The sequence below is a fragment of the Myodes glareolus genome, chromosome 9 (assembly GCF_982192425.1).
Source record: "Myodes glareolus chromosome 9, mMyoGla1.1, whole genome shotgun sequence".
NCBI classification, from domain to species: domain Eukaryota; kingdom Metazoa; phylum Chordata; class Mammalia; order Rodentia; family Cricetidae; genus Myodes; species Myodes glareolus.
In genome coordinates, this window is record NC_142034.1 from 59,738,832 (window position 1) to 59,883,010 (window position 144,179).

The 144,179-nt window shown below is 44.1% G+C and overlaps 1 protein-coding gene and 1 long non-coding RNA gene across 2 annotated transcripts; one reads left to right on the forward strand and one right to left on the reverse strand.

Moving 5' to 3' along the window:
• Window positions 1-20,719: 20,719 nt before the first annotated feature.
• Hs3st3a1 (heparan sulfate-glucosamine 3-sulfotransferase 3A1) lies at window positions 20,720-110,811 on the reverse strand. The gene is made up of 2 exons (XM_085695107.2): window positions 108,877-110,811; window positions 20,720-23,297 (listed from the first exon to the last, which is right to left on the reverse strand). Exons 1-2 carry the CDS (start codon window positions 109,434-109,436, stop codon window positions 22,676-22,678), a joined length of 1,182 nt encoding a protein of 393 aa, XP_085551233.1. The 5' UTR covers window positions 109,437-110,811; the 3' UTR covers window positions 20,720-22,675.
• On the forward strand, window positions 107,389-110,886 carry LOC148120930 (uncharacterized). Its single transcript, XR_015738851.1, has 2 exons — window positions 107,389-107,633; window positions 107,826-110,886. It is a non-coding gene; the product is annotated as an uncharacterized LOC148120930 (long non-coding RNA).
• The last annotated feature ends 33,293 nt before the right edge of the window (window positions 110,887-144,179 follow it).

Here is a 144,179-nt window from a genome sequence, read left to right on the forward strand (position 1 = left end):
GGGGCACTGGTGGATGCAAGCTTCCCTGGTGGTGGAGAGCTGGGTACCCGCTGGGGTAGTCTAGGGCTACGGAGCAGATGTGTTTCCTGCCCTGCTTCTTTCACTCAAGTTCTGTAACCCAAGAGGTCCCCGGTGACACATTCCTCCAACACTTTCTAAACCACATTTCCCAAGAAGGTCTTTCTGAGGTGAAGTAAATGTTAACATGAAACACAGTGAGGGGCCGGGTCAGGCTGTGCTCCTAAGGATTGTAACAATTCGCACAGTGCAGTGGACCCCCGCATGCAAGTCGGCTGACCCCACAAGGAAAGTGTCGGGCTAAATGAGTCTGCCAGTCCCTTCACACAGGGTGCCTGGAGCAGAGGCAGAGGGAAGCCCGGGTCCCTACAAGAAAGGCCACACTAGTGGTCAGAGATAGCTCTCAACCCTTTCCAGAAGGATGCTTCAACATCTGAAGTGGCTGATGAGGAGCTCTCACCAAGATGCTCCACAACTGTTGCACACCTGATGTGTGATTTTCTTCTGTATGGTGGGAAGATGTTTTATTACTATTGATTAATAAAGAAGCTGCTTTGGCCTATGGCAGGGCAGAAAAAAGCCAAGTGGGAAACCCAAACAGAGATGGAAAGAGAGAGTAGGTGGAGTCAGGGAGATGTCCAGAACCTTTATGGGTAAGCCACAGCCTCGTGGCAATACACAGATTAATAGAGATGGGTTAATTTAAAATGCAAGAGTTCATGAATTAGAAGCCTGAACCATTGGCCAGACAGTGTTGTAATATAGTTTCTGGGTGGCTGGGAAACAAACAAGCAGCCTCCGTTTACACACACCAGGCCTGATTGGAAGAGCCTAGCACAGGCCTTTCCCGAATCTTCTCAGTTATCTGAATGCGATGCCCCCACTGTTTCCATTTCCATCCAATGACGTCAGTCAGATGTGACATCATCTCCTTTTGAGCCTTTGGAGAATGCTGGTAGCATCTGAGTATCCATCTGTACATGCCAGGTCCCAGACACTGAAATGCAGTAAAGTTAAACCCGCATGGTGAAAGGCACTGCTCTTGTTTGAGGTCTAGAAATCATGTCCATTTTCCTTTTCCATTCCCTCAGCCTATTTCATTCCTTTTCAGTTTCTGACCTCTGGGTGGGAGTGTTGGTGAGATGACAAAGGTCCCATGGCTAGACCAGCTTCAGTAGCCTCTAGACCATAAGGTTGAGAGGATCCTGGGTGTGTGTGGGTATGGGTGTGTATGTGTGTCTATGTGTGCATGCATGATTGCATGTATGTATGTGTGTGAGTGTGTATATGTGAGTTTGTGCATGTGTGTGTGCGTATATACATGAGGGTGTGCATGCGTGTGTGTATGTGTGTATGTGTGTGTGTGGTTGGAGAGTGGACAGAGGCCTGATGTGTCAGCACACTGAGAATGTTCCAATGACTTCTGTGGAATGAAACATGAAACCAGGCAAGTTTGACACCCTGTACCATGCAGTGGCACAATTGCTTTGTGCTGGCACCATCACAAATGGTTCACCCCCATCCAAAATTGGTGTTGAAGCTCAGCCCCAATAAATCAGGTACCCATTACCAGCTAACAGCAGTGCTGACCAGAACAGAATGCTTGAACCAGCCACTCCAGAGGAGGCTACCGGCTCTTTCTGACCATTAGGCCTAAGAGCAATTGAGAAGATTTGATTTTTTTCATCAAACCTTTGGCAGTTTGGCAATAAATACTGTTTCCGTGGGCTGAGCTGTAGCCACGATGCATGGATGGGGCATGGTTTCAGCACTTGGTCCACTCTGGGGTGGTTTTCAGAGTGCTTCCTTCAAAGGTTGTTGGATCGTTGAGATGGCTTTTCTCCATGAGACTGGACTAATTAAAGAACAGGTACTTGCTTCCTGCTTCCTCACTTGTCAGGAGGTTTCTTCTACACAGCCTGCTCATGATTCTCACTGCTTCTGCTGTGGGATGTACGGCCATGCTGTGATATGGCCAGAGGCTCTCTGCAGATCCGCCAGATGAGGCTGCTGCTCTGGAAGTTTTGCCTCTGAAAAGGTAAGCTAAAGAAACCCATTTTTTTTATAAAGTACTCAGTCTTGAATATTTTGTGATAGAAAAAGAAAGCTAATTCAGTGTTTCAATAGTGACCCGAGTCATAAACTAATATTTCTGGTCTATAAATTATAAGAAGCATATCTATAGTTATTCGGTGTCATATCCTATTCTCACAGCACCAGAAATAATTCTGTTCATTTGTTCTATGAAGCTGTGATATGATTGTACTGGGATCATGAGCAGGGATCCAAAGAAGTGTTTCAACAGACTTGGAAAAAAAAAAAGCATGAGCTTCTTGTTTTAAATATCAGTGCAGTGCTGACCTACCTCGCTCTGAGATGCTTGGCTCCAGTTTTGAGAATACTTTTCCCTCATCAGTGAGCCAAGAAGTGGGTGTAAGTGAGAAGTGGGTGTGGATTAGGCTAATGGCAAAGACAATGCCAGACTTTAGAGCCTGCTCATCAGCTTATCTCAGGCTTTAAGGAAACAGCTCAGCAGAGCTGGAAGTAGGGAGGCCATGGATGCTCATGAACTGGAATCAGAATGTGAGCCCAGCAGATGAGTCGAGTAGAGATGTGCTAGTTCTGAGATCTTCAGTTGCCAGCTGTGAGCCGTAAAGGATGTAGTATAGAGAAGGATGGATCTATGGCAGATCTCGGTACTGAGATACTTTAAAGACAGCACACTAAGGAAGCATGAGAAAAAGCAAAGTAAGGCATTTGATGTTTCCGGCTGTTTGTGTGTGTGTCTGTGTGAGTGCATACATGAGTGTGTGTGTGTGTGTGTGTGTGTGTGTGTGTGTGTGTGTGTGTGTTGAATCTCGGCTGCTTTCACTTGCAGGACACTGTTGCATTAAGGCTGGGGTTGGTTGTACCCTGAGCAGAGTGGAGCAGAGTGGAGGGAAAAGATATAGAATAGAGAAAGAACCCTGTGGTGAGAAGAAGGAGCTAAGAGTAAAATCTCCCAAGCAAGATGGAAAGGAAGAGCAGAGTGACATAGCCACGAGAATGTGGTGGCTCCATCCTTACAGAAGAGGAAGCTAGTCCTAAAGCAGAGATTGTAATTTCCCGGCTCAGAAACAAACAAGTGATGAGAACTTCAGATGAGTAAGAAAGTTTGTGCTAAGAGAAGCCTCTGAGGAGCAGAAATTCCAGCTCCTCTACTCAGGACAAGTGGGAGCTGGAGGGTTTTGTGTGTTTGGAGGAATTTTCACCTGCCTTGGATTGCATAAACAAACCTGTCCATGATGGTCACCAAGTTCAGCAAAGGCAGCCGATGGACTTTTGTTTGTTTTTGACAAGTGAATGGGTAGAGTTAATGAATGACTCAAAATTTGCCTGTGAGTTAAGGGACACTAAAGCTCTAAATTTGACTGCCTTAGACTCAGGCTGCTCTTAGCTCAGGTGCACTTAAGCAAAACGACACAGTCTTCATTCCATCGTCTTCCAAGGTATAACAGAGGAGACACACAAACTCTAAAGGAACACCTGCTGTAGAATACTTGCTTAACTATGCAACATGTGGTTAACTATGTTTAAACATTTGCCTAACTATGTAAAGATGCGCTGCATTTGTTTATGTGGTAGAATATTTGTTTAACTATGTAACTATGCATTGCATTTGCTTAATTATATAAACGTGTGTTGCTGTTTTACCTTGTCTGTCTATGGCACTTGACTGATCTAATGAAAAACGGAATGGCCAACAGCAAGGGAGAAGGTATAGGTGAGACTTCTAGGCAGGGGGAGTAAGTAGGAAGAGGAATTTAGGCTGATGGGAAAAAGAAACAATGGCAGGGAGGCACCAGTTAGCCAGACCTGGAGAAAGCAGGAAAGTAGGACACACAGAATGAAAGAAGGGTAAAAATCCCCGAGGCAAAACACTGATGAAAAGAAACAGCTTAAATTAAGTTAAAAGAGCTAGTGGGACAAGGCTAAGCTAAGGCTGAGATTTATAATTAATAATTAGTCTCTGTGTCTTTATTAGGGAGCTGATTGGTGGTCCAAAGAAAATTCCAACAACAGACACCATTGTCCCGCACCTCTTACTGTTTACCGCACAGGCCTCTGGGTAATTCATTCTTCTTAGTGTGAGCACAGTGTTCTTCTAGACAACAGACTACAGCAACAGTCACACCATGGAGCATCCACAAGAAGGCTAAATTGACTCCATTTGCCTCTCTGAATCTCTCTGGAGACATTCTTTCCTGACTTGGAACAAGCAAGTGTATTGGGGAAGTCTGCTTGTTAGGGAACTGACCATGGTCTTCAGAAACTGCGTGAAGCCTGTGGTTGCTAAGAAAAGCTTCTAACAGCTGAGTTTGTCTCCAACTGACAGCAAGAACTGGGTCCTGAATGCTAAAACACCCAAGGAGAGGTATTCTGCATTTACCTGAATGACCTTAAGAACAGTTTCTGCCAAGGAGAAGACACTAGGAGAAAATACAGCCCAACCTACTGCAACTTGCTGAGGCTTCTGGGTGCCCCTGGGTTACTGACCTGAAGAGACTGTGAAGCAATAAATCTGTGGGAATACTATCTACAGTAGTACATGCAATAAAGGCAAACTTCAAACGACAGCAATAACCATTTCTAGACAGTCAGTAAATACTCCATGCCCTCCAGTACTGTTGTGGGTTGAAATGTGTACCCTATAAGACAGGTCAGAATCCTAATTCCACACATGGAAGTGTGGTTTTATTGGTCAACAGGGTCTCTACAGATGAAATCAAGTTAAGATGACAGGTTGGCTAGTTTTATGTCAGTTTGACAGACTCTATAACCATCTGAAAGGAGGGAACCTCAGTTGAGAAAATGCCTCCATAAAGTGGGGCAGTAGGGACTTTTCTTAATTAGTGTCTGATCCTTGGGCTGGTGGTCTGAGTTCTTTCAGAAAGGGTGCTGAGCTAGCCATGAAGAGCAAGCCAGTTAGCAGCACCACTCCATGGCCTCTGCAACAGTATCTGCCTCCAGGTTCCTGCCCTGTTTTAGTTCCTGACTGACTTCCTTCAATACTGAACACTGCTATGAAAGCTGAAGCTGAATAACCTCCCCACATTCACATACTCATACACATACACATACACATACTCATACACATACTCATACACATACACAAACACATACACATACTCATGCACATACACATACTCAGACACATACACATACTCAGACACATACACATACTCAGACACATACTCATACACATACACAAACACATACACATACTCATACTCATACACATACACAAACGCATGCACATACACATACTCATACACATACACAAACACATACACATACTCATACACATACACATACTCATACACATACACAAACACATACACATACTCATACACATACACATACTCATACACATACACATACACAAACACATGCACATACACATACTCATACACATACACATACTCATACACATACACAAACACATACACATACTCATACACATACACATACACATACTCATACACATACACAAACACATGCACATACACATACTCATACACATACACAAACACATGCACATACACATACTCATACACATACACAAACACATGCACATACACATATACATACTCATACACACACACAAACACATGCACATACACATACTCATACACATATACATACTCATACACATACACATACACATACTCATATATATACTCATACACATACTCATACAATACACATACTCATACACATACACACACACATTGCTTTGGTCGTGGTGATTCATCACAGCAGCAGTAACCCCGACTAAGACAGATGAGGTTATTCTGGGTTAGAATAGTTCCTAAATTCAGTAACTGGAATTGCTAAAGATGGTGAGACTTGGAGGTTGGGGAAGCAGAGACCCTCAGAAGGAAGATGATCATGTGAAGACAGGCAGGAAAACGAGTTCCACAACCATAAACTAAGGATTTGAGAGACCCCAGGAGCCCCTAGAACTTCCTGACTAAAGTTCCCATACTTTCTCACACTATCTCCTGAACTCCCAAGCGATGAAAGAATAAATTTGTTGGTTAAAGTAATCCTATTTGTAGTGTTTTGTTAGAACAACACTAAGAAATATAAAGTAAGCTTATTGGCCCAAATACTCAAAATTCCAAAATCTATGTTCATTGATGTAATGATATTTCAGGACAGGTTTGGAAATGTATTGTACAGGTGCAAATAAGAGCAATGGGGAAAAAAATTAAGATTGTCTCTGTGTATGCTTGCTAATCTAAATCTCATCACATAGGCAGGTGATCTGTCAGATGCTAAATGGAAGAAAGAGTATTGCTTTCATCACAACACAGGGGCATGATGGTGTTCCCTTTTCTCAGGACATTCCCTGCTACCACATAATAACAAATTCTGTCATAATATATAGACGTTCCAAAGTAAGGAAAAATGGGAGTAGACAATGATGAGTCAGATAGAAATCAAGTGTCAAGATGAAAATCTTACCCTCAACTCTATCAATGATTGTATTAAACATAAATGGTCTAAATATCACAATTCAGATGCAGAGATTTCCTAACCATTCCATATCTAATTATATGATGCCCAAAGAAAGTATTTTAACTCGAAGAGATAGGAGACCAAAAAAAAGATTTCCCATGTTAACACTAACAAAATAAAGCTTGCATATAATATTATAATATTATTATAATTAATAGCATATAATTAATAATCTGATGGAAAAATAAGATTTCTGAACAAGTACTATATTGAACAAAGATTATTTTGTGTTAATAAAAAGATCAATTTGCCAAAGAAACACAGAAATCCTGGAACAACCCACTAGAATCTCAAAACACATAAAAATTGATTAATTTTAAATAATAATGTTATAATATTAATATAATATGACTGTATCATTATGATATAATATTATGTAATATAGTATAATATATTATTCATTCCATATGAGAATAAATATGAAACTTTTTGAAATACTGAATATGCCATATCTTGATTACAGTGATAATTTGATCAGTATTTGGATGTCTAACAACCTATCAGACTATGCACTTCAAACTTGTTTGACAGGTCCAATTGCATGTTAACAGAGCTATTGAAAGTATGTTATAACTCTAGGCTAGAGGATGGCTCAGTTGGTAAGACCCTGCTATACAAACATGAGAAACTGTTCAGATCCCCAGTACCCACATAAAAAGTCTGTAATCCCAGTGCTAGGGAAATGGAGTTGGAGGATCCCTGGACCTGGATGGCCGAATCAGTAAGCTCAGGTTCAATCAGAGACTGTGTCTCAAGAAGGAAGATGGGAAGCAGCTAAAGAAGATACTGGCATTGACCTGCAGCTTTTACAGGAAAGAGCATGTATACACACATACACACACACACACACACACACACACACACACACACGTGCACGCACACACACATGCACACACACACACACACACACGCACGCACAGCACACACAAACCATATTAGAAATCTGGAAGGATTAAAATAAGAAAACTGATTAATAAATTCCAATTAATTTTTACTTGATCCAAAAACATCCCTCTATGATTCTCACAAACTGGAAGACTGCTAGTTCTAACTGGTTTGCATAAAGGCAGGGCCATGATAAGAGCAGAGTTTTGATAAGGTTTGTGGTAAAGAGCACAAGGCTAATGTCAGCACTGAACTGCTCACATCATGGGTCCTGTCGGGATCTTCAGGCACGGTATTCTGCAGATAGGTGTCAGAGAGTTTATGGTCACCATCTTTGTGTGGTCTAGAAGGCCTTTACCAAGTAAAGCAGAAAATACTAGCAAATTGTATTTTTAAGTGAAAATAACACTGAAATGGAATTGTCTAACATAAAATATCTTTGAAGACATGCTTCATATCCTTAAGTTTTCTTAACATAAAAACATATACTTCAAATAACATAGAAAGAGAAAACATGATGTAGCAATACCATTTGATAACTTCATTTGAAATGAGAGTCTCCCACTTAAACAGGAATTATTAATTTGATGTTTTCACCCATAATTTCCTTATTAGTTTTCTTATGGTGAAATCACATTTCATGCTTTAAGCAGTTTCTAGCTTAAATCTTTGGAGTGAACAAAGCTACAGAATTGAGACCATTCTTAGGGAACATGTCTTGAGTGATCCCGCCCCTCCCCCACCCCATGCTCCACCCTACCCCATCACTCCCCGGGAACACGGGACAGAAGAAATCCTGTCTTCACTGAGGAAGCAGTCCGGGAATTCTCCATGCGGGGAACATTCAGAGAGACTCAAGACATCCACAGACTCAGAGTGCAGAAAAGCTACATTTTTGATGACTCAGACACTGAAAGGCTTTTTCAGGCGCCTTGAAAGGATTTTTGTAAAATATTAACGATCATCAGACAGGACCGGAGACTTAGAGCTTCAGATAGAGAACCTCCTTCCTGTAGCACACACCAAAATATTTCTCCTTCAGTAAATAAAAAGCAAGTGGCGCCAAATGAACAACCACCACCACATGTGGTCTCTCCGCTCCCTGTGCTCTTTCTCAGAGGAAAGTAAACTAAACTACACACTTGGATTGACTGAGCCAAACATTAAGGGAAACTGTTAATTTACTTATTTTTATGAATCTTGATGTTTACCAAAAAACCCCAGGGATTTGAGATTTATATTTGGGAAGTTACAACTTATAACAACAAAATGATTAAGAAACTAAAACTGCAACCAAGTAGACCGATGTGTAAGATGTCAGTAGTCCAGTCTATAAAGATAGGGCTCATTTAAAGTTTCATTCCACAGCATAGAAGCCTTGTTTCAGAGTGAGTATCTTCACCTTGTGGCAATGCCACTAAAGGTGTTCCCTGTAAGATGTGGCCACTGTTAGCATGACTTATTCCGTGGCTTCAGGCCATTCTGCTAACAGCACCCCAGTTTGATTAACCTCATTTTTGTAGTGGTTCCGATGAGCCAACATCCCAACTAGGGTATGGATCGGCTCTCCTCTGGCTTCCATTTACTTGTCCGTTTTCTTTTTCATTGTATGTGTGTGCAGTGTTCATGAGTGTTTGCCTGTGTGCTCATGTATGCACAAGCACTTGTGCACTGTGCTCTGGGGATGCATGGGAGCCCAAGATTGACTTTGAAAATCTTCCTCAATCACTTCCACTTTATTTTCGGGGTAGGGTCTTCCTGTTAAACCCAGAGCTCACCTTCTGGGCTGGTTTAAGTAGCCAGTTTGCCCAGGAATATTCCCCGTCTCTACCTCCCAGCACTGAAGTTACAGGCAGGTCACCATCCCCACCTAGCAGCGTTCATGTGGGCTCTGGGTATCTAAACTCAGGGCTTCACACACTCGATGCTTGTGTGACAAGCACTTTAACCACGAAGCCATAGTTTCAGCCTTCATGAAGCCTTGCAGACATCTACCAGGTGACCATACCCATGCCAGCAACCTAAGATCTAAAACTGGCACATATCATCACCAGGATTCACCAGGGGATTTGATGGATAGGCATCATTCACACCTGCTTACAGTCAGTATGGAAATTATTTCATGATTTCTGTACCATCACAAGACAGCGTCAATCATGAACTCCCCTTACCTGTAACGGATGCTATAAAGAGAACTCCCCCACAGCTGTGAAGTAAGATGCCTGTACCCGCAGGTCACTCCACCAGGAGACCTTAGTTTGTATTGTCTATTGAACCACTTATCATGGGGATGCTTAGGTGAGCTCATGATTTGATTATGCAAAAGACAAGAACATAAAACCATGACACACCAATTCCATCCATGCGTGTTACCTGTGGAATATTTATGCTCTGCCTTCCCCAACAATTCGTTTGTTGAAATCCCACCATTGATGTGATATAGTCAGAGGCAGGCCTTTTGGGTGTGTTTAGATAATGGATAAGAGATTAATGCCATTATAAATCAGACCTCTCAGTGCCTGCTAGTCTCCTTGCAATGTGGACAAAGCGAGGACACACCTGCTTCTGAATCAAAACTTGTCCTCGCTACATAACCAGTATCAGAGTTTTCTTCTTTGTAAGCCACATAGTCTCTACCAGCTTGTTATAGAACCACATAGATGAAGATGAGCTTCTAGCAAGCATTAGCATTTGGGAACTGCCAGTATGCACATGAGCAGTCTGCTCATTTCAAGGTGAAATAATCTCAAGAGGTAATACAATTGTCCCGGATTGCATCTTCTCTGCAAAGAGGGCTGGAAGCTCACAAGAAAAACGGGACGTACATGTACAGAGCTGAAGTACAGACATGAATACATCACGTATATTATTGCCTGTAGCAATCCTGTGTTGTGAGCACAGTCATCATCCCTTTGTGCACTAGAAACTGAAACACGGGGAGAGTAAAAGTATCCCCAGAATCATACAGTTGCAAAGAGATAAAGCCAAAGGGAACTAAAAATCAAACTGAAAACCCATGTTCTTTACTAATACTCTGCAAGGACCATCAGTAAGGAGATTTTATTTTAAATATGGAGGTGGAAGGGCCTGAAAAGGATGTCATGTGATTTGTGGGTTTAATTGATGTATCTAACTCTCTTGATCAGCAGGAGTTCAACAGTTTCATCTGGCATTGGCAGTTAATGAGATGAGTCATTACCGTTCCTCTAGAATCTACAGGAATCTATCCATAGAGTAGATGGAGGCTGATGGTGTCTGTGCTGGGTGGTTTTAAGTCAACTTGGCACAAGCTAAAGTTATCTGAGAGAAGGAGATCTCAATTAAGATAACTCCTCCAGAAGATCAGGCTGTAGGCTAGCCGGTAGGGCATTTTCTTAATTATTGGTTGACGGACGGGAGAGGGCTTGGCTCTTTGTGGTGATGCCATCCCTGGTCTGGGTTCTATAAGAAAGCAGGCTCAGCAAGCTATAGAGAGCAAGCCAGTAAGCAACACCCTTCCATGGCTTCTTCATCAGTTCCCTGCCTTCACATCACTGCCCTGTTTGAGCTCCTGTCCTGACTTCCTTTGATGATGAACTGTGATGTGGAAATATTAGTCTCTTACCAACTTGCTTTAGTCATGGTGTTTCATCTTAACAGTAGTAATCCTAACTAAGACAGCGGCCCATCACAGTGACCCCTCGTTAATTTCCCCAAAAGACCCCCTTGACCTATCTTTATCATGTTCCAGTGACCAGCCAGGTGCTAAGAATTAGAATGAGGGAGAGGACATGGCGAGCTCATCTGATGACCAGGGAGGGTGAGATCAAGAAGGGAGTCGAGGGGGAGTGATAGTGTCTTGCTGGAGTGGAGATGCGTCTTCTTGGAAGAAGACAAATGGGAGTGGCTGAACAGCTCATACAGGCTGACGCGTTGGACAGTCCATCTGCATAGTTTTGAGGCTGTGAGAGGGTACAGCAGGGGAAAAAGAGAAACAGCACCTCAAGTTGTCCTTCAGCTCCTGCATCGGCTCTGTGACGTGCATGTAAAAGTGTGCGTGGACATGAACACGCAATAAAGAAATAGATTCTTAAAAAGAAAAGAATTGGATACAATGTAACTCAGGAATGGACTCCAGATGAAACTGCAGGTAAATGCTCTGAGCGGGGCCTGTGCTGCCTCAGTAATGAATCCTGAATCCTCCTAGACACACCCAAGGTAGAGGACCTGAGATAGACCAAGGCAGGAGACCTGGGAATGGACCATTATTTGTAGTAAAAAGTTTCATTTTTCTTTGAAGATGGTATGTAACTTAGGACTTGTGCAAGCATATTTCAGGAATTTTCTACTTCACAAGTTCAGACTATTGTCAGTGGGTATTTGAAACCTTAGCAAATATGAGAATAAAGGAGGGGATTGGCCTGGGAAAAGTTTTCCTTTAAACCCCTATATGCTGTATGTTCAAATCACAAGAAATATGCATTTGTCCTAAACTGAGTCAAGGGAATTGAGGCAATTTATGTATGGCTACACTCTGCTTGTCGCTGAGCTAGAGAGGCAATTCCTAAGTCGTCAAGCCCTAAAGAGAGGGCTGCAGGGGTAGTCAAAGTATGTGAGTGGGCTCAGATGCCAGGCTACCATCCACCCTGCTATCCTGCCTTGGTAACTAGCAGGGAGGGACGTCTGGTGGTAGAGACTGAGAATACATTCAAAGAAAGAGGTCTGGACATACATCCCAACCCTAGCATAAAGGGAGAAGTACAGAGACTGAGACCCAGATACACAGGTGGCATCGGGAGCAAAGTAGGAACTTGCTTACAGAAAAGGAGGATGAACTGGTTAAGCACCAACAGTTTGATTGCTGAAGTTTGGGTTGTCTATAAAGCAGAACCTGGAAATATTAACTGGAAAATCCCACCAATAAGCAATTTAGAAATTTCAAAAGGTGTTTGAAGAGGAACCACGAATGCTCTGTCCTGTCCAGCACGCAGCCTCCTTTTGTTCAAAGTGTCCAGGCTGTTCCAGCTACCTGTGCACTCAGGCAGCGGTGGCCCTGGACTAGAACACCAGTGCCACAGTGTCAGAACATGTGTGTACATGGCTTTGTGCTACTTAATGATAGCCCTGAAGCAGTAGAGATGCCAGCAGCTTGGGTGTGCATGAAAGAAGCTGCAAAGTACATCCTTTAATTGAAAATCTATAGTAAGATATAGTGAGACCCAAAGAGAAGAGGGAAGAGAGATAACACAGTCATATAACTTACTATAATATATTGCTATAGCTACTCCATTTTATTAAAGAATGTCTTGCTGTGTCTAATATATAAATTGAACTTAGTCACAGGTCTGATTATATGTATAGGAAAATGCAGTGTCTAAGGTGTGGTGCTACCCAATTGCGGGTGCTCACCTGGGCTCTGGGAGCACATCTCTCCTGCACAGAGGACCACTGTATCAGAATTTGTACAACCTATGAAAGACGGTAGGGCTTCTCTGGGTATAGTTGCCCATTTAATGTTTGGGTCTTGACCGCCCATCCTGGGAAGGTTGGTTTCTGGCCACAAGGTGCTCCTGAATTATTCCCTGTGGCAACCTTCTCACCCCCACAGCAGCAAGCGCCCAAGGAGGCTTTTGTCCACTGTGATACTTGTATTTTATGAAGTGAAAGCAAAGAGCACATCTGTTTATACTTTTATTCATACGGCCATCCCAAGCAAGCTCGGGCTCACTGTTGAGCATCCTTTCAGTTAAGGAGAGAACTGTGACCAAGCAGCAAGCAGAATATGCACATGGGTGACATCTGACATAAAAATGGGATGGGACATGGAGGAATTGGTCTTCAGAACTCATAGGGTTGTGGCTAAAAAAACAAACGTCTGAATTGTTTATTGCAGCTTTGGATCAGGTAGGAGAGTTCCCTGAAGAAAATGAGGACCTGACAGGATCTCACATCAGGGCACCTCACATCAAGAGGAGGCAAATGTGGTCTCTTGGGAAGGTTGGGCACAGGCGTAGGAAAGCATGGAAAGTCAAGGGAAGGAGAAGCAGGTTCGGGTGCCACTATACAGGGCTCCAGAGAGTTACCAAAAGGCCAGGAGAAGGCTGGGAAACAAAGCAGCTCTCTCTCTTTATAATCTAGTAGAACTCCGTTTGCAAAAGCTAAGCCAGGAAACAAACACTGGTGACAGTACGTGAGTGGACCTTCCCCACCCTGCTGACGGGAATGTAAAAACAGTTATCACCACAGGCAGATGCTTGGAAGGCCTTTAAAAAGTTAGAGTCGGCACATGACCCAACAAATTCCGTTCATAGCGTGCACTCAGAAAACTGAAGCCAGACTGTCCAGGAGGTAAATGTGTGCCGAGTTCACAGAAGTCTTTTCCACAGTAGTTAAAGAGTAGAAGCAGGCCTACTGTGTGCTGGTCGATGAATGGACAATGAGATGTGGCTTATATCTCCCCATGTCTGTTTATGCTGTGAAATATTATTCTTCCTTAAAGAGGAAAGGAATTCTGAAACAAGTTGCAGTGTGAATAAGCTTAAAACGGTTGTACTAGGGAAATGAAGCGGTTACAAAGTGCCGCCTACCACAATACTCCACTTAGACAAGTGTCTAGAGTCGCCATTCGTGGAGACGTAAAGTAACATGGTGGTCACCAGGGACAGGCAGTGCAAAGAGTGGGAAGTTAATGTTTAATGAACAGGGAGTTTCTGTTAGGGGTAAGATTAGAAGTGAATGAAAATAATGGTTCTAAGACAACATAGGCAAAGCAGATAGCATACTGAATTATACACTCAGTGATTAAGACTGTAGTGTGTGTGTGTGTGTGTGTGTGTGTGTGTGTTAAAATGTTTTGATGGAGTCCAGAAGATGAAAGAGAAAATGCCCACAGAATCAGAGTGAATTCCCACATTTCCAGGCTGATCTAGTTTCCTGATCAGGAAGCAGTCGTTCCTTCTCTCCCCAACACCTGCCAGTGAACCCTAGATTCAGAAGGTACAGGGGTGACTGATCTCAGGCAGAAAGCACAGCCCCCATTCCTAAATGACTTTGCAGAAAGACCTGCAAAGGTGGTTGTTTCTGGCCTCCTTTTTATTTGAAAATTGAAAGGGCACAAGAGACAGAAGACTCACTAGGAGCTTGAGAAGTTACAGAAAAGAGCAGGTCAAAGCAGCCTGTCTGGACCAGATCAAAGAGAGAAGCCACAGTTAACACAGGAAGGAAGGAGTTTTCTTATTGCTATATTTTACTATTCAAGGCTGGGGGCAGCCTGAAAATTAAAGGGACAAAATGAATGGATCAGAAGAGCCTCCATTTAAAGTTGTTAGTAAGAACTTCCTTGCTGAGTCTTTCTGGAAAAACTATTTTAGAAACTGGGAAGGAAATATATAAGATACGGTCCCAGAGCTCAAGGCTGGGGTAATATCAGGACATCCTGGAGCAAGGGAAGAGACACACGGTGGCGCATTTCAAAGACAGTGACCTTTTCTCTTATCCTGGCAAATGTGACGCTTTGTAGAAAAAAAAAAGTATTTTGTGGTCATAAGGCACAGACAATTTGGTGGCTTTGTGGGTGAAAGGGTAGAGTTGTTGATTCTCCTGAGACAGGCTCTCATTCTCTAGCCTAGGCTGGCTTTGAACTTGTGATTGTTTCTGCTCTGGTCTCAGTTCCAAGATGATAGCTGCGCATTGCAATGCCTGGCATTGGTATCCATGAATAACGGCAAACTCTAGGTATAGTTTCCAGGCACTATGAGGAACAGACTGATGGAGTGAAGAGTGATCATTTCTTAAAATAGACTCAAAGTAGTCACTGCTGACAGCACCATTCACAAATGTCTCCAGGGGCTAGAGTGGTGACTCAGCCATTAAGAGCACTAGCTGCTCTTGTACAGGACCCTGGTTTGATTCCCAGCAACCATGTGCCCTCTTCTGGCATCCTTGATAGACACATGATGTACATATATGCATGTAGGCAAAACATTGACCCATATAAGATTAAGAATATTCAAAAACAAAGAAACATGTAATGTCTCTAGACATATCTTGGGGATGGACAAGACCCTGACAGTGGTTTTTGCTCATTATTGTTGGTTTGACTCATAAATAAAAAATGGGAATTCCACAATACTGATTCAGTTGACTTCACCATCGGTAGTGAAGTCAAATATACATTGTTCACGGGGCACAGAGTTTCATCATTAGGGTAGAAGGGACTGGAAGTCTGAAACATATCATTAAAAAGAAGAGGTGGGAGAAGGTATGGCATGCATGCTCAAAATCCTAGTTCTTGCCAGGCCGAGACAGGTGAATCGCTGAAGTTTCTGGGCTATAGAGTGAAACTCTATCTCAGGGGTACTTTCTCTACCCAAAGAGGTGGAATCACAACACGATTCTCAGATAATCAACAGCAGTAGGTACATTGTTCACAATCGTTCTCATCCCTCCACCCAAACAGCACATGGGCAGCAATCTTTCTGAAGGAGGCGATGGACTCACAGGGACCCACAGATCACAACAGGTCCAGCTTCCTAAAAAACACCCCAGAAACAGAAGCACAGACAAGCGACTTGATAGTATAACTGACAAAGCAGGTTGGGGGGAGGGGAGGAATGGGACCCGAATAGAGCAAGTAAAAGGGAGATCCTTCCCATAATGGGAAGGAACAGGAGGAGAGCAGTTTGGTAAGACATCTGTAGCACGATAATAAAAACCCAGAGCTGGATATTGGGGTTCAACCTGAAGATCAGAAAGGCAAAACAGTCAGCCACTGGCTCTTAACCTCTACCTCAGCCTGAAAATGGCGATCTTGCTTTCACTAATGTTCAGAATGAGACTCAGCTGAGACCTTTCTCCTCCTGTCTTAGACTCCTCCCTAGTGCTGGGATTAAAGGAGAGTGTGCACCACCACTAGTGTGGCTGCTGGAATTAAAGGTGGAAGCCATCACTGCCTGGCCTGTATGGCGGACTAGTGTGGCTGTTCTGTATTCTCTTCCTCAGGCAAATTTAATTCATTAAAATACAAATGAAATACTGCTGCAACCCTGAGGGGTAAACACTGAAGACGTGGTGAGGGAACACAACAGTGGGTACCGTGAATGTGTGGTGGAGATTTGTAACCCCAGCGAAAATAGACTGGATGAGACCAGTGGAAGAGACACGCTTCCGATCTTCTGGGCACTCACTGTGCGCAGCGAGGACTGATCAGCCATCGTTCTCTTGATGTTGAGCTTTTAAGTTAGCCGCCTCAGCCAGTGGCAGAGGTCAAGGACTCCGAAAGAGATCAGGATTTATGTATCGATGCAGAAGGGCCAGCTCTACTCTTGGCGGACCCTGCACAGTGAAGGCCAAAGTTGTTTGGTGTTCTTGGATTTCCCATTAACAGAGGGAAACTTCAAACCAGCACAGTTGAAGGTTGGCCCGAAGGGAATTCCTTCCTCATGAGAACTTACCCTCGGATGGAGACTTGCATTCTGAGAGAGGTAAGGAAGCCAAGAGAGGAGAAGATAAAGGCTGAGCAGTTTTCATGGAAAATGAAGTATGACGTTGGAGGAAAATCATTACCTGGAGGGAGAAATGACAGTTGAGGGTCTGTTGAAAAGGAAAGAGGAATGTAGAATATATGCACAAACTTTGATAGAAGGGTTTTGAGTTACTGTGTAAGAGAAATAGAAAGAATTCAAGATTAAAAGTTTCTGTAAAAGCTTTTGTACATCATTGGGTTGTGAACCACAGTGGGTCTGTGGTCAATGGAAAAGAACTGTGGTGGACCATATAATTGTTTTTAAATCTGTAATGAAAGATTACAGATTTCAATGTAATGAAAGCTCAAACTTTAAGCTGTGTGTGACTGCGCCATCTTATTCAATAGGAAGGTCCAGAATCACCATTCTAGACTATTTAGTTAGTCGTTTAGTAACCAAACAACTGATGCAGGATTTAGGGTAAGATCTTATAGCCAGGGATGAACACGAGGTTTGGTTTTAGGGGTGTCAATTGATGTCCTCGGTAAAAGACCTTTGTTTCTATTGAAAAATTGCAGTGAAATTACTAGAAAGTTCCTCTAATTACTACACTTCTCCGGCTGTTCACTGTTCGAGGCTTGAAATAAAGAACTCCAAGCTCCAGCGCTTTGTGGGAGGACAGGCAGGAAAGAAAATCCACCAGTAGCCTGGTGGGAGATGATCTTTCAGAATGGAAAGCCTCGTTACTGGCTGGATTCCTCCTACTGGTGGTGAGAGGTGAGGCGAGGCACTGGAAGCCAAGTGTCCGTCCTTCTAGTAAGAAGAACATTCCATCTCCGACAGAGTGTGTGCCTCATACTTTGACATTGATTCATTTGTCTTCATTTGGGACATTTTCTCAGAGTGAAATCTCTTGGGGACCGAAGCACCTGTAGCTTCTAGGCATTGGCATCAGGCATTCTCACGGCTCTCAGAGAGCTGACGCTGACAGCAGCACCTCAGGGTGCACTACAGACTCTCCCCAGGAGCCTGCAACAGCTCGTGAACACCATTGAGTATGTGCATTTGGAAAGGCTAGGAAAGCCAGGGACACATGATCAGTCATACCAACAACATACGGTTAGAAGAGGCACCAGACAACCAGAGGTGGGAGGCAATAGGACCCATCACACAATTCTCAGCAAAAGTAAGGTTCCAGGGGTGACAAACATCTAGAGACACTACAAAGTGACCTGGAGAGAGACCTGGGGCACATGAGCCAGGGTGTGGCAGTGTGGAGAGTAACAGATTAACCTCAAACTAGAAAGACAGCCTAGTCATGTACCACCAAGCAGAGCTAACCAAGGACCAAATCTTCTCATGCCGGATTCTCAAAAGTACTGAGACTATGGCATCCAGCCAGGTAAGGAGGGAAAAGGCTCAACAGAATGTGTCCCCCACTGACTTCACCTTTTAGTTGACAGTAAAACTTGGGGAAAGTACGTTGTTGAGTATATGACTATTTAAAGGATACCACCAACTAAACGAAACTAAGAGTGTGGGTTATAGCCCCAAACATACTAACTAGTATCGCCTAATACTTCACAATGGGTTCATATATTAGAAACAATTTCTATCTTTAGTTTCATTTTCTCCCAGCACAGCTAAACTCCACCATGTTATCACTTCACTCAAAGTGTTGCAAGGTCTCTTAATTTTCCCAGATCCATCTTTTGTCATCTTCAAAGAGAAGGCCTGCCATCCCAGCACTCCATTATCTAAGGAAGAGGCCGTAATTTCCTGTTCATAGAATCCTCGCCCAGGACCAAGGCTAAATACAGATGTGTCTGCATGTTGATGGCATTGTTTCAAGGGTCAGGAATACTATAGTATCACTGATGTTTCCCAAAGGGGCTCGAGGTGCAGGATGGTGGAGTCCTCTTTTCGTTGATGCTGCAGAATTTGAGTGATTTCTTACAGTGCAGCTTCCATGGGACTGAGTATCAGGGACTCGCCCTATGCTTAGAGCCATGGCTGCTTTCCCCTGGATCTACGAAAAGAAAACACAAGGATTTCGGTGCTTTGAGGCAACAGGAATTTCCCGTCTTTGCTGTCACTTAGCAACCTGAGGACATTGGTAACTGTTAAACACCAGTCTGAATTGAGTCATTTGGGTGAAATGGGCGATTTGCCTCTCTCTAGTCACTCTGTTTTTGTCATATGACAAGAAATACTGCCATGGCATTATGGACAGAAATTGAAACTACAGTGTTTGAACTTGAGAATGCCTGTTCTGTTAGGTCATTTTTTCCCTCCTGAAGTTTACTGATCCCACTTCATGGAGATGCCCTTCTCTGTCTGTTAGGAGTTGCTCCTGAAACTGCAACAAGAAAGGGCCGATTGTGTTCTCTTTAGTATGTCTCTTGGCAAAGGGCATCACATGTGGATGTCCTCACTACAAGTTCCGACAAAAATGCTGGACTGGTGTTGGAGAGGCTAGTAATCAAGCGTCAGTACAAACGTAGCTTGTATTCATAGACACACACCGGCCTTATGACTGACTGACTTCATTTTAAGCTGGGAACCTCGGCATGATTGGCATCTTGATTGACACCACTCTTTGTCTTGAAAGTCCATCTGGGTCGTACAGGGTATTTGGTAGCAATCAGGACACCGGCCTTTGAGGTATCCGTAGCTCTGACCTCTAGGGACACCAAAAAGGGCCGCTTGATATTTCTATGGATGGAAAGTTACCTTTTGTTAAGGACCATGCTCTTGAATCTCAACTTCTTCATCTGTAAAGTAAATGTTAATGAGAGTTGAGAGCTGCTGTTTAGAGTGTGATGAAGTGTTACTCTCTCTCTGTACGTATGTGTGTGTGTGTCTGTGCGCACGCATGTATGTGTGTGCGTGCGTGCACTTGTGGTGCTTCCAGAGGCTAGAAGAAGGCATTAGATCACCGGACTGCATTCACAGGCAATTGTGAGTGCCAGGAACCGAGCTCTGGTCCTCTGGCAGAGCGGTAATTGCTCTCAGCTGCTGAAGGGGTAGTCTGCTCTGTGGCTATACGGCATTGCTATTTTACTGATCCATTTGTGGGTGACAGTTTTGGTATGGCTCAGCTGGCAGAACAGATGAGGATGCTAAGAGAAACTCATTCCATTTGCAACTGTAAAATTGGGGGCTGGGCACTTACTGATGCATCTGTGTTTATAAACCCTCTATTGGAATGCAAGCTGAAGATTTGAGCCACATTGCCCTTGAAGTTTATTTTAAGGTTGAAGATCTTACAAACATAAGAAAATTAGAGTGTGGTTTAATCCTTGTAGGATAAAAGATATATTTTTTTCTAAGAGCTTGTTCCTGCCCAGATATTGAAATAATATCAATGGATCTCAGCTGTTCAGTGATACTTTCTTACGCTGTACCCATGGTCCAGAAGCTGGGGTTCAGCCTGAAGCTGCTGTCGTGGACGATGTTCCAGCCCAAAGGAAAGCGCAGGGTGGTGTGCATGGCTTCATAGAAAACAGCTCAAGGAAGGAGGGCTCACGTTCCACCTGAGATCAAAGCCTATTGTTTGGTGTAGCTAACTGGATGGCATAAATGGGAGGCCAATTCCATTCACAGCAGGAGTGCCCTCTCCACAGAAGGCAGAAACCTTCTCTTGCCTGTCCTCTGTGAAACTGAGAGAACCTCAGTCTTGTTCATTATCCATTAGACCAAGATTCAAAACTTTAGACACTTTTAAGGACACTTACAAGCTTGAAAGCTTGCCTGGAGGACTCTTTTCATTCGTATCTTAAATCATATGAACAAAAACATCCGCAAACTCTGACAAAGCAAAATTGAGATCCTTGGCACTCAATTTTGTTCTTTTATTAGCTCTTCCATGGGAAAAGAGGAAGGTTACTGAGTGCAGCTGTTAGATACAATTCCGGCTTTGTGCAAGCCGCTTTTGCATAATGACAGGCAGAGAGAGGAGTACAAAAGATTCAGAAGCACAAACAGAACAAATTAAAAGGTGAGCAGCGCTTAAAGCGAGTCTCTCGTGGCCGCTGGTGATGACTCACGTCGTCTAAAAACAGACAGTGGTGCTGGATGCTGAGGGCACGGAGGGGAAGGAGACAAAGTGAAAAAGGGACCTGAGTTTGGGGCTTAATTCCCATAAGTGGGATATTAACAAATAAACCTGCAGATGACAAAATATGTAGAAAGTTAAAAAGCAGTTTTCACTCCCTTTGAACCCGTATTAGTTTTCTTAAGAGACGTGGACATCTGTGACGGAGCATCTATGACAAGCTTAGAGTCAGCCAGCATACTGTAAAACAGTATTAACTTGATTGACAGCAGAGGAAAGCAGAATATTATTTTAGTATACTAGAGTATCTGGCCCTTTAAATTTTAGTACATAAAGACAATATTGATGGAATAGCAAACATTTCCTTTCTGGTCTTAAACCTGTAATAAAATGTTGCTGACGGACTAATGAAGAAAGCTGTATACGTTCAGTGCCTATGTGCTCCTCGCTAAAGCAATTTAATTCCCATTAATGCTAATCTCGTTAATACCCACTCAGAGAGCAAGGAGCACTCTCAATAAACTGTTGATTCATTTGAGCTATTTAGACAGGGGACAGGCAAGCAGGGGTGGGATTCCACCCACAACTGTGCTTCTTTGGATGTTTTCCAATCCCTAATGAACTTTAGGTTATAACTCCTATGAGAAGGAAATGGGGAGGGGGGCAGAGCGACTGAGGGACAGGTCTCTCAATCTGAAAACTGGGGGAGCTGGAAAGTCTTCCTAACTGAGGTCAGGGATGAGATACTGCACAGAAAGGGAGATTTTCTTTCAAGAACAAGGAAAGTGGCACTCTGCTACACTCTTGGTTGTTTCTGCCCATCTTCCCTCAATAGAAGAATTCAGGAATTTCTCTGCAACTCAGATGACCACCCATGGGTCAGATTTCCTTGGCTCAGCGCTCTTTGATCAGCCAAGAGGCAAGGCAGGCTCCCCAGAGAGCTTGTATCCCCATTTCAGTGACTTCCGTGAATACAGCTATGTAATGAGGCTGTGTGCCATAGGCCAGCCTGGAACTCAGATTGCAGGAACAAGGCCCCTCTGCCCTCGTGGGGTCACTCCAGAGCTTCTAAAGCGTCAGGTGTCTTAAGCAACCCCCTCTCCCTATTATAAGACAGAGTTGAAGTGGCAGACAGGATTTTGTCCTGGATCCAGCACCCGGCTTTAGGACAAGTCATTCAACCTCCCTGAGACTCAGTTTCCCTTACCTCTAATGCAGAAAATGATGATCTTCGAAAATGCCCTACCCGCTTACGGCAGTAGCGTAAAGGTCGAAACTACAACGGAAAACTGCCCCGTGCGCACATAGAGGATCATTAACTGCGAAGTGACTTAGCAGAAAAAGTGGTACGGGAGAAAGATAGAAAAAGGGAAGGCCGGGTCTCAACTATATCAGGTTTCTGTATGTACTTAACAGAAGGGAGGTTTACGCCGAGAATTTTCTTAAACTGTTTAGCAGTGACTGGTGCTTATCCTTGCAAAAAAGTGCTCAGAACATAAACAAACTGAAGGTGGGAGGGGCTCGGATAAGAGAAATCTCCTTTCCTGCTGCGCACAAATTTGATGCTGGTTATTCATGGGAACAGGAGAAAAAAAAATAAACTACTGCAACACATACTTAATACACAAATATTAAAATGTCTTTTCTCTACCGACTGGTAAAAAAATATATTATATTTTGATATTTTTTTCTTTTTAAATTATATCTGCTATCCATCCCAGCCGAAGTCGCGGCCGGTCATCTGGTAGAACTTGCGGTTGAAGGGCCTGTAAAAGTCACGCAGCTGCCGCAGCACCTCGCGCGCAATGGCGGGGTGTGCACGACCCTTGGTCTTGCCCAGGCAGTGCGGCTTGCCGCTGCCCTCCGCCTTTTTGAGGCACGGGAAGCCCTTGGTCTGGTTGAAGTAGAAGTGCTTGTCCGTGATGATGCGCTTGAGGCCCAGGAAATCCTGTACGCGGCGCAGCTCCCCGGCAGGGTCGCTGACCAGCCGCTCCCCGCTCACGAAGAGCATCTGGCCCAGCGGGAAGTGGCGCAGCCAGGGCTCCAGGTGCTTGGCGTACAGGCCGATCTGGATGGCGCTCCAGGACGTGTCGATGAGGCCCGCGCTGCGGTTGCGGAAAGTCAGGCTCTCGAAGCTGGGGATGTCCGGCCGTTTGGACAGCGTCTGCGTGTAGTCTGAGATGGCCCTGGTCACCGGATCGCGCACCACCACGATGAGCTTGGTGTCTTTGGACATGGCCGAGATGCGCGCTGGTGCCTCCCGGGTCACAAAGTAGCTGGGCGTCTTCTCCATGGTGATCTGTCCCTCCAGGGTTCTGGGCATCAGGTCCCTGCGGGAGGCAGAAACCATGTTAGAATCTGGGGAGAGAGTAAGCCAAGTTTCCTTCTGGACCCCAAGAACTGGAGAAGCATCCAATCTGAGTTCAGATATTCCTGGCAGGTTGTAGCTCCAGCTCCCTGATTTCCTGAGCATGGACCTCAGAACACTTGTATCGCTCCTGTCAGACAATTCTTGTGGCAATTAATGCACCTCAAGAGCTCAGAAATGCTCCCAACACAGAATAAAGACTGTTTTAGTTATCCATCTATGATACTCGGCACCAGTGCTTTCTGTAGGTGAATTACAACTTCATATTATCAAATGGCATTAAAATACCTGATGCCTTTCTGTCCATACCTGCTCCAAGTGTAGCCTTGTCGTTTATACACATGCCAACAATTTCTCTCAAAACGGGTTTCCTCATTAACAAAGGAATCCCTTTTTAAGGACTTATTTTTTTTTAACTATATGTGGTTTTGTACAATTATGCATGGGTTTTTACAAATGACGACTGGTACTTCTGGTGACTGGAAGTGACCCTTGGCTCTCCTGGGGTCGAAGTTAAAGATGGCTGTGTGCCTCCTGAGGCTGAACTCTGGTCCTCTGAAAGAGCAGCAGGTCCTCTGAATCCCTTAGCCATCTCTCCAGCCCCTCCTTTGAAGTCGAATTTCAAAATGTACAACTGTCTGCCCTTTCAACGATTTACTCTACCCTACCTTTGATTACTTGTCTCCAACAACAGCCCAAAATTACTGCACAGGAATTTTAGGACTAAACAATCTGTAATTTTTAAGTTGCATGCCGTTCCAAGCAGCACAGTGGGATCTCCCACAGTCCCCTTCTGTCTATCCAGGACACGAATCATTCCTTTGTCCAGCATATCCACTTTGTATACACTACCTGTCCGTTAGTCACTTAATCAAAACCTTATCAAAGTCCCTGTGGAATGTAAGCCCCCCACCCACCCACCAAAGGCAAAGGACAGTGACAAGGACACCCGCGTACTGACACGGGAGCACACATAATGCTGCAGCTGCACGCAAAGGGACAGGGCATGTGGGGAAAACAAAGGTAGGTAGCGGGGAGGGGGGGGTCGGTGGTATTAGCCTGGATTTCAGACCCCTACTGGGGCTCTTTGTGGGGCTGGTAAGCCTCATGAGTCCAGAGAAAATGACTTTTATATAACACAAAATGCTTGTCTTCACAGCTCCTCAGGGCTCCTTCCATCTCGTTTGTGATGGTTTTAAAAGTCCTGATTGTCCTGTTCTAAATATCTTTATTTCTTTTCTATTCCTTTGGCATTTGATAGGAGTCCCTTCCATCCAGGACTGGTAATGTTTGTGTTCGTGAGCGCTGGGTGCCTTCCTCTTTCCTGTATGGACGCTGACCTTCTCTGATACTCTACCTGCCCCTGCCTTGTGTGGATTTGAGACAATTATGTTACTAAAAATCATCGAGTGAGCGTTCTGTCTCCATTCTTGGCCAGTTTGTGTATTCTGTCTTTCTTCATTCCTTCTTGGTTAGACCCCCCGCCCCCATTTTCTAATTCACTGATTTGCATCTTTTTTTTAATGCTTCCTTTGTTTTTAAGCTGTGCTTTGTTGATCCCTTCCAAGGGGTTTAACTATATGCTTTTTTTTTTTTTTTTTTTTTTTTAAATATTTATTTATTTATTTATTTATTATTATGTATACAATATTCTGTCTGTGTGTATGCCTGCAGGCCAGAAGAGGGCACCAGACCTCATTACAGATGGCTGTGAGCCACCATGTGGTTGCTGGGAATTGAACTCAGGACCTTTGGAAGAGCAGGCAATGCCCTTACCTCTGAGCCATCTCTCCAGCCCCGCTTTTTTTTTTTTTTTTTTTTTTTTTTAACTTCCAGTCTGTCTTCTTTATTCTTCAGTTGGGACTTGATCAACTTTCTTAAGCATCATTTTGTCAATACCCATCAGTTACACTGAAGAGTTCTGATTTCCCTTTTGAAGCACGAATCAGCCATGGCTGTGTTTATTTTTTAATTCTCATGGTGGTTTTGCTTTCACAGTTCCGTAGTATCTATTTTGCGTTTGTACTAAAAAGGATCTGCTCTGTGTTGGGGCTTCTCTTTGTTGCTGCATTGCCGCCTTCCCCACCTACACAATCTGCTAAGTACACATTAAGTGGGAAATGTCAAACGTAAAAGACGAAAACATGTCAAGTAAGCCTCACGCACTTCATACCTCCTTCAAGAACATGTAACGGTGGCTAATTTCATTTATGAGCTCCCCCCGCCCCCCCGTCCCATCTACTCTCTAACCATGCCAACTGAATTGTCTTAAAGCCAACTGGCAGACATCCGCTCAATTACTTCGCAAGTATTCGTGCTTCCCATGTGGGTTATTTCTGGCACATATGCCTTGGCCTTTGCAGTGTCTAGTGCTAACAATGCCTCGGCTTACACGACGGAGCGAGTCTTCCTCCTTTATTTGTTTCTTTGGCAATTTTAATCACATGATTTTCCTCTTCTTTGTGGGGCAATGCTAGTTGGATACTTGATTTCTGGTGTTCAGCTCTTATTTTTAATATTTAAAGAATTTTGCAATTTATAAAAGAATACGCCACATTAACCATCTCTTAACTATACCTCGAGGGCTGGGTGTAGGCGAGCACAGCCCAGAGTGCATGCCACTTGACTGAGATGCCCATCGCCCTTCCTCACCTGTGCATGCCAGATTCTCTGAGGGGTCAGTTAGACCAAGCTGCCTCCAAAACTTACGATGCCCTTGTACAAGGCTGTCTCAAGATGGTGGGATTTCCCAGTGAAAGGAATTTGATCAAAGTTATGAAAAAGTCTTGGGCTCTAAGAAAACACCAAATACTCTGGAGGGGTGAGGGGTGTGTGTTGTCTTAAAGACACAGAGGCAGATCTCTGCCTCTTTGTCTGGACTCCTGGAGTTATAAAGACTTGACTTCACATTTTGCCTTGGATCTTAAAGAGATAGCAGACTGCTCTCTGGAGCTCCTGGCTGGCTTGTCTCTGGAAACCCTCAGGGAACCTTCCTTGAAGACTGAAGCTGCAGTCTGTGCTTGGCCAAAACAGACACTACTAAACCTCAGAAAAAGGAGCCATATTTTAAAAAGCTTATCCCAAATCGGCGCTTGAAGGGAGATGGGCCAAACAGGACTTCCCCAAAAAACTAGCCTCATCAACCTCCTGTCACTCATGGGGTGGAGTAACCCTACTGGTTAGAGGGGAGCAGAGAACTGCTGCACCACGGGTAGCAATTCAAGAGCAAGAGTTCTGGAGACTGATGACACTGCGCATGTGTGGTTAGCGCTCCTGCGCCATTAGGACACAGAGACGGTGAACTTTACGCTAAGCACAGTTTACAACGGGTCTTCAGCTTTAAGCACTCAAGAAGGAACAAAGGCTTTGAAAGCTGGATCTAGCTAGATTGCATCTTTCAACTTAAAGATAACTAAGTGCAGGGGCTGAGTACGCAAAGGGGTTGTGGTTTTGTTTTCATCTTGCTAGACCAAAGGGAAATAAAATAATTTTTGACAGTTTGTCAAGCTGATCTGAAATCAGAAAATCGCGTTTGTGGCTTATCCCTTCTAAAGGCTGCCAGGGATCAGGGGAGACAACTTAAACTCAGTTTATCCATTTCAACAGAAAAGCCAAGCCTAATGCCCCAGGAATCCGGCCTCTACAGGACTGTCAATGTGACGGCTGCAGAGCTCATAGGAAGCATTACTCGGAAGAGGGTGATGACCAATGCCCTGATTCCCAAATGGCAGGAGGGCCCCTCGGTCCAAATAATAGGACTCCAGATAAAATCACAAATACCTTGTTTATCATGACCCTGGAATGTGTAGCATCACCACAGACATTGAAGGTCATGAGCTGGGCCCTGTCTTTGGAGAGACATAAGTTGACTGGTTGTGCTGGGAGAGACCAGCACATTCTGTAAGTGGATTGATTATCTCCCACAAGGGGCCATCACGCCAGAAAGAGCTGTTCCTCTGAGCTCGTGTCTGCTTTGGACACCAAGCCACCTTCACTTTGGAGCTGATCCACTACTGGGTGATCTCTATGGGACAATAGTTTATGGCAGAAGTTTTCGAAGGACCTGGAGGGCGCTCCCTCTCCACAATGAGCAGGGGATGCACCTGCCCTTTGCAGTTGGGCCTCACAGATCCTCTAAGAATCAGGATGCCCCCTTGGATTAGGCCACTAAGGCTTCACCATTGTCTGCATATAGACATCTCAGTTACCATAAGAACCATCTAGAAAGAGCTGTCCAGGCCACTCAGCAACTACATTCTGTATGTATCTACTATATACCAGAAGGTACAAAAAGGACCTGTGGGTTCAGTCATTGCTAGCAATTTGAGCCCTTTCTAATGGGTTCCTACTGCCCTCACTGTCTTCTTGATCCCCACGTTCCCTATATAATCGCTGCCAACCATCTCTGGAAATAGCTTCAAATGAATGGATGGATGGACAGATGATGGATGGATGGATGAATAAACGAGCATATGGATAGATAAACATTCCTCTCCTACTTGTTTTTAATAAGTTACATTTAATCATTCAACCCTTTTGCTATACATAAAAGTCAATTCCACATTGCTTATAAACATAAGCAGGAGGGAAATTTCCAAGAACAGCTTCATGATTCAGATGGAGGGAAAATGTATAGAATGTGTTGAAGAAATAAATGTAATAAAATGATAAGTTAGAGTAAACGAAAAATAAGGCTTTTTTTTTCATCAGATGATACCACCAAGTGGGTAAAGAGGCAAGCTCCAGAGTGAGAGAAAATGTTTACAAAATAGCTCTCAAGAGCCATATCTGTAATATAGAAAGAACTCCTACAAGTCAATAAGTTAAAGAAAAAATAAACGGGTTGAAAGAAAATGAAGTTTTCAAGTGCGTGTGAGGATGAACAATAACTGGCATCTTGCTGGTGGAGAGCAAGCTGACATAATGATTCTGGAGAGGTCGACACCATTTCCCAGAGCTGAACATGTGTCTCCAGCAACTCAACTTCACACCTCGTGATTTTGTACAGCCGTTCATCCATGTTCACATATTAATGACGTTCCCAAATTCAAGGTCCCCAAACGCTCACCAAAACCCAGAAACATATCCAACACAGGGCAGTCAGAATGGGTACCTTCACATCTGCCAGTCACACCTGCTTGTGGATGAGTCTCACAAACAACACTAAGAAACACGGCTGGTCCTGGCAATGCATCTGCTGTATGACTGCTGCAGTGGTTTGAATGGCATGTCCCTCAGAGTCTTTGGCACTGGATACTCAGTCCTCAGTTAGTGTTCCTGTTTGGGAGAGGGCATGAGGTTGGAGGTGTGGCCTTGGCGGTGGAAGTATGGCACTGCGGTGGGGTTTGAGAGTTTCAAAGACCTGCTCCATTTCAAGTTGGCTCTCTCTGTTTCCTGATGGCTTGAGATGTGAGCTCTCAGCTGTTTCTGCCACCATGCATGGTGCTTCCAGCTATGCTTTCTCTCTGAGATGGTAGGGATGGACTCTTATCTATCCCTGTGGATCTGTCAGCCACAAATAATCACATTTTTAAAATGGCCTTGAGCGTGGTGTCTTAGCGTAGCAACAGAAAAGGAGGTAATACAGCTTCCTCCATGAAAAGCTGAGGTCAGAGCTGGGAAGACGGCTCAGTGGATGAAGCATACCAACCTGAGCTCAGAGGCCTAGAACATATGGAAAAAGCCAGAGACAGCATGGTGTGTCTGTAATCCTGGCACTGGGGGGCGGGGGGAGGGGACGGGACCAGCGGATCATTGAGGCTTAATGACCAGCCTATTCAGTCAAATTAGAGAACTCCAAGTTCAGCCAAGTTCAGTGAGAGACCCTGGTTCAGAAGAATGAGGTGGGGAAACAACTGGAGAAAACAGAAGCCACCTGACATCAGCCAGTGACTTTCACAGGCATGTGTGTGCCTCCCCCATGACTGTGCACATGCTTGCACGCACATGGATACGCACACACACACATTCCTGTGAAATACAAAACAAAATAAGAAACCACTGTATCTGACTAGATGTTCAAAGGGTTGTTGCCCATGGGGAGTCAGTGTGGAGAAGGAAGAACAAAAGCTTTTAACGTGATGGAGCACACCTGTCTGGATGTTCCTCACATAGCGCATCCACTCTGTGCAAATCTACAGTGGAGCTGTATCCTCCAATTTGTGTGTTTTTATGTATTTAAGTTAGAGTTGAATAAATATTTTACTATGTTCATATAAAATAAACGGGCAGTTTCCCGCAAGGCTCCAGGAAAAGCACATACCTTGTAAAGCCCAAACAGGACAAAAATCGCATTTGCCAAAACAGGCTTATCTCTGACTTGTAGAAATGTAGATGACAGAGGAAAAGGAGTGGGCTTTGGCTACTGAGGCCACCCGTGACCATTTTACTCTCACCCCAGACAAACCAGAAGCACAAGAACTGCATAACTTCCATCTCAGCTGTGGGCACAGTGGTGGGGATTGCCACAGAGAAGATGCTCAGGAATCTGGCCAGCAGGGAGAAATTATCTGAAGATAGTTTTGTGAGTGGTGATTGCAAAATGTTTTGGAAATAGCATTCTCAGTTTATTGTTGCAGATCTGTAAGGTAAAGTGTGCCTATGATATCCTCATATATATGTAAATTAATAATAACATAATAAAAATAGACACTAATGATAATATCACCTAATACAACAGCTCTCAACCTGTGGGTTGCAACCCCTTTAGGGGGGTCGCATATCAGATACCCTGCATATCAGATATTTACATTATATTCATAATAGTCATAAAGTTACAGTTATGAAGTAGGAACAAAAATAATTTTATGGTCGGGGGTCATCACAGCATGAGGCACCAAGGGTCGCAGCATTAGGAAAGTTGAGAACACTAGCCTAAATGGTAATTGGTGCTTCCCTCTGTGCTTTGGACTTGTTTATATTGATTCAGACAAGAAGCCAGCAATTACAGGGACTGAGAAAAGAAATCCACAAAGACTTAAATAATAGCTTGGAGCTGGGTGGTGGTGGCACACGCGTTTAAACCCAGCACTCAGGAGGCAGAGGCAGGCAGATTTCTGTGAGTTCAGGACAAGCCTGGTCTACAAGAGCTAGTTCTAGGACAGGCTCCAAAGCTACAGAGAAACCCAGTCTCAAAACAAACAAACAAACAAATGAAAAACAATAGCTTGAACAATGGCTGGAGAGAATGAGAACCCAAGAGAGTGACCCAGAACACCATGGAGGATGCAGAAAGGCCTGGGCTCTGGACGGAAGATGGATGAGGTGTCTGCCTGCATGAATGGGGTGGTCATGTGTCTCTAGACCGACAAGATGGATGCATAATCACTGACATGGAAATGACTGGAACCAGTGTGCAGGTTAGAGAAGAACACAAGCAGCTCTGGGATGGAGAAAGGGGCTCTCCCAGTGTAATCCAAATGAGAGGAACTCAGTGGCGATGGTGGGGGAGGCTAAGGGTCGTGTTTAGAGCCCGGAAATGAGGATGCCTTAGGGGTGGCAGAGGTGTTTCCAAAGAGGGTTGCACAGGTTTAAAGGAAGAAAATGATTGACTACTTTGCCAACTAGCAAGTTGTTTCTGGTGGGGTAGTCCCTACCCCAAAATAGAAACACATGTGTAGTTTTCTGGTTAGTAGGGTTGGAATTGCCTGCAAAAAGCAATTATTTCTTTCAAGGAACCCAGCTGGAGACACAGCATTGCTGTTGTTCTGAAATATGGCTGCTTACAGCCCTGTGAAGTCTGAGCAAGTCACTGGAGGACTTTGGGCCTCCATTTCCTCATCAGCAAAACACAATTGACTCCGTGTACGGTTTGGGACACGAATTTACCTCATTCAAGGCTCTGATGAGCGGCAACAGAAAGAGCGGGGAGTCTGGGGCTTAACTGCACTTGATAAAAGCAAGTTCGTGACAGGAGACCAGTATCTACCTTTGCTTCCTGAAAATAGGATGTCATGGCTACAAGACAAAGTTCAGAAACCAGGCTTCATTAAAAGTAACAGATCTGGAGAAGTCAGGAGTTCAAGCCCAGGCCTTGGGAAGACCCTGGTAAGAAAGTAGACAATAGACACATAGGAAGTATTCACCACAGACTGAGGCAGATCAATAATTCCTCTGGTCTCACCAGAGCAGTTCAGAACTTGAATTTTAGTTTCAAAAGATAGAGAGATAATACAATTTGTCCCAGTCACAGTTGTGACGAATAGGAACAGAATACAATTCTAGGTCTTTCTCGTGCTAGAGAGCATGTTCTTTCAGCCCTTCCAAACACCCAGGCAGCACTGGTGTGACTCATCCTGTCTGCATCACTGGCCAGCTTGGACATTGGGCCTAAATGGCGCATTATTAAATGCATCCCTTGCCCCATTTATCTTGGCATGCAAATTGTCTGCCCCTGTGTCTTGAAACAGGAAGCAGCCCATTATCCTGTTTCCTAAAGGCCCTCTTCTACAAGGCAAGCACAGCTAGTTGCAAGGGAAAAATCCTGGGTTGCAACACAAGGACGATTTACCTTAAGGGATCGATAAATCTCACCAGTCTGTGTGTGCATGCTCTCAGTCAGTCTGCGAGCGGAGCCTCCGGCAAAGAGTACGCCAGGAAGGACTCTCTTTCTGGATGGCCAATGTCTACAGGTAGTCCCTGGAGATCCCTAACCGAGCGTGTCTGAGAAGGGAGGAAACCACACTGAGTCGGGAGCTGTCAGCTCGCTGTCCCTGGGGCCAAGGCTCACTTGTGCTAATATTTCTTTTCCTGCTGTTGGGATGTGAGACCTCACTCAAAACGTGACTCGTGAAGCTGGAATGAAAACTCCCTTCTGCTGATGTTTGCATTGGCTTCTGAGGGGGAAGGAGACTGATGCGACGAACCAGCTCCCACGCCGAGAAAACATGTATGGGCCATTCTAATAATCATACCATCAGTGAGAGAAGTTAAACGATAGACTGAGCCACTGGAATACGATCTGGCGCTGTGGACAGTCAATGCCTTCCCAGACTCTAAATGATGAAAGGATGGGAGGGAGGGGAAGCGATTCTGACAGTCCCAGCATTCAGGATTCTACCAATACCAGGGTTTATTTAAAGAAAGAAACTCCAGGGCGGTACAGAAAGTCAACGATTCTTAATTGCTCATTGAGAAACTTGGGAAAGGCAGAAAATACATCTGTGGTCATAAAATACCAAGGAACCATCCCTAATGGAGAGGACAAGAGGTATCTTGGACCCCAAGTGTAAAGAGTGACCATGACTGTGAATGCTGGGAGTTTCCCAGCCAACTCCCTTGATCACATCATTGTCTGATGAGCTAAAGCAGTGGTTCTCAACCTGTGGGTCGCGCCCTCATAGGGGTCCCATATTAGACTTTTACAGTATGATTCATAACAGTAGGAAAATTACAGTTATGGAGGAGCAACAGAATAATTTTCTGGTTGGGGGTCACCACAATGTGAGGAACTATATTAAAGGGTCGCAGCGCTGGGAAGGTTGAGAACCACTGTTCTACAACTAGACCAGTGACCCACAAGTGTCACCGACCCCCGCTGAACTAAAGTCTTATAGTCATAAGTCTAAGGTGACATTTCCACCTCTGTCTATGTTGTCCCAAAGTTTGCTCCAAGATGGTGACAGACTCACGGGGACCAAGCTCTCCTTTTGTCTGTCTGTGAGACATTTGGAAACCAAGAAACCACGCTGAAGGGTAGGGTTATGCCTAGGCCCCTCCACAGAGGGCTGAGGCTGGCTCTGGGTCAAAGCAGTTCCTTACAGGACTCTTGGCCACCTGTAGCTCTTGCTCCTTGCTGTTGCCATTGGCCCCGAGGATGGAGCCACATGGGCAAGCTCTAAATGGGTGTGGTGGGGTTTGGGAACACGGAGTCTGCCAGGTAAGGGCATAGAAAGAGAAACAGAATAATACAGGTGGGCGTTCTTTCACAGGGGAGCAGAGTGGAGAATGTGGCTTTTGACTTTGTTTAGTGGAAGTGCCCAGGGGCAGTAAAAGTTTAAACGGAAAAAAAGAGGCACTTTTACACTCAGCTCAGCTTTATTTCACCTGCAGTAGTATTAAAGTGACGTAATGTTCAGAAGTGCAAAGATTCAGGAAAATTCACACCCGCCACGGCCTTTGGAAAGAAACTTGCATGTTCATTTTCGCCAAAGAACTGAACAAGCCAAGTTAAAAATGTCTTGAATGAGTCTGTGCATTTCTTGAATCAAGTGTATGTATTAACAAAAAAGTTAGATATGTCTAAAATCAGAACAAAATAAAAGTCTAACAAAACCACATTTAATGAAGTTAGAAAGGCCACAAGTAGTAGAAATAAAACAGGACATTACATGTTCTCTGGAAGCAAAGCTGGAAACTCTCAAGCCCTGAGGGGTGTGCGTGTTTATGAGCAACAGACAGACAGACAACAGACAGAGAGACAAACTAAGAGGTTACAAATAGACATCGAACATCAGAGATACAGATATAGTAAAGGGGGGATGTAAATCTTTCAAAGATGGGAAAACTCCCCACGTGGTCTCTGGAGAAGTTCAATGGAATCATAGACCTGGGGTCAGGAAAAGTCCCCTGAACCCTCCAGTGCCTTCCTGTCGCACTCCATTCCTCAGTTTCCCTGACCCAGCGCTGGCTGAGATCCCAGGTGTCTTCACCCTTAGTCCACTATTCTATCTTACTTTATTTTGCCTTAATTCTAAAACATACTGTGCCTAGAGCATGGCCACTCTGATGCTGGTTCCTGAAGAGTAGAATTTGTCATTGTGTGCCACAAACATACATTAACACAAGATAACTCTAAGCAAAACACAACCCAGCCACAGAAGGGGAAATTCCCTAAATGACTTTGAACCAGGAAGACTCTGTTGAACGCGGGTCCTCATTAAAGGAAGAAAACACTTCCTTCAGCTTCAGGTGCTTTGACCATGTCTTAGGTCCACTACTTAGAAGAGGGAAGGAGAGTTTTAACAAAAGCATGGCAACCATGGGCCCAGGGCAGATGAGCTCTTGGGTCCTTGGCGGCTGTATCATCAAGTCGCTATCTGAGCTCACCCTGGCTCCTGACAGGAGTTCTATAAAAGATGGGCTTGAGAACCACCATTGGAGCTGTGTCACTGTGGGCAGGGGCTTCAGCCAGGCTCTGTCTCAGCCTGGAGTTATCAGGTCTGTGCACGGGTGCAGCTGGAGATAAGGCCGACCTCGCTTCCCTTACTTGGCAAGCAACGTGCAAAGCTTGTGGGGAGAAAAACCTCTGAGGACATGGGCAGGGAAAATCTGAGACTGGGAATCCCTTTGCTGCATGTTGGCAATGGTGGACTTTGGTTCCTTCATTCTAGCCCCTTCTGCTCACTGCATTTTTTCTTTTTCTTCCTGTGTCTTGGTCCTAGACACAGAGTAGGAACAAAGTCAAAGGTCTTCTTAAGTTTGAGACAGAAAAAGAGGGACACCAGTATGTGTTTCCTTATGATGTCACAGAAACGAGTAATGCTGATAACAGAAACGAGTAATGCTGATAATTAGCTTTTTTTTTTTTAATCCACAAACTTTTGTCAAAAGAGCCATACCTATTTGGTTGCATACTGTCTATTCAGCTTTTGAATCGAAAGCACACAGAAAGAGGGACGGAAGACATATGGCATGCAAGTCTAAACTGTTTACTCTCGGGATCTTTTTAGAAAACATTTCTCTGTCTGTGATTGAGACCATTACTGCCAATAGAATAAAATTAATATGAGGAATATTGATTGCAGCATAATTAGTATTTACTGAAAGTTGGGTTGAAAAATAAATCTTGCTGTGTGAGTGTCATAGGTCATGATTTGTGTATATCTTTATTTTATGGATCATCCAAACATGGCTGGCCCATCCACAGAAAATCCCAAATGAGCAATAATAATTAAATTGAGTCATCTTTGGAGTTTTGCCAACTTTCAGACATACGAAAACAATAGATTTAAGCTTATTTTTTTGTTTTATTGTTACCAAGGAATATCTGTCAAAGTAAAGGAGAGAGCATGTTTCATCTAACAGTGTATTAGCTTGATTTATAACTTTTAAAATGTTTAGACACATGGTATGTGAGCCTTCATTGGTACCCTTGTCCAGGGATCTGGAGATGTGAAGGGTGGGCCTGGAGAACATGCAGAAGACCCGGGGAAGTCATTAGGAAGAAAAATGAGGCAGCCAGACAGGGCCCTTGCTGCCAAATAAACCTGAGGGCTGTCAGGAACAGCCCCTGCAGACGAAGCGGTTCACATGTGCTAGGTGCCTCATTGCTGCAGAGATGTCACAGATGCCTTGTATCTGTGCACAGGACCTGGACCCTTCCTTCTGCACCTCCCGGCCATACCACCTCCAACTTTCATGGCTTAATTTTTTTCTTTAAAAAATTTTACATCTAAGATTGTTTCATTGCATGCCTGTGCATCTGTGTGCAAGCCTGACGCCTGCAGATTCCAGAAGAGGTTGTCCAATACCCCTGGGACTATGGTGGTAAATGGTTGTGAGCCACCATGCAAGTGCTGGGAACCAAACATGCAGCTTCCTTATGAGAAGCTAGTGATCTCAAAAGCTGAGCCAGCTCCCCTGACACCTGTCTCTCTGTCCCTCTCTTTCTCTTTCTGTGTGTGTGTGTGTGTGTGTGTGTGTGTGTGTGTGTGTGTGTGCAGGTAGCCACAGCTGGTGAGTGTTCTTGATTACATGGGCCATGTCATGTTTAAAAGAGTAACACAGTTCTCCACACCTCTTACAATCTTCCTGCCCCAGTTTCCATGGTTGAGTTAGGATTCCAAGTTTTATTTCACTTTTACCTAATACCTATGTGCCACCAGAATTTATACTCAATTTCTCTCTAACCCTTTTTGGTCTGTCAAGTTTCTTCCATTTTATGTTTACTCTGTTTCCTGCGAAGTGTTTTTACCATTTCCATAGTCTCAAACCTAACATGAATTTTCCTACCTATTTTACTCTTGCATATACTCTATTGAGTGTTGTCTCAACCACAGGCTTAAGAATTAGAAAAATATTTATATAAAGTCCCTTTCCCCTCTTCCTATACACTGAGACTTGGATTTCATAAAATGCAATGATGGATTCAGAAAGCAATGCCATTCTCTCCACCCTAAGCCCATCAACCTGGGGGAATAAAGCATCTTTCAACTCTACAAATTTTCTTTTATGTTCCCAAGCAGATTTTTGTTTTATATTAAATTAATATATAAGAAAATAGACTTGGGGGTGGGGTTCAGTTCTGTATGAGTGCTATGCTAGAGGTTTGCATAACGAGCCATGATCAGATCTCAAAACTCTCCTCATTCCACTATCACGAATTGCTTTAGAGTCTCATTCTCTCTCACCCTGCAACTGTCTATCTAGATCTGGTCTCTGTTGTTGCTGCTTGATGTGAGATGTCCTTCTGTGTATGTGTTATTTTTATTGCTTGATGAATAAAGCTGTTTCAGTCAATGGCTCAGCAGGCCATTTGCAAGCAAAGACCATTCTTTTCTCTTCTGGCCACCCAGACACAAATAATCACACAGAAACTATATTAATGTCAACACTGTTTGGCTGATGGCTCAGACATATTTCTAGCTAGCTCTTATACCTTAAGTTAACCCATTTGTATTAAGCTATGTATTGCCACGGGACGGTGGCTTACCAGGAAGGTTCTAGCATCTTTCCCCTTTGGCAGCTACATGGCGTCTCCTTGACTCCGCCCACTCTCTATCTCAGTTCAGATTTCCCACTAGGCTTTACTCTGCAAAGTCATTGGCCAACACAGCTTTATTCATCAACCAAGAAAAGCAACATGTATACAGAAGGACATCCCACATCAGTTGCTATCTTCTGAGGGTGCTACACAACTGGGATCATACGGCCTCTGGTTCTCAGGGATTGGCTCATCTCACATTGCCTCCATGGGTTGGAGATCCAGTTCAAGTTGTCGCATGCACCAAGAGTTCATGGCTGAGGAGTGCTCTGTTGTATAATGCACTGCAGTATGTTTTTAGATGTTGTATAGCATGTTTTTTGGGTGTTGTATAGACACACCACAGTGTTTTTATGGCTGAGGACTGCTCTGTTGTATAGATGCACCACAGTATGGTTGTCTAGTCACCTATCAGAGACTATTGGTTCCGGTTTTCAGCAAACATAGACATAGAGACCCTCAGTTGAGGAATTGCTGCCACAAGATTGCCCCATAGAGCATATCTGTGGGTATTTTCTTGATTAATGATTGATGTGGTCAGTTCCATCTCTGGCAGGTAGTCCTGGGTTGCATTAAAAGCAGACTGAGTAAGCCAGTAAGCAGAGTTTTCTCTGTATGACGTCTGTTTTAGTCCTTGTCTTGAGCTCCTGTCCTGGCCTCCCTGGATGGTGAACCATAACTTATAAGCTAAATAAACCTTCTCTTCCCAAGTTGCTTTTTGGGCATAGCGTTTACTGTAGCAACAGAAAATCAAAGTAATACAAATGTATTTGGAGTTTTCCTAGGGACTTTCTTGAATCCATAGATTACTTCCGGTAGCACGGACATTTCCACAATAAAGAGAACTGCCCATTGACACATGGGTTTATGAAATAAAGAGCTACAAATGACCAATAAAAATTTTCAAAAGTTTTTTTTTACACTCCTGGTCATCAGCAAAATGCAAATTAAAAGATGAGATAGCACCTTACCCCAGTCATAAAGGCTATCACCAAGGAATATGACAACAAATATAGGAGAGGATGTGGAGACAGAGAAGCACTGGCTAGTGGGGGTAAAAAGTAATACAACAATCATTGAAATCATTTTGAAAGTTCTTCAAAATATTTTTTTAAAAAATAACATTATCGTATGAACCAGCTATACCACTGCTGGGAGTACACACCAAGAATAAGGCTCTGCTTTTTACTCCAGACATAAATGCAGAGCCGTGTTTATTGGTATTCTACTCACAATAGTAAGGAAATAGAATCAGCCAAGTTGCACATAAAGAGAAGAATGTAGTACTTCCCAGCTCTATCCCATTTCCCTGCAAATTCCTGTGCTCTGCCATCATTGTTAGAGCATGCCTAGACGAGCTTCTAGAGTTACACCAGCTAAAGCCTCTTAAGCTCAGCCTTCAGAAGCTGACTCCCCAGTCGTGTAAGGTAGTGCAGCCAATCTCATCACCCATCGGTGACCACATGAGCCAAGCGAGGTAAGAGTCCAAAGTAGCATGCATCAGCTAAATGCCACAGATCTGCTTAATGAATAATTGTATATCTGAGGTTTTTGATGATGTTAGGAAGCATTGTTTTAGCCATTGGTAATGGCATACTGAGTTTTTATTAATATACACTTAATAAAATATGGGCAGAGGCACCCTGTATTACTAACACTGGGTGCCTCTAGGGAATGCAACTGCGGGCCAATGTTCTACCTCCGAAGAATGTAAGCACCAAGAAACAGAATTGTTACTCCCTCTGGCTCCATCCGTTCTTTTCTCTTAACTGTGTTTAAAATGCCAAGAATAGATAAGATAAGATAAGAAAATAAGTTCTAATCCTGGTGGCTGCCCGAGCTCTGAAACAGTCTGAAGGAACATAGTGCTGGCATTGTTTGCCAAAAGCTTGAGAGTAGCCAACTTTTACTCTTGTCTCAATGCCGATGGCCTAACTATTCATCAGCAAGCCACTTCATCATGATTTTATTTCCATTTTCCTTTGTGGGGATATCAGTGGCTCCAGCTGGGAGCGGAGTCATTGAGCTCCTGACTATGCCTAGGACAAATGGGAAAAGGCTCGGTGAGAAACTGTTACAATACCCAGTGTGTCCAAACATACGTTAAAAAGGCTTTCAGATGGTGAGGCTGATGGTGGCGGCGGCACCAGTAGTGGTGCCAAAGATGAAGACAGTGAGTTTTGGTGACAAGATCTATAAACTCCTTGACACTGGCGTTTCAGAGGACTGGGACAGTTGAACTATGCTACAACCAAGTAGCAACATGTAGAGTCATTCCACCCACCCACCAACCGTCTGAGAGAAGATATGGCTAGTGTTTAACTCTTGCAAGAACCGAAGTATAATGAAAATTATTGGTTGACTTGATTTGGTTGGTTGCCTTACATTAAATTTCAGCAAATACGTTTAACCATCTGGAAGCCATTTAAAAGGATGGCACACCTACAAAGTATCTGAGGGCCACCTCCTGGTGGCACAGGATGCTTAAGGGAGAGTAGGATGTGGGCACAGCATGAAAGCAGGTCAAGGTCAGATGAGCTTCACTGTGGACAGCTCCAGCATTCCCGGTCCTCTACAATCTGTAATGTGCTCAGGGGTAAACAAATGTAGGAATTCTATTACCCTGACCACACATTGACATATTAGAAAATCAGAGCCAGGTAATGCAAAGTAACTGGCCTGCTGTGATGGGCAGTTTTCTGCCAACTAGAAATAAACTAAAACCATCAGAGGAGAAAACAAACTTCAGTTGAGAAAATGCCTCCAGGTCGATGGCAGACCTGTAAGGCATTTTCTTCATTAGTGATTGATGGGGAAGGCCCAGTCCATTGTGGGCTGGTGGTCCTGAGTTCTATAAAAAAAATAAATTGAGAAAGTCATGGGGAGCAAGGCAGTAAACAGCACCCCTCCATGGCTTCTGCATCAGCTCCTGTTTCCCGGTGCCTGCCCTGCTTAAGTTTCTGTCCTGACTTCCTTTGATAATGAACTGTGATGTAGAAGTGTAAGCCAAATAAACCCTTTCCTCTCCAACTCACTTTTTGCCATGGTGTTTCTTTAAAGGGGTAGAAACCCTAACTAAGACACCTGCCATTAAGTCAAACAAACAGGATCACGAGGCTATGGTCGAGACTGCTCTAGACTACTACAGACTTTGAAACTTTTCCTAATCTGTGCACGTCTGGAGAACCAGCCTATAGTGACTACTGCCAACATCGTGGAAGAATACACACATGTGTCCACCTGGCTTAATAAGAACTCTCTTGCTCATAAAACCCGACCATCATTTCTACATGCCGTTGCGATGATCTCAAAGCTTGCATGCCAAAGTAGATCTCCCCATTGCAAGCTCTTTATCATTTAGGAGAGTCAGCAAGTTTTCTGTGATCCACTCTTGGCCTTTCTTCCCACATGGCAGCAGCTGTCTACCATGGCATGTCCCCAACTCCTGCCTCCCCATTTCGCTCAGAACCTACCTCTTGGCTAGGCTGACCTACAGATGGCATTGTGTGCTGCTTTCGGGTTCTTTCTAATAGCCGACTCCTTTTGAGGCATACAAAAGCAGCCTGCACTTCTCTGCCCCAGTGAGCAGGATGTTCTGTGCTTTCTGATGCCCCAGCCGTTCCCAATATAGACTTCATCTTGGGAAAAGAAGTAATTAGCCTGATGGGAACTAAACAGCCATTTCAGCAGTTTCCTCGCTGCTGGGTTTGGACGGAACAGAGGCCCGGGCAGGTCAGGAAGAAGTTGAGCGCACTGGGGTCTCAATGCCCCACTAAGCTCAAATACCAGCCACTGGCACCCGCAGCTCATTAGTTCTGACCAACACAGCTAATCACCCGAGTGATGAATCAGCTTTCCTGAGCGCTCAGGGAAGCAGTCGCTAATGTTTTAACCTCAAAGTACTCTGGATGGCCTGAAGACCGAAGTCTCACGCACGGCTATAAACTGGAAAAATAGTGCATCGGGTGCTGCGATGCGGAAAAGCAGGTTCACTTGGTAAGGCCCTTATAAGACTAACACCGCTCTTGGAAGAATCTGGGCATGCCTTATAGGCAAGGTGCGTGCTTCTTGGGAATCTGGAGAGGTGTTTTATGATTTGTGCATGCCATCGTTCATATCTGCGTCTCTGCTTCAACACAGATGGTATCGCAGCATGAATGGCTTCTTGTTGTAGGGCTATCCTTATAGCTATATAAGATACAAGGGGCTTGAGCAGATCTTTACATCTATCCTATGGGTGTTAGCAGCACTCTCTCTTCTCTAGTCTTCCTCAATTGTGTGACAAGCACCAGAAATGTCTCTAGACATTGCCAAAGGTCCCTAGGATCGAAGTGGCCTCTTGGTTGAGAATAGCTTCCTGAAAACATTGCAACCCATCATTTCACAAAAGACCAGACATGTGGGGCATGATGGTGCCTGCTTCCCATCCCTGACCTCGTAAGGCAGAGACAGGGTGGCTCTCTGTGACTTAAACCCTGTCACAAAAATAAAAGTTGAGACTATAATAAAACAGAACAGTATATAAAATAGACACTTGTGCAAGACAAGAGAAAACATTGTTCATAACCATTTGTTTATATTTATTAGTTAGTTTGTAAATTTGCATGTAAACAGTATTGATAAGAGCATCTAATTTCTATAAGTCTGCTGGTTTATTTGTATTATTGCTAAGGGGTTGACTTTGTTACCTACTTAGAAATTTCTCTCTGTCCTCTGTTAGTGTATTGCATGCTATTCTGGATTGGTTTTAATTTAATGTAGTTTTTCTTCAAAATGCTGGGCAAGCAGATTATTTTTTTTTATTTTACCTCATTGAGGCAAGTCTGACGTTGAACTACTTCTACCTTTGAAATTATAAGGTTGTAAAAACAGAGTACCATGGGTCATCTGGGATATATAATGGGTCTTTATTTCACACCGAATGAAAGAATACAACACAACTCTGTATTGGGTCCTGTTGCCTGTTTCAGGATATATCCATTGAACAGTGTCTATTTCCGTTTTCCTTTAGGGACAGATGATGCAAGGTTAGTTGATGGATACCAGGTGTCCTTGGTTAGCTTTTACCGTCAACTTGACAAAACCTGGAGTCACCTGGAAAGGGGGCCACTTTACAGAATTGTCTTAATCAGAATTTTTCTGTGTCTGTATATGTGAGAGATTTTATTGATTAGTTATTAATGTAAGAGGGTCCAGCCCACTGTGGGCAGCAGCAACCCTAGACAGGGAGGCCTGAACTGTGTAAGAAAGCCAGCTGAGGGAGCCAGAGAGGGATCTAGTCAGTAGTGTTTTTCCTTGAGCTCCAGTCCTGACTTCCCCGCATGATGGACTATGTGTGACCTGGAAAGGAAGCCATATAAACACTTTTCTCCCCTAAGATGCTTGTGGCTTAAACACATTGAAAATTTGAGCAAATGTGGTGTAATGGTTGGTTAGTTAGTTAGTTAGTTAGTTAGTTAGTTTTCCAGCAATGTGATAAAAAAATACCTGGGGCAATGAACACATAAGAAAGAAAGCTTTATGTTTCAGAAGTTTCTTGGTCAGTTGATCCACTGTTTGGGAGCTTGTGAGGCAACTCATCAAGTGGGCAGTACCTGGTGGAAAGCCAAGAGCTTCATTATATCTGAGAAGCGAACATAGTGAAAAATCAAAGAGAAATAGCCACAATAATAATCAGAGGCAGACTCCAACTAGAAAGGAAGGCTCTCACCAAGAAAAAGGACAACAATAAATGCTGGTGAGGATGTGGGGAGAGGCGAGCCCTTATTTACTGCGAGTGGTACTGTGAACCACCGTTGTTATGGAAACTAGTGTGAAGGTTCCTCAAAAAATTACAAATAGAATTCGCAGACGATTCAGCTATACCGCTCCGCAGCATATGCCCGAAGGATCCTCTTGTCTCCCACAAACCTGCTCCATCCGTAGTCACTGCCACTGTGTTCACAGCAGCCAGGAAATGGAACCAGCAACAGAAAGATGGGTAACAATAATGTGGCATATATATACACAAGGGAATTTCGCTCAGCTGTAAAAGTATGAAGTGTATAGAAAACAAAAGATGCACTTGTAAAATATTGTCTTAGGTGAAGATGACCCAGAAAGACAAGAATAGCATATTCTCTCTCCTGTACACAGTTCAGCATCGCGTCTATTTGTATGTATAGTAGCAGGGGTGAGGACGAGTCTAAGCTATGGGACTAGGAAGGAGATGAAAGAAAGGAAAGAGAAGCCCTGAGGGGCGGGGCTATGGGGCGTACACAACAGGAAACCAAAAGGAGGATGGGAGGGTGGAGTGGGAAAGCGGGTGGGGGTGGTCATGGGAATAGCGGGATGGACGAGGAAAATCAACAAAAATATACTTTGTTTGAGAAGCATCTTAAAGAAACCTAGTTTCGTAAGTGTTAATTGAAAATGTTTTTAGGTAAAAATGAAAGAATCAAAGGCAGGAGGAACAGCCCAAGAGAAGCAGTCACACCAACTAGGACAGTCACAAGAGGCAGAAGGAACCAGATTCTGAGTCCAACTCCTAAATCTCAGGAGTCTTTCAAAAGAACAGATGAAGCTGTGTTCATTTTCTTCTTACATGATTTCCTTTCTATAAAGTGACCCAGTCATCTGTCCCTGTGGTTCTGTGGGCCACACTGAAATAATAAGGAAAACACAAAATGATAAGGTCCATGTGCTTTATTTCTCAAGAAGGGGGCAGGATCTGTTAACCAAGACAGAACAAAGACTGGCACACACATGTGGGCTAGGCTTAAGAACAAAGAAAGTGAAGAATGAGAAAGGAACCCATAAGCAACAAACCAAACAGACACGGGGACTAACTGGAAGAGCGGTCCACAAAGGGCGGGGTCCAATATCTAAGTCCGCCAAGACACAAGTAAAGATGCTGAGCCATCGGAAAACATGGTCACTGGCATACAAAGAATAAGTTCCCAGATCGGTGTGCTCCAAAAATGAGGGTTCCTCTAGATTGGGGATTTCAACTTCCTTCCCCATGATCATGTGAGATACTTGATGTATGCACACGTGTGTGGAAGCCAGAGGTTCTATATCGGGTGTCTTCCTCTATCACTTTCTACTTTAAGTTTGGAGACAGAGTCTCACTGAACCTGGAACTCCTAGATTTGTCTAGACTGCCCGACAGCAAGCACAGGACTACATGCCTCTTCCTCCCCATCACACTGTGCTGGGGTTATAGGGGTACACCAGTGTCCCTGGCTGTCACATGACTGAGGAGATCTGCACACAGGTCCTCATGCTAGCCCAGCAAGCATTTTGCCCACTGAGCTGGCTCCCCCACACTGGTGATGATGGTTAAAAATCCCCAAATCATAAACATGCTTTCCTTGAGACTATTCTCTGAGGCCAGTGCTTTCTCAAGTAGTACTTGAGGGAAGACATGTAATGCCAACTTCCTGTTTCTCCTTTGAGGCACCCCATTTGCCCTCTAGACTGCTGCGGGGGTTGGTTCTGTTTTGGTTTGGGTTTCAGCTTATTTGTTTCCTCTATGTCTTTTGATTAAATATTTCCTTTTAGAACCGGGAGACTTGTGGGTCATTTTCATCATTGCTTCCCTATATTCAGTAAGCCTTTTAAATTGCTGGATGAAGTCTAGAGAAAACCAATTGGTTATTTTCTCACTCATTTTATGCTTTAATTGTGCATCACGGAAGCACGGAAGAGGAGGACATTCTCTCTCTGTCTCCTCCAATTGAGCCTGTCCTTTTAATGACACAGCCTTATGTCTGATCAGGTTTCTCCCCGCTGACCTCCAAGGCCATCAGAGGTAAATCTATATTTGCCAGTAGTTAGGGCTAAACAGGTTCTTTGTTTTCTCTTTGAGTTCTTGTGGAAATCTGTCCAGGGAAGAAGAAAAGAGAAATATTACTTTCTTCTCTGTGATTTCCTTTGTCAAGTTAAAAGTCAAATAACTATCCCTCGGGGAGGAAGCAGTGTGTGGGTGCCGAAATACCGTGCCAAGGAGGATGTTCGAGCAGAACAGGCTGTGCTGAGCGTGGCTGTCCCCAGTGTGACCTCCATGAAGGGTCTGAGGTTAGCACTGTGGACTCTGACCTTGCCATCTGCAGGCCTGAATGCCGCTGACTTACCCCAGCCCTTCTGTCTCCGAGGAGAAGTCTCAGATCTGGCCTGGTCACTGCACTGTGACCTGCTGTCCCTTGGGCCCTGGATGTGGCTTCCTGATGGCTCTTCACCTTCTTTCCTACACCAGACTTTGCATTCTTGGCTTCTGGTTTGATTGTGATTCCTTAATACAGCCTTCTCTGGCCAGACGATGACAGTCCTTGCTTCATCCATATGTTTTTCTTTATTGCTAACCATTGGATAAGCCTTTACCCTGGAATCTTAGAGAAGACCAGACATACAGACTATAAAGTTCAAATTACTACATTGAACTGGGAGGCAGCATCAGTTCTCCTATTTTTCATGTCTGGGGTTGGATCATGCTATGGATTGGAAGTGTTTATGCCCAAGTATTCATATACTGACTGGCAGCTTGATCCCCAGTGTGGTGACTTCTTTAAGAAGTGGGACCTAATGAGCGGTTAAGAGGGCTCGAACCTTAGGACTGCATCCATGTTGGTCCCATGGAGTCTTGTAAGAGTGAGAGTTCTTTCTAGAAGAGTTGCTGTAAAGCCAGGACACCCATGTGGTTGACTCCTTCTGCACATGGCAGTTTCTCTTCCACATTGTTAAAACAACCTGCATAGTCCCTACCAAGAAGCCAGGCTTGCTGATTGCATCTGAAGGCCTCAGAACCACACAAATAAAACTTTTTGTTTATAAACTCAACCTCTGGTATTCTGTGAGAGCAACAGAATGTAGGCCAAGACAGCCCACAACTAATTTTCATTTCTTTCAGATAGAAATTAAAAAAAAAAAAAAAAGAACAGCAACAAAAAACAGATTCTCTCCGGCAGAGAGGACAGATAAATTCAGGGAAGTAGGTGGGAGGGGCTCACACATCTTTGACATCTTTGCCTTGTGCTCTTCCTTCAGGAAGCCACACATTGTATCTGGCACCATCCCAGGGACAGAGGACCCTATACCAGAGACCCCCAGACCCACTGTGGGTGCCAGCCTCTATAGACACTCCCCACGTCCCCTCTTGTACCCCATGAGCAGAGGTTGTTTGTCTGTGTGTCAGAAGCCGTGCATCAAGGACAGAAGACAGATGGTCTGAGTCTGTTCTTATCTTCCATTCCCCACCTTCATGCTTGTCAATGGACCTTTCCCCTGTCCCCGCGGGGTTTAAAGATTCAGAACAGAGGCCTGCTTGATCCCCAAAACGATGCTTTAAAGAAAGGCGAGGGAGGGCCAGAAACATGATGGAGAAGGAGAGAGACACTCTGGGGACGGAGAGTTGATTCTGCCTAATTATACTTTTTAAATTGCCCTAATTGTTCTGTTTAATTATTGATGTGGAAAGTGTTTCCTTGTAGAGAGGGAGTGGAGTAATCAAGAGCCCCGAGGACCGGCAGCCAGACATCACCTGCGCTGGGGTTGGTAATTAAGGCATTATCAGTCACCACTCAAGTGGGCCAAGCCCCTGTGGGGCAGCTTCCTCCCCCACCAGCAAGAAGATGGCTCCAGCAAGGGGCACACACAGGGCCTATAGAAATGCCCCGAAGTTTCTTCTCTGAGAGCAGAGAGGGAGACAAAGGTTTTGGTTTACTTCCATTCTGCTCGCTGATCTTCTTTCTTTTGCTAAAACACCTTCCCAGAACACCACCTACTTGCTGCTGATGAGTTGGGTCGTGGGTTCCAGTTCCCTATCAGTATCTATAACTGTGTGAGGATTTCAAGACACAAAAGACAAACTTCCCACAGGGCTGGAAACCCTGACTGCCCTTAGGGACAAAGAGGGAGGAGGGGGGGGGGAGTGGGAGGGTGTTGGGAAGAGGGGCGTAAATGGAAACTATAAACCAAAAAAATAATATTAAATAAAAATAAGTAAATAAATAAAAAAGCCAAATATTTCATGTCACTAAATACTGTTTTTATATCTAATAGAACCTCAATGACCTAGTAGAGGTTTTAAGGGTTTTTCTCGTGTTCTTACCCAGTGTCGATGCCCCTTGTTCACCCTGGAGGAGGCAGTGCCTCTGGGGTGGTTTGAAAAGTAGGCACTGAAAAATGCTATTGATAACAGAGTGGAGGTGGAGATGGTTGGGTCAGGTGCTAGATTCTGAATTGAGCTTCAGCATAGTGTGGATCAGATCCCACAAAGCAAGGAGCCTGTGTCCCAGCATGAAGCCTGTTTCCACGCATGCAAAACAAGGAGCCATCAGACAGCAGCACAGCTAAATCCCTTCTTCATCTAACATTCTGAACCCGGGGACCACAAAATGAAGGAGAAAGATGTAGTGAAGCACACATTCCGTTCATCCTCTGAGAAAGGACTTGCTGCATTCCTGGGTGAAATGTGTGGTCCCTTGACAGGCCCCTTGGGGTCATCTCAGCAACTGCTGGACTCCAGGTGAGTGTTGATCAGTGACAGAACAAGATAGTGGCACGCAGGGTTAGCACAATGCTGACCTACGGTGAAGCGTCTTTACTGCAGAGCATTGCAGATGGGGCTGGCAGGTACTGATTGGCAAAGGGTCAGACCTGTCAGACTCAACTTTCTCCTTTACGGGTGCCTTCCTCCGAGGAACATTTCCTACTTGCTCTATCACAAGATTTGGTTCTCAGAGAAACCAAATAGTAAAAGAATGAGTTAAGGGGTGGGGATGAATCCAACCACTGGGGAAGCAGGAATCAAGAGCGTGAATTCAGTGCTGTTTGGAGTTTATCTCTGAAGGATAGATGAGAGCTTGAGAGTAGGAAACAAGAAAACAGACACTTCAAGCACAAAGACACGGACAAAAGAATGGTGATGGGAAGAGACAGGATATAGGCCATGGTAAAAGGTGGACACCGGACTTCACTGCGGGGCTGGCCTCGGGAAGAATGTTGCAATGTATGGGATCCAGTATAGACAGCCCCAGCCATTGTAGATGCCCCCCTATATGCTCCTATTGACTTGTACACTCCAATAAAGGAAAATGGTAATCCTGAGAGAATAATGAGCTACCCAGCGCAATAAAGTATATGGAATTCCATAACAGAGTACTTTCGACAGCCCCTCTAAGAGATATTTTACTTCTATGTAGGTGGTTTCCTTGAGCAAGTAGCACCTGCTATTTGTTAGGCAGAGAATGAACTGCTTGTCCCATGGCGCGGCAAAATCAATCATATCATAACGTCAATCTATCATGGAAAATTCACTCTCTAGGCTTGTCTTTACAGGAGAGAAATTGGCAGCCTGCTCATTCAGGATAGAAAAGGGCTTTCTCATGGGGCCCTAAAATAGTTTCCTTAAGACCTAATTCTAACAATAAGGACCACCCATCCTAAAGAAGACCTCGTTTCATAGACAGTAATTTACAGTAATTAAACAAACAACAACAGCAAAAAAAAATCCATCTTCACCCAGATTTCAAGGCTGTGGACACTGTCCTGTGACTTCTCTTAATAAATGTTCTCTCTTCACTGCAGTGTGGGAAGTGCCACAGGTCACAAAGTTGCTCGGCTTTTCGCAGTGATCTCTAGAAACACAGTCCTTAAAGGACCACTGCAAAATTCCGTTTACATTTGTTGAATTCATTTCCCGTTTGTATTTGCTCACCACCCCCCTGCTTTCCCACCACCATGAACACTGTGGAAAAAACACTCCAGGGACATATTTTGTGGGCCAACTCTTAGGAGGCCAGGAGCATTTCTCTTCAAACTTGGATCATAAGAAAGGAAAGAAATGCCTCCTAGCTTCATCTCTCACTCTTGCACATGATGGGTCTATCCTCGGCCAGAAGGTTAATGATGGAGCTTGGTCCCAATCCAGCAAATTGACTATGCGATAGAGATTCCTGGTAACAGTGAGAGCTGAGAATATTCAGTCTGCTCTTTGGGAAGAAAAGCTCAAGCTGGAAACACACTTTTGAGTACATAAATAGGAAGCTCAATGTTTACGGATAGACAGATTGCTGAACATTCAGGCATGGAAGAGTAAAGATGAGGGAATCTGGTATAGAATATTCTTACTGGCTGTGCCCACAATACAATATTCTATTTTTTTTCAACACAAGGTTTCTCTGTGTAGCACTGGCTATCCTAGAACTTGCTCTGTAGACCAGGCTAGCCTCTAATCTGTAAAGATCTGCCTGCCTCTGCCTTCCAAGTGCTGGGATTAAAAGGTGTGCGCCACCACTGTCCTGCTATAGTATTCAAATCTTAGCCACTCCTGACCTTAATGCAGTATTCATTTTTGAAGTTTCCCGAAGGACACTAAAGTTGGTCATAAGAAAACGGTTATTCACATTCATCCAACACAGCTGGAAAGAAAGCAATCCAGTGGCATCTGCTTTCAAGGGAGGCTGAACTAAATTCTGGTGGTTCCTTGGAACTGTTTGAGAGTCACTCCAGGAGCTAAGAGGGTATCTAAACAGCAGGGTGCTGGAGCCAACCTCATCTTGTCTGCAAGAATTGCCTACTGTATCAACAGCAGCTCCGTTTTTGAGGAGCTGTAGTGGTACAGGTATTTGAATCCACTCCTCTCACCCACCTCTTCTTCAGTCATCGCTACACGTGTGCCAAGGGTGGAAAACCAGCCATCAGGACAGAAGGTAAGACCAGGATCTTGTTTTCAAAATGAAGACACACCTACCCTCACGTTACTCTGGATAGATGTAACACAAAGGCCCACAAAGACTCTCATGCTTGCTCAGACCTATACAGCCCCAGTTGAAATCTAAATTCTAACTTTTAAGTTTGAAAAAAGTTGAGAAGAAACCACAGGACTCCCTGTTTCCTGCCATGTCTTTGGGTAAAGGGTGTCTACAGATATCAAGTTCAAAGCTGATGGTTTCATGAAGTCATGGATTGAGGACAAAAATCTCAAAATCAGTGGAGCTTCCATAGACCAACTTTAACTGAGACAAACATCAAGAAGGGTACTGTCATTTCCACTTTGCGGACAACAAAACAGAGGCGTCCGTCCGGCGTTAACTCAGCAGTAAGGAAGAATGGCAAAACTTGAACCATTCCGAGAGTTCAACTTGACAGATTTCTGAGACAGTACTACTAGAAAGGCAATGGGGTCACTGGAGCTTTTAAAGTCCTGTTCAGTCGGCTGGGATGTGGGTAAAACAGGCTGTTCTCAGAGTCCATAAACTGTGCAGTCAGAACAAGTGTGAGACACTCAGTCGTTCCATTTGTTTGCACGGCTCTCGCTTTGTGAGTGACAGGCGGCACAAGGCGGGCATTTTCCCTGACCAGTCAGTGGTTTCATAGCATCAGCTCAACTCCCCCATCACCCCAGCCCTGAGACCTCATTTGGGTGGACAAGAGAGAGTCCTGAATGTTCTGCTATTTCTGGGAATAAATCCAGTGGGTTTCATATGCTGAGTAGCAGAACCAAGCTCTCCCGGGTTTCCAACTGGCCAGCTGAGATGACCCTCCTTGGGGTCATCTTAACATCATCTGGAATTCAAGGGGATGTGTCTTGCATGAGAGCCTACCTTCTTAATTAACTCAGTCCAATGCTTGGAGAATAAAACACAAGATGAGCTCAATGTCAGCCATGGATTGAGTTTTTCCAAGGGTCGCTGATTCTTTAGACAAACACATGGGTGGAGATCTCACTCTTCAACATCCAGAACTTGGGGCGAAACTGGGAGCACTTCTTCCTGGGGGACCAGCCATCCTGGCATATCACATCCCTCAGAGCAGAGTGTGTAAATGGCCGTTGAATTTGCGGGGGCCTGAGGGGTGCCGATTTCAGCTCCATCTCAGGATCTGGGAAAATGCAGCCGAGTCGGGTTTACCCCCTTTAAAAGTGTTGCAATCAGGAAAGACCTCCTGAATGTTAGAAACTTGAATAGAGAAAAATGTCCATTCCTCTTCCCCCGCCCCCACTCGCCGTTCCCAGCATCTTTGTTTGAACCGACTCTCAAAAAACATGTAAATCTTGGGCCAGACTAAGCAAATCACCTTAAAAAGGAAGGTTAGAAAACTGTTTATTATTTGAAATGTCTCTCCCCAGACCTTGTTTTTGATGAATTGGCTTCAGCTTCATTACTTCATGATATATCTCCCTTGACATTTAATTATACTTACTCCAAACACATTAAGCGAATCAGTCTGAACAGCTTCTTATTAATATGCAAATTTCTCCTTTGAAAACCCATGAATCTGTGAAAAATCTCTTTAGGCTTCCATTAAACCCACTCAGGAAGTTGTGTACCTCACACAGACACTTGCCCCATTCACTGACTCAATGATTCAGCATTTACTAATTGTCCAAGTTAACTATTCTGGCCACATCAAGGGGAGGAGGTAAGGATGCGAGGGAGGACAGGGAACCAAATGGGATTCAGAAGCAGAGCACTTAAAAGATGAATGATCAGAAGACCAGCCCTGAATTAGAGGCTGGTAATTAGAGTCGAAAAATCAGGCTGCATTGGAAGCTCTGTTGGCCAGATGAGCTGAGGCGGGCCTGCTTAGCAGGGAGAGAGCCCCGATGCCCCTCATTGCTGACTTTTCTGGCAGTTGATGTTAAAGCTGCAGAGGGGGCTGTAAAGGAAGGCGAGGGGTCCTCCTGCACACAGACAGATTGCCTGTGCCCTCCAGAGTGCTGGCTGCACACACGCTTATTTCTGCTTGCATTTACAAATGGTTTGATTGCTATCTGCAGCACGTGGGGATGTAGATAGAGGCATTCTAGTTAGCATGGGTCCAGGGAGATAACTGGGAAAGAGCCTGGGGCTCAGACTGTGAAGAGCATTCTGAGGCTGACAAGGGTCAGAAGCACATTATAAAGAAGAAAGGGGCGCTCCAGTCACCGGGAAAAGGCACTCAGCACTTCAGGGACAAGCTGAGTGTGTGGCAACAAGGAGATCAAGGGAAAAGGGTGAGAAAAGCTGATTTTTTTCCCAAGAGAATCCAAGGGCTGAAAGAAAGGGGAACACAGTGGACACCAACACAGAAAAGGAGTCTGGGCATATAAGTCTGTGAGAAAAGCAGTTCTTCAGTCTCTTTGATAGGACACTGAAGATGGAATTTAGGGACAACCATTCCCCCCAGATCAGCAGAAGGAAGTTTGAGACTGAACTTCGGGGCAGTAGGAGAGAGAGACACACATTTAAGGGCAGTATACAGTTGTTAGAACCTACTGAGGTTTCAGTATGTCCGTTGGGTAGACATGAAACCAGTATAGGACTTTGTAACTACTCCCATGCATATAGAAGCATATACACTGTAGTATAAACTATATATGTCACTGAGTCACTGAAAATAATCCAATATACTCCTCCTATTTTAGTGAATCAAAGCACACATGCATTCTTTATATACAGCATGTATATAATCTTTGTGTTTCATATTATATCATAAACATGGTTTCAGATAGCATGCTACTTCATATTTCATCATATCTGTATAAACACGCACACACCAACGATTCAAGAGACTCCATCCAGTTCATGTAATAACCTTATATATAGTTCTGCGGCTCAAATTCAGGATCTCACACATGCTAGGCAAGCCTTCCACTGGGCTTGCTCCTGGCCCCAAAGTGCAGCCCAAGCTGACATGAGATTCACAATCCTCCTGCTTTGTCCCCGTCATTTCCCCCATAGCCTTCTTGACTTCCTGATTACTTAGTAATGAATCACAGCTTCTCCAGACCCCAGCCTCATCATTTCTCTTTTAGGGGTTGATAGCATGTGCTCAGGAGGGGTAAAGCTGAATATGATAGGTGGAGTTAAGGAAGGGACCCTGCAAGCGACAAGGAATTCCACACATGACTGTAACACTTGAGCAAGCTTTCTTGTTCACATGTCAAGTTTATAAATGCCCTCCTGGAGATTAAGATCCTATGTTATGCTCACATTTATGACTTGCTCTAACCCAGATGTTGCGTAAGTGTATTTTATTTTATCTCATTTCTGCCCTCACAGCTCCCCAGACGGACAGAGGAACAAGAGATCACTGTGTTGAGTCCTGTCTGGGAGAAAACGGTCTGAGACACAGGTCCTGCTCTAGAAGAATGCCCAGATCTTTAAAGGGAAGATGAGATCATCAATACACACAAAACCTTGTCACAGTATGGTGATGTTTAAATTAACCTGTGGGTATCTGTCACTTAAGAGAGGCAACGTCCTTGGCAAAGAGTTTAGATCAGAATAGTGAAAACTAAAAGAAATCGAAATGGGTCAGGATAGAAGATGTCAATTCCAGGGCTATTACTGTGGTTACCACCTCCTCAAACTCTGGTCAGGGTCTACAGGTTGGTCAAATGGGGTAGCAATAGCCAACGTGGCATTTACCGCAGTTCAGGTTTGCAATCTCCAGTCCTCTTTAGCTCCGCCCCCTCTGCTCCACAGGCCTTGAAGCAAGCACAGTCATTCCTTTTGTGGTGATGTGACTGGTTCAAGTTTCCCCCTTGCCTCTGTAGATGGAAGAGCATGAGAGGGGGATGGGGATAGAGAATCCAGGGATCAAGTTCAAAATCTGACTGTGCCATTCCGCAGCTGTGCGGACCTGAATCTTCGTTTCTATGGGTGAATTTAAAGACTAACTTCAGTGTCGTTGGGAGAATTAGAGAAGATGCAGTAAGAAGGTGCTTGGCGTCACTACAAGGGCAGTTACTGCTGCTGAACACACTCCCTGAGGACGGGTGCATTTGTCAGGATTTGCCTGTTCATTCATTTGACGGGCAGAGCCTCAGAGTACACAGTCAACATACTCTTCTCCATCCAAGAGGCTCATTCGGGAAAGCCAGTGGAAAACTTGAATTACTCAATACTGGGCCATTGCTCCCAGGGCAAATACAGGGAGTTTCTGGGCTTAGTATCATAACTACCCAACTCACAACCTTGTCAACTCATCTACTTTGAACAGGAGCCCCTCGGGTTGTAACACGGGCCTGCAGGATGCTTAGGCAGCACCTGCATTTTCTCCATAAGACACTGGACACTGGACACTGGCTAGCACTTCAGCTGTGTGCATAGAGCCATCCTTCAGTGACAGCACCAAGAAAGAATGTGACTATGTGGGAAACATGCCCCTGCACAGATATCCTAGGACAATCCGCCATTTGCAATCTGAAGCAGGAGGCTAATGTCGCTTAGTTCACTGCAGCTGTAATGTTGAGGGGCTCAAAGTTTTAGCCAATGTGTGCGTGTACACAGATTGCACATAGAACATAGTTCAGCTTTGATTCTGCAGTCGGGGATATAATTTCGTGAGTGGTACAAATCTGTAAATCAGAGAATAGAGTGTACTTAATGAGTGGATAGATTAAAAGGGTAATATTTAAAAGCTGTAAAAGAAAAAAGCTAGCTAAACTGTGGTATGTCTGCACTCCTAGGGATGTGTGTGTCCCGGTCTGTGTGTGTGTGTGTGTGTGTGTGTGTGTGTGTGTGTGTGTGTGTGTAATTGCTTCGACTCTGCTGGTCTATAGCTTCCAGAATTTTCCTGACCAGGAAATAAGAAAATCCATAGAATTATTCCAGATTATCTTATGGGTACCAAAAATAGAACGGGTGCTGGACCAGTAAGCTTTTCTGGTGACTTCAGGCTCTTTGCAAAATGTTGCAGAAGCTCCTCAACAAAGGAAGGCTGTTTCTCGCATTCACAGGTCTAAGCAGTGGGCCTGCGTTCAGGGAAACTGTCATCGTTTATGTAGGAGAACTTACGCTACATCTCGTTCTCATTCATCCTCCAGCTGTTTAGCTTCAGAGTCCAAACATCAAAGGTTCTGAGGTTTCCACGCCTCTTACAGTAAGTGTGAGCTACCAGACCCATCCAAGACTAATTTTTAAATCACTAAAGGAACTGGATTTTCTTTCACAAATAGGATGGAATATGTCTTCTTTGTTAAAATAAATCTTCCTTTGCTACATAAAACAGAAGCCACTGCCTCTTTCCTCCATACTTCCTGTGTACCTGAGAAGGTACAGTAGCCTTCTCATATCTCGGTACAGAACTATGGGCTCAAACACACAAGGGGAGAAGTTCTTTGGAATTGAGACTCAAATTCTGTAAACTCAGCTCCAACTTTACCATAACATTGCTATCTGGACCCACTTACACCTTTAGGGTGAGGTGGACATCCAGGTTGCTAGCTTTAACACAGGGGAGAGGTCTTGTCATACAGTTATGAAGCCATGATGGGCTAAAAGGATGTTCACTTCGTGGTCCCATGCAGCCCACATAGACAAGCATTCATGCCAAGAATGGCTCTGCCCTGGCTGGAATGTTATAGTCTTGAGTCTTCCATTTACTGTGTGTGTCCCTGTTTGTGTATGTACGTGGCTGTGTGTGTTCCAGGTATGAGCTTTGGTGTGTGCCTATGAAGACCAGGGAACAGCCTTAGGTCTCACCCCTCCGGCATCATTCACCTTCTTTTTTTCAATCTGAAACAGAGTCTCTCGCAGGCTTGGAACTCTCCAAGTAGGCTAAGCTGATGGGCCAGCTTTCCCCAGTCATCTGCCTGCTTCCTGTTGCCCACTGGCGGGAGGACAAGCATGGACTACCATGACTGAGGGATGACAAGCATGGATCACCATGACCGACTTTCTGGGTGAGTTCTAGGGATCAAACCTAGTTCTTCCTGCCTACAAGGCAAGTAGTTTATCAACCGAGTCATTTTACATAAATAACCGTATGTATCTCCTCTGCCTTCCCAATCATTTTAATCAGGACTCCTCTGTGTCCTCTTATACTGTCCTCACAACGGGCTTTCTAACTGCACGAGGGTGACTACACAGATTTCTGGCCCAGAGCTTTTCAGCCTGTGACTCACTGATCTGACTGTAAATCTTCAAGGGACATGGGCTCCCCTGGATCTGTGACAGCTCATACACACGGACTTCTGTGTGACATCCTGCCTCCACACCTAGCTGTCTGCCCAGAACCTAACACAAAGGTTCTTCCCTCACCCCGGCTGTATCACGTCACATTTTTAATGCATGTGCATCTTTAGGCAGCAACTAGAGACCAGAAGCATCTTCTATCATCTAAGGCCAACAGTCTGACTCGGAGTCTGGCAGGCCCTGCAATCCATCCTTCCACAGCCCCTTCATCTCCCCCACCTCCACACTCCTGGGGCAGCCTTCCGCCTGCCCCCATTACATAGCACAAAGGTGAATAAATCAACATGAATCTCTTATTATCTTATTTTCTCTGTGGTCCCTCCTACCTTGCCCTCCCAATCCTGAATGAACTGAGGGAAATTAATGCCCGTGTCTCCAGCAAATGTATTGCACCTATAATTCAGTTTTAAAACAAGCCGACTAGCAGTGGCTAAACCTTGGGCAGAAGGTTCATTTTTCACACGTGTAATTGAATCCTTCCCTTCAGTTTTCCTCCATGTATTAAAGACAACTGATGCCTCACTGAGAGCTCTTAGAAAATATCTACCAGGCACTCGTCAGTGGAGGGCAGGGCAGGGGGTGAGAGGGCAGTGGCCAAGTGTTTCCCTGTAGTTCACAGGTCGAAGGTCATTGTGAAGTTCTGAAAGTTGTAAGAATTTTGTATTTCCTCAGTGCCTATTTGGTGACATCAACATTTATGCAAAGTTAAGATCTGGGCGTAGGTATCACTATCAGGGAATTTTACTGACTTTTTGCACTAATGCAATAAGTAGTCTAGCTGACTGCTATGCCCTGCTGAGGTTTTAAAACGTGTTTTCTATAAACAAAAAGTCGAAAATCTTTCTGTTCTTTTCCACACTTGGAATGACACATCTTTTACACACTGTGTCTCAAGCCAACAGAAGTGGGTTTAATCCAGCAACTACCCAGGGATGAGGTTCACAGTGGTCCCGGGTGAATAAGATACTTCTGGTATTTAGTGTTTACACATAATTATTTATTTTTCTGGATAAAACTATTTTATTTTGTATTTGACTTACATCAATCTATTACTAACTGACTTCCAGCCACTTGAACCTGCCGTAGGTCCTCGGGCAGCCACTGAAATCACGTTCTGCTGTTTTGTCTGGCAGTATTTTCTCTTCCAAAGTCCATTCCATTAGCCCTGTTGGCCTCATGATTTTCTCATCCCTCATTTCTGGTCCTCATCGTTACTTCTCCTGTGCCTTAAAATTCTTATTTTTGAAAATACTTATCTATTTATATTTTGTATATAGGTAGGTGTGTGTGTGTGTGTGTGTGTCATGGCGCATGGGTGGAGGTCAGAGGACAACTTCCATAAACCATTTGGCTCCTTTGACCCACATAGGACCCAGGGATTGAAGGTGTCAAGATTAGGGGGATTTGCTTTACCCACTGAGCCATCTCTTCGACCATTGAAACGCTGTAGACAGTAATTCTGTGTCAACCTTTCCCTTATAATGGGATTTGAAAACCAAGTTCCACTATAACAACTTGGAATGTGAGTCAGGAGTGGTGGTACGTGCCTTTAATACTAGACACTGGTGAATTGAAGTAGGCCCTTTAATTCAATGAGTTTGGGGCCAGCCTGGGCTATATAGGGAATTCCAGGCCAGTTAGGGCTACATAGTAAGATCCCATCTCAAAGAGTGTATGTGTGTGTGTGTGTGTGTGTGTGTGTGTGTGTGTGTGTGTATGTGTGTGTGTGTGTGTGTGTGTGCTTGTCTGTCTGTCTGCCTGTGTCTTTGTCTATGTCCATGTCTGTTTAAAATATCTGACTCTACGGTTTGCATCGGTAACCATGGCTACAAAGCCAAGGGCCACATAAGGGACTCTGGGCCACACTTTTAGCCCCAACGTCCATTTAAGCAGCACAGCAAAGCATACAGGGTCCACACCTCAGAAAGTCCCTGATGTTTAATTTAGGGGGTTGATTTATTTTTACTAGGTATCTATGGAACATCAGTGTGTACCCAAACAGAAGTGCCTCCATGTAGGAAGGAGAAGGGCCCAAGGAGAGTGCACAGAACAAATCCAGCTTTTCTTCTTGAATGTCAGTTATACCACGCTGTACAAGAAAGCACCACAGAAAGTGGGGCTTAAAAGCACCCAGAAGCAGTTAATTTGCTCCTGACTCTGCAATGGTAGGAGAATGTGGCTGGATGTCTGAAACTATGTCAATCATTCCCTTTCACTTGGCGGACACCGAGCAGGCCTGGCATGTCTGGGCTCCACACCTGAGTCCTGAGCTGTAAGAGCTGAAGAGCTGAGGACAGGCGAGGCCTCTCTCTATGGCAGGACTGTGACTTCCTTATTTGGTGGTTTGCAGCAGAGAGAAAACTGCCTGGGCTCTGCACAGTGTTATTTCCACCAAATGGCAATGCGATCAGAGGCCAGTTCAGTTCAACACAAGATGAAATAGCTTCCAGGTCCTGATGGGAGAGCTGGAATGCACACATCTTGTGGGGGGGGAACTATTGGTAGATCTTGGAGACAGTCAACTGAACTAGCCCTTGGGGTTCTTCTATACTCATATTCTAGCAAGGATAAGGGCTTAAAAGTCACTTGGGTACTAAAGACCCCTGGCAGTTAACATCCCCTCCAAGATTTTTACTTCACAGATTTTGCCATTGTGAAGAACCCCCTTTTCTTTTAATGTCACTCAATAGTTGTCCTTTCATCCTTATTTCAAGTTTGTTGGAGTCTGAAGCCCACTAGTTGACTTGTGGCTAAAAGGGTAAACTTGCGTAAGAATTTGATTACATACAACTTCTTAACAAAGTCAATCACTTAAACTCAGAGTAGAGAATCCCCCTTTATTTATGCTGCTTCCTCGACTTAGAAGAGACCTTGGCTTCTAGTATCACAGAAGAAAAAAATGTGTTAGTCAAATTTTCATTTATGGACTATGGGCAACTTCTCACTGAGCTTCTAGGAATCTGAAGAACTCTCGGGGAATTCTAATGTTGTACAAACTTAACTGTCCATTTGATTTTATCACCACCAACTATGTAGAATTGGGTTGCCTTACAGTGTTACAAATTTGACATTGTGGGCCTTTAAGGAGATCATGACCTCTGTGTCCCAGTTTGAACTTAGCAAATGAATCTAAATCTTCTCCATCCAACATGTTTGAGGCGTAAAGTTACAGACTGAGAGTCATAGTCTTTGTGCCAAGAAAAGCTGGTTAATCAGGATCTACCCTAGGTATAATTAAATGTGTCTTTGCCTAAGAAAAAGTAAGGTATTTCTTTTCCTTCTTATTGACTTTACTGTCATAACTTATCACAATGTCCTTGGGTGACAATCTTTAATGTTCTAGTTCTTTGTGTCCCTAAGTACTTAACACTGAGCGGGAGAACTTCCATTTTCTGAGTTCCCCTCAGGGATTCAAGGTTGAATGGGAATGGAGAATTAAATAGAGTCTCGTTGGCAGTGGGAGTTGAGTATCATGACTAAAAGTGGTTATCCTTGCAAAACGTTTGCCATCAAATAACAAATTATCTCCTTTGGGTTCAGTGCCCCAACACTTGCATGATCTGTCATCATCATAGGGTTTGGCAGATCTATGAAAAGAAAAAGCATTCTCAATTGATAAAATATATTTATTTCTTCAGTAAATTTCTTAAAATGGTAATAGTTTTTTTTCAAAATTTCCTCCAGTGAGGGAAACCCACCTCCTTCTACCTCTGTCTTTATTCTGGAAGACTATGTACCATTTTCACAATATTTTTCAAACTTAAGAAGAGATGTGACTTCCTGCTCCCTGGTCAGTTTCATTCACGCATTTCCATGGCTCACTGAGAGCGCTTCATGGTAGAAGGCCACACCCCCACAGACAAAGTCTTCAATCTGTCCTCTAGGGCAACCTCAAAGCTCATCCCCCAAGGACTGCTCAGAAGAGAGAAACTGGAAGAAAGGGGTCCCAGGTCCCATTCTCAATTAAACAGAGAAACTCACTTTTATCGGTTTTGTTCATTGTCCCTTCGGTATGAAATTCCACTTGAGCTGAGAGTTCTCAGGTCATCAAGTGTTTGAAAGCAACTGAGCAAGGGAACACATGTGGGTTTGTAAATCCTGCTAAATCCATTTAAACATTGTGATAGAATTCTCCCTACTGATGCTATGAAAGACTTTTTTCAAACTGAAAGCTATGATCTAAGTCTTCAGACTGACCCGTCTATCCCCAAAGGCCTCCTCGAAGGTTCTGCCCTGTGGCTTGTATGAGTTTTGAGTGGATGCCAAAGATTTCCAATCTTCTCAGTTCACAGGGCTAAGAAGCCAGGCCAAGGGGGAAATCCCAGCTGTAAAGTCTGAAAAAATTCTCAGATGTTAATTCTGACCCGTGCGCCGGCATGCCTGCCTGGTAGGTGACGCCAAGTAATCTTCCTTTAGACTTCTTAATCCACATCCTACTAATGGATTTTATCCATAGATCCAAAGGTTACAAATTAAAGACCCCATTTCCACCTCTTTTCATTAAATTATTCTAACCTCACCCTGGGTAATTCATCACTGTCTCTCCAGCTCTTGGTAGAGCATGTTGGGACTGGAAGGACCAGTTTGCATAGTCAACATCCCCACCTTCCACACACATCCTAAGAACACAGGCCTTGAGTCCAGCCTCTCAGATGTGAATGGGGTTCGTCCGGGTGTTACATCCTGTGCTGCGACAGTCAGTTCCAAGAGTCCCGTGACCCATAAAAACTCCCTTTTTAAATGACATCGTACCCCTTGTTATTTTTTCTTGACAGTTTTCCCGTGTCATTTGAGGTTGCACCTTTGGATGTCTTGACCAGAGGATCATTTGCCGGCTGTTTACATAGCATTCTTTCTGTGCACACAAATCCTGCCTGGCCACTCCGAGGAAGGAAATGGGGGTCAGAAAGTTCACGTGGCCCTGGACTCTCTGCACCTGTGAATGGTGCTGACTTCCCCAGTTTCTGTGCATTTAATAAACTCTGCTGATGAACTGGAGGCCTTGGCTTCACCTAGTACTTGCCGTGAACCCAGTTTTGTCCCTAAAACAGGAAAGCACTTAAACCCTAACTCCCAATGTGACTATATTTGATATAGAACTTTAATGCAGAGTTAGTAAAACAAATGAAAACATAGGAATGAGGCCCAATCTAATAGGATCCCTGTCTTTATTCAGGAAGGGATGATGTGGGATTCCCCTCTGTATGCTATGAATATGTTTTATTACCATTGGTTATTAAAGAAGCTGTTTCGGCCAGTGTCTTAGTAGAGTAAAGCCAGGTGGGAAATCCAAACAGAGATATAGTGAGAAAGTAGGCGGAGTCAAGGAGACACCATATAGCTGCTGAAGGAGAAAGACGCCAACTGCCAGCTAGAAACTTACCAGCAGGCCATAGCTTCATGGTGATTCACAGATTAATAGAAATGGGTTAATTTAAGATGTAAGAGTTATCTAGAAATAGTCATAAGCTATTGGCTGAACAGTGTTGTAATTAATATAGTTTCTGTGTGATTATTCGCATCTGTGTGGCTGGGAAGCAAACGAGCAGTTTCATACTTCGAAGGGTCACCAGAAGCTTGTTTGTATAGGGGAAGAGAATTAAAAGCCATGTGCACATATCAAATGAAGGACCCAGGAGAGATCGACCTGCCAATTCCTTGATCTAGACTTCCTGCCCTGAGAATTATATCAGAATAAACTTCTATTGTGTGGACAAAGAAGGAGGCTCAACAGTAAAGTTCTTTTTTATAAAAGCCCAGTGGCACGAGTTCCTTTGATTCCCATAACTTCTGGTAGGGAAAACAGAGTACCAAGAGTTGTCCTATGATCTCCACATGCACATCATGGCAACACGCATGCACACCACCATCACCACCACCACCGCCACTAACAACAGCAACAACAATGTTAATAATAATTACAATAACACTAGCTGCCAAGCCTACAGGACTTTGCTATTGAAGACCTATTTTGCCTTCTTCTTGAAACACACAAGATGGCTGATGCTCCACAGCAGATAGGAACTGGCTACCAGGGCTGCACTCATATGATCCCAGCTTTAGAATTTTCATCCTCCTCTGGGCACTTGATCCACCAGGAAGGTAAGATGGGACAAAGATCCAGTGACTCACGAATGGGCAATAATGGAATCAATCACAGTTATATATAAAGAAGCATCCATGAGCCCCCAAAGGAATCAATGCAGAGAGTTCCTAGAGAACTGAGCACAGAGAGATGCCCAAGCGTGCTGCTGGAGACAGTATCTTTCCTCATGCCTTGACCTGTGCGTCATGCCCCACCTCTTATCTTACGTCTTTAGTAACAACCTTCCCAGCAATGAGTAAACAGAAGCAAAGTTTTGCCTATGTTCCATGAGCAAATAACTGGATCCCAGTGAGAAACTGCTACAGCTTTTTGACGGGGGTGACATGAATGTATTGACGGGGGTGACAGGAATGTAGGTGACAGCCTCCTACTTAAGTCTAACATCTGAGGTAAATAACCATCCAGAAGGACTGAGCCTGTAACCTGTGGGATCTCTCACTATCTCTAGGACCATAGTGTGCAAATTGAAGTTCCCAATCAGCTGGTATCTGTTGGAGAACCCATTGCCAGGAGCACTGTGCTCAGTACTGCATAAAAATGGAGAGAGAAAAGTGTGTTTTCCCCTCTGCCATAGCCAGAAAAGATTAATGAAGGGCCACGTGGCTTAGATACCTGATATCAGCCTGGATAGTCATTTTCCTCTGACATGGCTATCCTTATCTGGAGATGAGGCTTCAGCGTAGAAGATGATTACAAAGAAATCTAGGAATGTTGAGAAATTATAGGAATAAAAGCTGGGGGGCTGGAGAGATGACTCCGTGGTTAAGAGAGTGCAATTCTCTTGAAAGGACCTGCATTTGGTTCTTAGCACCTGCATCAGGCAACTTATAACTCTGGGGAATCTGATGCACTTTTCAGGACTAGATGGGCATTTGCATTCATGTGTAGAAATCCATAGACACACACACTCATACATATAATTAAAATAAAATAAATCATCATCATTAACTTCACCAGTATCACCATCATCATCACCAACATCTCCGTCATCACCTTCATAATCATCACCAGCACCGTTATCAATATCACCATCGTGGACCTTTGTGGCATCAAATGAAGATAGTTTAAAGAGGAAGCATATGTATATTCATCTTTAAAATATGATGCATTGTCTCCCACACCAATGCAGTCATATGATGAAAATACACGAATAATATTTTCTACACTCACATTCACTTAAGGAACATAAATGCAAATGTGTGTCCAGTAAAAAGGCAACTAAATAGAGTCATTTACAAATCCCAATGCTAAAAGCATGTGTTCCACCAAAAAGAAAAAAACAAAAACAAAACCCAGCAACAAAAAGCTAACATGAAGATGGACAGAGGGTTCTCCATTCTAAAACAGATAAAACACACCAGGACAATGTTTAAGAATAGAGAAACACAGACTAAACTCATCTTCAATTGTAAGAGTCTGAGATGGTTCTTCTAAATTAAAGTAAAACTGCTGGTTCTGTGTGTCACCAGTGGAAGAACCTCCATTGGGAACAATGACCAAAGTCCCCTATTCTGTCAATCGTCACCTGAACCATCTGGGGCAGCCCAGCCCTTTTGTGTGTTCAGTTGACTCACATTGCTATGGTGAAGTGATGTCTGGAGGCTGTGACTCACGTGAGCCACAAGAACCAGATGGCGACAACACAAATGCAGCAACTCCCACACTGTGGTCCTTGCAGCAAGCATAATTATTATAAATGGGTGGATGATGGCATGAGCAGGGATCCAGGGTTTCCAGAGGGACCCGCAAAGCAGCATCCTCTACACAGGGATGCAGCCGAGCCTCAGACAACACAAAAGCAGCCAGATTGGTTCTTGTTTATGAACACGGCATTCACTTGATGGGTCATTGTCCTAATCTGATTAATGAAATGATGATGCTAACAGGGGTGTTCAGTTTGCTCCATCCTGTGACTGACCCACGTCGTGCCAAGTACCCCCAGACCATCAATTCTCAGTGCCCTTGTCAGATAATTGTTTATGAGAAGACAAATGCATGTGGCAATCTTGGCTGAAGGGGGCTGATGTATGTGTTGCTAAGGACTGGAATAATCAGCCTGGCAATAAATGGCCTGTGTGTTTGTCAAATGACAAACCAGGATGCATTAGCATTCCTCAGGCACTTCCTTTCTAGACTGGTGTCTGATGATCACCCAGGAGTAAGTACCAGGCTTTACCCAGACGTAATTACTTGGCCAGTGCAGACCTACTCCAAACAAAATTGATATCTTAATGATACCAGTTAGTGTCGAGTAATAAAAGCCTGGTGAGAAAGACATGGAGAGTCAATGAAGCCATCTACACTGTTCTGAAAGGAAGAACTTCCTAACAACGTGCAGCAGCATTGGCTTATGATCATGGGAAAGCATGGATTTCTGACCTTCTGTCTTCTGTTGGATTCCTCATTCCACCTGGAAGCTCCCTCCTCACCCCACTCTCATTAGACATATTTCTACAGAGAAGAGGCTTTAGGGTTTGTTGTTGTTATGTTTTTCTCACACTCAACAAACTCGTGACAGCCGTGTGACCTCTGAAGTAAGGCAGCTAAGATTGGATCTGAATGCTGGTGGGCCCTGGAAACAAAGATAGAATCGTCTCTTCTCAAGGAGCCACAGTAGAAACCTCTGTGGCTTGTGCTCACATCACCCAGAGCATCCTGCATCCAGAACTTCCTGCGCCCAGAGCACCCTGCACAGCGCCCAAAACTCCCATATGAATCTCCATCTCTAACCACTTGCTGACTGTAGGCGTCGCTTGAATAGGGGAGATGTATGCACATCGTCTGCTTCCTTGCCCACAGACATCCTGCTTCAGCATCACAAAATTCTAGGTAGCCTCTCTGGTCATCACTAGGATCCATGCTTGGTCCAACTGTCCATTGTAGATCAGCTCCAAGAAAAAAATAGCGCCATCTCACTGACCCTTTTACTCCCTGCTTCAGCTCCCTCCTCCAGTTTCATCATCTTCCAGTGGCTTTAAGCCCTGACCACCTGATGGAACGCACACCCGGCTTTGAGTCTCTTTTCAACCCCCGTCCTTTACTAAAGCCCAGTGATTCATAACCTTAATCTCCTCACCTAGAAAAGGAAGAGGGGTGACATCATTTTCAAAGTGTGTCCTCGACAACACCAACCTTTCCTCCTACAGCTCTATAGATTAGGTGTCCAATAAATATTTGCTGAATGAATGAAATATGTGGAGCATGAAAGATGGATTCTGAAGACAGATAAGTTTGGGGAGAGTTGAGATTAAGTGTGTTTAGTCTTTAGGCTAAGATCCCTCAGATCTCTTAATGCGCTAATAAGCTGGATGAAGCTCCAAGATTATATGGAATGTGACATTGAGCAGACTTATTTCACAAGGAATTCATGGTTTTCAGGTTGCCTAGGAACCTCTCACAGAATTACATTAGACTTAATGATTACCAAATTTCCTTCTAGTTATTCAGTTCTATGCCAAGTCTCTCTCACAGAGACCCGTCCCTCACCCCCATCCATCTTAGGGGGAAGGGGGAGTCTTCAGTTTTATCTCCTGCCCAAGCATTCAACACACATCTTACCTTCAAAATTCCAGTCATCACCCACACATGCGCGCGCACACATACACACACACACACACCACACCACACACGCACACACACTTGGTCTCTGTCTCTCTGTCTGCGATTCCCTTAGAATCCCTGGAGAGATAGATTATTAACTTTTGTAGGATAATGAAATGACCAGTAGCTGGGAATCTGGCAGCTTCAGAATGTGGACTCTTGCCAGAAAGTCCAAGACAGGCTTTGAGGGCTGAAACCTGTGGTTCCAATCCATCAACTTCTGAGGAGGGCGAATCAGCTAGAGATTAAGTTAAACACCAAAGATCAATGGTTTACTGAATCTCACTGAAACAACTAGTGTTCATAGGAACTGCAAGCCAGAGTCAGGGAGATTCTGAGCTGGTGAACAGAGAAAATCCTGGGAACGTGATGTAGCCCAAGGATAAACATATGCTCCCATTCTCACCCCTCATGTCTCGTCCTAAATTTTGTCTTTCCCTGTCCCAGTAAGTCAAGTGTTTGTCAGATTCCCCAAGTTATTTTTGCCTATTACCTACTCTGAGAAGATGTTTACATAAGCCCTAATTAATATTCCAGGAGACTAGGAGGCTGGGGCTTTGGGAGAAGTGTCTAAAATGGGAATGTTCTTATGAAAAAAGGCTCTCAACTTAATGCTAACCTTGAACAAAACTCAGAGCTTCCGAGACTCAGTTTTGGTGAGGAAATAAAGATCATGTTTGTGTCAGATGTGATGCTGGTGGGTGTAAATGCTAAGTCTCCATATTTCAAAGACAGAGTCCAAATATGCACTGCCCTACCTACCTCCATGCATTACAATGGCCACACCATTAACTTTGGTGACTTTGTGGCAACACACTTTTTCTATAGTTTAGTATCATACAGTTGTTTGAGGATAAGATTACTGCAGCAAGATACCATAAGGAGCCATGATTCTCTTAGTTTTTTTTTTGGGGGGGGGGTCTAGAAATCCCAAGGTCAACAAATGGCCAAATGCATTATCACTTCTTGATTTTCAAATGCCCATGAGATTGTGGGGCAGAGGTAGGGATCTCTGGTCTTCTTCTTGGTTAATACAAACACCAATCTCATCACAAGAACTCAAGCCTGATGCCCTCACCTAATCCTCACGTCTTCCCAAAGACTGTACCTCTGCTCATGATCACCATGGAGACTAAGGTGTCAACAAAGGAATTTTGGACCGACAGAGGTTTATTCCATAAAATACATCCAGTGTCTCTTTTATCCTCTCTCCCTCCTCCCTTTCTTTTCCTCGTCAGCCTGCATTTCCTCCTACTCCTCCTCTACTTTCCTTCCCTCTTCTCTCTCAGAAATGGGTGTTCATGTAGCCTAGGCTGGCCCTAAATTTGCTATGAAGCCAAGGATGATCTTGGACTTCTGATGTTCCTGTCTTCTAACAACTGGAATGACAGTAGTGAAAGTCAATGCTAGGCTCCACTAAATTTCTTTATAATTTAGATAACATTCAGATTAACAAAGCACTTGCAATTTGATTCCATGTCTACCATAGTCCTTGATTTCACTGACAGTCTGTGCCCATGTTATTTCACTGAATTCTTCATGCTACTCCCAAGGCTGTTTGTTCATTTCTTATTGATGATCATAAAACTCCTTGTTCCTCTGCATCCACCCTCCCCGCAAATGCCCACAGGATACTGATAGATGTTCTAGAAAAAGAAAACTCATGGTGATAGAGTTAAACTCAAGTAAACACTTAGTCTGTCCTCAGAGGGCTAACTCGCTTGCATGTATTTTGAATCAGCTGGAGATATAGGCCATGTATAGCACTTACAATTTTATTTTTGTTCATAACTGGCTCTAAGCTCTTAGATCACATTAGCCAAACTGAATAATAAAATGTTCTCTTTAGCAGTGTTGGTGAAACGGTCTGTTGCTTCCATACCGCTGTCCCCACCACAACCCCTATACACACTTACTCCTGGGTTCTCTGGAGAAAACAGCTATGTGCCCTCTGCCAACCTCCTTCCCAGTGTGGCTGAGTCTCAGCAAGAAAAATACACATCACTTGCTAGCCTGGGTTTTGGAAATGGTCACTCCATGCTGGCACAGAGTTGCCCAGAGTCATACATACTTAGCAATAGTCACAGCCCCGGCCCCAAAGCACCACGTGGGTCTTTGAGATTGAGTATGGAGATAAAACAGTTTCTCCTGCCAGCAGCGAGCAGGGTGTGTGGTAAGCTCACACACAGGAAGCCACACCGACACCTGGACAGATACGGCACTGGCAATAGCCAAGGAGACCACCCTGAGAGAATGTCAGAGAAGCTGCTCGCAGACAAGGACAGATCTCAACTGCACATTACGGTTCCCGTGCTCAGAGGCAAGCCTGCTCCCACCATTGGCCCCTAAGGGAGCTAGAAGATGCCTTTGATAGCGTGAATGTGCATTATCTCTTAGGTGGAAAAAAAAGCAAGCAAAAACTAAGATATTCTCTACCCTTGTGACCTTTGTAGAGAATTTTACAATCTTAAATACACATCCTAAAGTAGTTCTGGTTTTCTATTTTATGTGTATGGATGTTTTGACTCTGCATGTGCATGTGTGTGCATCTTTGTGTGTCTTTGTATGTGTGCAGCACATGACTGCTGTGCCTGCAGGTGCCAGAAGAAAGTGCCAGATCCCCTGGAACTGAAGTTATATGTGCTTATGAGACTACAGGAGCATGCTGGGGATGACAGAGGCATCTCTCCAGACTCCACCCTTCCAGAATTTCTTAAAGTAACTCCTCCCAAATTGCCTGTGCACCAGCACTCCTTGCTTGAAAAGCTGTTCTTCTGAGGTGCCCCTAGGCCCCAGAACTGACTCCTTCCTTGCTGCTCCTAGAATTTCTTCTTCATACATGGAACAATACTATTTGTTCACTATTCATAGAACCGTTTCTCAGCTCTTGACTTTTTTCCTTTGCTAGCCCCTCCCCCATCTTTGTTCACTTCTATTTACTTATCTATTCACATGCTAAGAAAGCAAGCATCTCCAGGGCTCTTGACTCTTAACCCCTTCTCTCCACTTCTTCCCCTCTCAGGTACTTCCTTCCAAAACTGGAAGTGAGTTCTTGACATAAATGTGCACGTTTTCACTAAATTTTCCCAACAGGTTATCCAGAAGAAACACTGTTCTTTGAATGACCTTCCGCGCAAGGGCTGACCTAGGGATATTTCTCTCAACATAAGAGGAGAGATCTGCAAAGCCAGCCAGGTGCCAGGCTGTGTGAGCAGAGCCACTCACAGCATCCCCAGAGTGCGCAGAAAGCCAACATTACACCTCAGAGTCAAAGGGAAGAAGGAACCCCAGGCCGGTTCATCAACACATCCCCATAGCCATTCAGCCCTTAAGCTGAGTGACCCATAGCCATTCATCCCTAAAGCTGAGAGGCCAGGCTGTGCTGCCGAAAGGGAAGGGAATCTGCAGTTCTACCAGGCTCGCTGCAAAGGCGAAGGTCAGAGTCTAGTTGCTCAAGCTGTTCGGAGACTTCCACTCATTCCAGCGAGACAGCCGGGAAATTCCCAGCACTTAGAAGGTAATTGCTAGTTACTGCTCTACTAGTCCCAATTTTAGTAGCAAATGAGCAATGTATAATGTATTGAGCTTATTAAAAATAAAAAACCAAAAGTGCCCATGAGGGGAATGAAAGAGTCACAGAGTTTACCAAGATACCGTCATCATCAGAGCTGACCTGTGAGGGTCCTGAGTCCTACACAGTGTCAGCGAGTGCTGGCACCTCTGTGATCAGCAGATGAGCCTGTCCCTCCCCAGCAAGGATGCCCAGTCCCTGACCTGCCCAGGCAACTAGATGCTCAAGCTTTCTTCTTGAAAGAGACATAAGACAAAAGTTTGATTTTTCTTTTTTCTTTTTCTTTTTCTTTTCCTTTTCTTTTCTTTTCTTTTCTTTTCTTTTTTTTTTTTTTTTTTTTTTTTTTTTTGGCAAATACGAAAGTTCTCCAAACCTGCTTGGCAAAGAAAAGCACCATCCCTGAGACTCTAACAGAGAATATCTGTCACCTCCCTCACCTCCTCTAGCATCTCCACCTGCAGCCCTCTATGCCTCATTATCTTAAACTAGAGACAGCCTCCCACACCATTCCCCACCAGAGTCTCTCCTATATCCCAAGGTGCCCAGGCCTACCCCAGACATCCCAGTATGGCACTACTGAAAATCATTCAGAGGCACCCAGCAGACTGGCAAAGAATTAACCAGCATTTACAATTTATACCGAGCTGTCCCTATTCATCCACACAGCCTCCCTCTGCCCTTTGCTCTGACTTCTCTGGGGCATCACATCCTAGCTCACAGCCTACATCTCTGCTGGCACAAAGCACATACATCTCCCTGCACACAAACTGGACTCACATCTCTCAACCAGGCAACTGCCTGCCTGGGTTCAGCCTCCACCTCATTCTAGAAAGCCTTTCCAAAGTGGTGGCTGTACTAACCCACTTTAGGGTTCACAGAGCCGAGACATGACAGATGGAAGGGAACCTGTAGCCACCCTTGTTGGAAGGGATTGTGCCAACACTACCCTTTTCACTCACACAGATTCTGGTTGGCAACAGAGACACTACACGGTGGGAAAAGTGGGGACTAACTGAGCAGAAGAATTTTAATCTCCCAGGGTTCTGTGGGGTTTTTAAGTAAGGACAATTTGGAGAACTCACAAAACTCAAGTTGCAACAATGTAGGCAATCAGCATAGACCACTCTGAGCAGGAAAATGTCTCCACGATTTGGCAGGTCACAGCACAGTGAGCAAAGCAAGTGGAACCCCCAAAAGAGAGGGGATAGCTTGTCCAAAAGGAAACAAACAGAAAGCTCCCATGAGCTAGGAGCCATCTACCTGCAGCTGTGAACAGAGGCCCTGGGATGCCACCCAGGCTCCCTCTCCTGTGGGTGGATGTACTGAGAGCCTCCTGGAAGCTCCGGAATTATTTAATTAGAATGGGTTTTTCATTAGCTAGACCTCCTGTTGTGTGAGGCAAATCGTGCACTCTTCCTTCGGAAAGACTTAAAAGCCAGAGTGTACCCTTGAGCAGAGGTCAACACATAACACTTCACAACAGCTGAAGAAAGCGACCACAAGGCTGAGCAAGGGGACAGACCCTAAGTTAGAAGGGAAAATGTAGCAGACAGAACCCAAGGAGGGACTCCAGTGGTGCTGCCCAGGCTTCACAGAACCAAACACGCTCCTTCCAGAAGCAGAGGGGCAGATGGAGCTGCACAAAGATGGGCTAGAAGGTAGCGATTCGAGAGGAAGGAAAGATGAAATGGGAAAGGGTGTCTCAGGAGGAGGAATGAAAACCGGAAAGCTAAAAACAACAACAGAAACCAACAAACCATCTAAATCTTAAATATCCCAGATAAAGCTTTGAAGACAGGAGTCAGAAGGAAGAGAGTCAGAGCAGAGGAGAGGACTCTGCAGGCAGCCTCACAGGGAGGACTCTGCAGGCAGCCCCACAAGGAGGACTCTGCAGGCAGCCTCACAGGGAGGACTCTGCAGGCAGTCCCACAGGGAGGACTCTGCAGGCAGTCCCACAGGGAGGACTCTGCAGGCAGCCTCACAGGGAGGACTCTGCAGGCAGCCTCACAGGGAGGACTCTGCAGGCAGCCTCACAGGGAGGACTCTGCAGGCAGCCTCACAGGGAGGACTCTGCAGGCAGCCCCACAGGGAGGACTCTGCAGGCAGCCCCACAGGGAGGACTCTGCAGGCAGCCCCACAGGGAGGACTCTGCAGGCAGCCCCATGAGGTGAGTAACTGTTGTGAGACCTCAAGACTTTGGGGGGTCACAGACTGAAAATATCCACCAAGCACAGAGTTAACTGAAAAGGGATGAACACAGACTGGTAGACATTTGGTATTTTAGAAAGAGGGAGAGGCTCTTACAAATTTTCCAATCCCCACCAAAAAGAAGAGAAAAAAGAAAGAAAGAAGAGGAAAAAAAAAGAAAGGAAAGAAAGAAAAATAAGAAATCCTACAAATGATTAAGGCTGTCACTTCACACCATGAAATACACATATTAGAGGAAATGCCTGGCTCATGAATGGTATGTTTTATTGATAATTTATTTGAAAAAAATTGAACAATTGGTCATACAAAGAATTTTAACTAAATGATTAAAAATATACTTTACTGTTTAAATAGTTCAACACCGAGTCAGGTCAGTGGTAACAAGGAAGAACCTTCCTGTGACTAGACTAGTTTATTCCTCTAAAAACTATGTGTGCAGCTGTCTGAACCAATAAATCCCACTTCTAGTAATGAGAAGTTATCTATAAAGTTAGTATATTTCATATATTATATTTTTTTAAGAACTGGAGAATGAGGAGATCAGAGAATAAAGTTTGACCATTCAAAACCAAAATAAAAGTAATTAGCATAAAATGTTTAGAAAATGCCAGTGTCAAAAAATAGCCCTTGAAAAAAAACAACATGTATTATTGGAAAGTAATAATAAAACGTCCAGTAGTATAATATGACAGCCTAAGATTTGAACTTGGTGTTATGGTGTGAGTGAAAATGCCCCCCATAGATTACAGGGAGTGGCACTATCAGGAGGTGTGACCTTGTTGGAGTAGGTGTGTCCTTGTTGAAGGAAGTGTGGCACTGGGGGTGGGACTCGAGGTTTCAGAGGCTCAAGCCAGATCCAGTATCTCTCTTTCTCTCTTCCTGCTTCCTAATGGTTTGATGTAGAACTCTTGGCTCCTTCTCCAGCACTGCGTCTTCATGTGTACCACTATGCTTACAACCATGGATCTATAAACCAGATCTGAATCTGTAAACCAGCCCCAATTGAATGTTTTCTTTTACAAGAGTTGCCGTGGCCATGGTGTCTCTTCGCAGCAATAGACACCCTAACTAAGAAACTTGGTAACAGCTCTGTTGTTGTTCCAACTGTAGCGCTGAGGAGTTGTTTGACCCCGGAAGGAGTTACAGTGTCTTCATTTTACTCCGCCTGTACAAGGGCTCATCACAGCGCTTATCTCATGTGGGGATGATAACAACTATGTAAATTAATGCATAAAAATTCATGCCCAGGGCCTAGTACATGTGTGTGTCTGATTAATATTAAATGTGGGTGCTCACTTTGCAAGAAAAACATAAAATTGGATGAAGTATCGTGAATAGCAAAGCTGGACAGCTGGTTTATTTTACAGTGAGTGAATAGATTCTAAAATCTCCATACCATAAACATGAAGGATTACATTTTTAACTTGAAAAACAAAACAAAAAAAAATACGTTATTCAGAATTAATGAAAATCAAATTCCATGTAGAAAAGAAAAAGGGAACAGTAAATAGTAAGAACGGAAGAGTCGGGAAATGCAGTCTGGGTAGCCATGCTCTTGATGACAGGGCACAGATGATGATGGCGGGAGCCCAGCAGCTCACATGTGCACTTCAAGCAACCAGCAGTGTTGTCCTGGAGAGACAGCGTGCAGTAGGGTTTGGTTGTTAAAGGTGAAAAGACAGCGAAGATGTCAGGCAATCAAATGCTAGCAGAGCAGAACTCAAGAGTAGCACAGTCAACAGTGGACCAAGTGAACTCAGAGCAAACGATCACCAACCTCTCTTAGTCCTGCTGGGACTACGGCTTCCCCGGTAGAACATCTGCTCAAAGTGCAGAAGGGTTCCATCCCAGCATGGGATGCTAGGTCTGCTTTAGTTCCTTGCTTGGATGCAGTCACTCGGCGTGAATTTGAGACAGGGCACTTTATATTACGTATGATATTTCCCTTAAGTCACTGAGAAAGTCACACATGTAAGTGTCAAAACGTCACACTTCGTATGAATACAAATTCTATGTGTGTGTGTACATATATATGAGCATATATGTGTTTATATATATATATTTGTAACTATAAGTGACATTCAAAAAATTTACAATGAGTTTATTACATAGTTAGGCATCTGTATAGTATGTGTAAAATGTATAATCTATAAGTTTATAAGTTTTATAAGTTATAAACATGTAACTACTTTTATTGTATATATATATATATATATATTTTAAAATTTCAGTTCTTCAGTCACATTATTGTCTTTAAACGACTCTTCAGTTTGTAAAATCTAAGCAGTGAACACCCTGTGATAGGGCTCGGTGCCTCTGCTCGCAGCGCGCACTGAAGACATGCGCGGTTAAAGTAACCGAAGGCACTGAAAGGCAGCATGCAAGCAAACATTTATGAAGTTTCTTGTTTTGGGTTTAAGCAGCACAATTACCAATAGTAGTTTTATTTTTCAAGCAATTTGTTTAATTTAGGGTTCTTTGCTTATGCTGTATTTTTAGATTATTTTCATTTTTAATTTTGTGTTATGTGTGTCTGTCTGTCAGTATGCACATGTGAATGTGCCAGGCCTGGAGAGTCCAGAAGAGGACATTAGCTCCGCTGGAGGACTTACAGGCAGTCGTGAGCTACCTGGCTGGGTGCTGGGAACAGAACCTGGGTCCCCTGGAAGAGCATCATGGGCTCATGGCTGCAGAGTTGCTTCTCCAACCTCCTGCTGCTTGGTTTTCATAAGTGCCCAGCCTACATTTTTGTCAATAATTCTTTGCATGCATGTACTTTTTTTGAAATTTCCAAATTTTTGAAAAGTCATGTTAGAGGCACACCCTCCACTAGCCACATGGCCAGAGTATGAGGATGAACATGTCCTTCTGCTGACCCATACATGAGAGGGCATTCTTGAGCACTAACCCCTGAACATTTCCACATGTGTTTCTGAGAACATTGCCTTAAGTGTCATGATGCCACCTCACTCTTGGGAACATCAACATGGACACCGAGTGTGTCTTTCAGAGCACATGCCCAGTCTTCGGGTTGCAAGGCAGGGCTCTCCTCTGTTCAGACAGCTTACAGGTTATGCCCTGATGAAGTGAGTGGATTTCCTTCCAGAGAGCAATGTCAGGAAACGTCGTGGAGAAGAGCCATCCCTAATTGCTACATGTTATTTGACTTGACATACACGTCAAATGGGTGTCTGACCTAGAACCTGGATTTAAAGGTAAAAAGTGCTTAGCTCTTTGGGGAAACCTTCTAAAATACTTTCTTTTAAAGAAAAACCAGAATGGGGGAAACAGAAGTGAAAAGTCCTCAAGTTTGCGCACATGAAGTTTGGTGAAATTCAACCTTCAGAGGGCGCACATCCGTAACCGCCACAGAGGCAGGAGGCAGGGGCCTCACCTTAAGTGTGAGGTCACCTAGAACTACCTACATAAGGAGATTTTGTCTTGGAGAAAAAGACAGAGAGAGAGAGAGAGAGAGAGAGAGAGAGAGAGAGAGAGAGAGAATTTAAACTTCAGCTGTAGGTCAGCAAAATGTAGGCAAAGCTTTAGAGCCCCTAATTCCTGCGGAGTGTGAGTGTGAAAATCACACTGAGTGACCTGAGAGGAAATGTTCCTCCTCCCACGCACTGTGGGCAAGGAGGTCTCAGTCTTCCACATACCACAGCATCACCTCCAGAGCCTTTAAATCTACATCAGGGCCTGCCTCGGACCGATAAGAAACAAGTCTCTGGGGACGGAACTGAGTCCACAGTGTTTATAAGCTTCCAGGGGATTCTAATAAACAGTCAGCCCTGGGCCCCACTGTCCTAGGAAAAGGGATGCTCGTGCTGATGTGGCTGTGTACTTCTGCCCATCACCCTCAAGTCTCTCATCTTGGGAAGGAATGCTAGACTGTATTTTCCCACCCTTTGCTACTGGTTTCCTTAAAGATCGTTCCCTCTGAGAGACAGCAAGGCCTGGACCGTTCCTAAAGGCTTTGGCTACCTGGCACCAGACACCCCATAAGGCTGGAAACACAGGGGAATTCCAGTGGGAAACAAAAAGCAAGCAAACAACAACATAAGCCCACCCTTAATGCAGGCTGGTCACTGCCACGGTATCAAAAAGTGAGGGTTGTGCATTTCGCCAGTGCGAGCATCCCAGACATGGAGTTTGGAGAGAATGTGAGCATGGTAGTGTGAGTGTGTATGGTTTGTCTGAACTGGGTGGCACTGAAGACAGACAGGCCTAATAGGCCAAAGAGCTTAGCCCCTAGCTGGGGACAGGGTGAGGCTGCAAATGTCTTTCCCAGACAGCAGAACCCCAAGCAAGGACCAATATTCAGATCCTTTCCAATCCCTCAACTGAAGAAACAGTAGATTGGATTCCACATTTTTTTCCCTCCCATCCCATCACGATTACCACCCTGTGTTTGGAGGAATGTTTGGGCAGTTACTTCAGCTCTGTCTCTAGTCAAAAGCAGCTTGGGCAGTCTGGGAGATTTTATTAAGCTCTCACCTCATGCCAGGAGATGAGTCAGACACAGCCGTAGCCAGGACAAGCCATGAGGGGCAAGGACAAACGTGTCTCCTGCAGACAGACACCCCAGTCCATTCTGCAAACATTTCACATCCTGTCACCAACCTGGCTGCCGGGGCACACACAGGAGGGACAGAGAGCAGAGGGGATGTAACCCCATCCAGTTCCTGACACTGCGGCCCCCTCCCTCCTGGCTCTGATCACCATTACATCCTGGGATTGAATGGCCCTATAAAAATGTCCAGCGTGAAAGACAGATTCAAAAACCGAGGAAACATTATCCTGATGGCCAGCCTTTAACATCCTCTATGCTCTGTCTTCGGCCCTTCCCCCCAGACCCTACCACCCCCACCTCATTCCCTTGTCTGGCCAAGCAAAGAATTTATGGGCTGTAAGTTCTGTTTTTCTACATTGATGGAAATCACTGGCAGGCATTTCCACCGGGCCAAACCCCATCCAGAGAGTCAAATATCTAGGCACCCAGCTGAGCTCCAGAGGTCTGCATTTATGAAGCTGATAGATGTGCCCTCTGACCATAAACCATCCTATATTTACCCATGACAGCACAGTATTAGAGTTCATAAAAGGATAATCTTTTTTCCTAACTTCCTATGCCTAGAAGACCCTGGATTCTTTTACAAGAGGATCCATGTATCAGGTGCACACAATGCTTAAATAAACAAAGCCTCTCACTCTTGGGGTGAAGGAATCGAAGAAGACCTAAAGAAAGCCTATCATAGATTCCAGAGATTCCCAGGGGTGTCATGTGAAGTGGGAAAATATATATACCTATTGTCCTGTATAGAACAGAGGCAGAGGAGAGAAGGCACCAGAAACCCCCATATGGATTCTTCATGGATTCACAGACGGCCCCTGAGAGGGGAGGAAGTAACAGTTTCCAGCATCACCAAAACCTAAGGAAATGGTGGAAGATACCTTTCAGGCTGACCTTGGTACTGAGGTTTGAGTTCAAGAGAAGTGGGGGGATTGGAACCTGTAGAGGGATGGTGTCTTTGCTCCTTCTGGAAGGATCCCAGTGTACTGAGTTGGTACTGAGTTTATCTCACTGAAAGCCTTAGGCACACAGATCCTCGTTTGCTGAGATTAGGGGAAGCAGAGCTAGGTATCTATAGAAACAGGAGGAGGGATACAGGCACGCTGAGAAGGTCCTGGCAGCATTCAGGAACTGCACTGCTATGGACTGCTGACCAGGGCATGCGTCAGGAAGACGGCATCTAGTTGCTTTCCTTACCACAGCAGATCAATGGGTTGGAAATCTGGCAGGTTCTTTGATTCTGACACTCACTGATTCTAGGAACCACTAAATGGATGGAATCCATAGGACAGAAAAAAACAGCAAAGTACTAAGGCCTGCCCTAGGGTCTGTTGACTGAAGCTTCTGTCCCATCAGGTCCCACATCCATTTAGTCCCAAATAAACACACAGAGGCCTACATTAATTATAAACTGATTCGCCTATTAGCTCAGGTTTTTTATTAACTCTTATAACTTATATTAGTCCATAATTCTTGTCTGTCTTTGCTACATGGCTTGGTACCTTTTTCAGCAAAGCAATAACATCTTGCTTCCTCTGTCTGGATGACAGCTGCAGACTGCATCTTTCCTCTTCCCAGAATTCTCCTGTTCTCATTGCCCCACATCTACTTCCTGCCTGGTCTCCCTGCCTATGCTTCCTATACTTTCTGCTTGGCTACTGGTCAATCCTCTCTCTCTATCTCTCTCTCTCTTTCTCTCTGTTGTCAATGTGTTACTGTGTTGGCATTCTGAGATCCTCCTGGCTCAGTCTCCTACACTGCACATTTTTAAGGTATGATCAACCAGCAGTAAGAGTGTGTCTTAAATATCAAAGAACTGTATCTGTGTGTATTGGTGCCAGGTACATTGTTTTTTATTATTAATTATAGTTCATTGCATGGACCAACCTGCTATTACGCAGTAAACCACTTGGATTCAGGCCCTGCACCAGAAATCTGAAGTGCCTACGCTCCTTTTAGCACACTTTTGTTTCCACATTTCATTAGTCCTCAGGAAGGCCTCATGCTGTAGGCCACTGGCATCTTTATATATGCTGCTTCCTTACACCTCCTTATAGTAACACACACTCTCACTAGCAGTGTGAGACCAAGCACCTTAAACTGCAGGTCCCAGTTCCATATGGGATGTCGTAAGTGAATATGGTGGGTCACAAAACCTTCACATCAGAAAATGTTCGTGAACCAGCAAGGGTTAAGCATAAATTCATAAACAGTGAATTCAAGCTGATGGGGGCAGCACTGGTCTGGCCTGTGGCACACAACTTAGGTTTAGCGCACACAACACGATCTCACACTGTATGTGCCCCCACGCCATGCTACACCAATGAATCCCTCTGAAAACACCACGACTCAGATTCCAGACTATTGTTCATTTTGAAATGTCATGCTTTTTCTGTGCCCGAAAGTTTCTGTTCTTACAGAAACATAACAGATTAATTACAGAAAACAGGTTTTTAATAATTTGCTACCATTAAGCCTCAGCATGTGGGTATCAAATTAGTGTAGCTTTGGGATGCACCATGTCAGAGTGTTTGATTTTGAAAACTGTGGCCTGAGAGGCTGACTTGAACTTCATAAAAAACTGATAAATAAATTTTGACTTGGAAGTCAGAAGAGAATTTCTAATATTTTATGAAATATCACTAAGCGTACTTCTGGTGTTTTGTATTATGCGTTCGTGTGAAACCGTTTTCTCAGCACTGACTATCATGAGGTAGAAGCAGTGATCAGTTATGAAAAACAGTGAAGATGCAGAACATCCTGCAGCATCGCACACTCAGACAGGATGCATATCCTGCAGCATCGCACACTCAGACAGGACGCACATCCTGCAGCATCGCACACTCAGACAGGACGCACATCCTGCAGCGTCGCACACTCAGACAGGACGCACATCCTGCAGCATCACACAGACAGGACGCACATCCTGCAGCATCGCACACTCAGACAGGATGCGTATCCTGCAGCATCGCACACTCAGACAGGACGCACATCCTGCAGCATCGCACACTCAGACAGGACGCACATCCTGCAGCATCGCACACTCAGACAGAACGCACATCCTGCAGCATCAGGCATTCAGGCATTATGCTCTTTGCCCTTTATTTGTCCAGTGGTGCGAAGTAGGCGTGAGCATGTCTGTCTTCTGTGTTTTCTGTGGGTTTCCAAGTTTTCCCAGACCTGCTGGGTCCACTGGTTTCCCTCATGACGGGTTCCTTTCCACACATGATTGGGGTTTCTCATTGTGTGGTAATCTTCATCCTAGACTGTGGTGGGTGGCACAGAAAGTCTCCTGAGAATCGAGTTGTGAAAACCACCCAGAACTGTTTGGGTTTTTCTTCAACCGAAGACACCAAGAGTATCAGTGGTCCTGAGTGAAGTTCTTAGATTTGTGTGCTGACTTCTGGCTTTCAAGTATCATAAACCCAAGCTGCACAGAAACATGTGGCTCTGACCTTCAGTTCTTTTAACTCCTTAGACTCAATTTGTTTCGTTTTGTCTAACAGCTTAGAGAAAAAGTAAACTCCCTTGAAACTTTTTTCTCAACCCAGGGAATGCGGTGTTTTCTAATCTAGGAAGCTAGGCATGGAGCTTGTCAAGGCAGCTGACTTGCTTTTCTAGGGGTCACGGTTTTCTCTCGCAGGTCAAATGCAGACTCCTGTCCATCTGAGAACCCCAGGCCCATTCCCGAAGCCCTTCTGCGGTTCCCTCCCTCAGCTCTACAGGAAAACCATACCTATTCTCCTGGCAGAATTCCCTTTGTGAACTTTGGCTTCAGGAATTGGTTTTTGTTGGGGTGGCTGTGGTGTTTTGCTCAGCATGTTTTCATGTCCAGTGTTAGTGGGAGCAAGGAGAAGATTGCATCTCCGCTCAGGTTAGTCCATCTCGTGCTGGAAGCATTGTCAAGGTAAACCAAGCACCACCAAAGTAAACGGCCAAGGCTATGTCAGCACCACATCTCGTGGAGAAATGCGACGTTCAGTATCCACATGTCTTCCTGAGACAAGGCAGGCACACATGGCACATGGTATGGGCACATTCTGCCAGATGGTGCCTCAAGCTTGGGTAAATCGGCTGATTCACCTACTGATGCTCTGAGGTCATTCTCTGCCAGCCCTTCTGCTTCGATCTCTCCATACAACCAGGACTGATCTTCAGAGGTTGGTGTGTCACAATCGTCAATAACTGAGACTTTGATGAAGGAGAGCAAGCCTGGGAGGCAAACGCTGATGGGAAGTTAGTTCACTCGGACAGGAGTGGATAATGATAGATTAAGATGATGCCAAGGGGCACAGCTGGAGAATCTCAAGGCTGTGCCCTCTTTGGCGCCGTCCCCTTTCTGTTGCCACATTCTCCAGTCATCTCCATCTCAAATGTGTCTCTGGCCATTCCTGCCTCTGCCCACCTTCCTGCTCCCACGAGCTGTGTCCTACATGTGTAGGCTGGAAGCTTTATTCTAGGAGACACTCTTAATCCCTCCTGGAGACCGGCACCACAGAGAAGATAGAAGTTAGCAAGTGAATGGTCCTTTCAACCTCCTAAGATCACTCGTGGCTCTAAGGTGACAGTATCTTCCAACCACTGACATTCGGATGTTCTCATGACCCCTGAGAAACTCCAGCCATAGCTGGACTCTACCTAGGAATATAGAGTCATGGGACAAGGGTGGGATCTAGAGGGTGTACCACCAGCACTTCTCGGGTTACTTAATACTGCTGCGGTATTTCAGTGTCTCTCCTGAGTGTCTGGCTGTGTCCTACTCAGGCCAATAACTCAGAAACTCAGTTCTTGCTTTTCGTGCTACAATGATTAGAACATCAGACCCTTGTTCCTGACACGTCTTTGATGCTGAAGATAATGTTGCCTTATAATTGACTTTGGAAACAAGACCTTATGACCTTTCCCTGAACATAATTGAAATGATGAGACGATGTGTTTTCTCACAAGCTTACAGAGACTTTAGGTATCCGAACACCTTGTTTATAAAAAAGTCAAAGCAATTCTAATTAAATGAAAGGAAAAGCATAGTCATATTTGTCAGAAGAAACTGAGGCACAGACATGGACAATGAGTCCCAGGGGCTGGAGATGTGTGCAGCACACACACACTTCTCAGCCGCACAAGCCAAAGCTCACACCAGGGGCAACTAGTGACCACAGAAAAGATTAAATGCAGGAAACTGGGAGAGAACATGGCCACGAGAACCAGAGACTGGGAGGCCATCAGGGTGCTGCCTGTTCAGAAGTAATGGGGCCCGGTCTCGGGTGGGACACAGTTCTGAGGGATCCCTAGAAGAAGACTATCCATCAACTCGTCCATGACAGTAGGAGAATGAGCAAAGTCCTTGCTGGAGTCTGCTGCACCAACATCGCTTATCTAAGACGACAATTTCTTTCTCCTCTTTAGCTCCACCTGTCTAACTTGGTGGCTGTGCATCATTTAGTTGGCGATTCTTTCAGCTCCGTTTGTGAGCCGGTGGGAAGAACTTGCTCAGAGCTCATCCAAAGTTCAGTGAGCTACCAATTTGCTTCTTATGCCCTGTGTCCATGGCTAACTCAACTCCACTTAACTTTCCTGCAGACCTGTGGTGTCTGATGGGGAAACACAGTGCCCAGATTGGGAGGAAAACAGAGGCTGTGCACCAGATGGAAAACAGAGAGCTGAAAAGGCATGTGACACGGTGACCAGGGTAAATACTGCCAACAGAATCCAGACAAGAGGCAGGTGGGTCTTCATACAGAATTCTTTAAGCTTTTCATAATAAAATTATGTTTGTTTTTTTTTTTACAAAAATGCAGCAGGGAGAGAAGAGGGAAGAGATATTATAGGATTTTATTTTCTGAATGACAAAATGCCTCTAGATATTTTTTTCCCTCACTCTTACTATGCATCTTAGCCTCTGTGTATCGCATAGGGACATTTCTTTAAAGATGCCTAAGTATTTTCAGAAAGTTTTAAGCCAAGTCCCTTTTGGAGGGGTCTAAACAAAGTCCTATGAAGGAAGCTGACTTGTTCCAATCAAGTCACCAAATGCAGAAGTCCTCAATCCCTCATCAGCCTGGCTTCCGGAGAGGAAGGACCCTGGATGTGTCCAGTTTTCTAGGGTCATTTTTCCTGACCCATCTTCAGACCCAAGTTCTTATTGTTCAGGATTAAAGGAAATTCAACAATTGACTTCTAGGTTTTTTCAATGCAAGTGTGCTCTGCCAAAACCACATAAAATAAAATAAACGAGCGAAACCCAGATTCAAGGAATAAGCATTCTTTTGGGGATCCCGAAGTGTGAAAAGAGTGAGTTCACAGTCCCCTATGCTGGAGAGAACAGACAAACTGTGTGCGCTGTGTGATTGTGTGACAAACAGCCTAACCCCAAAGGGGAGAAAGGAATTTTTCTCTTTTACATAGACTTGCAGTTCAAGAGGATGTGGAAAAACATTACAGCAGGCTACTAAAGTTTGACTCTCAAATATTGACCATCTGTGAGATTGTTTACCCTACCGTCCCAGCTGCCAATCCCACTCTATCTTTAGTGTTCTTGGCAGCCTTTCCCCACAGCCCACAGTCCATATCCTGGGCATCACTGTGACCCACTGTCTCGTTCATTTTAAAGCATCTTTCCATAGCCCACTATACCTCTGAGGTCTATCCCAAGGCCTCTTGTTCCCCCTCTTGAAACTTGCTCCAACCATGGCTTCCCTTCACCCCACGCAGCACACTCCAAGACTGCAGTTGTAGTCTACGCCTGTGTCAGGAAGGCTCCAAGCAGAACTCCGCACCTCCCATCCCCATTCCCGCAGCCATCCAGAACAGCTATTCATTTTCCCTCACCTTCCCCACACCACACTGCAGACTTTCTCCCACATTATGCAGACGCCAGAAGAGGATAACTCTTCAATCTCACCCAGGCCTTCATGGTCTTTAGCTGAAAGGGTTGCAATCCTCTGCTTGGAGGAGTGTCTACCTCCCATACTTCTATCCAACATGGACCCATGAGCTGTGGGTTTAATGTTTTAATTCCTCTAAAGTTCCTGAGTGAAAGCTCTAATTCCAAGTGTGATTGGGGTCGGAACTGGGTTTCTGCAAGTATTGAATGTAGATGAGGTCACGGGACACAATGGAGTCAACACCCTCTAAAGGATATAAGAGTGCTTGTCTCATTTCCTCTGTCCACTCTACTTTGGGAAATTTGTCAAGAACATAACAGTGTACAAACGAGGAGAGTTTCTCTTTTAGATATCACATCTAGTGGTGTACTGACCAGGACTTTCTGGCATCAAGAATAAGAAGAAGCAACTGTTTGTCGTTTAAGTAACCCAGATTATAGTAATTTTGTTCTATCAACTCAAATAGACAGACAGAATTCTTGGTGGAGTTTGATCCCAATTCATGGTTCATGAGACTCACATCCAGACTCTTGATTGATTTAGTCTACACCTGCCACAACATCTACTTTCCAAAACATTTAAATGCTGACACCATGACCCTGCTCAAAAATGTTACTATTTCTGTAGAAAAATCACATTGGGGGGCTTGAGCCAGGTTTACTCTGAATAACAGCCCTGGCTATCCTGGAGCTAGCCCTGTAGATCAGGTTGGCCTCAAACTCACAGACATTCACCTACCTCTGCCTCCTGAGTGATGGGATTAAAAGCAAGCACCACCACTGCCTGGTTACAATCTTCTCTGTAGCTCTTCCTCCATGTGCAGTTATCTTAAAGGGAGTTTCTTTGTGATGTTTCACTGTTGATGTAATTTTTACCCATTCTTAAAAGTGCCATCGCATTACAGAACCTTTCCCCCAAATACTGTCTCATTCAGGAGGCTTTTCCATAGCACTGTCTAGTTACAGAGGCATTCCCCCATACTGTCTCATTCAGGAGGTTCGCCTCTCATTCTGAAATTCGCTGATGCAGATCTATACACTTTTTTTTTTAAGTTGCATAAGGATGTTTGAGGGTAAAGAGCAATGAAGTTCTAAGCCTTTATTTTGATTTCATATTTTTCCAAATTGCTAGGGCTTTGTTGGTGAGCTGTACCAGCCAGGTCAGAGCAGGGTCATTTTCAGAAGGAGGAGAGAAAAGGTCCCTGGGCTCCTGAGTCTACATCTTCTCATTCCTCAAACCAACTTGGTCTTGTTCTTGTTCTTTGCATCTCTACAATTGTTACCCAAAACAACCTTTAAAATCATGTGGACTCTGGGACATTCCATTTTAATTTATACCCCTCCCATAAATGATGCAAGAGATGTCTTAAGATTTAGTTCATTATTACAAAAGCGAGCAACCTTCTCTTAAAATTTATGTTGTTTTGTTTTGTTTTAGTTTTCCAGTAAATTGAATGGTATAATTAGTCATAATTTTCAGGTTTGGTGCTGTTGGCAAAGCAGGTATTTGCTTGGTAAGAGTATCTACTTAACGTGCAGTTGATTAATTGAGCTAAAATTTCCACCAATACCGATTCTGCCTGATCTGGCTACACTCCCAGTCCTCCACGTGACTAGGCTGTCACTTCCTAGTCTCCAGTCGTACCCATGCAATTTCTTCCTCGCTGCCTCACTTGAGGACTACCTTCCAGGAGGCTTCTGACCTACACAGACTTTAGATCTAGAAGGAAAAAAAAAACAGAAAAACTAATGACCCTGGTCTGAGTTTTCCTCTCTCATTGTAAGAAGACACTGACGAAAACCAATGTGGGGAGAAGATCACAGATCTGTGATTACAGATCACAGTCCATTCCAATGCAAAGCAAGACAGGAATTCAAGGCAGGAACCTGAAAGCAGGAACTGAAGCCAAGGCCCTGAAAGAGAACTACTTACTGGCTTGCTCCTCATGGCTTGCCCAGCCTTCTTCTTCATACCAGCCACGACCTCCTTGTGGAAGGTCGACACCTTCCATAGTGGACTGTCTCCTCCCTCATAAAACATTAATCAATTAAATGTCCTAAAGACTTGCCTATAGGCCAATATAATGGAGGCATTTTCCCCATTGAGATGACCCTGGCTTGTTTTCAAGTTGACATACTTAACCAGGACAGTTCTTCTGGAAAGAGCAAGAGTGAGAGGCAGAGTTTACTCAGATCTATACTGATGGCACATATTTTCTAAGTCATAGTCATGCGGCACAGAACACACTTACAGAATGGGATAACTCCAGGCTTGGAGGGAATTCTTAAGTAAAGTTTTAAAGACGACTCCATGCAATCTCGCTAACTTATGACGAGCCCAGGCCTAGATCTTCCTGTAAAGGCCTTTACTATCAGAATGGATTTGACTCACGCTTGCTCAGTGCTCAGGAATGCTCCTTTTACGTCTCAGTCCAAGGAAGCCAGACACTTAAAATAGATTTTTGGCATATCAGAAAGCATGCTTACATGTATGTTTAAAAAGTAACATACAGATGTTCTGAGAGGCCATTCATAAGGCAAAGCTAGAAGCCTAAAGTGGTTTGAATGCAGCTCACCCACTGGGCATTCCCAGCTTGGCCTAAAAGCAAGATGCCCATGCCAGCCTTAGCTGAGTCAATCATCTGACACCAAGGCCATTTTGTAATAAGAATGCTAAATAACTAACAGACACTTTGATGGACAATTTATGAAAACACAAACCAAACACCCAAACCACTACAGAGTCTTGCTTGCTGCTCCACATGTTAGCAAGAAATGGGGAGCTGTGGTTCGTTACCAACAACCAGCACTGGATAAAACAAGCAAACAAAACAACCACAACAATGACAATAACAAAAAAGTGATTGTCCTGTGTGCCCCCAGTTTCAGAACAAATAGAAATGCACAATTCAAAATGTTATCTCTCCTGAGTGGGCATTGCTTTTGTACTATGGTACAGTCAGACCAGATGTCTGGGATCGCCTGTACACACAGGCATTCAGAGACACCTTACTTCAGGCACACATGTGGATACATAGAGAAAGGTGTTATAGACAGGCTATCAATCTAGACCCCTAACGTTATTCAACCTCTCACTGGACCAGTAAGATTCTGCTGCAGCTTTTACAAAGGACAGCTTTGCAGTCTCTGTGAAAGGCTTGAAAACGGCTTCACCCCATTTCACTCTAGCTGTTGTTTCTCCTGAGACTTTGTCCTGCAAAAGTCACTGTGAGTGAGCAGCAGTGATTGGTCCAGACAGTCCAATACAGTTACGTGTATGGAAGTGAGATATTTGGAATTACGTTAAACACTGAACAACAGGGTGGCTGGCTCAGGTGACTTACCATAACCCAGAGAGCAGAATCTATGAAACTTTTAAATTCATTTTAATACGTCTTTAAAGTCTGTTTACAAGCCAGACCTTCCGCATGGACTCTGATTTATTTCTTCAATGCTTTCCGGAGCCTGGGCCCCTTGGCCTCTGTTCCCATCTGTTTGTAACACAGGGCTTGGTTCAGGAAAGGGACTCAGTCATAGCTGATGAGAGGAAGTGAAAAAAGTTACCCACACTCCTAGTGTGACTCTGCATGGGCCCTCGCTTTTGATATTTTTATTGCATGTGTGTAGCTGTTTTGCCTGCATGTATGTCTGTGGGCCAAAAGCATGTAGTGCTAGAGAAAGGCAAAATTTCCTGCAACTGGAGTTACATACAGTTATTAGGCTCTGTGTAGGTGCTGGGAATCGAACCTGAATCCTCTCTAGAAGACTAGCCAGTGCTCTTAACTGCTGAGTCATCTCTCCAGTCCTGGATGGACCCTCTTACCTAAGTAAGAGCAAAAGCAAAAGGCCATAGAATAGAAACAAGGATAGTAGTTGCTTGAATTTGATTCCCCCCCCCCCCCGAATCAGAAATAAATGCTGATTGTCCACTATCAGCGGTAACTACCCAACCTGTGAAAACTCATTCTCTAAACACCAAGGAAAATACCACACTGGTGGACAATCTGGATGCTTTTGAGCCTATCACACACTGACTACATTCTCAGCTATCCAGATGTCCAACGTTGCATTATTTTTGCAAAGAAATCAATCATTCCATTAATATGAAATTCTGTATCTTTCTTGTTTGACCACATTTCCACCTGCAAGAGTCTGCTCAGAGTATGAATTCTCACAGTTCACTGGAAACCTATTTCATTCTATGTTTTGAATGTACCTAGCCTTTGACCTCATGGATCTCTTCCTGGAAAATACATCCTTACTAACTCCTAACGGTCATCACAGACAGCTGGCAAATGAGGATGCCATCGAGTGCACTATTTATAAGAGCCTCAAGCTTGAAAGTGCCCCAAAACAATGCCAGTAAATCATGGTAAAATTCAATGTCACTGCAACGTTTATGAAATACTTAGCACAATAGTTAGAGGATGTGTATCTATGCTCCCAAATGATAAGGGCAGCGTAGAAACTGCTCATGTGCACACAAATGACACAAGTTATGTATCAGTCTGGTGACTAGGGCTGTCCTTTGGAATTTTGTTTGCTTGTTTGTTTCCTGGTTTTCTGTAATGGATGCGCAATCAGCTCTGCATAAGAGTTGACATGCGAAGCTCCCTCCCAGCAGTCCCAGAGTTGGTGGTGAACGTACCTCAGCCATATTGAAAGGCCAAGAGAAGCAGAGCCAGCATCCAGGGCTGCTTGGGACAACACTGCTTACCATTTTAAAGTGCTCCTTCTCAGAAAAGGATTTCAGATACACATTAGGATAGATTCAGACATAAAAGACCTCTAAACGAGACATAGTGTATTTTTAAAAATGTATGTAGGCTTGGGAGAAAGAAGGAAATGAGTATGGATAAGAATACAGAGAGACGTAGATTAAAGGAGTAAAGATAATAAATATTAAAAAGTAATAGAGTAAAAAAATAAGCCGTGTAAAGATGGAAAATACACAGAGAGCTTAGATTATATGTATTACTGTGTTTTCTTTAAATTTTTTTGACTGTTAATGAGATGACTGCAGAGGGACATTTGATCCTAAAGGCTGTAAGTTAAACCAACATAAAAGTATCTTGACTTCAGCTTTGGGTCTAAGGATATGTTACTTTGGAAAAGAGGTTCTGCTTTTGTTTCCACAGAAACTGAGAACCTGTGGATTCCTTCCAGGCTAATGTGGTTTGATGGAACAAGACCCCTGAAAGGTTTTCATGAACCCTAAAAATACTTTGTCCAACAAACAGCAGGATGCAGTTTGGAGAAAACAGCCCCCAAATTTCCAAAATGATTGTCTATAAATGTTTGTTTTCATTTAAAGGGGAATATGATATAGAAATGAATACTTTGCATTGGTATGGATCTTGCTTTATTGAAACAAAATTAAGGTCAATTTTGTTATATGTATATTTCTACTCTTGTTTAAGGTACTGTGTTCATGCAGTTCATTTAAGAATGTAATGTATAGTTAATAAATACAGATCAATAGATAGTCATCTATAATAATCAAACTTTTAATTACACTAGGTTTTCTAGATATACAGAGATATATTTCAGTTGGATAATCTCCAACACTTCGAAGACCTACAGAATAAGGCATTTAAAAGGTTTTTAAGAACTTAGACTTTTCTTGTCAGTGAGACACGTCTGCTTCTGGCAGCACCAACTACTTCAGAGAGGTTGACGGGCATTGCAAAAACTCGTTATGGAATTTGCTTTGAATGTCACAAAGCTAGCCATTTGGGCAAGAAACTGCTCTTGCCTGGACTGCTTAATGGTATGCTGTTTGAACTGAACATGCAGGACCCACAGAAAAATGACTGCTGAACCTGCCTAAAGAAGGTTTCTGTTTCATGAAAGACTCTGCCAGATATTCTGCAGGACACAGAAGAGAGCAATTGATGAACTTTGCCAGTACAAGGCAGAACAGATCTTCAACTTTCCTGCTTCATGGAAAAGTCTGCCAGATATTATAGGCCTGCAGGCTGAAGATGGATGCCCCGACATTACAGAAGAACTTTGGGTGACTGTCCAGATAATGAGATGTCTCTGTCATTTCTAGAACTTTGGAAGTTGCTTGCAATGCACTTCCTGTTTATTTAGGTAATATTATATCTTTCTGGGATCTTTGATGGAGTTGAAGACAGTTATAGTTCTCCTTAGTTATGATAAAAGATAAATTAGATATAAAACTTTAGACTCACAAAGATAGGATAGATAATTGAGTATTTTCCTTAATTTGCCAAATAGTAAGTGGACTAAATATTGTAACTATAATTCTTGCTGATAACTGTTTTGTATATGTAATATTACTATGTTAATGTTAAAAACCTTTCTTTTTATTTAGACAGAAAAGGGGAGCTGATGAGGGATGTCCTAATATATATGTGTCTCTTTTATTGGTTGATGAATAAAGTTGCTTGGTTCAATGGCTTAGCAGAGTAACGCCAGGCATAAAATCATAACAGAGATAGGAGAGAGAGAGTAGGCAGAGTCAAGGAGACACCGGGTAGCTGCTGAAGGAGAAAGACACCCAGAACCATTACTGGTAGGCCACAGCCTCGTGGTGATACAAGATTAATAGAAATGGGTTAATTCAAGATGTGAGAACTAGCTATAAATAAGCCTGAATCATTGATTGACCAAGCAGTGTTGTAATTAATATAGTGTTGGTGTGATTATTCGGTCTGGGCTACCAGGAAGTGAAAGAGCAGTCTCTGCACACACAGCAGTGTTTGTAACACAGTCACTGCTGCAGTGTTTCAGTGGAGTACAGTTTTCTGCATTCTTCCAGTGTGTGTGTGTGTGAATTCATACGTAAGAAAATGTAAAATTCACACTATGCTCCAATGGTTTCAAAAATATTAATCTCATTGAGGAAGAAAAGGTCAAATGTTATGAAAGACACTGTTTTCCTAATAAATAAACAAATCTAAATATGAGCTAACAACAAAAATAAAACACTCCTGAAGTTGTCCATGCTAACCATACTGTATCAAAACCACCAGTCCCAGGGACAACAATGCCGTATGAAGGAGTTTCCTTCCCAAAGAAGTCCTGCTATGCCAGTATGCAAGGGTTATCTTAGCATATTATTTGGAGGAATCTGCAGCTAAGAGTGCTTACTCTTCTTCAGAGAGCCTGGCTTCAGTTCTCAGCACGGACATGGCAGCTCACAACGCCAATCCCAGAGGATCTAATGCCATCTTTTGGCCTCTGTGGACCCTGCACAATGTGATGCACAGATATACATGCAGGAAAATCACTCACACACATGGAATAAATAATAACAATTTAAAGCATGTTGTCTGATGCCTGCAATCACTCCAGAAATGTTTTTAAAAATGTCGATCAGATAAAAACCGGGTTAAATGACCCTGAGGCCATTTCTAATCCCAATAATGAAATTTAATAATAGTCTACTTAGTTTCTTAATAAAGCTATTTCTTTTTAAGCTCCATTCCCGGAGGGCTGAGCTTTAGGGCAAACTCCATCATTGTTCAACAGGAATCAAATTTTATAAAAATACAGTCAGTCACACATTCCGAGTGGATGTGTTTCTAATTTATATTAAAATTTTAATGTACTTTATGTTTAGTCATAGCTATGTCTCAAAATCTGCAAGGGCATGAAATGCCTCTCCTTTCTGCCATTCTTTTTGCAACTGTATGCTGCAATCATTTAAATTATTTGCTTCTGGTTACAGAGACACCTATTTTCTTGAACTGCCATCTTGGCATTTCTCTGCCAATAAAATACAGCCCACATACTCATCCATTTTCTCTGAGTGTTACCTGAGAACAGGGTGAAGCCTCCCTCTCATTTGAAAACTCCTTTGACTTAAACAAACGAATATAAAAGAGCTTCCCTGGGAAAGGGATTATCCAGGGAACCACTTCCTTTTCTCCCTGATGGATAGTAGAGAAGAGAAACTACCCTGGAAAAGCATGGGACATCATCACTCAAATACAAGTTCAACCATTCAAACTCCCGGAGGCCTTAGGGAGAAGAAAATGGGGCTTCCCGTGGGCTGGGAAAACGGCTGTACCTGGGCTTCCAGAGCAGATCCAGTCTGTCCCCCAAATTCTGAGAGTAGTTCTATGTAAAACGTCAGGTGTTTACATCACCACTACACTCGAGATGCTTAGATATCCAGCTGCTAATTTATGTTTTTGAATTTCCTACTTTGAAGGGAAAGCAGGAAATTTGATTGGTCCACAGCTTTGACACCCGGCTTGTGTATCATGTTAGTAAGCGCATAGCGGTAGGAGTCTAAGTCAGCAAGTTTGCAAAAGTGGCCCATGGGCTCCCGTTTCTCTGCTGTTTAGAAAGTTTTAAATTGCATCTAATGTGTGAGTCTGTGTATGTGTCTGTGTGTTCCTGTGTGTGTGTGTGTGTGTGTGTGTATGTGTGTGTGTCTGTCTGTGTGTTTGTCTATGTGTCTGTGTGTGTACACCATGGCACATATAAGTCAGATAACAATTTCTGGTACTCAGTCCTCCCCTTCCACTACCTGGGACCTGAGGCTTGGCAGTGAGGGCTTTCATATCCCACCAACTGCCTTTCTGTTTTATAAAACACAGAGGAACTGTGCTTACAAAATCAGAGCCAAAACACAACCTGTCCACCAACGTAGTGTGATAAACAGTTAAACATACACATAGAAAAAGCATTTCTCATTCAAGAGTGTCTAAGCATGTCTAAGTGTTGCCTCTGCATGGCTGCAGGGCACTATTCTCTCCTTCATCACAGCATTTTATTAATGATTCCCACGGTATTGAATAAATCAGCAATGGAGAAAGTGCATCTGTGGTATTGTCTCATTTTCCAACTCCATCATAGAGAGGGGTCCTCAGTGAGCACACACTCGAGATTGAGATTGACTGTAGAGGATGCTCAATGTGCACACACTAGAGATTGAGATGGACTGTACAGGATACTCAGTGTGCACACACTAGAGATTGTGATTTGCTGTACATAGTATATAAGGAGTTGCACAAGTCAGGAAGTCCAGCTGGTGGCTTGCTGTGATAGATGGCTCAAATTTCTGGAAAGACCACACTGCTATCCACCCACCAAGATGTTTCTTCATGAAGGAAGGTCAAGGGAACAAAAGTATGTACAAGCTGGAAAGGTGGTGAGTAGAGGGTATGAGGAATCACTAAAACTCTCAGTCAGAGAAAGAAGACTAGGAAGAACCATGGAAAACAGGTACATGCTTTCTCCATCTGTGATCTTAGGGCTCGTCCATCTCTTGAGGAAGACCCAGGAAATACCAATCTTAACAACCTAGAGAACCTGAAACTAATTTCTTGTGTGTGTGTGTGTGTGTGGTGTGTGTGTGTGTGGTGTGTGTGTGTGTGTGTGTGTGTGTGTGTGGTGTGTGTGTGTGTGTGTGTGTGTGTGGTATGTGCATGCATGCTCTGATATGTATGGATGCGCATATGTGCTAGGGTGTACATGCAAGTGTGTGCATGTTACTTAGGAGTTCACATCAGGAGTCTTCCTTGGTTGCTCTCTACCTTATTCACTGAGGCAGAGTCTCTCAGTTCAATGCCAAGCTTGCAATATTGCTGGTCTACCCAGCCAGCTTGCTATGGGATCCTGTCTTGGCTGCCAAAGGCTGCAGTTAGAGGTGGACCACTTTGCTCCTTTGATTATTAAGTGGGTTCTGTGGAACCAAGCTCTACTTCTCACACTTGCTGCTCCCACAGCAAGCACCGTAAGGGCTAAGTTGTGTCTCTAGCCCCAGGCACTGTTTTTAAACCTTACTTCCCTTCCTGCGGGCCACTTTGTTCTGCCAGAGCAATGCAATGCTGGCCCTCACCTGTGATGCCGCTCCCAGATGCTGTCTGCCTTCTCCTGTGCTGTGGGATTTCTGCTCCCACAGTGAACCAACTGCAATGCCCTCACTCCTCTGCAGAGGGCCACCCAAAGGCTGCCTGTATTTCTATCAGGGTGTTAGAGAAGTGAAGACTTAGGAACCCCTTCCAGTTTGAGCCAAGAGGGTTCTGCTTCTTCCTTTGGCTTCTTCTTCCAGCCCTGCCCTTTAGCCCACCTCCCTCCTCTCTCTGAAAATACCCCTTCATGAGTCACTCGGTACACTGCCCCAGTGGGTCTGTGAATAGACCAGAAGGACAGTCATGACAAAATAAGTTATTTGCAATAGTCTAAGTTTAAACTTAAATAGACATCCCAGGAATAATTGCTGAACTACCTACAACGCCACTTGTTCTAATTCAAGCTCCTTTGGAAATTTCCAGGTTCATTCTCCGTGAAAGTCTATGAGTTGGAGAAACAAAACCGCTCTCAATTAAATGAGCACTCAAACACCGTAGTCATGTATTTTAGAGCCACAAGCAGCAAATTTGTGATTCAGGTGATCAGGAATGAGCTGTCTTGATTTTCTTATGTTGGAATATTTTATTTCATTTTTAGAGCTTTCTCATCGACACCAAATGTCCAGAGACTAGAAGAAAGATGCAGGATCATGTTGAGAGCGTGAAAGTGTGTGAATGTTGACTGTGATTTGAAGTTTCCAGTGAGAAATTGAGAACCCATAAGAATACATACAACCAGTCCAGTGTTGGCGGGCACGGGGGTGAGTAAGGTTAAATTTCTTCATTGGCACATGGGACTTTCAGGCAGGTGTTCAAAGTCAATTTTGCTTCTCACGTGTGGAATTTAGAATAGGCTGATGAGATGTCACTTTTGGGATCAGCAACCACTCTGTGGCCAAAATGTTCAAGAAAACAGAATAAGCATTTTGAACGCCATGCATGTTCTACAATTAACAGTGCAATCCACTTGCACCCATGCAAAGACACACTACCTGATGATTCAGAAGTTAAGGGCATTTATTTATTGCTGGTCCAGAGAACCCAAGTTTGGTTCCTAGTACTCAATGCCAGATGGCCTGTAACTCTAGTTCTAGGAGATTCAACACCTTCTTCTGGTCTCCAAGGGCACACATGCACATGTATACACACACACACACACACACACACACACACACACACACACGCTTGAAACTTGAATTGGGATGGCCTGAGAACAAAGAAATTATTAGTGAAATCACCATAAGTAATAAATAATATCATCAGTGTGAAAACCAGGATTTAAAACACACACATTTGAAATCCCTTGCCAGCTCAAGATTTGTTTCTGTGAATGACAAGCCAGAGTGATCACAGAGCAATCATGAAGACTCTGGTCAACTCACTTCCAAGATAGAAGGGGAGGTGGAAAAGGCTGGATGCACACATGGTACCATACCTGGAACCTCCCCTTCTCTGATGGTTCTCCTTCACCCAGCATCTCATTGCTACCCTCATGGTTAGACCCATGAGCCCATAAGATCTCAAACTCACTCAAGACTTCCTAACTGACAATGCAAGCAGTCTCAGCCTTCTAGAAAAGCTTCCCATGGTATTGAACTTGGGACCATCCTTCACCCCACACCGGCATTTTATAAATTTTTTTAAAGACCGCTGTTTTGAGAGAATTTTACAATAAACATGCATCTGCCCATGGAATCAATTCTAAATATAAATTCTAATATTTTATTGGCTATTCCTAACTATTCTTCTATTCAATTTCTAAAGAGATCCTTCTATCAACTCAACTTTTTAAATGTTACTCAAAATTAAATCATAGACACCTGTGCAGTTCTGCCTAAATGTGTTTTCGTGCTCAACATGAATTATAGAATCTATTCCCAGGAATGAGCCCTTTCCATCCCTTGCTTAGTTCTGCCCCACACTCTATGGACTCATGACTGGCATGCCATGCCCTACTAAGGCAACAGTTTCTCTGTGGGTCGCGACCCCTTGTGCCCAACCAACTTTATTAAAGGGGTCACATATCAGACATCCTGCATATCAGATATTTACATTAATGATTCATACATTAGCAAATGAAGTATCAACAAAATAATTTTATGATATGGGGTCACCAAAGCAAACTTTATTAAAGGGATGCAGCATTAGGAAAGTTAAGAACCACTGTCCAAGGGCCATGGATGCTTGCTGGTCTCTGACATACTCATGCACTCTGGCAGGCGACTGCACTTCCGCTTCCCATGTCTAAACACAATTTGTTCTTTTGGAGAGATGTTCTTCCTCCTTCTGCATTCATTGCTAACACTGTCGTTACCATCAATACAATACACTCATGAGAACGCTCGAATGTTCTGCAGTTTCTGACCATTCCTTCATTGCCGGTAGCCTTCCTCACGGGGTTATAATCTCTACAGACAAAGCATAGAGCAAATCCCACCCCACCAGCCTTACCCATCCTCAACCCTTCAGCATCCTCAGGATCCCTCAACAGCCACCTAAGTGGCTATGAATCCATACACCATCAGTGAGGACTGAATTTCCAAAGTCAAATCAGAGACGAGGAGCAAAGCCAGACTTCCGCCAGCCTATCAGTTCCTTTACACAGGATCCTACCCTGAGAGCTGTGTGGAATTATGGACCTTTTAAAGGGCAGCCGAGAAGAATTGAACTGTGTGTCAGTGTGGAATGCATGCAGACTAGCCTATTAGTGAGTTTTGTTGTGATTGCACACTGTGTTATACTGTACACGTATTGTTTTTAATTACGGTATTGTTAAAATTCTTCTCACCTCCTTATCCATGCCATTTAAATGTGTGTGCTGGATAGAATGTTTGACATGCAGGGATAGTTTCCATTACATTGCTTTAAAAATTATTTTAATGATGCAGCAATTGTGCCTATTTATAAAATATAATGTGATAATCCAAGACATTATACAACTTGTGCTAACCAAATAGTATAATTAGCATTTCCATCTCCCTAAGGGTTCCCATTCCTTTGTGTTAGGGAAGTTTGGATTGCGGGTCTGCTTTCCTGTTAGTGAGAGCAGGCCTAAAATAAAACCCAAACGCTTAAAAAAAAATGTCACCTGCTGATCCTCGAAAAATCTTTGCCCAGTCTTCATTGCAATTGGGCACCTCTTCACCCACACAGGCAGGATGGCAAACTCATCCACACTGGGAAGCTGTTGCTCAGATTGTAGGTCTGGTGGTAATGAGCCAGACTTCCTTCACTGTGTCCCCAATTACTGGTACACAAATACCCAACATACAAAAGGAAGAAGGGGGTGTGACCAGAGAAGCGCCGTCAACCAAACACCCTCAAGTTCAAAGTCTGGGAAACATCAAAATGGATGCTCAAGCTTTAAAAAATAAAGAAATAAGTGACGCCTACTATGGTGTTTGTGTGTCCAAAACAGAGTGTTTGTAGCTGGGCCAATAACTGCATTTCCACAGAATGGCCTCATCTGGAGCCGCTCCGCACGTTTCAAGTTCCAACGGGCTACAGCCATGCTGTTCCGAGGCAGGATGCTAGAGCGCCTGGCACCACAGCAGGGGTGCTGCGGCCTCGGATTGGGTTTGGGGCGGAGCTGAACAGCCTGCATTGTGCACCCATCCCGTGTCTCCCAAATGTCCCTGGTCGGTGATCTGCTGAGAGTAGCAAGAGGTAAGGGAAGACTTCACCTTAACCCCGAAGTCTGCAAGCTATAGGTAGAGCCAGTTTGTCAGGGGCAGCTAAAGTGCCAACAGCCGGGCTGGGCATCAGGACCACACTGCAAGGTCCGTAGGCTTGAAGTGTGAGCTGTCTGGCTCTTCCCAGCAAAACGAAACAAAAACTTCTGAGTCTTGATCTACTTGGGGGCAGGCAGGGGTGGTCTTTTTTTTTTTTAATTATGCAGTAGAATGCAGATTCCCAGGCCCTAGGCTCTCTTGCATATCTCTTCGGCTGTATTTCCCATTTTACTGGCTAATTGTTTTCCAACTTTCTCTTAAGTCACCACGCACTGTAACAGACATATTTCACATCCAAAGCTTTTGCATGCACAGCCTGCCTTAAAGAGCAAATGACAAAGATGAAATTTGTCCAAGTGAGAGGAATGTGGGGTCCACTCTAACTTCCTCCGTTGCACTCCTTTATAGTTATACCAGCATTGGCTTTAGAGGTTGGTTTCATTACACACTCATGAGAGTCATGTGCCATGTCACCCACCACCTTTCCTGTTATCTCATTCTGGTCCTCAGTACCCATCAGTCTGTGAGGGAACCTCAGCCTCCTCAGGTCGGGTGGCTACACTCAATGCTGATTTGCTTCCGTTTGCCCACGGATTTCCAGCAGGTACGCTCCCTCCCAGCACACTCAGGCGTGAGTATCCCTGTGTTCTTCTGACGTCTCAAAAGACATGGAAATAATAAGCCTGCTTTTCTTCACGCCAACGTCAGCAGGAGCGGAGAAATAATTTCTTCACTCTTGCTTTCTTTCTGCCACTCATGGCCACGGGGCAAACACACCTGAAAATCCCAAGAATTTTCATCGCAAGCATTAGGTCCCTATGACCTCCCCCCACACACACAAATATAAAACAGATCCAATTTGTTTTCTTTCCATCGTTAAACCCTCCCAGGGCATTCTAAGGGAACCCCTGGCTTCAGGAAAAGCCTTTTAAACAGATACTGTTGCAATCCCAAGGCCTCCTACACCAAGAAGAAAGAGCAAGGCCCCATTAGGAAGAAAAACAAACCAACTTTATTTCTTAAAGAAAAAAGAAGCAAACCCACATTTGATGATGAAAGAAGCTACAAGAATAATGAGAGTTCATCAGAAAATTTTTTGAAAAGAAAGAAAAAAATAATCACGAGTTTTTGTTTACTTAAGATCAGAGTTTGTGACAGGAAATCACAACACTATGGGGACTATTTCCCTCTTTCACTCCCTTTCCCAGAACTTTTCAAAACCTGAAGTAGGGCAAACATGGCTTCAGTTAAGCAAGGAAATGTTGGGACCTCTCCCTCCCTCCCCGCACCCCCCCTCTCTCTTGATCTCTATCTCTCTGAGGGTGTGTGTGTGTGTGTGTGTGTGTGTGTGTATAAATTATCTTTAATCCAGACCTCTTCATTAAATTCTTGAACATACTGAAACTCTTCAAGGACTAATGACAATAAGATACATCATTTTTGAGTTTGTCATTCAACTCATTCTGGTCACTTTGATACTTCCCAGTGAGAAAAGAAATCTAGCCCAAGGAAGAATGCTAAAAAACGGCAAAGGAATTTTATTCCCACAATTTGATTGATTGCTTCCTATTCTGAATACTCAAGAGGTTAAAAAACAAAACAAAATGAAGCCTTCCCTGGCTGGCCTTGGGTTTCTCCAGCTAATCTTTCACAAGCAGGCAACACCAGAAAACACAAATTAGTAACAAAGATCCAAGGGCCAGGTGGCCCAGAGGGGCCCAAACCAACTTTTGTCCAAAAACTGCTGAGGAAAGCATCTAAAATACATGTAGATGAAGAGTGAGCAGATTCAATCCGAGTTAAGGCTTTAATGAATCAGTTCTGGGACAACAGAAGGTTATACTTCAACTGGTACCAGCCCAGTAGGATTTCTGTCCTGTTCCATGTATGCCCAGATCAAATATAGGTAACCTACAGGGGGTATAGTTGTCAAAAACTGGGGCATATGTGCCTATGGCCTGGGCACTGTGGACAGGCTCTCTGCTCACGATGGCCAGGAGGCTACAATCATGATGACAGAAGCATGCTAGGTTATGGTGGGCTATGTTCTGACTTGGAGTACTAACTAAGGCATAGAATCCAGGGTCATCAGCTCCGGTATGGTGCCTCCCCCATCAATCACTAAGAAAATACCCTAGAGGGCTGGAGAGATGGCTCAGAGGTTAAGACTAAAGAGGAAAAAATGTCAATCCAAAGGTAAGTGCGACAAACACTTTAGTAGAGAGAGAATTGGCAGCATGCAGGGAGAAGGCCTCTCCTCACACTGCAAAGGAGAACTCAAGGCCACCCAGTGACTCCAGACACTGGGCACAGCTACCACCCCACCTGGGCCCTAGTGTAGGAAAGCAAGAATCTTTCCCATCACAGTCCTGGCAGGGCTTTGGCTTCTGTGTGCAGCAACCCGGAAGCACTGTGCCCGGCTCACTCAAGAGGTTGTTTGGTGATTATTGTTATATTTTAATGGATATGGAAAGAGCCCATAGCTGGTTCACTATTATCAATATACTCAGTAGGATCAGTTGTCCAATTTTATAACTAATGGTCCCCGATCAGAATCAAACAGTGCAGACCAGTTTTATAACTAATAGGTCCTTGATCAAATCGAACCAAAGCGACATGGCTGCTTTCTGTAGCCAGGATCTCTGGGATCAGGGCTGAAGAGTTAGGCAGGGGCTGCGTGTGGTTGTTTCTGTCAGAGAGCATCCCAGAATGCTCAGGGGGTGGAGCACACTGAAGGCCCAGATGTGGGACAATCTGGGATCACATCAGTCTATCATTTGGGGGTAAGTTACTTCCCTTTTTCAAATCTGGGTGTTTTTAAATGTAGGCTGCAGGAAATATCAAGACAGACTTTAAATATTGGTCCTACTAAGATTGAAGAGACTACCGTTCACCTCATTCAGCACACAGCAAGGGCTCAACACAACCGGTTTTGGCCACTTTACCCCTAGAATGGTGGGTTTTGTCAAATACACATTACAGGGTTCCCAGGCTTTGTTTGTTGGTTTGAAAAAAAGAATAGTTTTAAAGGACACATTTTCCCTCCACTACAATGGGGAGAACGCCAAAAGTAGAGAATGCATTAAATCACCCAAATTAATTTTATTTGCACAAGCATCCATGTCCATCTCTTGCACAAGAGATGCCTAGAGCAGATCCATGGAAGAGAGTACCATCAGCCCAATAAAATGAAACACCGCTGACTTCCCGGGGGGCTCTGAAAGGGGCAGGTGTAGCTTTGTTTTTATTAAGAAAAAAAAGTGATGTGGATTTTTTATAGTCCATTATAAATAGTTTTAGAATTATTAAAATATATGCTATTTTTACACTTGTTTTAAATATCACAGGGAAAATGTTTGGAGGGAGATTTTCATCACTCTGTTAAATGAGAGGCCCAGCTCTGCAACTGTGTGGTTAAAAACCTGCCACCTAGACAGGGACTTGAAGTCTGACAGCGCTGTCAGAGGAGAGAAGCACCAGCAAAGCAAGCCACTCAGCTATAGGACGCTCCATTCTATTGGCTCTCCTGCACTCTGCAATGGGACCTTCTCTCCACCTCTTCCAACCTGGAATGTGGCAATGGCTTTAGGTGTTCTGGAAGCCTCTACACCGTAGCAGAGACATTGAGACCAGTTAGTGTATGATCCATGTAAACTGTCCCAGGCAGTCCAAGCCATGTTGTCATCACAGCCCGCATCTGTACCCCATAACCAGCATCCCCAGCTCTGAGGCCTACTCTTCCTATGTTTGTAATTAAGAATGAAAACCTTAGGGATCTGTAGAGATGGCTCAGCAGTTAAGAGCACTTGTTGCTCTTACAGAGAAATTGGGTTTGGTTCCCAGCATCCACATGGTGATTAACAACTGTTTGTAACCCCAGTTCCAGGTGATCCAGCACCCTCTTATGGGCTCTGCAGGCACCAGGCATATACATGGTACACAGATGTATGTACAGACAAAACACCCACACACCATACACTTAATACACATACAAAACACCATACCCACAAATAAACCTTTTTTAAAAATAGTTTTTAAAAAGCCCTGTGTCTCATTTATCTGACTCTCACTTTAGCTTTTTCCATTTCTCAAGCCCAGGCACTTGTGAAAAGTTCTCTGTCCATAGAGGGAGTTTCAGGGTCGGGGGGTTTCATCCCTGCCTCACTTTGCTTTGGCCATCTAGAAGTGAAAGACGGGAAGGACACTATCTCTGTGGATGAGCCAAGAGGGAGTGTTGTTCCGAAACAAGCCTAGGGGGCGGGGTGTCATCCGGTCTGGAAGCAACAGGTGCTGTGAGGAGGGGAAGCAGCCAGCCCACACAGGCCCTCCAAAGTAAGGAGCACGGGACACACAGAATGTCTGTAGCGTGCTTAAACACAAGCTGTCTTCGCTGTCCCCTAAGCTCTTCTTGACTTCTCTGTTGGCTTCGTGTGGGGCTTGGGGATAATTTTAGATATTTGAACCACACAAAATAGCACAAAGATAAACTTTGCCCTCCGGGGAGTGGGTATCATTACACAGATACAGGTCAAGTATAACACACTGTCAAAAACCAAGACGCTCATCTGGGTCAATTAGACTGGGTGTGGCAACAAATGCCTATAATCCCAGCATGTGGGAGGCTAAGGCAGCCGGCCTGGGCTACATGCAGAGATGTCATCTCCAAACAAGAAACAAAACACACAAACGTCAGAAAGTACCCCTCCTTCTATTTGCTCTGGAATTAGTCCAAGAACCCCAGAGTGCCGGAAAACCATAGCCCTAAATGCAAGCAATTTATATGTGCTCACACACAAAGGTAATGGCCTTTACCTCTCTGCTAAGCACTTACATGCTGTGGCCGCAGTTTCTGCAGTTTGGGCCATGCCATGTACAGCTTTCTCTTTCCTTCAAAATCCTGCAGACAGAAGACTCCTTTTTGTCACAGACCTCAGCAAGTCAGCATTCACTAGAACTTCTCTTTCTTGACTGAGATTTGGACTTTTCACTTAAGGGAAGCACTTCGTGCCTCTTCTTCCTCAAGTTCAAGTTGCCAGCAATGCCTACACCTGCGCCGGTCTCACTGTTAAGTAAAATAAGGCTCAGTTGCATCGGAAGCATAGGAGTAGGGTGGAGGTAAGAATGCGAATACACAGGACGCAGGGGTGACTCACACACGAAGTGGAACAGCATAAGATCTCATCCTGCTATCCAGAAAGGCACCAAATTGAAGACGTGTGAGTTCTTTGTTTCCAGAATTCTCCACTAAGATATTCAGCCTGTGATTGGCCACTGGTAAGTGAAACCCCAAGCTACCTAATGCCATTCGCTCAATGAACCACATCATGCACACTCGCCTAGTTGATTCTCTATTCACTTATTTTTCTGTTCTAGCCTGAACCAATGTCTTGTAGAGTGTTGCTCAATTTGGGTTTTTCTTAGGACTGTCATATTTACATAGGTTCTGGACCCAGGGGAAAATATCCCACAGATGAAAGTTATGTTCAATGAATAATACCAGGGCAATAAACGAAACCTCAGCAGAAGACAGTGGTGCCTTCAGCCACTGTGTTACTTGATTAAGGTCACTTCTTCCAGTTTCCCAGCTATAATGTTCCTATCCCTCCCCTTCCCACTGTTTTAACCTGACTCCATCTGTCCTTGGGCACGGAAATGCATCTTTGACTTCTGTCCCAGGAGTTATCCTGCATCTGGAGTGACCACGGCAGGAACTCCAAGGGTTAAGTCGGCTTCTGTATGCCTCTTGTTTCCTTAAGAACCACAGGACCCTCCTCCAGAGCCTGCACCACACAAAGTCATCTGGAAGCATTTCCATCTGAAGCCAGCTCTCAGAAACAGAGGCAAAACGCACTAACAAAAGTAATCTGGGGCATATGGCATTCCTTCCCCTACACATTTCTAATATAAATCCTCTAATCATTTGTATCTTGCTTTTCGGGTTTATTGTCAAGTCAAGTCTCTTTTATTTCTCTCCAAAGAATAAACTGCCTGCCTCAAAGAAGGGAACTGCTTCTACCTAAAAGAGGCAAAACGCAACAGCTGGGCTAGGCGGATGGTACCTGTTATGTAAGTGTTACATACTTCGTTATTCTCCGTCCCTCTCTCCCTCTCTTCCAGTCCCTTTCTCCCTCTCCTCCCTTTCCCTCTCTTCCCCTCTCTGTTTTTCTCCCTCCTCCCTCCCTCTCCCGCCTCCTCCTTTCCTACTCTTCCCTTCTCCCACTTTCCTCCTCTCCCACTCTTCCTCCCAGTCCACTGCTCAATTTTCTCTTCTACAAGGCTACAAACACAACCTGAGCAAGCACCTCTTAGCTCGGGCAAGGTTTACTGACTGCTCATTTCACCACTAGATGGCGCTACACAACACATTCAAACTAGTCAGTTCTCAAACGAGAAGGAATTTTGTTTATATCCTTTCAAAGAATCTCTCTTGCATTCCTAATGGCAAGTACTTAACTGCATTATTAATAAACACTCCCCCTTTCCTGCCACACATCTGCCATCATCCGACGACTCCTGAGACTGGTTAAAACCGTACTCAGTGGTACAGAACTCAAGTGACCCAAGGACTTGCGTTCAGGTACCCGAGGAATGCCAACCAGTCAAGGATTGTATCATTGGAAGAAGGAATTAGGAGAGAAAACCGAGCCCTGGCTCAGTTCCTAAACCTTGGCTTCACATATGTTTTCTTACTAGCTGTAGTCATATACCCCACAGAGATTTTTAAAGTGTATCAAATTAGCACACATCCTGAAGTGTTGAGCATCTGATCAAGGTGAAGGGCAGAGGGCAAGTGTTGCTTCAGCGCCGTTTCCTCCCTTTGTGCCTATATGAAAGCCACATATCTGACGAGAAACTTTACTTCCACAATTTTAACTCATTACTTAAGGATAACAAACTTCCCAGACTTCAGGGTTTAATTCTGTTGGGAAAAACAGACCAAGAGCCTACCCTTGATTATTGAGTTTTGTAATCTGGTTTTTGGATGGGGTGCCTCATAGGGAGCCAGGCTAGTTCCAAACTTGTGGTCTTCCCAAGTCAGCCTGCAGAGTCCTGGAGTTACACGGTGGGGCACTGTGCCTGGCAAAACCAGTTCTCTTTATGGACCATACCTCTATTAAGTGGGGGTGGATGGTATTTCCCCCTTGGGAAAAGAGCTACTTGTACAGGGTTCCTGCCTGGACCCAGCAATGGCGCTGATGGTGGCTACAGTTTACAGTTGTTCAATGTGTCCCTTGGAGAGATGACCAGTTCTTATGGCTGTTTACACCAAGGAGGTTTGTTTGCTCTGTGACCAGCATTCTTCATGATCTGAACATCTGGTCTATGTAAGGTTAGCCCCTGCTGTCATTAATTGCACAGGCCCACTTTATTCCCATGACCCGTCTGAAATACAGACTTGGCACTTATTCATCCCTAGCCAATCAACCGGTTTATTTATATGAGACAAATATTTGGGCCAGAGTGTTTTCTTTTAAGGGAAGGTGGGGCAGGAGATCACAACACTGTGGGGGGACTTCCACCCAGAGATTATCTTTGCTTTCTCACATGAAGTGAAGCAGCACACGGTACCCCTCAGATTACAAGGGGAGGCATACAGGAGGAAGTGCAGACTCACGGTATTTCAGCTCCAGGATAATCGGAGCCTCTTCTGTACCTGGCACATCTAAGTCATTCCCTAAACATTGATTGAATAATTTAATTAATCAACAGATTCTATCCCTTCCCTATCTATTAAATATATACTTATATGCATATATACATGCACAACACACACACACACACACACACACACACACACGACTGATTAAATTATCAGTGGCATCTCCAGGGAGAGAACCCAGAATTCAGACAATGACTGCAGGTGGAAGTGTATTCATGGAAGAAATAGCTCCATTTTTCCCCACAGATATGAACCCCCCTGGACTCAGAGTCCTTCTTTGCTTACTCAAGGACACAGTCTCTGGACTTCAGTCCCTATGACCTTGCATGGGTGGCCAGGATCTGCACCTCCTTTGGCTTAAATTTCAGACTCTTTGTGCAGAAGGGGATGGTGGTGCAGGGGGTGGGAATGGTTCCTGGAGGTCCTCTGCAGCTGCTCCCAGCTGCCACAAAATGCAGTTCTCCCGGAAGCCGGAAGTTCCTTTGCTAAGTTGACTCTCTAGTGGCCTTGAAAAATAAAGCCATGATCACGAAAGGTTAAAACTTTCACATTTTGATTAAGTCAGGAGAACACTAACTCCAAAACTCCAAGCTGAGGAATCGTCTGTCTTTACCGTATGCTATAATATGATAGTCTTCTCAGCTTAAATGGTCTAGAATTGCTAATGAAGGGAATTAAAACGTGGGACATGCTAGTACCAAAGACAACATAACGAATGCTTCCTATTATGGCCCAAATAAAGATATAGGGTGTTAGAGGAGCCACGTATAAGCATGTGTGTTTTCGTGAACGTGTGGATGGATAAATAGATACAAACAGACAGATGCATAGCAGGCCCTCTATATCTACAAGTTGTGCATCCAGAGACTCAGCCAACTGTGTATGAAAACATGCAGAAAACATTACATCTGTGTTGAACATGTCCTGTCTTTTTTTTCTGTTATTGTTCCCTAGACATTGCTGTAGAGGCTCTTTACATAAAACTTGCATTGTATCACGCATTATAAATAACGCACACATGATTTAAAGTGCAGAGGACGATGTTTTAACTTATGTGCAAATATTGTCCCATTCCTAGGATGAACTTGAGCATCTGAAAAGTTTGACGTTTACCAGGAGAGGGGACCAATGTCCCACAGATACCAAAGGAGGAGTGTATGAATCGGTACATGTATAATTTATTTAAATAATTTACAGATATATGTCCTTTGTCTCCGTAGGGAAAATGGAATACACTTTCTCTGCAGATGTAATAAACAAGCAGGGGCAGGGCCCCCTCTCATTCAGTTCAAAGTTCACCTGCCCTTGAACTGCAATAGAGGCCACTGGTCTTGACTTCCAGTAAAGATCTCTGCATTTGGGAGAGAGTGAAGTTATTTCCACTCGCCTTTATGATCATACCACACCACTCGTGCAATGGAAACAGATACAGTTCGCTTTGAACGACTGCTGTCACGTGACGTGCAAGCCGCAGACATTTGTTGCACTGATACCATGTCTGCTAAATTAAGTCGTGAGGAATGCTTTTCAAACCCAACAGGGTGGAGTTTCATACCCAGAATCCTCCACTGGAGTGTCCTGAGTTGTTAGGAACAAGCCTTCACACACACACACACACACACACACAAAAAAAAATTGCCAGGAGACTTGTTAGCCTACTCCAGTCATGTCAAGAGACCAGGGTCCATCAATCCCACCCTCTTAATCTTAAATTGAGAGGCCTGTGTTACATAGAGACCCGAGGTCTATACAGTGAGTCACCCGCTAAAGGTTACAGCTAAGACATCAAAGGCTTTAAATCAATAAGGAAAACCTCCTGTTAAGACGTTGAATAACAAATTCATTTGCATTTTCTATGATTTGTTTCAAAGATGGACTTATACTCTATGCTGGAAACACAGCTTATGTTTTATTTTCTTCTCAGTGATGGAAATATATAGACACATCTCATCAACGAGAGTTTCTAACTCTCAAACTCCTCCGAAAGATTTCTTCAAACTTCCTAAAAGCAAGTTTTCTCCCTTCATAAGGACAGTAGGGGGCACTGCCACAGCAAACTGTTAACAAATGAGAGAGAGAGAGAGAGAGAGAGAGAGAGAGAGAGAGAGAGAGAGAGAAGGGGAGAAGAAAGATAAAAAGAACGAAGAAACAAAAAGAGAAAGGGAGGATAGAGGGAAGAGAAAAAGAAAGGATGAAAGAAATAGAGAGAAATAAAGGATGAAAGGAATAGATAGAAAGAAAGAAGAAAGCAAAGGAAGAAAAAGAAGCAGAGACTAGACATCTTTTTTAATTTCCCCATGACAATAAGCATCTAGAAATAAATACATATTACGAATATTTTTCTCTTCCCTACTTTTCTTCTCTTTAATTTTTCAATAGAAAGGTTGTTTTTGTTTTGTTTTTTCCTCTGCGTGTGTATATGTGTCTGTCTGTGTAGTGTGTCCTTGTCTGTGTCTGTGTCTGTGTAACTGTGCGCATGTGCGTGTGTGACCTTAAATATGTGGTAGAAATTCTCTATTGCAGGTTTGGGGCAATTTAGAAAGGTCTACTCAGACCCTTGTTCTATATATTAGGTAGATATAAATAACCAAAATGGACAGTAACTTTAAGTTATTCTGTATGGGATTTTCTCATATAGAGAGTTAAGTCTTCAGTCTTTCTCATGAACATCAAACTCCAAGTTCAGAGTCAAGAAGAAAAAGAACTGTGGGGGAAATTTCATTAAATAATCCCATAATCCAGGCTCCACAGGTTGTTGCTTTTTTTTTTTAAAGGGAGTTTTTCATATTACTCTGTGAACTTAAATTTATGCATTCAATAAAAAAAACACTCACTGTGAATGTTAAAACAAAGACATTGTTCCGACACTTGGAAAATTAAATTCACCAAACCATGAAGTCTACTGTGCAGTTATTTTTGTAACCGCCATAAATTGCTTTTTAGAACTCCTCTGCCGGGGGTAAACAACCCGAGGAGATCTCCTTCATAGCTTACCACCAGCTTCCAAAGGCCAGGGCAGCCTCAAAGTTTATGACTTTTGCTTTTCATTCTTTCCCTGCCTTTTTTTTTTTTTAAGTAGTTGCGTTTTTAGTTACCTTGAAACCTTCCTGCTTTTACACGATTTCAGAAAGTCCCACAGAAAATCAGATCCAGGTCTGTGGATATACTGTGCCCTCAAACACACGGTGCTGGAATAAGAAGAAACAATCCTACCTTGTGGAAATAAAGTTTATAGAGCAAAACGAAAATAAAGGAGGTCAGTACTAAATATTTCACCATATTTAATAGTACCTCAGAGCCTGCGGCTGGCCTAGACATTTCAGACTGATGGCTTAAAACGCGTCCCTCCCAGCACTGTACGAGGCCCAATTCAATTCCAGCAGCTACAGATAAGAGCTTTAGGGTGTTTAGCCATTCCTCTCTCGTGTCCTTGAGGAATAGCACAGAACTGCCTTTGTGTTAAGAAGAAGGACCTGTTGTCCAGATTCAACAGGTCAGTTTTTAAGAACTTCCAGAGGGTACAAGGTAAATGTCGGAAGCGTGGAGGGGGGGGAGTTTTTTAAGTGGCTGATGATTTTAAATGATATATATTCTGTATCGGGGAAGGCTGATTGTTTTTCTTTCCAATGAATGGAAAGCTGCTGTTTTTAGAAGTGTTTAATGTTTGAATCTGATTTTTTTTTAGGACTAAACTATAAATTCCGCTTCTGAAATCGATCTGAACATGCTCTTGACCCTACACGCAAATACACTCGTCACATCATGCCCTTCTCTGTTTTATGAATGGTTCCTTCGCTGTATCTCAATTGTGTCATAACTTTTCTAATATTGTTTCAGTTATAATGAGAATGAATGTTTTATGAACAGGCTGAACTTTATAAAATGGGAAAATTCTAACCATATGATTTTTCCTTGAACTTGGAGGGTGGGGGTGGGGATGATGAGTATTTTTTTTCTTTAACCTCAAACTCAATCCAGGCCATGCTAGAGTTTATTAGAGTTTGACTAACTCTTATGGGTGATCTGCATTTGACACTGGCAAATAAACTTACCTTGCTTTTTCCACGATTTCTTAAAATATGTGTGTGTGTGTGTGTATCAACTTCTTTTCCCTTTTAAATTAGCTATCTTATTTGTAAAGATAATTGTCCAGAGCTCTTTAGAAAAGTTTCTGTCAGGCTAATGGTATTACCACGGAAATGTTCTTTAAAAACGCAGCGACTGGCTGCTGGCACTTGCTGGGACATAGATTATGGAAACGACATGGACTCCAGGCACTTGACACTTTTACAAAGTCTCTATATGACTTACCACTTTGGACAACTATCTGGCAAAGGGTCAAGGCAAATAAATACTGGGGCAAATACCGTGTTAACCACGGGGAATTACTCTCAAAGATAAAGGAACAGAAAGAGGCTTCCGTTAGTGGGATAACCCAGTAATGACGAACAGGTTTCTGACTTTAAAGAAAACTCTCTCGAGTCTTTCTTTTTCTTTTCCTTCATCTTAATACAAGGGCGACTTCAAGGGGCAGGCTGTTTGGAGGGAAAGGGAGTCCTGAGGATTAAAATGAAGACAACCCCCTTGCCTCTCTCAATCCGCCCCCCTCAAAGAAGAAGAGGGGAATGAGAGCCCTAGTAGGGGACAGCTACTACTTCCCCTTTGCTGTCCCTCCCAAGTCTCCCCCTCTGCTCAGCCTGCGCTCAAAAATACCCATGGGGGTCCCCTGCGCTCACCGGTACCAGGCAAGGCCCTTGTGGTAGCTGCGGTCGAAGAAGTGAGGCTCGGCGCCCACGGCGCGCACGTCGGGGTGCACGCGCAGGAACTCCAGCAGCGCCCTCGTGCCGCCCTTCTTCACGCCGATGATGATGGCCTGCGGCAGCTGCTTGCTCCCCTCGTCCAGGAGTAGGGCCAGGGTCCCGGACTGGGCCTCCGCCACGCTGCTTCCTGCCCCGGAGCCTCCTGGAGCCGCGGTCAGCCCAGGGCTCTGCTCATCCTGGTCGCCGCTGTCGCCTGGTCCGGGCCGCCCGCGTCTCCGCCGTTGCCGCAGCTGCAGGAGACGCTTCCTTTGCGCCCCCGCCGGCCACGCCGCCAGCTCCCTCGGTCCTGCAGAGACGCCGCGCCCCGGGACCCCCGCGACGGGGCCTGACCCGGGCTGGCAGCGCTCGGCCAGGCAGTAGAAGACGTAGAGGGAAGTGAGTAGCGAGCAGAGCATCAGCAAGAACTTCCTGAAGATGCTGCGCGACAGTGGCTCAGCCGGGCCTGGTTGGGCACCGGCGGGGCCCGAGGGGGCCATCCTAGCCGCAGGCGACTGACGACGGGCGGGCCATGCTAGGCCGGGACTGCACCAGGAGCCCTGCCATCCCGCTCGCTGCCCGGAGGCCACATCGTCCGAGCGCTCCTGCCTGCGGGAGAGGTGCCCCGCGGAGCGGCGGCCGGAGCTGGAGCGGGGACCAGAAGCCGCCCGCGAGCCTTTCTCGGGGTTCCGGGCTCCGGACGAAGGGGCAGAAAGGGGTTCGGGGCCGTGCTTAAGAAACCATCGTCTCGGGTCTGAAATGTGCTCGTGTCCTGAGCCTCGCTGGGCAGAGCTCGGCTCCCCGGGTCCCTGAGAGTAGCCGGACAAGGCAGTCTCTGCGGCGGCGGTGGCGAAGGCGCTGGGCTCAGCAGGGTTCCTGAGCGGCCACTCGGTGCGGATCTCGGCTCAGCGACCGTGCATCCTGCGCTCGGTCCCTATGGAGGGGACGCGGGACTCCCGGTCCGCAGAGCTGTGTGCGCTCCGGACAAAGCGAGTGACCCTTTTTCCCAGCCGCTGGCGGCTCTGCTTTCCTGGCCCTCCCAGGAGCGCGCTCAGAATCCTGGCTCAGATGGGCTCAGCACGGAGCCAGGTTCCTCCTTAGCCCCTCTGTCTGAGTGGAACTCGAACCTTCTGGCCTCTTGGGGCTCTCCGGAAGTCTACCCACTCCTCTGGGACTCCAGCTGGGAGCCGCCTGGAGTAGACCCTTTGCTCGGGACCTGTCAGTGGGCGCTGCCACTGTGCTCCTAGACGCTCCCCGCAGCCTCCTTGGCCGCTCCCGCCACACGTGGGACACGAAGGACAGCAAACTTGGTGATGACGTCAATGGCCCAGGCCAGACCAACCCAGGGATCCGCGCCGGGGTGCCGAGCAGAAAGTCTCACGGCCCCACTAGAGGGGCCAGAGGGGTGGGACCGAATTAAAATCTGAAAAAAGGCGGTGGCGAGGCACCGCCCAGTACACTGGGGAGGGCTGGAGGGGGGCGACAGAGGCGCCTTCCCCACCGTCCCCTTCTCCTTCACCCACCCCTCCCCCTCAGGTCTCTGGGCTGCTGTCAACTGACAGGGCCTCTGTGATTGCCTGGATCTGATGCCCACTCTGTCAGCCCCTCGCCAGATTATGGGTTCCCAAGTCTTTCCAGCTCAGTTTAGCTCTTAGCGGCCTTGACGCTCCCCAGATCCCAGTTCCTGTTTCCTCTTGTCCCAGCTTCGGCATCCCTATTCCTTTCCAGCTCACCCATTCCCATCCCCTGCTTCTTGTCCTAGAGATTTGAGAAGTTTTGTTTTCAGGAGTTCTTGGCGGCTCCGGCAGGCCACGCCCCCCGATTTGTTTGGGTAGAGAGAATTCTTCCGGGTAGATTTGACTTCTACTTCACTATCCAGCGCCTAGAAAGGAACCCCTTAGGAAAGAGATCAATAAATAAATCAAAAGTAGAAATTAAGATATTTTTAAATGTGGGTCTGATTCCAAATCCATATGCCCAGTTATTGGTAAAGTTTACTACTTTGTATGTGTGCACCATTGCGCTATGCGAGGCTGTGTTTGCACTCTTCCAGGGTAAAGAGTCCTTTCGTAAACAGTGATTTCCTCTTCCTGTTATATCCCCTGACCCTGGATACCCTTCCTGTGGCCCCAGAACAGGTCACACAGGGGTAAAATCTGCCACTTGCTGGTTCCTAGGGAGGTGGTCAGTAGAATCTGCAGATGTTGGGGGCTTCATTGTTTTCTTTGGGGTCACTCTGTGGGGATTTTGTTTTTCAATTTTATTCATTTATTTTTATTTTATGTGTATGCCTGTTCGGCCTGCATGTGTGTCTATGTACCACTTGGGTGTCTGGAGGGTGCTGGATCTCTTTGAACTGGAGTTACAGACTGTTGTGAGTCTAAATGTGGGTGCTGGGAATCTCACCCAGGTCCTCTAGAAGAGCAGCCAGGGCTCTTAACAGCCGAGCCATCTCTTCGGTTCCCAGATATTTCACTTTTGTCCCAGTCTTAATGTCTCCTTATGTCTGGCTGTCTCCTCCAAGGCCCTCATCACTTTATTCCTATCCATGTGTTTGTAGACATTTTTCTGCCCCAACCCTGTCACCCAGCTACCATAAAGATACCTCACTAGGAATTCTGCCTGCCCAGCCTTGACACTCAGATTTTTTTCTCCTCTTCCTGCCTATACCCCATTTGACCATGGAAGTGGAAGTTAGGGGGTTGCCTTTCGGCCTCCACAGGGGTGCTACTGATTCTAAGCTTGCTTGGTTCGAAGTGGATCACGTGTGGCATGCTGGCTAAGAACTCACAGGTGAGTATAGTCTTCTGTTCATAAACTACCAAACACAATTTATTCTACAGTCAATGAAGAACTGGCTAGATTTTAGGGCCAGGAAATGCTGGCCTTTGCCCAGGATGAGCAGCAAACCCTGCCAAGTTTCCATGTCTTATTATGTCTGAAAATTGGATATTGACAAACCACTTTGAAGTTTAATACTGACTTAAGGTTTAATTTATTTCGAAACTTTCCTCAGTGTGTTTCAATCTGACTTGTAGAAGGAAGGCAACAAAAACAGTGACCATTTAAAAGTTGTTCTGAAAGCAAGTAGTTTCACCGTCATCAGAACATCTGTTTTCTCATCTGGAATGCATTGGGCTCCGAGTTCACCTGCAGCTCATCACGAAGTGATATTCTACCTGTATAACCCTCTGTGAGCATTAATGGTGTGGTCCCAAGCCCCCAGACTTCCCAGCATCCAGACACATAAACTGAACAAATGTCTATTGTGCATATTGGCCCAGTCTGTGGTACTGTCTGAACAGTGGAAAGGGACTACCAGCCCTTCTTTCTTCTTCTTTTCTTAATCCAAGTCTTTGGAGGTAGTGTGTGTTCTCTTCTTACACACCTTAACTGAAGCCACATTTCAGATGCTTTCACGCGTAGCTTGTGACTACTGAAGCAGCGGCTTAAATGCCAGTGCTGTTTCAGAGGAGGAAGGGGTTTCAACAGCAGCCGGGCACGCACAGTCCAATACAGACAACTCCTAGAAGCTTTATCAACAAAAATATTTGCTTATAGAGAAGCAACAGCGACAGTACCCACATATATCACAGGACTCCTGGGTTAGTGGCCTCATAGCGACTCAGTTTACATTTACAGAAGTGAGACAGATCAGTGTAGAGGGGGGATTGTAGCTGGAAGGAATAGCTACACAGAAAAGCACTACACCTTGGTGTTTGGGCAAAGCTAGCCCAAGTTGACCTCCTAGGGAAGGAATCAGAGAAAGAAGTGTGGTGGTGGTGGTGGTGGTGGGTGTGTGTGTAAAAACAAACAGATGATAGATAATACAGAAAGCATTGCTGAAGGCTTTTTTTTTAAACCTGCCCCTTGCTTGTCCCCATCTGTATCCCTGACTTCATCTGGAATCAGCACACCCTACCAGACTAGCCATCGCAGAAGTCAGAGAGCTCAGGAGCTGACTGGTATCATGTATCCAGGTCAGGCCCTAAAGCAGGAACAAGAAATAATGCAAAAAGACTGTGTCCCACCTGGGAGGGGGAGGGAGAAACATGGATTTTATGAGCTTATACTGCTTTATTGATTTATTTATTATGTACATAGGGTTCTGCCTGCATGTATGCCTGCAGGCCAGAAGAGGGCACCAGATCTCATTACAGATGGTTGTGAGCCACTATGTGGTTGCTGGTAATTGAACTCAGGACCTCTGGAAGAGCAGTCTTTTAACCACTGAGCCATCTCACTAGTCCTAGCCTACACTCTTAATGAAACAAAATCTTTGCCCATGCTCATCAGAATATAACATTATTTTCAACAATTACCAGATTATATGTTCCGCATTCAGTCCCGGGTGGCCCTTCTTATTCTCTCAAGGCAAGTCGTGTTCACTTCGAATCTATCCTGCAGATTCCAGTTCAAAAGTCATCTTTAAGACTGCTGCTTTAGTTTGATGAAGGTTGCTGGTTCAGAACCTGCAGTGATATTTTGTTTATGGTTTAACAAATAAAACTTGTCTAAAGATCAAAGTGCAGAGCTAAGACACTAGAGGTCAGGGAGTGGTGGGACACATCTTTAATTCCAGGACTCGGGAGACAGAGGCAGAGGGATCTCTGTTAGTTCAAGGTCACCCTGGGTTACACAAGATTGAATCTGTCTAAAAGAGAAACAGAGCTCACACAAAGGTGATTCCAACACTTATGGTCCCATGCCTTTAACCTCAGCACTAGGGAGGTGGAGACAGGAGTGATATGGCTGGATGGAGAAAGGAATATAAGGTGGAAGGAGAGGTGGAGACAGGAGTGATGTGGCTGGCTGGAGAGAAGAATATAAGGAAAAAGCAAACAGGAGCTCAGGGAAGTCTGAGGTTGGGTGAAGACAGTTGCAGTGGTAGGTTTGGTGGAGACAGATGGAGTCTGGAGGTGCAGTCTAAGGACAGGATCGCCCCTTCGGTCTGAGCAATGGTAGAGGTACAAGAACTCTCTAGCTGCTGGCCTCTCTGCTTCTCTGATCTTCATCATTAACCCCTGTATCTGACTCTGGGTTTTATTACTAAGACCAACTAGAATTCATGGTACAAGAACCTCAGAAGGGACCATAGTTACAAAGAGGTCTGACCACCTACACTTTCCAGCTTCTTATTATAAATACCTCTAGTAAATCCCTGTTGCTGCTCACTGGTACATCTAAAAGATCAACCTATTTCCGACACAAGGATGTGCCCTGGAGAGATGTGCTGAATGAGCCAAAGAATCAAGAGAGGAACTGGAAGATGGGGTTGGGGAAGTTTCAGTGAGAGAGAGAAAAATACCCGAGGGATCAGAAGGCAGTACTGTGTGGTAAAGAGTCGATGCTTTGGTTGAGATAAACTATGTAATTGGCCTGGGGAAGGTGTTGATGAGAGTTGGAGATCACAAGGAATGAGGGGAGAACAGAAAGCAGATTGTGAATACCTAGTGGTTTTGACAAGAGCTCCATCATGATAGGATGTCTGTGAACATGTTCACGACTGCTTTTGCCTTTGTAGTGGGCTCTTTCTTTTACCAAGTCAAGACAGTGAAGTATGCCAGTGGAGTAAACATCTTTATCACAGACATCCCGTGATTTACTGAAAATGAAAGGAGGGTGGAGGAGGTCATAGATTTCAAAACAAATGTTGGAGGAATTTGGGGGGGCACACTGTATTTTGAGCGACTGCTTTAAGCATAGTGACCCAGAGGCCGTCAATAAATATCTGTTAGCTGACTCTCCATAACCAAAATATTTTTCTTGTTTTTGTTTGCTTATTTTTTCTTTTTGATTTAAGAAAGCATTTATATTACCTATTAACTTTAGAAAGTTCCCTCAGAGGCTGACATTTCACTTTTTCATCTTCCTGCTTTGTCCTATGGTCTCCTTTCTCTCCCTCTGGTTTATACCTTGGTTTATACCTCACTCCTAAGCACAGAGTGACGAGCGAAATTCTTTTTTTCTGCATACTTTCATCCAATAGTTTTGCCTCTGTCGTTTCTGCCTTTAGAGACCTGCATTAGTCCTTGATTTCCAGAAGCCATCTTTTAGCGCAAACAAAGACTATGGGCAAGAAATTACCAAAGACCTTACAAGATTTCGCTCCTCCCGTGCGGTATGAGAAGCAAGGGAAATCCCAACTTTAAGCATCATTGGGCTGTGTGAGTCAGGAACAAATATACATTTCTTCATTCACGTGGGTGCTCTATTCTGCTGCTATAACTGAATATCTGAGTCTGGGTAATCTATAAGGGAAGTTTTTCTCCCCTAAAGTCCCAGAGGCTGGGAGGTCCAAGGGAGGGACTCTCTAATGAAAGCCTTATTTACTGGTGAATCCCTGGGCTAGGCTGGACAAGGCCTGACACACCACGTATGGTGAGGGGTTCATGAAAAAAGGCCACACTGTCTTTGATAGCATGCTTGCTCTTGTGATAACCCACCCACTCTCTTGATAACCATTCAGTCAGTCAGTGACCTTGTGACTTAGTCAGCTACCAGAGGTTCTACATTGAAGTGTCATTAGTACATGACTTGGGGGAGGCTGTTCTTCTAACCCACAAATTCTAGGGTTGATAAAATTTCAAACCATAGTAGAACTCCATGAAAATTTGTGAATTTCGTGAGAACAGTGTGTCAGATGAAGAAATATGCTCTGATTAGCAAGCCCTGATCTAGTCAGTGCAGTGAGATCCAGCCAGCTTGCACAGGTTCTAGTAATTTCCCAGACCAGTTTTTCCTTGGCCCATGTGAGCCCCATAGGAAGGTGTTTCCCACCATTTGCATGGATTGACTACTTCGAGGCTTCTGGCAAGCATCTGTCTTCCCTTCTTACAGCAGCACCTAGACTTTCTCTTGGACAAATCCTTCTTCCAAACCCCGGATGAAGCTGGCGCCCACCTGGGCTATAGGCATGTTAGTCCATTTTCCTGTCCAGGGAGAGGATGAGGGGCGGGTGTAAATGATACAAGTATATCAAGAAAGGGCTTTCTGAAATTTCTGGGGGGAAAAAGACCTGCTATTTCTCAAATCTTTCCAGGTTAGGAGGATACAGCCTGAACTGCTGAGGCCCAATTTTCCTTTATGATAAAAAGCAGGGGTGAGCAAGAGATCAGAGAACTTGGTCTGAGGCACTGGTTTCCTCCGTGCCTGGGAGCACATAACTGCACAGGCTGATGCACTTCGTAGCAGGTGACGGTATCGTTTTCAACAGCCACAGGGCTGGTAGAGCATCGTGTCTGCCCTAATTGTCCCAGATATCCCTGCAGTGGTCTGATCAATGACTCCAGCTGGAGGGAGCTGCTTACGTTCACCAGTTGAGGCCAATGAGGACACACCTACTCTCACCTGTCTGTCTGTCTGGACCCTCTCTCCTATCCTAGGCTGGTGCCCTAACTCGCATAGTAGCCATGCCATGTCACCTAACTCTAGAGTGCCTAGGACATACAAAAAGAAAAGTTACCACTAAGCTACCAAATTATTTACTCTGTGAGGAGTTGAACAAACTAGTCTTTGTTTGCTTGCTTTTGCTATAAAACAGACCCTTTGCTTTTGAAATTCAGTTGATTATTCTCATGCAATAAATCCACTTGCTTTGGCTATATACACATCGTCCCAGTACTAACAGTCTATTATTTGTAGATAGAAATTCTTTCGCTCTGAACTTATTTCAGTCCCAACATTATTAGGAGATTGGAAGTCCAGTCCAGCCCTTCTCTGAACCTAAAGTTACTTGGTCTCAAAACATCAGATATATGTATGGCTAAAAACCTGAAAAGAAGGAGACAGAAAGTTCAGGTTCACGATCTTCAGACCTCAAATTCAATTGCCTGATTTCCTGTTCTCAGACTCAGAGCTAACAAAGAAAAATCATAAAAGCAATTACTCTGAGAGGTGGATGCTGGGTAAATTGGACAAGTTAAAAGTCAGCTGCCCATTATGAAGCTTTCCTTTGGGGCCAGCCATGAAGCCATGTCATGAAAGCATTGGCAAGGGGCAAAACAGAAGGAGAAAAGTCTAACCTGCTTTACAAAGAAGAATAAGTACAGTTTTGTGATAGAGGAGACACATCAGTGAGGACAAAGATGTCCAAGGCTCACCCACGCATTGCATCTGAAGTGAGCTTTTCCCAGCTAGCCTGGCATATTTGCTAGTCTGTTTTAGCATCTGTATTTGCAGCTGGGCCTGCATGTCCCCTGACTTGGGGACAGGCTAAGAGGACAGGCAGGTGGCATAAAGGGGCAGTAGACAATGGCCAAGGAAGTGTCTGGGTCAAGTCACTCTCAGACGCTAGCCCATGCCCAGGAGCACAAGCTCTTTCCCACTCAGGGCACAAGAACCTAAAATGACATTTCGCTCTCTCCTCCGCTGTCTAAATCATATGCAGTTCTTCCCCGTCTCATGGAGAAGGCAAGATTATTTCCAGTCTCAAAATGAGGTGCTGACTAACAATAGAGTGGATGCTAAGCTTTGAGTTATGGAAAGTAGACCCCAGGGAAATGCGACTTGGGGAATTTAGGAAGGACTTTGTAGATGTCGGCAGTGGAGGCGAGAGGGTGGCTGCTCCAGAGTGAAAGCCACAACAATTAAAAAGTTTACTTAGAGTACAACTGTCAGAAGAGCGGAAAGGAAGTAAAGTGTGAGAGACAGAGGGTTGGTGGTCAGGGAGGGCTGGCCACCATGCTGAGCACCGGAGCTCGCTCCTAGCAAGTGTCTCTTTTTGGAAAATCAGTTCTTTTCCTGATCTTTGCATTATTAGATGAGGCCAGTGTGTCCCAAATGTGACCATGATCCTGGGAATCCCTCCGTAAGACAATACATTAATCTTTGACAGAAGTCCATATGGGAAATGGCATCCCTTCTGGAATATTCGTGACACATATTAGCATACCGTCATCTCTGAGATGACTCTGCAGAAAGGACCCCAGCAGACGTTATTTACTGCCGCTGTATTCCAAGCCTTTAGGGCCATAGACTTCCCCTTACCTATCCGTTACCCAATAATACCCATTGTTCTAAGAACATGCATCAAGACATATAAGCCAATGCTTTACAGGACTAGCTGCCATCGGGAACCCGGAAGGATGGATGCTTTCTGAACATACTGGGGCCTCAGCTGCATGGAGTCAGGGCTTGGTTTAGCTTGAGACCAGGTGGAGGATATTTCACCAAGTATCTGGGATTCTCTTTGTTTCATCATTTCTCCCGGGGACCACATTCCTCGAGGGATGGGTTTTAACTAAGGTCTTGACAAATGGTAATTTTCATGAATTATTGATTTGGCCAAAAATAATTGGAAAGGTTGATAATTACCCAGAGAGCACACACTCCTTGCTTTTGTTCCCACTCTATTCTTTCTTGCACTGTGACACATGACAGAAATGGGTGCAGGTTTTGAAAGACACCTTATCAAGCACACATTAGGCTGCTAGAGCATCAGAAAGATTTTTGGAGTAGACACCTCCAGGCTTTCAAAGTTGGTGAAATAAACATTAAGCATCAAGAGAAACTAAATTCTCAGTTGAAAAACAGACGTTTAAGTGTGCCACACAGTGCTGCAAGGCAGTTCAAGGATGTGACTTTATGCGTTCTCCGTTTACTTTCCAAAAACAAACAACACAGGCCGTGGTTGACTTTATTTTAGTATTAATATTTGAGTTTCTATTTTTAAAGACGTCATATACTTTTATAGTAAAATTAATTTTAAATGAATTTTTCTATTAAATGAATTTTTTTTAAAAAAATTTTATTTAAGAAATGAAACTCATCTTTTTGATGACTATGTAAAGGATGTGGGACAGCAATAGCAGATCTGGGTAGTAAGAGGGTCTGTGGGCAAGTGTCATGGTCTCCCACCTCTGCAGGAGGGCTGGGAACAAGTTGTGTCCTGTAGGCAAGGACGGCAAGTGAGGGATAAGAGATGGCAGTTCTGAGGAGCTGCGCGCCGGGCTCTTCCTAACTCCCAAGCCTAGCAGGAGCTGGAGCAGGGACATGGATCCATCTGTAGGTAAGTCCAAGCGATGCCCTTGGCACACTGGCTGCAGGCTGAGCTTTTGTGTTTGCAGTCCTTGCCGAAGGATGTTAGTTTTTCTGTGTGCTATAGGGAGAATGAACATAGGTGGCAGGACCGAAAACACCTGCCTACCTCACTTAACAAAAGCATATATATACATACATACATACATACATACATACATACATATATACATATATATATATAACTTAGAAGACTTTAAACCTTTTGTGTATATATACATATACATACATATATATACATACATATATATACATATATACATACACACACACACACACACACATATATATATATAGTGCTTGGCAATATAGATCTTTCCAGTAATCATACTAAACATGAAAAGTAAAGACGTCCTGAGGGCTGAATGTTTACACATACTGCCTTGGATACAAGGAAGTACAGTTTTAAAGTTAGGATGGCTTAATCTCCTTTGATCTAAATGGCGCTTATTTGACTACAGTCTTAGATGGCCGCGGGCTTTTAGGAACTGAGGCACTGGTGCTGGAGAGATGGCTCTAGGTTAAGAGCTAGTGTGGATCCTGTAGAGGGCTCAAGGTTGGTTCCAAGCACACACCCAGCTCCAGGGTTATCTCTGACACCTCTTTTAGCCTCCGTGGGCACCTAAACTCGTGTGTACAGACAAGTACACATGATTTTAAAAGCGAGGACAAATTTTTAAAAACTTGAGATACTTTCACGGAAACAAACTGTCTCGTGTTTGTTGCAAGACATTTCCATTGATTGTCATCTTAGGACTCGTCTTATTTTCCCTCCTTGTAATTGATTTTTAAAAAATGAATGTAGCTGAGTAAGAAAAGTAACTGGATGTAGAGGACTCGGTGCCTAGAGCCCCTCAATTATCCGGTAACTCACTTCAGTGACTTTCCCTTGGGTGAGTCATCTTTCCGTTCTTGAGACATTCTCGAGAGGGACTGACTTAAGAGGGGGAAAGGTTTATTTCGGTATATGGTTCCAGTCCATAGCCACTTGGACTTATTGCTTTGGGCCTGTAGTGGCAGGAACCTGTGGTGGAAGACACCTATTCACCTCATGACACCAGGATGCGGTGGGAGAGGAACTGGGGTACAATATCCCCTTCCAGGGCGTGCCCTCGATGACTGAACCTCCGCCCACTAGGCTGCACTTCTTAGAGCTTCCATTGACTTCCAACAACGTCTGATGTCTAGTAGCCTTGAAAACATGAGCTTGTATGGGACATTCAAGACATACACTGTATCTATACAAACAGGTATAAATACAGGTATAATCTAAAATTTCAAAAGGAAACTGAGCAAGGTTAGTGTGAGGTGATGAGGAAGGATAATATACAGGCAACAGGATTCATGAGTCATGAAAGGAGACAGAAAACTAATTTTTTCTAATTAAAAAAAGGAAATGACCTTGTGTAATTTTACGTAGTTATTGGATGCTTGCACATTCCTTTGAGGAAGATGTATTCAAATCCACTTTGACTAAGTTGTCTGTTCCTATTCAGTTCTCTATTCTTTGTGAATTCTGAACATTGATCAGATGTGATTCACAAGTACTCCCTCCTGCTCTGTGAATTGGAGAACTGCTTCTCTCTGTGAGTTATTTAATTTATCCCCAAAATGTATCAAAACTGTTTGGATGGATGGAGTACTGCTTTCAGGCTCCTTAACCTAATGTGAAATATTTTTAAGTGATGAGACATGACATTCTTTATTATCACCTAAAATAAAATGCAGTTGATTTTTTAAAGAAAATATATAAAGTATAACATATCTTCGGCAAGTTTTCAAAGCATGTCAAACAAATGACAACAAGGGCAGTTTTCACAGAGCCTGTGAAATCATAAAAGCCCTTGCTGTGTACTCAGGCAGCTAAAGAGGAAGCAAGTGCTGACCAGAGGAGGAGGGTTCCTGCTTCCCTCGCTCCGGTGTTGCTGATCCCGCCAGGGCCAGGGCTGTGCACCACACTCCCCCCCCTCCCCCCCCCCCCCCCCCCCCCCCGCCACCGCATGTTTGCCAGCAGAGCCGAGGATCCACAAGCATCCGCCTTTTCCCTTGTCAATTTGTGGGTGAGTTATGCAGGGGTCTTGTGGGACGAATATTCGCACTGATTTATTTATTTTTAAAAATAAGTACATAGAGTGTAATAGTGTGGTAAATGCACACGTTTAGTCATAAGTATTGATCCTTAGGCCACAATAAAGCCTTGAAGGCGTGTTGTGAACCAATTAGAGTACACACTGTGTTCAATTCCCAAGGACTGCCATGGTGGGTCGCCACAAACTATGTGACTTCAAACAGCATTCATTAATATTCTCATAGTTCTCAAGGCCTGAAGTTCAAATTCAAGATGCAATAGGGTTCAAGTCCCTGCAAGGCTCTACAAAGGATATATCCTGTCTTCATCAGTCTTCTAATGGTTGCTGACATTCCCTGATGCCCCTCTGAGGCCTCATGGCCATCTTTCTTCTGTGTGTCTGCATCTATGTCTTTCTGTGTCAGGGTCCCAGGGATCGAGCTCAGTGTTTATCCCATTCAACAGGACCTCGTTTTCAGTTTCATTATCAATTTGCAAAGACACCATGGTGGTGTCTGAGTCTGGAATGTACTACACAGCCTCAGGTTTTGGGCATATGGTCCCCAGCTGTGGCACTGTTTTGAAGGTGGTGGAGCCTTCAGGAGGTGATGTCTATTTGATAGAAGTGGGTTGGTCATTAATGGTGTATTTTCCAAATGTCTTTGCTGCCTGGTCTGCCACCACAGGCTCCTGCTGTTATGAACTCTGCCCTAGCTACCAAGGCATGAGACATTGAGTTCCTCTGAGACTGAACCAAAGAACATCTTACCTACCTTCTACCATGTCAACCATGTGAGCATGTGGCTTTTAGAGAACCATGTCACTGAAGGCATAACACTTTTAGAACAGGACACCATTGTGATTCGGTGAGTCCTTCTGTTGAGTGCACATGAGTGGGTCTTGATCCTCAGATGGAGGCAAACAGAAGCCTCTGGGATGAGTAGCCTAGGAAAGAGCAGAAGGTGAGCTCCCAATGCTGGAAAACAGATTCCTAGTAGGACCCCCCATGTCTCCTATTCTGCTTTTTGTTGCTACCACAGAACACCAGAGAATGGGTAATATGTAAAGGAAAGAGATTGCTTTTGGATCACTGTCTTCAAAGTCCAAGACCAGAGTACCCAACCATACAGCTCCTGATGATTGACATAGAGATGAATACTTACACTGGTATGGATCTCAGTCTATTGATACAAATTTGAGGTCAGTTTTGTTATATGTATTTCTGCTCTTATTGAAGGTATTGTATTTGTGCAGCTTATTTGAAAATGTAATGTATAATTAACAAATACAGGTTAATATAAGTTGACTATAAGTCATCAATAATAGTCAAACTTGTAGTCTTGTTTGTTAGGTTTTCTAAATATATAGAGATATATTTCAGATGAATAGATATTCTTCAAACCTATCAAAGACTAACAGAAAATGGCATTAAAATGTTTTAAGAACTTAGGACTTTTCATGACAGTGAGACATGTTTGCTTCTGGCAGCACCAATTACTTCAATGAGGTTAATGGCCATGAAAAAAACTCATTATGGAATTTGTCTTCAATGTGACAAGCCATTTGGGCAAGACACTGCTCTTGCCTGAAGTGCGTGATGGTATGCTGTATAAACGGGACATGCAGGACCCACAAAAAATGACAGCTGAAGTTGCCTAAAGAAGGTGAGACAGTCCTTCAGGGTTCTTGATTCATAAAGGAGTCTGCCACACATTCTACAGCACACAGAAGAAAGTGACTGACAAACTGCCAATAGAGGTGAAATAGTCTTTCAGATTTACTGCTTCCCAGAAAACATTGCCTGATACTTTGGGCCTGAAAGGCTGAAGATGGATGCCTCAGTATTACAGCAGAACTTTGGGTGACTGTCCAGGCAGCAAGATGTCTCTGTCAATTCTAGAGTTTTGGAAGTTGCTTACAATGTACTTCCTGTTAACTTAAGTAATATTATATCCTATGGGGTCTTTAATGGAATTGAAGAATAGATAGTTATAATTAAAGTTTTTCTTAGTTATGATAAAAGATAAATAGATATAAATATTGTAACTGTAATTCTTACATGATACTTGTTTTGTTATATGTAATTTTACTATGTTGAAGTTAAAACCTTCCTTTTTATTTAGACAGAAAAAGGAAGGTTATGTGGGATTCCCTTCTGTATACTGTGAATGTGTTTTGTTACTATTGGTTATATAAAGAAGCTGATTTGGGTCTCTGGCAGGGCAGAATAGAACAAAGCAGGAATTCCAAACAGATAGAGGAGAGAAGAAGGCAGAGTCAGGGAGACATCATGTAGATGCCAAAGGAAACAGACACCGGAACTTTACCCAGTAAGCCGCAGCCTTGTGTTGATAAACAAAATAATAGATGTAAAAGTTAGTAATAATAAGCCTGAGCTGATAGGCCAAGAAGTATTTTAATTAATATAGTTTCTGTGTGATTATTTCGGGTCTGGGTGACTGGGAAACAAAGGAACAGCCTCCACCTACAGATGAGGGCTTCAGGACTTCATGCCGCACCAACTCCTGGCAGAAAACAGAAGGGCAAGCAGGCACAAGCAGAGAGTGGGAGAGGGGCAGGTCCTTAGAGCACACTGCTTTCACAGAAGACCACCTTGTAGAAGCTACTTTAACCCCTCATCAGGACAAGTCCCCAGGATGCCATACCTCTCAATGGTCTCCCCAATCTCAAAGTCATTATATTACAAGTAAATCCCACTGTGAGTTTTGGTGGGACAAGCCTTGTTCAAGCTGCAACTCTTACCTCATCAGTTTCTCTGTGGTATGGAAGCAGTCTAACACCCTCCCCTGCCCCGGTGGTGAGCTGGTTTCCCACTACCTCTTCTTACAGCAACCCTCTAAACTGTACGTCTATCCCGGACCTAATATGGTAACACTTGACTTCATCTTGAAGTATTTTATTTTGCTGTTGTTGAATAGAACCACACATTATTATTAACGGAATTATGAATCCATCTTATATGATCCTCCCAAAGCCAACTACTATGGATAAAATGTCAGTGTCTCCCTCAGATTCTATGCTGAAGAATTAATCTCCAGGCAAGGAGGTAGATTCTTTAGAGATCATTAAGAGTGGATTCTCCATGGCCGGGATTGTCTTTGTCAGAAAAGGACAGTATGGGGGTCACCATCACTCCACAGCCTGAGAATATAGCAAGAAGGTTCCTGAGGGTAAAGGACAATGAGTGTCCTCACCGCCCCACTTCCTCCCAGGCTGTAACCTGACCTTAAACTCCTGAAGAACAAATGTTCATGGTTGAAGCCCACAGAGACACCACCATTATAAGGTGAATTAACCAATTCTGTGTATTTATCTCTCCCCAAACATTAAGTTTTCATTTCATTTACTGATGACAGGGAGCACGATTTGTGTGTTTATAATGCAACCTTGTTGAAGAACACCTTATGTCGCTATTTCCTCCCCTAATCAACCCATTTAATCACACAGTAAACATTTTTGTCTTTGTAAAAAGTCCTGTATTGCTTATTGTATATATGCCCAAATGGCTTAGAAGTTTGTTTAGTGAGTAAATCTCCACCCCATGATAGTTTTCATGATTGCCCACTAATGCGTATGCACGGTACCAACCTTCCCATACCTGTCTTCGGGAGCTGTCATCTGTGTAGGGTCCCTCTATCAGTTACATTGCTTTTCAGTAAAGAGTCACCTGGTCTGCAGATAATTAAATGGAAAATCCTCTTTCGCAAAGACACATCACCCGTTGCCTTTGCTGTGTTTCCTTGGATAGTCTGACAAGGATCATGCATGGTCCAGGGACAGCAACATTGAGTGTTCTCTGAGTCTCACCTATGAGGATGCGTCTGAAGTCTTATAATTTAGCAAAGCATACCTTACTAAGGCATCATATACATGTCTTACTACTATTAAAAATACACACTTAATAGAAGTGGCTACCGGACTTCAACACATTTTACAAAGAGTAAAATACTTCCTGTCATTGTCCCCATCTGAGATCTAATGACATTTCATGTCCCATAAATTTGTTTGAATTTTTAAGTGTCCTCATTCATCTGTCTGATTATAAGGTATTATTATTGTTTATTTTGCTTTTTATATTAGTTTTACTAAGATTCTATCTGGGAGCTTGTTCTTTTGAAAAGACCAGGCTATATTAAACTATTTTTTCTTTCTTTTTTATTTTTTGTTTGTTTGGTTTTTCATTTTTTGAGAGAGGGTTTCTCTGTGTTTCTCTAACTGTCCTACAACTTACTCTGTAGACCAGGCTGGCCTCGAACTCACAGAGATCTGCCTGTCTCTGGTTCCCTGAGTGCTGGAATTAAAGGCGTGCACCACCACCACCTGGCTTTTTTTTTTTAAGATTGTAATATATATTATAAAATATCACATTGTTTCCAGCCTTTTGTCAGATTCAGGTTTAGGTTTTGACAATGCTATGAAGAAAAGTTTCCCTTTTTTCCCGTTTTCACTATGGTTCATATTTTTACGACATCAAGTCATTAAAGTGGTTTCCATTTTCATTGTATTCAGATTGTCTAGATTTTTCGGTTCTCCGTATTCACACAAACAATGTGGTAAAGTGAACATATTCACGCAGATTCTGATCCACTCAAAATGAATCAATGAAGTTATGGGCAGAAAGGAAAATAGGACCACTCAAACAAGGCATGTTGCATAATGCATGGATGCGAAATGGGGTGGTGGCTAGGGAGATGGAATCAGCCTAGAGCTGACAGACGTCCGAACTCGTTCAGTTTCACTGCCTTGGAGTGTTGCCCAGGAAGGCTGTCTGTTTCACTACTTAACACGTCTCTGTTGATGGATATTTAGGAACGCACTAGTTTTGCTATTACAAGGACATGGAAATCAGATGTAGCCGAGCATATGGTTTTGGCACAAGCGCAAGTTTTCCTTGGACCTTGAGGACGCTGGAGAAAAGCATTTGGGAGACAAGAGAGTGGCCCTGGGTGATTCCAAGGCCAGAGGCAGCAGGTGGGCTGTAGTGAACAGACAGGACAGGAAGGGTGCTCTTTGGCTCTTTCCTCCCCTCCCACCTCACTGCTTGGTTCATGGCACAGTGGTGGAAAATTCTCAGAGATCGCTGTCCACATAGCTCTACCAGACACAGTTCCTGCCTTCACCACAGTGACCAAACCCTACGGAAAAGCCAAGGCAAGAGTGTGAGGACGCTTGACAGCCTAACCAAATCGTAGGCAAAGTCTAAGATGAAACTGCTGCTTTGTCGTTTACGAAACAAATGCCAGCCGTGGCATTTGATCACACCAGGTTTGAATCACTGAGAAAGGACAGAAACTAAGTGGACCAAGAGCGGCACGAATGCTGGGAGGCAAGATGGCTGTCACACAAACAACAGCAGAACCTCTCTCCATAAGCAAAGTTAGAATCAGTGCGCATCAAGGGAATTTCACTCCCGTAAGAAAGATTAAATCAAGCTGATGGGCCCCCTCGGCAAACAAAGGTGGTTGTCTCCACCAAGCCTGAACTTCCATGTTTTGTCCCCAGGACCCTCATTATAGAAGGTAGAGTTCTGCAAGTTGTTCTCTGACCTCCACATAGAGACACATGTTCATGTGCACATACAGACACAGACACAGACACACACACACACACACACACACACACACACACACGCGCGCGCGCGCGCGCACTAACACACACACAATAAAGGTAATACAAAAATTTAAAGAAAAAATGTAAGAACACCTCTGTCATATGTCTGCAATTTCTTCGTAGAAAAATATCTTTCCCAGTATGACAAAATGGGGAAAATTACAAAACAATTTATTTCATTCCCATTGTGAAACCTACCAGCTTATTACAATAAATGAAAGATAATTCAATTCAAGGCAGAGGAGAGGAATAAGACTGAATCCTGGGTCAATACCTTCATTTACTCACGAAAAGCTATTCTGTGAATTTATACGAATTGTATTAAGATCACTGCATCTGGAGAGAAGAAAACTGAGGAGGTGTCTTTATTTTTGCTCCTGTGGCCAATGAGTCGTAGGATTTCCTGCTGGGGAGCCTTGAAAAGTGTGAGTCCGTTCCCAAGTGGCCCCCAAAACTGCAGCCTAAAAACACTGGAGGCAGGAAATGTTTCCAAGAACAAGGAGAAAATGGAAAATCTAAGTTATGGGGAAAATATTGACTTGCAGGAAGGCAAAGCCCCGCCCCCCAATCAATAGAGAAATGATGGTTCCTCTGGGGATGTAGGCGGAAGGAATGCTCACAGAAGTGTCTGAGACTGGGTTGACTGACATGCTGCAATGGTGACGTCTGTGGGTTAAGTAGCTACACAGTTAAAAGACAGCCTTCCTGGGGAATGCACTGGGACGCTAAAATTGGGTGAGACGGACACTTAGGCCACTACTAGGCTTATCATCAACTCCTTTGGTGCATGATAAAGCAAGTTTTGAAGCAATGTGGGCATGATATGTCCTTACATGGTGAGAAGACAGATAAGTAGCCCTGTAAATGCACTGGCCTAGTCAGGACTTTACGCTATTGATGTGGGATATTTGTTTAACCCGGCAAAGATGTGTAACCTTTGTTTCCGGCGCAGAATATGACTTTAACCGTGCAAAGGTGGATTACTTTGTGTATGGGGCATTTGCTTAACAAGGTAAGGCTGTGCGTTTGATTATGAAAAGATGTGCTGCCTTTGTTTCACCCTGCCTGTCTAAGGCCCCTGACCGGTCTAATAAAGAGCTGAATGGACCAGGGCCAGGCAGAGAAAGGAGATAAGTGAGGCAGGCAGGCAGAAAGAATAAACAGGAGGAGAAATCTAGGCCTGAGAGGAAAGAATGAGAGAAGAGGAGATAATGAGGAACACGTCCAGAGCAAGAAGCCAGGCAGATGCCAGCCATTCATGGAGAAGCAGTGAAAATAAGATACACATACAAAAGTAAGAAAGGTAATAAACCCAAGGCAAAAGGAAGAGTAAGAGAAGCAGGGTTAATTTATGTTAAAAGAACTGGACAGAAATGTACCTAAGCTGGGCTGAGCATTCAAGACTAAAAAATCCCTGTGTCATGATTTGGGAGCTGGTTAGTGGCCCAAAAGAAAAAGCCTGCAACTCATTTGTTTGTTTGATTGATTGATTTTTTTTTAGAGACACAATTTCTCTGTGTAATAGCCCTGGCTGTCCTGGATCTTCCTTTGTAGACCAGGATGATCTTGAACTCTCAAAGATCTGCTTGCCTCTGTGTCCTGTGTGCTGGGATTAAAGGCCTATGCAACCACCATCTGGCTACCAAGGTGACTTTTATAAGTAAAACAATTCATTGGAGCTGGTTTAGTCTATCATCATGGTGAAAACGTGGAAGCATGCAGGTAGCCACGGTGCTGGAGAAGGAGCTAAGAGTTCTACATATTGATCCGCATGTAGCAGGAAGAGACTGTGACACTCGGCACATCTTGAGGATATATAAGATCTCAAGGTCTGTCTCCACAGTGACATACTTCCTCCATCAAGGCCCCACCTACTAATAGTGTCCCTCCCTATGTGCCAAACATTTAAACACATGAGTCTATAGGGGCCATTCCTATTCAATCTACCTTATGAGCCAACAGAAAACAAAGAAATAGACACCCCTCTTTCTTTGTTGTGGCTGGAATTGAACCAAGGGCTTTGTGCTTACAAGGCTAATAATTTTGCCATTGACCTATGTCCCTATTCAAACACCCAGCTCTTAGCAGGCACATGGGAGGGATATGCAAATGGGAATAATTTTCATGTGTACGTTATCTTTTTGACATTCTTCTAGGATAATACACTTAAAAACATAATGGGCTTGCATAAACCACTGTAGCCACCAAGTCTCATGTGTGGAGTGCAGAGCCTGTCAGAGTTGTGCTGTTTCTTTAAAACTCAGAAATAGAACTAACATCCTTACTTTCTAATTCACTGATTTCTTTTTTTGCTTGTAACATTATTTCCTTTGCTCTTCCTTCAGTTGGGTGTGTTGCACAACTCTAGAATCTTGAACAAGAACAGATAATGTGTTTTGTTTACTTTTATTTTTTTCTTACTCACCAATAGATGTGCTTAGGGTTAGAGGTTTTGTCTGAATAGAACATTACCCATCTCCAAGCATTTAGTTCCATGCTGTTCGTGTTCTACCCGGTTAACACTAAAAGGTGACTTGCTTGTGCCGAGACCGAGCTGTGCGCTCTGTGCCTATGAGCCTTCCTAATAGTCTAATAGTCTCTTCGGGGGGAGTGGGGTGCTGTGTTCAGTCCTTGGAAGCTGGGGGTCCAAAGTGACTAAAGGAGTGAGTAACCAGATAAGCTTGGAGCAGCCATGCATTAGCCACAGCGCTTAGCCTAAGACCAAGCCAGTGACCCACGCTCAGGTGATGGGTGGACGTTGTCTGAGATTGAAGAAAAACACAAGGGGACTTGATTCTTCGGGAAGCAGGTTCTTTCTCTACCTCATTGTCCTTGGCTCACTTTCCATCTACCAACTGACTGTTTCTTGTATCTTTTCTTTTCCAGGCCCCTTTCCATTGTTTCACTGCCCCACTTCAAAGCCAGTGTGAGCTATTAGGAGGTAATGAGACCATGAAGACTCCTTCCTCACGAGTGGGATTAACATTCTTAAAAGAGAGACTTTATCCAGCATTTCTCCCCTTTCCTCTTCGTCAGATGAGGAGACAGTGCTCTTGCCCCTCTAAAGTATGCAGCATGCAAGACGACAGCTGAGAAACGGAGAACCAGTCAGCTACTTTGGGACCCATGCTTTCACCTTGAATTTTCTGTTAGGTCTAAGTTGATCCCCAAAATGACAATGCCACTGGTAACATCATAAATTCCATCTGGGTTCAGTTCAGGCTGGGCTCTGACAGGCTAAACAGAAGCCCCCAATCAGGTTTCTGACTGTCAGGAAGGGCCACGACTTCCCCTATCTCCCCCTACAGCTGACTATCTCTGGCAAAGACCTCATCTAGTTCCCTATGAACACATAACCTGAAACACACATCAAAGTCCCCATGTCAGCCCCTAGGCTCTTCTGGCCTGTCAACCTCCCCCATGCCGCTCTAACATCCAGGCTGTTCCTCACTTATATCCTTCCTCCTGCTTTCTCAAGTCAGAGGGAAGGCCTTGGTGGAGGCGGCTCCAGATGGGCAGCAAAGGCGTAAAATTTTGATCTCTAATACTGGGAAGGTGTATTTGTCAGGAGATAGGGTGTAGCCAGCTCACTCAGACAAGAAACAAACAAACAAACTTTTAAATCAACATTGGGACATTTCCTTGTGTCCTGCCCAGAGCTCCAGGGTGGCACAGGTCACAGGAGGGATTCTCAGTACAAACATGATGAAGAAGGAAAGGAGAATTTCAGAGGCTGCAATGGAAAGAGTATGTGAAAGCTCATGGGAGAAGAAAGAAAAGATTTCAACAAGAATGAGATAGTGGCCAGATGTGATGATTATAGGACTCTGAAAATGACATAGTTATGGCCATAAGAAAATCTAATGTGACATCCTTAAGAGTGAATGATCTTAGCCTATAGTTTATTAAAGTCCAGTATACATACTCACATCCATAGTTGATAAACTTCACAAGTTTCTAATAATGTTGGTCCCTAAGGCTAAGATGCACTCAGATGATACCAGGAATATTCTGGTCCTTTCTGGCTGGTTGTGTCACGAACTGTGGACTGTGATCTTCTCTATTCAATTCACAACATGTTAATAAATCATGGTGTGGTTTGAAAAGCATTTGGCCTGGGTAAGACTTCAGAAGTGGGTAGCAGTGAAGGGTGGAAGGGGAAAGATGGAAATGAGGATGAGGGTGTTAATTCGGAGAGCAAAATTCAGAATGCATCGTAACTGTGGATTCTAAAGTCACCACGCTGCCTGGTGAATCAGTCTGGTTTTTGTTTTTGTTTTTTCTAGATGGCAGCCACATCTATGTAAAGCAAAATGAAAACTTTAAAATTCACTGTTTTTATTTTTTATTATGCATAGATGTGTGCACATATACCCACTCACATAGATAGCTACATGTATGTTGCACCCTGAGAGGCCAAAAGAGGGCGTCAAATCACCTAGAGGTGAAGCCACCCAACATGGAAACTGGAAACCAAACTCGGGTCCTCTGCAAGAAAAGCAATTGCTCTTAACTGTTGAGTCATATTGAACTGTACTTGGCATACATACATTTAAAATGTACCTGTTTGTAGGTTTTGACACATAATATGCCCAGAATCACAACCAAGATAAAAACTCTCTATGAACCCCCTTTCTGTATCTTCCTGCTCCATTTCTGTCATAGCCCTTTTCCTGGCTTTCTGCATTGTCTGGCATTCCACGTAACTAGGACAATGCCATATGTGAGCCCTGCAGTGTGACTTATTTAAGTCTGTTCACTCAATGGTTCATCTGGGTTCTTATGACTACCTCCAGTCATACAGTAGTGTCTTGTTACATGGCTATATTACAATTTGCGTATCTGTTTAAGTGTTATGGACATAAAGGTGTTTATTCCAGTTTGGAGCTGTCTGTGTAAGTTGCTATGCATATTCATGCCTATAGGCATGTGCTTACATGTCCATTGGTAAATACCTAAGAGTGTTTGCTATGAATTCTGCTTGGCTTATATTTTTTTTAATTTGAACAGAAATTGACTTTTGCTGCCCTTCAAGGAAGAATCAACATACAGACAAACCTGGACTGTGTAAGCCAACCATGGAGACTTTGTAATCACACTTTTTTTTTGGCGGTTTCTATCCATAAATGAAAATTTGTAATGTTCCCACTTTCCAGTAGTGTTGATAAATATTTGCCAAAGACCTACAATTTCAATCCGGTCCATTCTCATGCCAACATTACAGGAATTCTACTTAAAATCTCAATTGCCTGTCACGCAGGTGGCGGCCACTCTCTTTCCTATGATGCTCTAGCTCTTAGTGTAACAAAGAGATCAGATCAGTGATGAGTCAGGCTGATCCAGGTACAGGCATTTATGCGAGAGGATAGCATAAAAATTCACATGTTAATCAATCATTAGCGAGATTACATTTTAATGAAAGCCACCTGCAGCAGAGGACAATATAGCCAGAAGTCGTAAGCATCACTGTCCTAATTTGCTTTCTATTACTACAATAAACACCGTGATTAAAGGAAATGGAAAGAAATGGGTTTATTTTGCTTATAGGTGTAGTCCTTCAAGGAGGAAAGTCAAGGCAGGAGCCTGGGGGAGGGAACTGAAGCATAGAGGAATCCTATAAGGTCGTGGAGGAATACTGCTTACTGACTTGCTCCTGGCGGCTTTCTCGGTCAGCTTTCTCATACAGCCCAGGACCACATGCCCAGGGGTGGCACTGCCCAAGTGGCCCAGGCCCTCCATCATGAATCATTCATTCATCAAGAAAATGTCCCACAGACATTCTTATAGGCCAACGTGATGGAGGCGTTTTCTCAACTGAAATCCTTCTTCTCAGATGATCCTAGCTGTGTCGTGTTGACAGAAAACTAACGAGCACAGACACTCTGCCTTGTGGAGTTCATAAACTAGGGACCACCAGCCCTGCCCACAGGATTTCTAACTGACTGAGACTAAGGTGCAGCAGTTTGCATTTCTGACTAGAGTTTATTTGGGTTTCTGCTTGAGGGCCAGTTCGAGGACCTCTATGAGAGCAGGTACACCTATGGGCTCATCTGAGTTCAAATTACAGTCTAATTATTTAGCAGCTGTGGGACCATGGCCTTGCTACTCTAATCCTCATCTTATTTTTTTTTAAAGATTTATTTATTTTTCTTTGATGCATATAGGTGTTTTGCTTCATGTATGTCTGTGCACCTTGTGTGTGTCTGGTGCCCATTGAGGCCAGAAAAGCGCACTGGATCCCTTGAGACTGGAATTGCAGATGGTTGTGAGGCACCATGTGGGTGCTGGGAATCAAACCCAGGTCTTCTAGATAGGTGATCGGCGTCTTTGGCATTGGTTGTTCACTGAATGCTTTCTTTATACTAATTATAAATCTTACACTGTTCAAATGGTATTCTGGAATAATGAACCAGGCACAAAATACTTAAAAAGGTATAAGTTATGTGAACATGGACCTGTCTGCCTGGTTCTTTCTATTCTTCTGTACTTGAGGTTGCTTGATGCCTGATGGTATCCATACTCAAGAAGGCTTAAATATGGAAGTATGTGCCTATTTCTCTCGCTCTCGGAATATGGGGACAACAGTATTGAGAGTCCAAGGCCAGTATGACCACATAGTGAGACCTCATCTGAAAAATACAACCACAACAAAAATAAGCAAACCAAAAGGACTCTAGTAAATGGCTTTTGACAATTTGGTCAGTATGAATGACTTCACAGGGCAATAAGCATTTCTTGGTAGCCCATAGTTTCCACTGAGTGAGTAACTTTGCCAGATTCCCCACCAGAATGCTTAGGCCAGTACCAATCACAGCTGAAGTACAATGCCATTATTCATGGGCTTTTGAGCTGTTGCAGTTTAATGGCATTAAATTTATATCATGAAACTGACATAATGAAAGATCACCAGCAGAAGGAAAATAGGCATAAATTATAATTTCAAGTACACTTGAATCGTGGTTGAGTCCTAATCTAATATTTAATCACTAAGTGATGACTCGCTCAATTCAATAAAGTTATTATTGAATACTTGTTTGGAAACTTAGGCACAGATAAAATTCTGAGCAGAAGTACAGCCGCACTGAGTTCCCATCCCCATAAGCCCATAGTAACCTGCACATATTCTGAGTTGAGACTAATGTAATACACCTAGCCACTGGACACCCAAGATCGGCAACAAAGTGAATCTCACATGGGTTGTTCCCTGGAAGACTGTGTGGCTACTGAGAATGGCCATGCCCATCACTGCCTGTTTCCAAGACACGTTACCAGGCTAAGAAAAGATCAGAATTCAGATTCCTGAGTAAAGTGAGTCACCTGTTGTAAAAGGAAACATAAAACAAGCCCACAGACTCGGAGAGTGGATCTAGCGTGACGTCTAATATGTGATGTCATTTTATGCACAAGGAACTGGTGGCCAAGAGAGAATGACACATACGTGTGTCTTGACACATTTTTTTACACTTCTTTTGCTTCTCATTAACAGCTCTACAAAACAATTCTCATCCCCACTTTCAGACTGGGAAACTGAGGCAAGAGGATAGAATGCAGTGAGAGAATTTGAACTGCACAGTAAGGTTCCCAGCCCTCACAGCAGCCAATAATGCCACACGTAAGTCCATGGCCGGGAAGCAACATCAATGCCAGAGTTGCTGGCCTTGGCAAGCCTTTCTCTACACCGCCTCTGTTTCACCACAGTTCCCTTTGCCACTCACACCAGATTTCCTTCCACAGGGAATGGAAACATGTAGGAAAAAAACACATTGTTGCTGAGGTAGAAAGGTACTCTCTAAGGAAAATGCCTTTGAGGGCAGTGGATGTGGCTAAGCAGGTGAAGAGTTCTTGCTGCCAAGCTTAAGGACACGAGTTCGATCCCAGGGACCCACATGGAAGAAGAAGAATACCTACTCATACAAATTGCCCTATGATATCCATATGGGCGCTGTAGAACGTGTGTGAACATGCCCCCTATGCACATACATACACCCAAATAAATGAATAATAAAGACACAAAAATGAAGGTTTTCATGTAAAAGAAAAATACCTTTGAAATGTAAGCATCTCTCCACCTACTGCCATCAATTCTTCTACATTTCCAGGAAGAAAATGTTGCTTCCAAATCAATACCCTGGGCATTTTACAAAGATAGGAGCAGATTTTTATGATGAGAAAAATATGAAAAAGAAACTTGCTCCACATGTTTACCAAAACTGAGATTTTAAAGCTTTAAGCCTGTGTTAAAGATTAATTTATAGTTTAGTGCCAGTAAGTGATGTTTAGAACTGGTCTTTCCCAGGAGGCACGAGAGCAATATCCTGTCATGTAAACTGCATGAAGATGCTTCTTTCTCTCAAAGTATCTTATACACGGGGTTGGACCACGTTAGGATGACGTGTGACGAGCATCCCGAAGCTCCTCTTTGGAGGGTTCGAATTTCTAAAACCTCTGTTTTCATGCTTGGAGTCTCCGGCGGTTTGAATGAAAACCAACCCCTCATGCACTTTAACACATGGTCTCCCGGAGGTGATACCGTTTGCAAGAGAGCTTATGGAACTTTTAGGAGGTGCAGCCTTGCTGGAAGAAGTGCATCATAGGGCTGAGCGTTAAGGATTTATATGGACTCATCCCATTTCTTGTTTTCATTCTCTGCTTCCTGTGCATGGATTAAAATGTGATCATCTGCTTCCTGCTCCTGCCATCATGTCACGGCTTCCCCATCATGATGGACCCTCTCCCTCTGGAACATTAAGCCAAAATAAATCCATTCTTCCTTTGGGAAGTTGGTAACAGAAAAGTAAATAACCCAAAAGCCCTATTAGTGAAAGTGAGGGTTACTTGAACACCAACATAAAAACATAATGGCAGTCATCTAATAACCAAGATGGCTCCGAAGTGACTCCTAATGGGAGGGTAGCGTGTGGAGAGGGAGCTCACTGAGCAAAGGATGAGTCATGGCCTGGATGAGGCTCAAACACGCTGCTCTGAATGTCTCCTATTAAAACTTAGGAGTCGTTTATTCCTGGGATTTGCCATTTAGTATTTGTAGACTGTGGTTGACTATCGGTAATTGAAACCTTGGTAATTGAAACCATGGATAAAGGAGACGGCTACAGTATTTTCTAAATAAAATGATCTCAGCGTGGAATAAAATACAATTATACAAATTCCTGCGTGCAGATGAGGGTAATCAATAGTATCCGGTGCCATGGACTTACAAAGACAAAGGTGGGGAGGACCTCTCCTTCCTTCATGTGAATGGACAACTTGCTTGGGATCACAGATCCTAACACAGGCTAAATCAGCACATCCCCTGCCTTCTCCAGGAACTTCCAGAAGCTTGCCACTTAAAGGAAGCTAATAGGTTATTTGAAGGGAGGCAGCAGGGGTTCCGCTGTTCATGCCTGCTTTGAAATGAAAATTTAAAATGAAGGACTCACCACAACTTTACAACGACATGGTAAGATGTGGGGCTCCAACACGAACATTTGTTTGGATGCCTAAAGCCTGGCTATCACCCATGTAACAGCCGGGGACTACTCGACCCCACTCAAATCTGTAAGGAGGTACACATTCACTATTCCCACACAATTCAGCCCATTTGATCTTCCGACGGATGTCCCTTGTAGCCCAAGGGTCAGCAAGCCCTTTAACTACTTAAGAAGATGGAGATTGAAATTAATTCATGTGCCTTGTTTTTCTTTATGTGACAGACTCTGTTTCATGTTTCCCATGCCCTTGTTTGTGAGTTCACTGAGGTTACAATACAAAACACAGACGAGTTCAAAGACATGCGGAAAGAACCAAGTCAAATCAAACGCAGTTCCTAGACAGGCGCTTACACTCGATTAGATAATGGGAAATGGAAGAACATGGGACCTCAGGAAAACTAGAAGTTTCTGGCTAACACTTGCAGGTAGACTTTCGAGTGCATTTGCTTGACTCTCAGTGAGATAAAGCAAAAGATGCGCGGCACACGGAAGCAAGAATTAAGAATGAGAAGCCAAGACAGACGAGAACCTGAAGAGTACAGGACAAATCAGAAGAGAAGATTGATGGAATGAGCAGGACACATTAAAATTCATCAGAAGTGAAATCAAAATCCGCAGTCAAGAAGATGGGAAATGGAATAACTTGCGGACGTTTTCCTTGGATGAAGGAAAAGTTGTTCATTCCCAGACTTTCCCATTTAATATACATAGTCTATGGATGGCTCTTGGTAAATGAAACCTTGGAAAGCAAAACCATGGAGGGAAACAGTAAGCATGAGAAAGGAGATAACAGAAATGGAGAATAAAGAAGTAAAATTAAGTGTATAAATCTCTAGTGTTCCTGAGATACAGCCCAGAACAAATGGGGCCAAAGCTGGAGCTGATTTCAAATGCAGGAGAATTGTCCTGAGGAAGGCAAGCACAGAGAGTCTTTGTCCTGTGAGGGGGAGCTAATAAAGACAGGACAGCCAGGAAACTCCGAAATCAAGGCTACACAAGCAAGGCAAGCTATTAGCCTTGGCCCTTGCTATAACTTCAAATGCTCAGAACAGTAGAGCGTTGCATATACAACCTTAAGGAACAACTGTCACAAATGAAGTACTATAAACCTATTGAAACTACCTCTCAGAAAAGCAAGGATTATATTGAGAGGTAGAGAAAGTAATGTCTATTTTTATAGTTACGGGAAAAATCTTCTTGAACTACTAGTACTTCAGAAAAGCTAAACAACAATAAAAACTTAAACTGATAGTATTAACTTTTTTTTTTGAGTCAGGGTTTCTATGTGGCTTTGGAGACTGTCCTGTAGCTAGCTTTGGTAGACCAGACTAGCCTCGAACTCACAGAGATCTACCTACCTCTGTCTCCCAAGTGCTGGGACTAAAGGCATGTGGCACCACCGCCCGTCTGATAATATTAATCTTTTTAAAGATAGCACACTTTATAGGTAATTTGGAAATTAAATTTAAGTAAGAAAAATCAAATCTGAAAAATGTAATAATTCAAAAATAGAAGCGAAGTAAGCATGGTGATGCACGCCTTTAATCCTGGTGCTTAGGAATCAGAGGCTGGTGGATTTCTGTGAGCTCAAGGCCAGCCTGATCATCATGGTGAGTTTTAGAGCAGCCAAGACTATGTAGAGAGATCCCATCTCAAAATATCCCCTCAAAAAATCTTAAAAGTACAAAGGAGATTGCAACATCATATAATGACAATTCTAGAAACAGGCTCCCTGTGCTGAGGAGTCTAAAACCAGGAGGTGAGCTACCTGGGTTGAAACCTGGCTCTCCCAACTTGAAGCTGCCTCATCTAGGTGAGCTATTTACCTCTCCTTGCTCCAGTTAGCAGAGGCACAGTAACGGTTCCTCAAGAGTTGTATACAGGGATGGTGTTCGTATTACAGGATGGCCCACTAAGTGTCTGGCCAGAAAGAGTGCTCAGTTAATGGCAAATATTGTCAGTACTGTATTTGGCTGATTTCAGAAGGGCAGTGGAAATAGTGTGAAGCTGAACTCACAGAAGGTGCTTTGTGATGCAACCTGAAGGCGTCTCAGCAATGAATATAAAAGACATTAGCATATGTGATTGTCTTTGGGGAAATACACATGGTTTCTGTGTGGAGGCAACTGGATGTCTGAGCCTCCTTGGTGACAGCTAGTCTGGTTTGCTAAGAACGGTCTTCAGCACAAGGGAGGCATGCAGACAGCCTTTCCTAGCTGACCCACTAATTTAGGAACATGAAGTAGACAGTGAAAAGCATATTAGCTGTGAAAGAAAGAAAGTAAAGATCCGTCACAGACATAAAATTTGGTCAATGGAACGTCAAACAGAGAGCTAATGGTGCATCTGAATGATGCTTAGTGACACAGACAACAGCACTAAATGCAAAACTGTGCTGCAAGTAGTAGACACTACTAGAAAAGCGGGAGCGTGGGGTCCGGAGGAGGCCCAGGGGAGTCAGAAGGTTGCATGGAAAGTGCTTTCTTTAGAGGGAAAGGGAAGAGATCAGCCAAGCAAGAGCGCTGTAATGAATGGGATATCCAGGCTTGAATGTGACCAGGGGAAGGGAAAAGCCTTCTGCAGGGTGTAAACACGGCTACCTCTGCTGAGTTGTATACAGGGCTGTGATGGAGGTCAACACCATTCTGTGAGAGCCCTCTTAGATTCAGGAGGCAGAGAAGTTCGTACATGGATACTTAGGGTCATCTGAACAGTGGGTCATCGGAACAGTAACTCATCCCAGCTTTGATCCAGAAGAGTGGGCTTAAACCTGAAAAGATGTGTGGACCTGGCTCCTAGGTAGAGGTAGACATTTGAAAACATGGCTGAGGATTTTTAACAGGTATAAGTGAGTGTGCATGTATGCATATTCATCTGTCTCTTGTTCTGTGTGTGTGTGTGTGTGTGAGAGAGAGAGAGAGAGAGAGACAGAGACAGAGACAGAGACAGAGAGAGAGAGCCTGTGTAGAGGAGGCTTACAGTGTGGAGGAGAAGACCACTGAGAGAAACTACCATGCAAGAAAGACTCACATGTGCCCATCTCAGGACAGACCATCAACGGAGTGGTGATCTTGAGGGCAGAGGCCAGAGGCTCCTTGTGCTTCAGGCCCCTGCCCTCCTAACTGGGACTCTATAAGTGCTGAAGTTAAAAATGATGGTTTGACCAGGATCTCAAGCCACTGTTTGGGGAACATTTTCCTCTAGGGTACTGGAAGGCAAAGCCTGGAGAACTCCATCCCTTCCTTAGACTTAGAAAAAAAAGAACAGTCTTTCAGGATGGTGAGGGTGAGGTGTCTGCAGAAAAATGGGTAGAAATGCCACAGGTGCAAGTGAAGGGAGAGTAAGCACCCTGAGATGTCTACAGTCAGGAATGGCCCTAGCACCCGACCTGCAAAGGAACCAAGACAGCATTGTGACAGAAGGAGAGAGGCCAGGCAAGGCAGTGAGTGCTTGGTTTGGCTTACATGACAGGTCCCATTCATCCTATGAACCGACCCATCTTTTAGCTATGTGTCCCAGAGTTTTCTGTTGTTTATGCTCACCTGGGGTTATAACGGTCCTACTGTAGCTATGGAACTCTCTAAGGGAGCCAATGGGAAGATGACATCCGGTCATTCTTGTGACTAGGGACATCTAAATTACTGACTGAAGAGAGCTGAGGGATAGGAGACACCTGCCCACCCAGCACGCAGAGGTCTGCAGCAGACCTGTTAAGGTGAGTGATGTGAGCTAGTGGGGTGCAGCGGACATTTGGGTGGAAGACGTAAACAAACCTGAGCCTTGCCGATGACAGCCTCTGTCTGTGGCGTGCATTAAACAGCCCACAAATCCTGGGCAAGAGGGACAGGATGCCATCAGCAAATGCATCATAAGTCTGTCTCCCTGTGAATTTTCTTGATGACAGTGTGGAAAACAAATCTAGATATTTGAGTGAATCAATGTTGTCATTAACAGAATTACCATTTCATCAATAATATAGGCACTTCGGTCAAACGAGCCTCAGAAGAGCAACAGTATCAGATGCCTGACAGCTTCTGAAGTTATTTATCTGCTTCCCGCTCTCACCATCAATAAGATGAAACAGAGGTAGGTCCTTTGGACAATTACCAGCTTCCAATTAAGCTAGCCTCGATTCTAATAATGTTCTAAATATAAAGTAATTAAAACATGACTTGTGTTTCTCAAGCAAATCTTCGGAGGCCAAAATACAGATTCCTTGCCTCCAAGGATGAAGCTTTCACACAGGGCAGAGAGGAAGACATCACAGGACCCCACTTGGAAGAGCCTCCTATGTCTTTCTGCCTTTATATTTTGTAAATGCTGTCTGCATCATAAGCTGGGCATATCTCCCTAGCATAATGTTCATTTACATTTCTTGGATCACATTGGTTTGACTGAAATTCCCATAACCTGTAGCACTCAGGCCCCACCAAAAGGAAAGTCATGGAAGGAAGCTTCCATTCCTCTCTGGAATTCACTCCAGGCCCCTCCTTGCCTTCCCCCTTCACCTTCGCCCCTCTCCCAGCCCAACTCTGCCCTTCCCTTTTAAAAAAAGTTGCATTAGTTCTTTACAAGTGAGCAAGAACAGAGCCAAACGTTTCACATCTGCTCTGGGAGTTCACGGATTAGCATGAGAATGAGTAACCAGTGTTTCAATGATGCACAGTCCAGTGGATGAGAAAGGGGGCTCCAGCCTGGTATCAGAGAGCTCCCCGCTCCTGCCAGATGTCCTAGGCTCGGGACACAAAGGCATGAACCCAGGGTTTTAACAAATCACCTTTCTCTGGGGCTAATCACTCAAGAAAAGGTTTTGTTGAGGGCTGGAGAGGGTCAGGTTGGTATTTCCCCAGTGATCTGTAGCCTTGCCCAGCCCCTCGCGCCTTGGCCCTTCCAGGCTTTCTAAAGAGACCTCTTATTTCTTTCCTCTAAATGCAGGGCTTGGAGGGCAAAAGCTGCATGCCAGTGAGTCCTGAAGGCACAAGGGCTGCAGGGGGCTCATTAATCAATGGTGGCCATGTTACTGGTCTATCACTCACCCTCCTTCTCTGAACAATCGAGACTTTAGAAGAATAAACTAGCTCAATGGGCATGTACAAGGTCAGGCTTAGTGGCAAGAAGGTTCCGGGGTCATCACAGTTGGGGGAATCTGGCACTCTGTGCAGCAAGCACCATCGGAGGTGGAGCGTGCATCTCTGAATGTAGACCTGTGTAAGTAGCACATTATCATCTGACTGCCTTCCAGGAGCACACCCTCTCTGGGCAGCTCTGATATAAAGAATCAGAACCCTGGTGGGTTCTGCCATCTGTGCTTCTCACACACCTTCCATAGGGCCCTGAGCTACAGGAAGTCCCCTTGTTTCAAGGTAAAGGAAGTCTGGGCAGGGAGCTCCTGGTGTTCTACTGAGTCTTTATCCCAGCCTCAAGCATTGTTTTCTAGTTTCATCTCATTAAGATGGCGTGACCCCAGTACAATGCTCCGATGTAGGTCTCTGCCTCTGTTTCCATCAATTCCATCAATATTATATATATATATATAATATATAATATATATATATATATATTTAAGATATTCTTCAGTCTGACTACAGGCCGAGTCATAATCATGACCCCTTTCTTCTATTGCTTAGGGTCTTATCTGGGGTCATCCTTGTAGATTCCTGGGAATTTCTCTAGAGTCAGGTTTCTTGCTAACCCTATAATGGTTTCCTCAATCAAGATATCTCTTTCCTTGCTCTCATCTCTGTCCTTCCTCCATCTTGACTATCCCATTCCCTCAAGTTCTCTCACCCCTCCCCTCCTCTTCCCCTCCTACTCTCCCTTTTTCTCCCACCCCCATGCTCCCAATTTTGTCAGGTGATCTTGCCTGTTTTCACTTTCCAGGTGAAGCTGTAATATGTGTATTTTAGGGTTCATCTTATTACTTATCTTCTCTAGGATTATGAACTGTAGGCTCGATATTTTTTGTTTATAGCTAGTATCCACTTATGAGTGAGTATATACCATATTCATCTTTTTGGGTCTGGGTTACCTCACTCAGGATAGTGTTTTCTAATTCCATCTATTTGCAAGCAAAATACAAAATGTCATTGTTTTTTTACCACTGAGTCGTACTCTAATGTGTAAATGTGCCACATTTTCTTTATCCATTCTTTGGTTGAGGTGCATCTGAGCTCCCATAGTCCAGTTAAAAAGTGAGAGGAATGAGAATATGAGCAAAGAGGTCAAGACCATGATGGGTTCACCTACTAAAACAGTCTACCTGAGCTAATGGGAACTCACCAACTCCAACTGAACTGGGAAGGAACAAGCAGAGGACCAAAGTAGTCCCTCTGAATGTGATTGACAGTTTCATGACTGGAGCAGACTGAGGGCTCCTGGAAGTGGCACCAGGATTTATCCCTATTGCAAGTACTGGCTTTTGGGGAACCTATTCTCTTAGGATGATACCTTGCTCAGCCTATCTATAGTAAGGGGTCTTGGGCCTTCCCCAAAGCAACAAGCCTTACCCTCTCTGAGGATTGGATGGAGATGGGGTGGGAGTGTATGTGGAGGAAATGGGAGGAGGGGAGGGAGTGGGAACTTCAATTGGAATGTATAATGAAAAAAGATAGTAAGTTTTCTTTTAAAATTTTAAAAAATTGAAATAGAAAACAAAAGATGGTGTGACTCGCCATCCAATGTATCCAAGGCATAAGAGTACCTCAGGGTGCTAGTTTAAGTTCTCATATAAGGATATTCAGGACAGGCAGGGGCAAGCTGGTCACATTAGCTGAGAATCAAAGCCAGTTCTCATATCCCTGAGTTCAGTTGTAGACCTACTTACCTACCTGTAACATGAACGGGACTGCTTGTTGGGGTTTCTGTCCTGCCCGGTACCCCACAGTTGGCAAGTCCCAAAGAAAATCACACAGAGGACTCCATAAGATTATAAACTGATTGGCCCTTAGCTCAGGCTATTTATTAGCTCTTATAACTTATGCAAGCCCATTATGTTTATCTATGTTAGCCATGTGGGTCAATACGTTTTTCAGTGGGGCATGTTAATATTCCTTAAAAAAAATGCTGGCATGACCCTGGCGGGCTCACAGAGCAGCTGCGAGCCAGGCAGAGGCTGCCAGAAAGGTGCAGATTCCCTGCGGCGAGCAACAGAGCTTGCTGTGGGGAGGCAGGCAGGAGACAGAAACATGGACATGTAAAATGAGATTAAAATATTTATTCGGGGTTATGGAGGAAAAGGGGAGGGGGCAGAGAAAGAAAGGGAGAGGGTGAAGGAGAGGGAGAGAAAGAAAGACAGAAACAGAGAAAAGGAGAGAGAAAAAAGACAGAAAACACGTGTGCACATGCCAAGAGAGGGAACAGAAAGAAAGAAAGATGGTGACAAGAGGTCAGAAGTTGCTGGGAGTAGGCATGGCTTGCCCCTTAAAGGGATCAAAGACCAAAAAGAATAACATTCCCCAGATCCTTTTTACAATAAGATGCAGGAGATTAGACACCACAGTTTGAAGGAATTGGGGCGGTGAATTCTCCAGACTGCTTCTGGCTGATTTGTGGGCGTCGTCTTTGGGGAGGAGCCTGAGAGAAGGCTGGGTGTTGGTCACATCCTGGCATAGTTGGTCTCTGCTCCCTGACAGGTGTCTGTGGCATGGAAATGTCTGGTGTCCCTTGTACCTGGTTAGGGTATTGGCAGAACAGAGGACAAAGCTAAATTAAAAAAAAAATTAGGACCAGGGAATTGAGGGGGATGTATCTGACCTGTTTATGGTAGGTTCTTTAATTTGGCTTCCTGGAACTCACAAGAATTCCTTGGGTTTGTAAAAACAAAAGTTTTAGACACATACATTGTATAATGATTGTGACATTTTTTGGGGGGGGGGGGTGAGGCAACCTGGCAAAACCTCACAGCTATCAAACTATCAGAGATCTTTGAGAAGGGTAAGATTTTACTTGAGTTACTGATTAAAAAATGACAGAGAACTTACTTGGTTGGCTCTCAGAGCTACTCTTTTGGATCCTCCATG

Bases quoted from the DNA above. Each gene is read 5' to 3' on its own strand.
- Hs3st3a1 (XM_085695107.2), bottom strand. From the start codon at position 109,436: ATGGCCCCCTCGGGCCCCGCCGGTGCCCAACCAGGCCCGGCTGAGCCA. The intron at 23,298-108,876 runs GTGAGCGCAGGG...TGCCTCCCGCAG, and splicing joins AAGGGCCTTGCCTGGTACCG to GGACCTGATGCCCAGAACCC.